The 144,179-nt window shown below is 37.2% G+C and overlaps 1 protein-coding gene and 1 pseudogene across 1 annotated transcript; both read left to right on the top strand.

Moving 5' to 3' along the window:
* Positions 1 to 39,981: 39,981 nt before the first annotated feature.
* LOC149157847 (protein PLANT CADMIUM RESISTANCE 7-like) lies at positions 39,982 to 41,716 on the top strand. Its single transcript, XM_089437666.1, has 4 exons — positions 39,982 to 40,452; positions 40,566 to 40,637; positions 41,029 to 41,241; positions 41,342 to 41,716. Exons 1-4 carry the CDS (start codon positions 40,218 to 40,220, stop codon positions 41,431 to 41,433), a joined length of 612 nt encoding a protein of 203 aa, XP_089293792.1. The 5' UTR covers positions 39,982 to 40,217; the 3' UTR covers positions 41,434 to 41,716.
* Positions 41,717 to 57,590: 15,874 nt separating this feature from the next.
* On the top strand, positions 57,591 to 109,474 carry LOC149157846 (uncharacterized protein At2g39910-like; annotated as a pseudogene).
* Positions 109,475 to 144,179: the final 34,705 nt, after the last annotated feature.

Below are 144,179 nucleotides of genomic sequence, written 5' to 3'. Positions count from 1 at the left end.
AAGAATCAATACAATACCTTTCCCTTAAGCATTTACAAGAGAACGATTTCCAAGATTAATTTCATATTTGATAGAAGGATCAATGCAAGAAATCACATTTTTGTTACCTATCATATGTTTATTGCAACCACTATCGAGCAACCAAAGGTCCTCACTATGATTGTCTTCAGAAACATGACAAGAAAGAAACATGACTTCAGCGGATTTTCCTTCATTGTTTGAGATATGGACATTTCCTCTTTGTTGATCTCATTCATGTTCATAATGTCCAAATTTATTGCAATAATAGAACTGGACATTAGATTTGTTGGTCCATTTTTTGTGTCTCTATGGATGGTTCTATGAGGGTATTGATTGCTTTAGTTGTTCTACTACATGATGATGTTATGTAGATCCGCATCTGCCTCTGCCTCACTTGCTTATACCTCTATATCCTCTGCTGAGAGAGACTTGTGCCTTGAAATTTTGTTCCATGGAATCTTCTCCCAAGTTATGTTTCATGTGACAGAAGTGATCCAATCAACTGATCTACTAACAAATTTTTAATATCTTTTGACTCTAGAATGGATGTTACAACCATTTCAAATTTCTTCAGCAGGCCTTGGAGGACCTTTTCAATGATCTTATGATCTATAACCATTTTTCCAATAAGTTTGATTTGATTGATGATCACCATGAATCTAGTCATGAACTCATTACGTTCTTTGTGGAAGCCATCTTTAGGGTTTCATACTAAGCCCTCAATTTCTACAATTTAACATTCATCACTGTATCATTACCCTGATATGCATATTTGAGAATATATCAAGCTTCTCTTGTTGTTGTTGCACTAGTTATTTTGTCAAAGATCAAGTCATCGACGAAATTATAGATCCAACATTTGGCTTGGTGCTCTTTATTTCTTAATTCATCATCTGTGTTTCTTTGAATATATTCCATGGTTGTTAAGACTTCTTCGGTCAACTCTACATAGCCATTCTATAATGTATCTCAACAATCTTGGGCTTGCAAAAAATTCTTCAACCGTAAAAACAAAAATTCATAATTTTTGCTAAACAAAATTAGTGCTTGTGGCAAATCACTAGAGGAAACTATTTCTTAAATGTGGATGTGTTCCTTTTTGTCACATGTTAGGTTCCTATACCAATAGGAGTCATAATTTTGAATGGCTAAAGTTAAGCCTTGTAATATGTACATACCTTTGCTTTTTGCAAATGTTTTCCATATTGAAAAATCAAAAAATGAAAAGAGGGTATGTCCTAAAAGAAAAATCAAAGGACAAAAAAAAGAATAAGAAAAGGTCTAAAAAAGTGAAAAATATGAACCCCAAAAACAAAGCACCATGAAAGTGTGCAAGTCAAAATTCCACTACTGTTTATTTTTATGCATAATAATGATTGTGTGCAGTTTGTTATTCATGCCACAATCCATGGTAATCAAACTATTTAATCTTGATTATGCCATGCTTTAAATTTCATGTTGATAGTTAGAGAATAAAATTTGACCAAATTGTTTAATCTTGGTAGATCATTAGATAGGTAGAGTAAATAAAAGGAGCTCATCAGTTTAATCTGAGCCCTTGGATGATATAAGGTTAGAATTAGATAGTTTCCTGCTTTAAAAGAAAATGGATAAGGGTTTGCTAGCCTAAATGCACCCAAATAAAATGAAGAAAAAATGGTAGGATGAGTAGATGGGTAAGTAGAAGAAAGGTTGCAGAAGTATGTTGATTGATTAGACAAAAGCACATTTATCATCTTTCAACATATATTTCAAATGTGAATGGGCAATTAAGCATGCATAAGGTTTACAAAGTCAATTAATTAACTTCCCCCATTCATTTCACCCCTTTACTTTACTAATTTCCCATAAATAAATTCAAAGTGCTCAAAAACCTTTAAGTCAAAGAGGCTCAGAGCATTTCTCTGACTTTTGGAGGGACGGACCCTCGGCTTAATGACTTAAGGACAACAAGTACTAGATTCCCCCTCATCAAAAATTCATCTCCCTTCATTCCCCCTCATTTCCCTAATAAAACCCTTTTCCTAAGGTTAAAACACTATTTGCCTAGGGAAAGTAATCACCCCCACATAAAACCCATTTTTCCCAAAAACCCACAAAAACACTTTAGCCTAAGTTATAATGCATATATGAGAAAAGCAAACAAATCACAGAAAATACATTATTCTTAGCGCAATTCATTTTTGCCATTTTCATATTAACTTCTAACTTTTATATATTAATTCCCATTAATACCCTTTCCCGTATGTATATATTAAATCCCTTACATTAATATCCCTAGACCTAGTTTTAACTATAAAACTACGAATTTCACCGAAACCCCGACAAATCTCATTAACTGATCGATTCACGATTACGCTAAGTAAAACTCCGCAAATCACCTCTGCCGCCTAAGTTCATCATTAACCCATGCTTAATCAAAATACCGCCGCAATTAACCCATTGCCCCCCCCATTACCCTTCGCGCTTGTTCGCAGCACGATCATCGTCCGATCTGAAGGCTTGCATCCAACGCTCATAAGCCATTTGGGGTGGGATCATCCGCCGAATGATACCCACCCGAAAAAGTGGTTTTCCACCAGGCCCCCGATGCTACATGTCATTCAATGAGTGGAATCGGGTGACCCTTCCCGAATACCAAAAGCCCACAAAAGCGGTGCGAAAAAAATCGCTTACCGCCCTCTCGCTAAATTATAAAACTGTCTACTGTTCACTTTGTGCCAAAATCAAAAAAAAAAATCAAACCTTTACCTGTTTAAATACGAAAGCCCCAATTTTGCTCATTTTCGCCTTTTGTGCAGTAAAACCCTGTGTAACCCTTCTGCGACACCTGAAGCCTCTGCTAACCAATTCAAGCATGGTTTACCTCCCGAAAGAACTTTGGACTCACTACATAGACCTATACAACTTGATAAAGCCATTGATGACCCTCCCTGCCAACCCAATGTTTTCCTAATAGTTTGTTTTATTTTACAGGCGATCAAAGGACCGCAGCCTTAGATAAACAGTCTTAATACTAGTCATAAGGCCTGTTTACTCCGAGATTGTTATCAAATCTATTCAAACAGAGATGGAAAATAAAACATACAGTTAAAAGACAAGCAGAGGAAACATGGAATTAAATGATTTACTATTGAAATAGACAGTAAAAACCTAAAATATACAGTGAAGGTAAAAGGACACAGTAAAGAATAGTCAAAGTGTATCAGGGTTAAAGAGTATCAGATTGAAGACCAAGTCAAGTAAAGCAGCTAGCATGAAGACAAACAGCAGGGAAGACAGTTACAAAGCATACAGATTCATGTCAAAGTGAAGATAGATGAAAAAACAGAGCGGTAAAAGTAAACATGGAGGAAGTAAGGGTTAAACAGAGATGAAAACACTTTCACCAGAAACAATGAAGTTTATCCAAAGTAAAAGTGAAAAACAGTTAAAAGAAATTTAAGGTTAAAAGATGAAATCAGAGCAGAAATGGTACATTCTTTAGAAATTTCCTGTTTAAGTCATAGTTTTTTAGAAATTAGTTCGGCCAATACAAGATGAATTTTGAGAAACTGGAGGAGGTTTGTGTTCTTAAAAGGCTAATCTACAATAACCTCTTTCACTTTTTACATATCTATCTCGGATTCAGATATGCAAAGGTATCAATGGACCCTAATTTTGTAGAATTGCTGGGGCAGAATGCACAAAGAAAGGATGCAGTTAGTGACTTCGATGCCTCATCATAAATTAAAAGTTGCTATCAAATTCGACTTTCTCTTCTTTGTCACCCTCAATCCATAAATATAGTTCCAAATAGATTCATTAGTTTTGAGTGTCCTTTATTTAAGTTCTATTAATATAAAACAGTTTGAGATATTTGTAAAACCAATCTTGATATTTTTTCAAGATATTTCAGTTTAGAATTTGTATAAATACTTCTTCATTTGAAGTATTTTGGGTGGATTCCAAGACATTTCTATAGAATTTTTCTCTCAAATCAGAGTTCTATTGTATCAATGACTGGATTGGCTTGCTGGATCAAGGAATAAAGATCAGATATTTTACAGGATTCTTGTGTAAAGTGAAATACAAATAAGTATTCTCCTATGTTAAATGTTATTTTCCTTATGTTTTTTCCATAATATTTTGTGTAAATTTCTAAAATCTAAATGTATAACAAGGAATGATATTTCAGAAATTGCTTGAATGCACTCTGTCTTGACTGTTTTACATTCCGAACGTTTTCTCCTAAACTATCTTAGCTAGGGAATTCTTAACTGCTCCTTAGCTTCCGTAGTTTCTCCTCTGATCTATAGCAAAGGATTCTTAATTGCCCTTTGTTCATGATCACCCTCTGTTCTTCATTTTGATCCCGGTCCAAGGATTCTTAAGTGCCCTTTCACCCTGGTTAGAATCACTTCACCCATTAGGCCTAAAGATTTGCATTTTGCTTTGCTAGCCTGCCCTATGAACATTCCCTTTAATGATCTGGTCCAGTTATGCTATCCATTTGTTGACTCCATAGCCCAATGGCTTGAAGACCTAGCTCTATCCATATGCTCCAAGAATTCCACCACCCAATCTTTAACACAAATCGAAACCCCCCTTGAACTTTCATAGGGTAAAAGCATGTTAATGTGTCTCATTATATGGCAAAAGCAAAAAAGTACTCAAATGAAGAAAGATAAAAAAAAAATAATATAAAAATATCAATTAAATGAGTTGAGTTTCATACTTGTTAATTATAAAAAATAAATGCTAAATTTGTAACAAAGCTAACTCACAATAAATTTTGGTAAAAGCTATAGTGAACCTATTTAATGGGTTTAGAAAATATAAATAATGTTATAAAAAGTAAATACTAAATTTGCAAATAAGTCAACTGATAGTAAATATTGGTAAAAACTATGGTTAATCACTCACAAAATATAAATAACTTTATGTAAAGTTAAATGAAATGCTAAAACTCTTTAAAAATATATATAAAAATAGAAGTAGAATTTCTAAACAAATAATTTTATATATTATATTTTGAATAATATAAAAAAACGTTATTATAATCATAATTAAAAATTTTATTATAAAAAATATAAAATATATTTTAAAAGTTTTCAAAAAATAATTTTAACATTGTGTTATATGTTATTTTCAAATTTCTATTAAAAAAATTGATTTAATAAACTTGAAAGGGTAGTTTCTTGGGTCGCGGTTTTATATATACGAAAATATGATCATTTTTACTAGTATTTTAATAATAATTAAAAAATATGCTTACTTTTTATTTTTAAATTTGTTTAGAAATCTTTAGAATGTTTACAACACATCTCTTAAAGAAATTGGAATTAAAAAACATAAATCAATAGAGAAATGGGGGGTCGCGGTTTTGTCACTACTTAAAAATTTATGTAAAATATTAATGATACCTTTTAAAGAAAATGAATAAATTAGATAAAAATTATATATTAAATTTTAGAAAAAATATGACATGAAATTGAGTTTAAATTGACATGTTTTGTCTTCTTTTACCACCACCTAGTTTTTGATGATTTTGTAAATTTAAGAGTAAACATTCCAACTCCATTTATTTTTATAAAACTTCCTTGCCACAAAAAGGGAAAAAGTGATACACATTAACATGCTTTTACCCCATAACTAGCCTAATATCCCATAAAACAAAGCTAAATCATATAGAGAGCCCTCTCTGGACTTAGGTTGGCTATAACCTAAGCCTAAAAGTTGGTTTGTGATTACCCCGGTGATCTCTTTCCTTAACCTTGGGAAATTACTGGGTGATAACATCACAAACTCCTTTTCAAAACTTCTTAAGTAAAACCCTTTCGATTTTTTTAATTAAAAAAAACTATTTTAAATGAAGCAACGCCCGTTTTTCTTTTATGACAAACTCTTAAAAAAAAAAAGAATAAAACCCTTTTTTAATAGAACATAATAAACCTTTCTTTCTTAAAAACAATTTGAATGAATTTTTTTACTTTTTTTATTTTATATTTTTGCTTGCCTTGTTAATAAATCGTGTTTTCCTTTGCTTTTCATGCAAATTGACTTCATTCTGCAAGTATTCATGCTCCCAAGTCACCTTTCAAACAAAATTTTGACTATGGATTTGTAATTTTTTAAATTTGTGGTGAACACACCTTGAGATGAAAACAACATGCATTATTCCAGAAGTTGTGCGAGAAAGCTTGGTAGTTGAAACTTCCCAAGTGCATTATAATGCGACCGTCAATGTTTTTGGAGTGCGCTACTACAGTTGCCCCACATATTTTTTGTTAAATTCCAACTTTCTCTTTGAGTTAAACACAACAATTTTTCTAGCCTTGGCTTTGATGGATGGATTTTGGCTTCTTGGCTTTTCATTGGTTTGACAACTGTTCTCCATCTTGAATTTTTGTTCTATGTGATTTTTATGCAAGCAAATAGAAATATTAAATGTTACTCTCAAAGAGTTTTATGCAACTCCTTGCTCTGATACTATTGTTGGAAATGCGAAGGAGACAAAGCATGAATTCACACAAAACACGAGGTGCTACTCTTCTATTGATCACACAAAACATGATGATTACAATGAACCCGATGAAGAGTATTTATCCTTTTCGAATAACGACTCGCCTTGACATGCATGCACATGCAACCACACGTCTATCACTTAACTCGACTTGACTAACACTCAAATACTCAATCACTCAATCACTCAGTTAACTGACTCTCTATGTTTAGCTAACTCCTCATGCAGGAGTAATTATCTTATTTTAACACTCCCCCTTAATTACGATTGCTAAACTAAAACATGACTCATGAAAACTCAAACATTCCTACTGGTCTATGTCTCAGCTAGGCTTACAACACCCAAGTTTCTTCTATGAAACTCAAACACATCTTGTGCTAATGACTTAGTAAATATATGAGCCAATTGATCACTAGATTTACAAGGCTTCAAGTGAACTTCTCCATTTCTCACAAGTTCTCTAATAAAGTGATATCTAGTATCAATATGCTTGCTCTTCTGATGAAACACACTATTCTTGGATATTGCAATCGTTGAGGTGTTGTCACAATATATTAATGTTGATCCTTGTTGTTTCTGCTTGAGTCCATCAAATACTCTTCTTAACCACATTGCTTGACATGCTGTCGATGTTGCTGCTACATATTCTGCTTATGCTAACGAAAGTGTCACAATGGGCTGCTTCTTATATGGCCATGAAATCACACCTGAACCAAGGTGGAACACAAAACCAGAAGTTCTCTTCAAATCATCCAAATTGCCTGCAAAATCACTATTTGTGTATCCAATCAAATCTTTAATTTGTTTTGCTTGCATACATTATGCCACAATCTCTATTTCCTGCTATGTATCTCAGAATTCTTTTTCCTGCACTCCGGTCTTGTAGCTGTGAGATACCTGAGGCTGCCAACCAATCTTTTGAATAGAGTTGGATTGACATATGATCCTTCATCATCCTTGCATAACTTTGTACTTGTTGCAACTGGTGTAGGGACAGGTTTGCAATTTTCCATCTTGAATCTTTTCAACAAATCTTTGGAATATTTATTTTGACAAATAAAAATTCCTTTTTCAGATTGCTCAACTTCTATGCCAAGAAAATATTTCATGAGACCAAGATCTGTCATCTCAAATTCTTTCATCATGGCTACTTTAAATTCATCTATCTCAAAATCACCTATAAAAATCATGTCATCAACATATAAGAAAACAATCAAAATCTGTCCATGCTCATTTACCTTTGTGTACAAGGTAGGCTCAATGTTTCTTCTGCAAAATCCATTCTTGATCATGTAGCTGTCAATTCTGTTATACCAAGCTCTAGGCGCTTGCTTTAGTCCATAGAGCACTTTCTTCAACCTGTAAACTTTCTCTTCATTACTTTCAACTTCATATCCTGGAGGCTGCTGCACATAAATTTCTTCTTCTAGAATTCCATTCAAGAAGGTTGATTTCACATCCATCTAATATACTTTCCACTTGTTCTGAGTTGTTGTGGCTAGAACTGCTCTTATAGTATCCAATCTGGCTATCGGAGAAAACGTTTCTCCAAAATCTATTCCTGGTTGCTGCGAGAATCCTTTTGCTACAAGTCTTGCTTTAAATCTGTCAATTTCACATTTTTCATTCAACTTTGTCTTGTACACCCACTTCACACCAATGAGATTTTTGTCCTTTGGTAAATCAACCAAATCCCATGTGTCATTCTTTTCAATAGCTTCAATTTCTTCATCCATGGCTTGCACCCAATTTTCATCTCTAATTTCTTCTTCAAATGAAGAAGGTTGGAATGACAACAATGCAAAATTTGAACTAACATCCAAATCATCATAAATATCTTTCAAACTTCTCATATTTCTCTTACCATTGCTTGATTCATCACCTGATTGATTGCTGGGAGAATCTTGATCTGTTGATCTGCTTGAAGATCCATGCTGCTCTGAAAATCTTGGAGTCCTTGTTGGTGTGTCTCTGTTTGGTGTCTTCACCTGTGATTCTTGCTGCTCCTTTTCTGCTACATCATCTTCTTCCATCAGTGGCACTTGTGCATCAACTATTTTGTCTATAGTTCCATTCCATGACTCTTGTTCTTTGAACACAACATCTCTGCTAATTATGGTCTTCTTTGTGACAGGGTTATACAATTTGTAAGCTTTTGATTGCTCACTATAACCAGTGAATATGCATTTTTCACTTTTATCATCCAATTTGCCTCTTCGTTCCTTAGGCACATGTGCATAAGCTACACATCCAAATACTCTGAGATGAGATACGCTGCAATACATACCTGACCATGCTTGTTCTGGTACTCTGTTCATCACACTCTTTGTAGGAGATCTGTTGATCACATAAATAGCACATGCAACTGCTTCTACCCAATACTCATTAGACAAGTTTCTTCCTTTCAACATGCTTCTTACCATGTTCATAATTGTCATGTTCTTTCTCTCTACTACACCATTCTGTTGCGGTGTGTACCTGGTTGTAAACTATCTTCTGATCCCATGTTGTTTGCAGTAATCATGGAATGCCTTTGAGTCATATTCTCCACCATGATTTGACCTCAATACCTTGATCTGTCGATCACTTTGGTTCTCTACTAAGGCTTTGAATTCTTTGAACTTTGCAAAAGTTTCAGACTTATGTTTCAAGAAGTAAACCCAAGTCTTTTTGCTGTAGTCATCAATGAAAGTGAGGAAGTAGCAACTTCCACCAATCGATTGTGTCCTCATAGGTCCACACAAGTCTGTATGCACTAGCTCAAGAGGTTGCTTTGCTCTATATGCAACTCCCTTTGGAAAACTTTCACGGTGTTGTTTTCCCAAGATGCAACACTCACAAGTACTAGCAGGTTCTTTTATGGGAGGTAATCCTCTCACCATCTATTTCTGCTGTAACAATCTTAAACCAGAAAAGTGCAAGTGTCCAAATCGAAAGTGCCATAACCAATAATCATCAGAACATGCAACTGTAAAAGAACTCACCTGACCGCTGTAATTTAAAATTAGAGGAAAGAGTTTGTTCCTTGTCATATGAACCTTTGCTATTAGTTGCTTGCTTGGGGGCTTGTCATATATAACAACTTCTTGACCTTGAAAGATAACTTTGTATCCTTTCTGTGTCAATTGACCAACACTTAACAAATTATGTTTGAGACTAGGAACATAATATACCTCTAAGATTGTCTTTGGCTCCCCTTGCTTGGTCAGAATGTTGACCACTCCTTTGCCATCTACTTCCACAGTCTTGTCAGTCCCCAACTTTACCTCTGTTTTCACAAATTGATCGAAATTTGCAACCAAATCCTTATTGCTTGTCATGTGGTTACTGCAACCACTGTCTAACAGCCACACACTAGCAGAAGGTTCATGCATGGTATGGCAAGCTAGGAACATGGAGTTAGTACTCTCTGTAGTGACATTAGCTCTCTGGTTCCCTTGATCAACTATTTTCTTCCTGCAATCACGAGCATAATGACCAAATTTATTGCAGTAATAACATCTCACCTTTGATTTTTCAACTCTTTGATTATTGTTGAAGCTTTTGTAGTTGCTTCCACTTGCATGTTCATGCTCTTCTTGGTCATCTCTCTGACCACCATATCTTCCGCTTCGTCCTCTGCCTCTCGTTCTACTTCTGCCTCGACCTTTGTCTCTTGAAATAGAAACCTGACTTTTGAAAGCAGTCTCTAAAGTGGAATCCTTATTTCTGTCTATCCTTGCCTCATGCGATAGAAGTGATCTCATCAACTCATCAACTGTTAATGATGCCAAATCCTTGGCTTCTTCAATGGCTGCCACCACAACATCAAATTTGGTAGATTAAGATCTGAGGATCTTCTCAACCACTGTTTGATCTTTAATTTCTTCACCATAAATCTTTAACTGATTTACGACAGTTATGACCCGATTCATGAAAGAATCGATGTCCTCTGTCTCCTTCATCTGCAGAATTTCAAAATCTCTCCTAGTATTCTGCAACTTAACAATATTGACATTGGCCATACCTATATAGTTTGTCGCGGAAGTATCCCATGCTACTTTTGCTGAAGACGTGATCATAATCTTTTAGAACACTGCTCGGTCCGCTCCATGTTGAATAAGCTGCAACGATTGTGCATTCTTCTTCTTGTCTTTCTTCCATTGATCCCTCTTTGTATTACTGAGAGCTTGTTCTTCTTCTTCATTCTTAGGTTCTGAAAACCCAAACTGGACATAATCCAAGACATCATGTGCTTGCAACGTGGTCACCATCTTAATGGCCCACACATCATAATATTTTCCTATAAACAGTGGGAACTGGGGCTGGAAATTTAAGAAAGCCATCTTTCTCCAAAAAATTTGCTTTGAAAAAACCTTAAAATTCTCCTTTTGTAATTTTTTTTTTAATGATGATGATGATAGTGGTTAACGTCCACTGAGACCAAATTGGTCTATCAGACCTATAATTTTCTTAGTTTTTAATTGTCTGGCTCCTCGTCTTTCTTGGCGAGATTGGTGTTGTAGCTTTCTTTTTTTTCTCTACGGTCTTCCAACTTCCTTTATCTTGCATCTCCTTCATCTCTTCTGGTTCTTGGGACATTGGTGTCTTAGCTTCGCGATCTATTGTGTTCGTCCTTTTGAAGATAGTCGGAGAAGAAGTTTGGTCTAGGAGATCTGCTTTGCTGTTAAATGAAGATTTATTTTGTGCGGTATTCAAATCCTCATAACTATTGATGCTTGAGGAGTTGTCGAGTTCACTTTTTTGTTGTTGGGCAGGGATTTCTCCCTGCTTGTCTTGAGAGTTGTTTCTTTCTTGCCCGATTTCTTGTGATTCAGAGTTTTCTCTAGAGTATTCTTCTTTGACGACAGTGTAGTGTTCTTTTTGTGCTCCTTCCCACCATGTAGATTTGGTTTTTTCTAGCAGAATTTTTCTGGGAGGCTTTTGGGCAATTTTTGGCTAGATGCCCTGTCTCAAAGCAGGATCGACATCGGAAGAGGACACTTTCATAATCGAGTTTCTGGTTCCACACATAGTGTTTATTTGTTAGGTTTATTTCAGCTGGGAATCTGGCGCTGAAGTCCATTTCCACACAGATGTGTGCATAGGTGGTTCTGGCATATTCCTTTGTTTCTGGGCACCTGCAGTAAAATTTCCCAATTGCATTTCCAATGGCTTTTAGCGAGAAGAGATTCCAGAGATGCAAGGATAGGCTTGGCAATCTCACCCAAACTGATGCTTTTATTTAAATACCCCTTTCAATAAAAACCTAAATTCTTTTTTATTAAAAAAAAAAAACAAACAAACTTCTTCAAAAAAATACCCTTGTAATAAATACCCTAAATGTTTTTTTTTATAAAAAAACATTAGAAAAAAAAATTTCACAAAAGATTTTTGAAAAATTTCAATATCGTAAAGCCCAAAAACATTAATATAAAACCTTAAAAAAAATCCTAACACTCACACCTTTATATAGCCAATCCAACAAATTTAAAACAAAAATACGTGGCTTCTGTTTAATAAAGCTTCCCGCTCAAAGAATATGGAGTCAACGCATATGAATCCTACGAGTTTTGTTTTGTTGATTAACGCGCCTCTCGTGAGAATGGTATGCGATAAACGCTGTGCACGATCCGGAGCAGGGTGTTAATGCTTTAACGGTTTAAATGTCGTTATTGTATAACCCGTAGGATGTGTTAATGCGAAAACCCCGAGGAAAAAATAGATTTTTCTTCTCACACGGACTTGCAAATATGGTCTTCTTCGGCTTGATACTAATTTGTTGGAAAAGCGAAATAAACAAAGCATGAATTCATACAAAATACGAGCTGTTGGTCTTCTATTGATCACACAAAATATAATGATTACAATGAACCCAGTGAAGGGTATTTATTCTTTTGGACTAACTACTTGCCATTGACATGCATGCACATGCAACCATACGTCTATCACTTAACTCAACTTGACTAACACTCAAATACCCAATCACTTAACTTACTCTCTATGTTTATATAACTCCTCATGCAAGAGTAATTATCTTATGTTAACAACAATGTCAAAAATTACAAAGGTAAGAAATATGAAAAAAATTTGGAAATGGAATGAACTTATCTTCTCATAATTGAGTAACAACTAAATAAACTACATAAAAGACAAGAAAATAACAACAATAAATAAATGAAATAGTCAACTAAACTCAACTACTTGAATCGAATTCAAATTGACTATACTAGCATTTGCACCAGACGTTGCAAAGAAAACGCCATAAGGCAATAGATAACATATAACGCTATGTAAGGCATTCGATAGCATATAACACTAATTAACACTTCTTTGACAATTGTTGAAAGCAAGCCTGGAATTTGACGTTCCACAGGACGTATTTTTTATTTTAGAACGTATTTGACGATAGGGAAAAAATCTTCCAAGTCAAGTTAGACGTGTGGTATACTTTTCCAACCCGTCGTTTTGATGTCTAATTTCATAGAGAAAACGTAAAAATCTATAATATCTTATTTCATAAGTCACCACTTGAAACCTGTACAGTTTAAAATTAAAAGTGTAATCTGAGTTCTGGACATGCTACTTTGTCCTCCCTGACGAATTGAAGATTTCGGATTGGAACTTGCGAGCAAACCTGGATTTGAGTCACCGGCTACTTTAAAGTAATCTAGTACTTTCCACATACCCCTGTTTGATTTCTTCATGACACAGAGAATTTCAACCTTGCTCTTCATCTTTGACATAAACTGGAAACCAAATTTTTTCCTTATCTTTGACAACATGCGCGTTTATGACTCTTATTTAAATTTTTATTGTTGCACGCTAGTTTTTTCCTGTAAAGTTCGCCGAATAAATCTCTGTCATGACTTTCATATTTTGACCAGACTTAATACTCATGAGTAACTTATTGTTTAAGAGGAAGAAACATACGACTATCGAAACTCAGTCTTGGGATTGGATGTGAATTGAAAATTTTAGATTGTGAATAAGAATTCTAATTAAAATTTCATGAGCATGCGAGGTAAGCATGGAAGGACATTTTCATGTAACTGAAATATGCAGATGAGTGTGGCATTGATTTCGTCTTGTTTGGTGAGAATTTGCCAAGAAAATTAAGAAGAAAGAAAGAAGAGTTTGCAGTGGTGTGGACCTAGTAAGGGGTGGAATTTTTTTTATTGTTAGTGTCTAGTCTTTCTAGATGGTCACGTGACCTGGAACATGGAATACTTCATGGAATATCAGATGGTTGTAGTGGTTGTATTAGAGCGTTCGAATACACAGGTAAATATTTCAAAACAATAGATGAATTGATTGAGGCTGCCCCAATGCTTGGTGGCTTGGGATTGTCTTTTCACCATGTATTGGGCATTCTGGCATATGGCACACCTGTGTCTTTAGTGATATTTGTAATTTTTGGGAGGTGAAAAGTTTAGATGTGATTGAGATAAATGCTTTGAAAAAGAAAGGCGGAAAAATAGAAGGGTAACATTAAGTAATGAGAAGGAATAACTTTAAATGGAAGGGAGGGAATCTAATGAAGGGGGATTAAAATTCTAATTTGCCCAGGAATTGGTGAAAGGGTAGTGGTTAAATTGAAGTGTAGTGGTTTTTTCGTGGTATTTTCACCCTTGATATTATTAGAATTCAAATAAATAAAGGTTTTGAATGAGTGTGGAACTGTGATGCGGTCAAGCTGGCTTACTTTGGATGCTTCGACTAGTATTAAGTAACAATGTTAGGAAACAAAACAACAGTCTTCCATTATCGCTTATTCCACACGACTCTTCTTTAACTCTGCCCAGCTGCCGACCTGACTCTCAGCCTGCCACTCTGTATAACAAGATAATATGACGTAGGAAATCAGTCTCCTCGACTTTGATGGACTATCCTATTAAATGAATCAATCTAGAGAAGTATATGACTTTTTTTTTATTTTTGAGACTTTTGTATTTTTGTAAATAGAGGATATATGACTTTTTTTTTTTGAGATTTTTGTATTTTTGTAAATAGAAGATTTAAAAAAAGACATAATATTCCATATGAGACATCACCACAAAGATCATTTGAATGCAATTATGGGATTTTTATTGAATTGAAAAATAATTGATTATAAAATATTATTACCACCAACTCTATAACAAGTTCATAGCAACTCAAGATTTAAACAATTTTAATATACCAGAATGTTTTTGCAGTGGTTTTTGTGTACATCTCAAGCCGTTCAAACTGGAAATATGCCAAAGCACCCAATATGCAACACCCAATGCCATTTTTGTAAAGATCCGAACTAGCAGCTCCCAAATTTCCACCATAGAGTTTCGCTACAAATGATCCGTATGCATATGCCCCAATTGCAATAATAACACCAAACAAGTAATTACACCATGGAAAGGATAGTTTTATTACCATTGTTGGTTCTTGAGTAAGTGTAACAAGAGAGTTTATATTGACGGATGCAACTGCATCCACTTAACACTGGGCTCAGGATATAAATGATGAGAATGAAACACAAACTGTGAAAAAGTAAGAAATTTGGTGTTATGGTGGCCATGATGGAAGATTTCTTCACAGGCAGAATGTCAAACCTCTGACAGCAAGAACTCGTGTTAATTGATTTAATATGTAACACACAAAAAAAACCAGTCATAAATTTACTGAAAACGTAAATTGACGGGCATGGAAAACAAACAACCGTCTCCAAGGTTTCAATTGATAGGCAAAAAACATTTGAAATTCCAGGCCTGGTTGAAAGACAAAAAAAAAAAGATCAACAAAAAACAAGGACCATGCTATATGCAATACATGCTTCTTAGCCATACAAATCATGAGTCATATGTCATATAACACTAATTAATGCTTCTAGCATATCACACTAATTAATGTTTCTTTTGCAACTGTTGAAAGACAAAAAAAGAGATAAAAAAAAGGAAAGGACCATGCTATAATGAAAACAAATTAATGCTCCTTTGACAAGTGTTGAAAGAGAAAAAAAAGATCAAGAAAAGGCAAAGTACCATGCTATAATGAAAACAAATTAATGATTCTTTGTCCCCTGTTGAAAGACAAAAAACAAAGATAAAGAAAAGGCAAGGACCATGGCAAGAGCTAACCAGCCTACTATCGGGCCTTTAATGCACCCGATAGCGGCCTCACCATACATACATGCCCATGCCATCCATCATTTCTCTGGGAGCTCGACGGCAATTTTTTCCGGAAACGGGTGACCCACCACCTTCGCGCTGGCACCCGCTGTGCTGGCAACCAACACCTGCGCAATTTCAAACGATCCCTCGCGCCAAACATTCATTTGCTCCATTTGCACAAGCGGAATAGGTCCTCTGCAACCCTCTTGAGCATTTGTTTCTCCTGCTCACGGTGCTCGCTCACCTCGCAGGCCCGCTCGCGATGTTGAATCCCGGCAGGCTGTGCCCCAGGCGTAAGGTAAATTATACTCTGTGAACAATGACATCCACCATTTTGGCGGCCGCCCGGAAGGCCCATGCATACGAATCCCACCCCGTGCTACTATAAATTGTCTGCATTGGCAGCTCCCAGCGTCTGGTGGAACAGATACATTCAAGGTCTCCATTTGGGCGCAGGTTCGAGCGACGCTGAAGGTGTTTTCCCATTGCATCGTAATCAGTTACCAGATTTATAACGAACCACTTAGCCATTCAGACATCTTCAATAGTTTTTAGGACGTGGTTTAATGGTTAATAGTTAAGTAGGGAGGTCTAATCTCAAACAAAATTATATATATTTGAAAATTGCTCCAAACGCGGTCCAATCTCAAGCAAAATTATATATATCTGAAAACTGCTCCAAACACAATTTTTTTAGTTGAAAAAAATACAATAAACCACCGCCATTACAATTGCAAACTCAAGCTCCTGCATCTAGTGTGCTTGATTGTGTACTACCAACTTAGCCATGGAGGCCATGAAAATCGGATAATCCTAAAGCACTGCCATTGCAAGCTTCCTGCATCCAATGTGCCTGCCTGTGCACTTTGCCAGGTGCATAGTTTATTTGGGCTTTTCATTGGGGTGAGATTTTGAGTACAAATATATTCAATTCTGTGAGAGGAATTTGGTGCACATTAATTTTCACACGCTTGCTAGGAAGGATGACCACGGAAAAATGCAAGGGCGCCAATCGGTGGAGCATTGATGTAAGTAGTAGGCTCAGACTGCCTGAAGTATGTTGCCACATTTGCTTTATCCTCCTTTTCATCTGAAAACATTTTCCAATGCTCCTTTAGTGTGGTGGCATTGCTTTCTGCAATAAATGAATTATACCTTGCTATTTTAGCAACAAAAAATATAATTGCAAGTGAATCTCATTTTCGTGTTAGATCAACAACCTTTTTCTCAAACTTCTTCTTCCTACTTGCTGAAAGAAAACTGCATTTTTTGTTATCAACCTTGAATATTTCTTTCATGTCTTCTCTTGCATTATTATGGCGATCTGGGCTCTATGTCAAATGAAGTGACCAGATTGTCGTAAGATTAGGCTAGTAATGCAAGCAAGGTGATGACTGCATGTACATTTTGAATTGGTGCCTAAATAGGTGCTAGCATCTCTAACAATTTTTTGAAGTGATTGATGTTGTTGGCCACATCTTATGTTGTCATCTTTATTTGTGAAAACTTCCTCAGCTATATCTTAGGATGACAGCTTGATATTCATAAATGTTAAACAGCTTGAATTTCAATTGATTGTTGTGTTTGGCTAGATATTAGGAGCCTCCTCTTTATTTGGTGAAGTTCCCTCAGACAAATCTCACAGTTACAGCTTTATTTTCACACACGTGTGCCCCATTTTTCTTTTGGTGTTTTGGCACTGCTGATGTGAGTCATTTGATCATTAATGCTCAAAATGCTACAAGTAAGAGTCCTGTGATTATTAGTTTCCCATTTTTTGATTCTTGCAGTTCATATGGTATGTTTGACTTCATCTTCTTCTAGAATGCTAAATGATCTTGTTCAATAATGGAATTCCCATTTGCAGCGTCTAGATGAAATCCCATGCTGTTAAATTTTACAACTAGATCTGTTTTAGACAAAGAAGAAAGTCAAGCTAGCTACAACCATGGTTCTGGTGTACTTTGAGACTTCTAATTTGCATGGGTGTTTGTTGTATTGCTTGTTCTTTTTCAAATAGGTAACCAACCTGAAAATTAAAGTCTGGCCTTCCTTATGAACAGACCATTAGCTTTGGTATCAAATATTGGAAAAAATTTCAGTGATCAAAGAGAGATATTGAGCTTGTGTTCGCAACACTAGAGTGCTCAGCAATTGGAATCAAATTTATTGATTAAGGCATGAATGTACAACAAATAAAAGACATACCATCCACTGAAATATTTTAATTTTAGCAGAAAGAATGATGTATTCACAGTGGACAAATATTAGAGAGTAAAATATACGATAGAGAATTGCAGTGCTTTGGAAATAAAATGCATGAGTCAACCTTACATTATTTGGAATTCTCCCACACTTACAGAGTGTGACTACAATTTATTTATTCAAGTTGTTGCCTGATTATCATGCTGTCTTCTCTGTTGCATTCTCCTCTGTTTGTCCTTTTTTGTGACAGTTTTTGTTGCGTCATTATATATTTTTTTATTATTTAATTAAATGTATTCAATACTTCTCTATAGATAAAGGCTAAAATGATTTTTTCTTCCTAAAGGGCTATTCATAAAGCAAGGGTCAGTTAACCTTCCTAAAGTACTATTCAGCTGTCCTTACATAGACAGTAAGACAAAACCTTGCTTTCTAGGAGATGCAGGTCCAGAGGATATGTGAAGATTAACAAAAATCTAACATTCAGTATATTTATCTTGCATGTTTTAGTTGATGTATTTCCTACATTTGCTATCCCTAATAAACATGATTAGTTGTTTGCCTCTTGTTAGAAAGGGGTAATTCAGGGATAATTGTTGCACAAGGCCTTCGGCTAACTGGGAATGTGTGTCACTCAATTTAAAATTTTGTTGTTGTTAACTCAATGTAGCTTAGTGTTACTGCCACCTGATTCAAGAAAGAAACGAAGTTGGATAAATAAGCTTAGAGTGTATTGTCTGAAGATCCAAGGCCGAAACTATTTGTTGAAGCCTGAATTTTATATTACCATGTATTGACTGAAATCTAGAAATATATGGTAGTATTTTTTTCCTTGAGCTTTACTGTGTTATCAAAAAGCCCTATTTCTTTTCAACTTGTATGGATGTCTGGGGCTTGCCATGGCTTTTTGGCTGGATGTTTACACAGCAGCTATGTGAAGGCAAAACACTCTTCTGCTTTATATTTGTTGTAACTTGGTTTATGGTGCATCTATAGGCTGCAATAGTCAGTGCACAAAAAATCTGGAAGCAAGTCAATTATTTACACAGCAGAAACTTGAACAACACAGACGATGCCATAATGCCACTACACAACATATGCCCAAGAGCCAGTAAGACATGTTTCCTTTCTAATTTATGGCAAACTATACTTTAGGAACTATTGAAACTGTAGAAAACTTTGGAACGTTAAGAAGGCATTCAACAGTTAAATAAGCCACCTTTGATGCAATACATGAGCTTCCAATGTTGGTTGGCAGTTTCACTTCTATTAATCCTCCAGACAAAACACCTTCGATGCTATTTATGAGCTTCCAGTGGTGGTTAGCAGTTTGACTTCTATATTATCATTCTCCAGCAAATGTGAATTAGTGATTCAGACCTGGATTCCATGTTGACCCATTTCAATTCCCAAATAAAAATGTATTACAAATCCTGGCAGCTGAAATTAACTTAGGCATTGTTTACGAAGGTACCATGCGGTGATTGTGAATCCAACCTCCACTTCAATGACTTATTCCTTTGTGAGGTCCCAACATGAATCCTAGACTGTTTCTCTTTTTCCAAGGTAATGGTTATCAAAGTCTAGTGACTATCAGTAATACAAAGTGTTGGAGTTGATATTAGTCCCTTGAGAGGTCCCAACATGAATCCTGGACCATTTATCTTCCTCCATGGTAATGATTATCAGACATGTGGATTGTCAACCGAACAGTGAAGTTTACAAATCATAATTGTTGACAGAATGTAATCCAATTCAAAACGTGATGCAAGCCCTGGAAGTGTTTTACAAAACCAGAATTCTATACAGGGTATGATCTCTATAACTAAATCCTGATCACAATATAAATTCTGAGCTCAGTTAAGATCAATGAAGAATCTATCAATATCTTAACTAGAAACAAATTTTGTTTTTGGTTGTGAGGATTTCCCGTGAACCAGTGAGACTCCTGTATCATTTTGCATACCATAAAAACCCTGTTTACATTGATTCTGCTATCAGAGGACAACATCTCATGCGTGACAGATCATTCTCGAGACTCGTACTGGTACTACAGCTAGCAGGAAGGGTTGGTCTGTGAAGGCATGAAGTGCAGTGGATAATCCCTGTATATAAAATGACCCTATATATGAGCCTTCTCTGTTTACACTACAGACAAATTTACTTTGACATAGAGGCCTAAGGAATCAAGATCTACAAAACCGAATTGTGTTAACATTACACAAAGGTTTAAAGACCTTTTTCCTTCAAAAATAAGATTAAGGAACAATCCCTAACTCTGTTAACATTGTACTCAGGTTTGAAAATCATTTTAATTAAGTGCAGTTTAATTATTTTTTGTTTTGGTTTTTTTTACTTGGGGTTATAATTTTCGGTAAGATTATGATTTTGTACTATTTAAAATGTTTTTTTGAATAGATAAATAGATTAGTACTATGAAAATTCCTTCTACTCACACATCTGGATTATGCAGATTTAGATTATGTAGATTTTACAACTCAAACTTGTGATTCTAACTCTTTCTTATTAAATTTCAACAATTAAACAAAAAAATATAACAAAAAAACACCAAAACATAAAAGATTTGACTGGATTAAACTAACCCTTACCAAATGAAATATTATAAAAACACTACAGAACTATGCTTTCAATGTTTAAATCAATGAAAACTACAGCTACTCCCGACCCACAAGATTAAACATTTCTATGAAACAAAGATATCAGAAATTGTAATAGTAAATGGTTTAATCAAACAGTCAGAAATATGGCAATGAATCAAAATCAATGAAAACTACAGCTACTCCCGAGCCACAAGATTAAAGATTTCTATGAAACAAAGATATCAGAAATTGCAAAATTAAATGGTTTAATCAAACAATCAGAAATATGGCAATGAATCAAAAAAATATGTCCAAGCAAATATCAGTGGGAAAAAACCACTCAAGGTTATACATCAAATCCTTCAAGAAAATAAGAAAAATTTCATGCTGGAACACATTTTCCCTTTTAATTTTCATTCATCCAGTCCAATTTTGAACCAGAATTGAAAAATAATTAATACAGAACATGAAAAAAATTATAAATTTGCATGGGAGAAAACACAACTACTTTTTGTCTGACATCAATATCTACTGTAAGCTGTGTATAATCATGTCTCACATAACTAAATATCAGGAATCTACAAATTTTACAACTAAAAATGAAAGGTATCATGTTTACATTTTCTAAAAATATTTTACAAGGGAACAAATTACACAATCTCCCATATCCATCTAGTTGGGACCCTGATATATGTAAGATCTTGAGCCTGCCAAACTTCAGGGTCTGCTCATATCTAGAGGGTTTAAAACTGTCTTTTCTTGTGCCCAAACTGGGGTGAGAACATGTTCTGTGCTTAATATACAACAAACAATATATGATTCAGCTTAAGCCATATATAGATCAAGGCAAGTGATCAAAGTTCCAGCCCTTCCCATTTTATAGTGGGTTACTGTATCATGTTGATGCAAACTTGGAACCCCGACGTTACCCCTATTAATACAGAGTTGGGGATCCATGTTAAAATGAATTACTATATTGTGTTAATGCTGAGTTGGGGGCCATGCTAAAATAGGTTACTGTATTATATTAAGTTGGGTGTTAGGGTTCAAAACTCATTACACATCAAATAAATATTAAAAACTCGTCCAAAAGCCCAAACAAGAAGATTCAATCCGTAACATATGCAATAGCAAATTCATCCAACAATCTACAGAGGAGAATGCCACTGTGAAAACATATACCCACCATAGCACACAAACTATCTATAACCTGATACCATCAATCACAAAATCCATGAAGAGATGGCATATCTGCAACTGAAAATTAAAACAACAGAGAAAAATTCTTTTAGTTCTTTTCATGTCCCTAAATGCCCCTTACACAGGTGAAGGCCTAATCTCTGAAAGCCTAAGGTGAAAGCCTAATCTCTGAAAACAACCTTATTATTAGATTTCAGCCAAAGATACAATTCTGATATATACCATACAATGACAAGAAGCACCTTTCACCAATGCAAATAACCCAGAACTAAATAATATTGCATTTCTAATTTATGAGCTGATATGCCAACTAGTCTTCAACTATCAACTAATATGCCATGCAATACTCTGAAATAACACCATTCACTTATCACCTATTGACCGATTATCTGATTCAGATGCTTCAGTCACAAGGCCCATAACATAAAATGCCTGCGAGCTTCAAATAAAGCTTTATTTTTTTACAGAACCTACCTATACTTGAAAATCAATGCCTGGCATTCCAGTTCCTGCCACTGCGCTGGACTGAAGGGAGGACGTACTACTGTTCTGACAACATGCATTCCTATTCTCGTTTCCATTCGGCCCGTGTCTCTTCCCCTTGCCATTGATCTAACGCTTGAAATTTGTGTAATCATCTAACCTCTAATCGTATGGTGCACAAAAAGACACGTAGGCGGGGAGTTGATTTCAGAGAGAAACGCCTTACAGTGTAAAAACCTAGAATAAAAAATAAGAAGAATAATATTAATGCTCGTGAAATAAAATCGAATTCAAATTGACTATGAAACCTACTATACAAACTAGGAAGAAAAATATTAATGCTCTCAACCGATATTTAGAAAGTGAAATAAGCTTTTGCCTTGGCCAAACTATCTAGTATTTTCAGTCGTGGAATATAGTCCTCGGAGGGTTGGGGTTCCTATTGTTTCAATGCTCGGGGATGCTTGAATTACGACGAGGTTGTCACTCTGGCATAGGCTTCGTCGTGGTTGTAAGACGATTGGACCGCGTGCCTGTCTAGGCCTTTACTCGTGAGCACTTGTTAAGAGCACATTTGATGTAAAGTTATTTATAATCCATTTCCGTTATATTTGCATCATTTTTGTTTTAATACGTATTTAATGAATATGTGCAATGAGCTATTGCATTTGCAAACATTTAACATTGGTTATTGCTCGTTAAGGCCCGGTAGGATTTATGCATTACCTATGTATTTAATCACTAATTACATTAAACTCATTAAAACTACTTTTAAAAATCACTAAAATTATATAATTTTTAAACTCTTTCGCCCTAACAAAGGGAAAATTAAAAAATAGATTTTAAAGCTTTAACTTGACTAATGTTCATAATATTTTTTAATTTTTTATCTGTTATAATTAGAGTGGGTTTTAAAGAAATTTATGATAAATATTTGTAATTTAGTCTAAAATTTTCAAATTATAAATATGATTTAAAAGGGAAAAATTCCTCACATCTTTCAAATTTCTTTAAAAATACCACAGAAAGTCTTATTATATTTGTTTACTTTGAGTTTTCAAAACTAAGAAAAATACATTAACAAATTTGCAAAGTTAGATTTTCCAGAAATTAGATCCATAAACTTTGACTTATGTCATGAATCAAACCAAAAATATCTTAGCATATCTTGTTAAAAAATCTTACCATATCTGCAAAGCTGGAATATCAATAAATTTCATGTAGCACGATAATATCAACAAAATTTTACCCTATTTATTAACTTTGATTTATTTGCTCGACACATAAATGAATGGTTCAATTTCCTACCAAACTCTTAAGTTTAGATTTTTAAGAGATTTGATCTTGGATTAATAGACTTTGTAAAAGTATATATGATACATTAGTATATGTTAAAAATGGAAACTAGGGCCAAATTCCACTTTGAACATTTCATTTTATGGAGATGACGATTGCATTGAATTCCTATTTTCGAGATGACCAAAATTGACTTAAAGATCATCACATTTCGACAAGGGAAAGTGTATTTTTGAATTATAAACCCACATGTGCATATTTGATCAGGTTGGCCCTAAAGAAAATTGGACACCCTTGGAAGGATATAAATACAAGTGACCTCTAACTCATTTGCACATCATCATGAGACATTCTTCTATTCTCTTCTTTGTTTTGGCTCGCACAGGTCTGAGACACGTTCATGTAGAATTTGTTAGCATGAAGGAGAAATTGCAGGGTCTCAAGCTCGCATTTCTGTTTTAAGGTTTTGGTCCTCAATCGTAGGCATGACATAAAGAGATCTCAACTGTAGTCACTCGCTGGCAGACTCATCCATGCGACTAAAGATTTTTAGTCGCGTGCACAACATATCCTCCATGTGAATGGAATCTAGGGTTTCTGAGTGAGAGTCGCAGGCTCTCCAAAGGTTGATTTTGAGTACAATCACTGGATTACAGGCTCAAGGGAGCAACTAGAACCTCTCAATCGCATGCATGAATCCTCCTCCATTCGAATGAGTCCAATTTTTTCTCTCGTTGACCGTAATGTTCAACAATTGTCCACAAACAATGATAGTTCATTACAATATTTTTGAATTAGGGTTTTCAGTATGAGCATTTTTTGGTTCATTTCATGGATGTTGTTTAGTTTATTTTGTTGGATAGTTGTATAGATGAATATATGGATCATTGTACTCTCTTTTGCTAAATCATTCAATGACAATCTAATAAGAAGATTAATTTGAAAAGGGTTTTCCCCATAGCGGGTTTTGCTTTGGTCTCCGATCAATCTTTATGTCTCTATGTATGAATGCTTTTATTCTATTGTTCCTTTATGTTCCGCTGCATTGATGATGATATTTTTCTTTCTATATAGTTGCATATGTTGATGGATAATGACGTAAATATGAATAATGCTATGATGTCATGGAGTGAAAATAATATGGAAATGATAAAATACAATTATTAAAGCAAAGAACAATATAGCCCTAAGAAAATTAACATGGTATGAGAGATGGGCTAAAGAAAATTCATGGAGATCACCCCTATGATGACACCATTAATGGAAGCAAGAGAGGATGAAGGATACCTAAAAAAATTCCAGGGTTTGAAGGAAACCCTAGGCAATTTGATTATTAGAGTTTTATAGATATGATGAGCTTAGGGTTTGAAAGAAACCCTCGTTTATGACAAAGATTTGAAATATGAAATATAGAAACCCTATTATGATCAATGTGAAGATGCTCAAGCACTTAATACAAATTTGATGAAGCCCTAGATAGGATAGTTTAGATTAGGCCTGGTTGTTGATGAACTTGATGAATATATATTGAAGGTAGCAAGTGGACAATGGACAATGATGGCTCTTGAAGGCTGGCTCAAGAGGGACATGATCTCCTCTGATTGAAGATAAGTACTTTTTGATTTATGATGCTCCTTTATGTATTTAATTTTGTTTAGACTTATGGTTATGATTATTTCTTTAATTATTACTTATACTTCTTGCATGTATATTTGAGTATTTGGATGCTTCTAACCCGCTGATGATTTGTGATAAGTGGATCCTTCTTGAGGATCATGGCTAGTGCAGGAAGAGAATAACTAGCATCGGAAAAGGTAAAGATGCACCTGATTAAAAGGTGGCAAAGCACTACAAGCTCCCTATCTCAAATAATAAGGTGCACAGGTATTTGAATATTACAAGGTATGCATGGTATATTATTTCAATGTTATGTTTCAGCTGTAATATTGGATGGAAAGGTAAGCCCTAAGGTATGATGAGAATGTCTTCTTCACAAATGGCTCATGCATATGAAAGTTTGATTCATGATACCTATGATGAAATGATGCACTTGGTAGTGAACAAGTATCTTACCTTTTAGACATAATGAACTTCTTGATCCTATGAAGCTACTTAATATTGATCTTTGATATATTGGTATACTTGATGTTTGACTAACATCTATCATTTTGGATATCTTGATCCCATAAATAAGGATGGCACCGTGATTCTAATAGATGGTAACTTAATACTATTGATAATGTTTTTGATAAGCGTGGTAACCATGATGATAGAAGTGCAACACTGAGATTGATATTCATGATCTTCTTGTTGTTTTTGGTTAGGTTTTGACGAGCTTAGTAATGATGACATATGGTAAAATTGAATGACCTGACTTTATGAAAGTAATATTGTGTTCATAATATGACTCTATCCCTTGATGAAAAATTGATATCATGTTCATATGTGATGATGAAGTAGATGATGCTAACATGTTATGAACATGATGGATATATGTTTTAGAACCTGATCTAGTTTGATTTCATGATTTAACCATTCTGATAGTATTATGATAGACAAATTGATGACATGGATAATAATGGTTGAAGGGATTGCTCATTTAAAGGGATCATCTCTGCATAAGATCCCTACACCTATTATCATTTGCATTATATGTATAGAAGATTCTTTATTTAAGATTTATGGACATGAATAGACAAATATCTGATATTGTTAGTCTTCAACAAAGTTTTGGTCTAAGAAGAAAGATTTTTTCTTACTCTAAGCCTCAACTGCATGAAAGAAAGCCTAAGGGCATGATTGTAGCCTCTCAACCGCACCAAAGAAGGCCTATGGGTGCAGTTATACATGTAGGACACAAAAGTGAAGCTTTTTACATGAAATCAAAAGTTCACCTAAAGGATGACAAACCTACAGACATGGAGCAGACAACAAAAAGTTCTATGAGCAGGGAAGTTTGAATATTTGACTTACTATAGAGAAAGTGAATGTGTTGACTATACTTGTGTTTGTAGGGGACCAAAATATGTATATCAATATGCCATTACGATTTAACCATTGAGGCTTGTGTATGACATTATTTGGTAATAATTTCAAGGATTTGACTAGATTTGGCTGATTGATATAGGTAAGAAGTGTTTCGAGTTTTGACATGATGTTTGATAATTATTTAGAACTTTGACTTGATGTTGAGATATGTCTTAGGCTATAGATCTCATTTTCATAAAAAATTTTGGTTTTGAGATGATATATGATGAGTTGCCTTGATGACAGTGCTATGTGAGCATAGTAACTTTCACTGACTAATATTGGTATTCAATCATGGTTTTTTATTCACCTCATTGTCCTTGGCACAATTGTTGAAGTGTAAACAATTGTGATTCATTATGAAGTAATCTCATAATAAATGGATGGAACCTGTATGATTTATCCTTGGTGTATGCATTTGCATCTAGTGACATGAATGCTTTATATTATGATCATGATGATGACTTGATGAAGTTTGGTTTGACATTGCTTGGTAAATGAAAATTTGCTGACATGACAATAGATAAAGTCGTAACTTGACATTTGGATGTAATGTCTACTTGTCACTTCTTCGAAAAGAACCTGCTACAATGATTTTGATGATTTAGATATTAGTTTTTCATATGGCATATAAAGGTTTGATAAGCTGACATAGTTGATTTAATTGTACAATATTGATCTATGTAAGGCTGAGCATATTGGTTTGGTAAAGTGTTATGTTTGCAGAAAGCATTGCATGAAGCAAGCTCCCGGAGCCTTATATGTCCAATCATCTGATGAAGCTAAGAAGATGTTCCCATCCAAACCTCTATTTCAAAAGGGATCCAAGGTATGACTTTGATTTTGGTTTTTATATATTGATGATCTATTCTTAACAGGTAATGAGCCTCTGATGATCAAAGTAAGAGGGAGTTGGATTTTTAAGGTTGAAATAATAAAGCATGGTATGATGAATTGATTTATGAAGTTTGGAAAAGAAAATCTATAGTGTGAAGCTATTGGAAAGTGGAAATGCAAATCATTGGACACTCCAATTGAATTTCAAGAAGTTGTGAAGAGATATTGTTGAACTTGACTTGGCAACCAATAGTTGATTGAAGCATTGATGTTCCGTTTGAACACCCGTCCCTATATATGTTGTGCATAGAACCTGAGTAAATTTATGATTGAGCTGCTTCATACACATTGATTTTCCGCCAAGAACCCTTCAAGCTATTTACATGAGATGATCTATTTTTGGTCTGAGACATTCTTCCTGTGATATGTGACTACATGGATTTACTGATGATGTTTTGGATCATTGTTGACGAGATAATCACATTTGGATGTTGCCTTAGTATGAGATCTGCTATGATGTTTTGGATGAGAAGTCTGCAACTTTAAGCACGACCGAGATTGAGTACGATGTTGCTAATATGGCTAGTTGTGAGGTAGGATGAACAAGATCTTTGGAGATTCATTTGAGCAGGTTCTGAATATGACACATATACATTCTGATGACATAGAGCGGGAAATGATTGGAATAGAATCCCATATATAGCTGGGAATGAGATACCTTTCTATATTGAGATAATATTGTTTTACGAGACAAGCTTAAGCTTGTAGTTGGCACCTCCTTGAGAGGGAGGATGACTATTTTATCCTTTTTGTGATATATATATATATATATATATATATATGTGTGTGTGTGTGTGTGTGTGTGTGTTCTAATATGATATTTGATTTGATGTCCTATATGAACATGAGACAACTTATATTGAGACATGATGATTACCAAATATGAGCATGATGATATATTGTTAATATATAAAGAGCATCATTGATTGATGACACTGAGCCATTTCTTTCCCCCTTGTTTGAGCTCCCAGGGTGTGGAATTGAGATGGAGGGCTCCTTGCATTAAGGGATCTCTAGACAATAGGGTAACACCCTTATCTGTTACCATAGGGTTGGATATTTTGCTCCCCTATCTTGGTATTTGTAGAGTATACCTTAGTTGGCATCATACCCACAAGTTGGGCTTGTTAAGATTCTCCATCCCCGTCTGGCCAATGGGTTTAGGAGGCTTGGGGCATGTGATCCTTACCTTTTGGGTAAGTCATGTATCTAGCCCAAGATCAGATTATGATGCGGGTGTTCTACCACATGACTCTTGAGTGTCATTGATGGGAAGATCGACAAGAAATAGGATGGGTTCAGATGTGCTCCCCTATATCACCTATTGCTTGATATGGGGTCATAGATGTTTAGCTCCCCCATGAGATTCTGTGTTGAGATGTGCTCCCCAATGTGGTTCCAGGTTAAGATGTGCTTCTTGATGATATGCTCTTTGATGTTGATGTGGGTCGTAGATTTGGCTCCCCACTGATGTTTCCTGGGTGGTAGCATTGGGCTCCCTACTGATAGTGATTCTAGATGGTAACAGTGGCTCCCCGTTGAATAGAGGGTGGTAGCATAGGCTCCCCTCCAATGTCAAATTCTCCTTCTTTTAGATTCGAGAATGTTTAGCATATGAGTAGGGATAATCAAGAGATATGCAAGAATACGAAAGAGATGAATCAAGATGAACAATGACGATACGTGATGATGAGATACTTAAGATTGGATATGATTTGATGAAAGGATGCACATGACATGATGCAGGTGGAATTCTCCCTAGTTGAGGGGGAGTGTTAAAATTGGAAACTAGGGCCAAATTCCACTTTTGACATCTCATTTGATGGAGATGATGATTGCATTGAATTTATCTTTTAGAGAGGACCAAAATCATCCTAAATATCATCACATTTGGAGAAAGGAAAGTATACTTTTGAATTATAAGCCCACATGTGCATATTTGATCAGGTCGGCCCTAAAGCAAATTGGACACCCTTGGAAGGCTATAAATAAAAGTGACCTCTACCTCATTTGGACATTATCATGAGACATTCTTTTATTCTCTTATTTGTTTTGTCTCGGACCGGTCTGAGGCACGTTTGTAGAGAATTGGTTTGCGCGACGGAGAAATTACAGGGTCCAAAGCTCGCATTTCTATTTTAGGGTTTTGGGCCTCAGTCATAGGCATGCCATAGAGAGATCTCGACTGCAGTCACTCGCTAGCAAACTCATCCGTGTGACTAAATATTTTTAGTCGCACACACAATACATCCTCCATGCGACTAGCATCTAGGGTTTTTGTGTCACAGTCGCAGGATTTCCAAAGGTTGATTTTGACAGCAGTCACTGGCCTACAGGATCAAGGGAGAAACTGGAACCTCCTAGTTGCATGCATGACTCCTCCTCCATGCGATCGAAACCTAAATATTGCAATTTCAGTTATCTGTTTTTTTCGCTCGTTGATCGTAGTGCTCGACAGTTGACCACAGATAGTGACAGTTCATTACAGGCTTCTGAATCAAGGTTTCGAGTATGAGCATTGTTGGGTTCATTTCATGGATATTGTTTAGTTGATTTTGATTGATATTTGTATGGATGAAGAATCTATGGATCATTGTACTCTCTTTTGATGAATCATTCAATTACAATCTAATAATAAGAATAATTTGAAAATGGTTTTCCACATAGTTGGTTTTTCCCTCGTGTCCGACCAATCCTGGTGTCTCTATGTGTGAATGCTTTTATTCTATTGTTCCTTTATGTTCCGCCGCATTGATGATGATATTGTTTTTCTATATAGTTACATATGTTGTTGAATAATGATGTAAATATGAGTAATTCTATGGTGTCATGAGGTAAAAATAATAAGGAAATGATAAGAAAAGAACAATATAACCGTAAGAAAATTAACTATATATATTCAACAATATTTTACATAGGCTTTAAAACCATGTACTCGTTAAGATTGTTGTGTGCCATATTTAGCCACCAGTGGGTATGCCAGTCTCAGCCACCTGGTCTACATGCGTTAAGTTACAGTCATGGTGCTTTGGAGCTTATGATTATGGCCATGGATCTCTAAGGATTAAACTATATGGTTATATCCATGGTGCTCTTCGGTTTAACGTAGACAACAAGCCAAGATCTCAAAATTGTATGGTTACGACGATGGCGCTTTCAATTTAATGAAAACAACAAGCCTGAATAGGGCCACTATATGGTTACGACCATGGTGGTTTGGGGTTTGGTGCTCTAGAGTTTAACAAAGACAACAAGCCCGAAACTGGCCACTCTTTATTGCAACAGACGATGAAATCAAACAAAAATAAAAAAATGTTGGAGGAAGCAAATGAACAATAGAGTATACTTTACCAAATGTTGAATGAAGCGGATAAAAAACAGACAATACTTTTCCAAATTGTATCACTCAACAGAAATCCCCAAGCACTAATCAGGATCAACTGTGGGTAAGTTTATGAATTCAGACTGCAGAGCATAACCCTATAAGTAAGTTTTTGAATTTGAACTACAGAGTGGAAAAATATTTTCTTAGTTGGAAGTTGGAGGTTCTTAGAATGCCCTAGTGAGAGCTCATTGATCATGCCTATAATAACTGTGATTAATAACAACAATAACCCTGGAATTTGGGGCTTGTTGTTACAAGAGGTCAAAGCATTCGTCTATTGGAGAGGGCATGTGGATTATTGTTGCAATAGGTTCCCTGGCTATAACTAGTCTCTATTTTATTATCAACTCTCTTGGAAAATATTACGAACCTGAAGTGCATTTGGAGACTAGAGATACAAGTACCATTGATGTAGATATCACTGTGACAAATGAATAACTCTCTTAAAAGAAAAAACTAAAGTGGGAAAAGGAATATCACTCGTAAGAGAAGATTCAGGTAGGTATTTACATATTCGGTTCACATTTGATATATTTTCATATGTTTAAGTTGGAATAATATATGATTAGACTATTCAAGGTATCAAATTGCATTATTTTTTCTAGTTTTATAGGAATTGTAAAACAATATTTTATTTGGATCAAAATGTTTGTAAAAAAACCGAGGCCGGTCATATTTGACCAAATAGTAAAAAACATTGGTACTAAGCCAAAACCTATTGAGTTATTATTTGTTGCTATTGTTTTTCATGCTTGTGCATGAGAGCCTTCTGAGTATCCTTAAAAGCATTCTAATCATTTTTGTTGCATCACCACCTAATCAGGCCAAAAAGTACAAAGAATATGCTACGTCACTACCTAGCCAAGCCAAAAAAAATAGAATGCATGATCATAACAGAAATAAAGAGATAGTAATTAGATGATAATGGAAGCTATCCTTGAATAATAATAATATCTTAAGTCAATCAATTCAAGTTGGAAAGAGTGGTTGTTAAGGTACAAATAATATACATATTAATAGTAAAGCTACTAGTGAAAGCATATAACCAATTCAATAGAAATTCCAACCTCACTTGGTTTAAAAAATGTTTCTTCTTACTTCTATTTCAACTTGAACAATTCTATTTTAGCTTCAACAAAAGGAGATCCGGGTTGGTTTCAATATCAACAATCCTATGGAAGCCACATAAGAAATATGCAAAACCACCAAAATAAGGGTTCAACCAATCAAGAAGTAGAGGGAAATATCCAATTATTTGGAAATCATCTTCATATGGAATCCTTCCATTCTTCATATTCTGATGATGTTCATTTTTCCTCTTTTCCTTTCTTTGAACCATAGATATTTCTAGTGGGAGGTGGAAGGGGTATGCCTCCATTTTTTCTTTCCTAGAAGTATGCAAAAAGGTAACACAAATTACACATCTATCTCCTATGGAATACTTTGAACATTAAAAAGTTTAATTTAAGAAATACTCTTGTAGTTAAATGACAAACTTGTAGATAAAAAATGTTTCTCACTATAATTTAAAAAATTCTCAAACTAATATGTGGAAATAACATGTAATGATATGTAAATCTATGGATAATAAGAATTCAAGGTATAATAAAACTTACCATACAATGTGTTTGATTTGAATTTTGCAAATAACAATAGATTTGTGTAATTTTTTTTTCAACTCTACCCGTGTTTACAACATGCTACCATTAATTCTACGATTCTAAGAAATTCTCATGTTAGCTCGCATTCTCTGCATATTAGATTATAATAATGAAAGTAAATATGGATTATAATTATGTGAGTAAATAAGGACAAAGTAGGGACAAATTAGGGTTCACAGACATGTAAGGAACAAATTAAAGTTCGTATACACATAATAGTCATATGGATATCTCACATCAATGTAATACTTAAGTTATATTAAGCAATCTTTTTGGAAAAACATTCCAAACAAAAGATGTTATCAAATGAAAGCTTAGCACTAGTCAGTTGGAATTAAATTTTTATACGATATTTCACGTATTTACCTAAACTTGAAACCTCAACCTAGTTTTGAAATTTTCCCCCTTCAATATTTTGGATAAAAAAGCTTTGGATATCTAATGTTGTCTTGGGGCATGTGAAGTTTTCATAAAAGCTCGAATCTAGAAAAATTGTCACCTAAAACTTTGGTCAAATTTTGGTAAAGAGAGGAAATTGTTGGTCGAAAAACTGATTAATTGTAGATCAATGCTTTGATTAATTGTAGATCAATGCTTTAGCGATTACTAGAGTCCCCACCCTATAAAAAGCATAGACTAATAATAAAATAACAAAACCTTAGAAGAGCATCCTATTCTTAATTAGGATTTATTTTAATTTATTATTAACTAGTTGCCATATTTTTTTTTAACCAATTAATAAATTTCATATAATTGAAAATACATTTGGTTTTCAAATGGAAAAAATCAATGAATTTAACATACTTGAGGTTGGCATTTAGATTCATAATAATTTCAAAAATCATAAAAGTACTTTGCGGATAGATGGTCTTCAACTTTAATAGTTGTTACATATAATAAAATATATACATTATATAAAAATAAAAATATAATTAATTTGGAAAAGAGAAAGATGATATTTATTCAATTTGGAGGAGAGCCATTTATGGAAGAATTTTAATCAATATATAAGGTTGGTAATTTTTATTCATTGAAATTTAATTTTTTCTTACTGGGCATTGATTTATGGTTGAGTTTTAAGATTACTAGGCACTGATTTATGGATGAGTTTTGAGATTAAGAATTACAAGTATAAATCAATTATATTTGGTCTTTTTTGAGTTTTTTTATTTTTTATGATTACTTCTTGACAGGAGAGTTTCTTGAAAGATTAAGAATAGAAATTTATGTTAAAGTGTAAGAATTTCATTCTTATTGTGAAAAGCCTTGATGTTGCATTAACATGTTTTTGTTTTAGCATATTCTTGACACTTTAAATCTCATCTCTGTTAATGCACCTGCAAATAGGCGCTTTCCAGTCTTCTGGTGGAAGCTTCGATGCCCCCTTAAGATTATTTTGTTCTCCTGGTTGGTGCTTTTCAACAAGAACTTAACCTGGGACTCCTTGAGGTGGCGGTCTTGGCACGGCCCCAGCAGATGTGCTCTCTGCAAGATGGACGAGGAAACAAATTTTCATCTCTTCTTCAAGTGCTCTACTGCCCAACAAATCTGGTATGACCTTGCAAATTTTTTCTCTTTTCAACATCTAAGCTTCATCTCTGTGGATGCAGCTTTTGCCTGGTGGGGGCGCCAAAAATCTCTCCGCCCCATTCTGCCCATCACCATCTGGTCTCTTTGGAGGTGGCGGAATCTGATAATTTTTGAAGACTCTTCTCTTTCTGCTAAATTTGTCCTACAATCCGTCTCTGCTCTGTACATCCCGAACAGCTGAATGGTTCCCATGGGTTTTGATTTTCTTCTCAAAATACTGTTAAATAGGTTCATGTCTTATGATGGTTATCTGCTACATGGTTTTTCAGATGCTGCCTACTAGAACTATAAGCTGTTTTGAGCTATAAGGTGTTCAGGACCACCTGAACTTTTTGTCTGTATATCTCCTCAATATAATATCAAGATTTTCTTTCTAGAAAAAAAAATATAATTAATTTGAAAAAAAGAAAGATGATACTTATCCAATTTGGAGGAGGAGCCATTTATGGAAGAATTTTAATCAATATATAAGGTTGGTAATTTTCATTCATTAAAATTTAATTTCTTCTTATTAGGCATTGATTTATGGTTGAGTTTTTAGCTTAAGAATTACAAGCATAAATAAAATATATTGGGTCTTCTTGATGATTACTTCTCGACAGGAGAGTTTCTTAAAGGACTAAGGATAGAAATTCATGTTAAAGTGTAAGAATTTCATCCTAATTTTGAAAAGCCTTGATGTTGCATTAACCTGTTTTTGTTTTAGCATATTCTTGACACTTTATATTTTCTTATGTGTTCAGTATGAACATTTTTTTAAAATGTTAGTGATTTTCATGCCAATTTTGAAAAGTTATGATGCAACATCAACCCTTTTTTTGGATTGAAACTTTAATTTTTCTAATATATTAAGTATAGACAATTTTTAAAAATTGTTGGTGATTTTAATGTTGATTTTGAAAAGTGTTGATATAACATCAACTTTTTTTTGGGCAAGCAAATTTTTGACACTTTGAATCTTTTTATGTCTTAAGTATGCATATTTTTTTTTTAAATGTTGGTTATTTAACCATTTTTCAAGTTGTCTTCTTCTTATTTTTCTTCTTTCTTTGGTTTTTTGAACTTGGTATTTTTTTATTCTTTGTAATGTTTTTTTATAATGAGATTTTCATTTTTTTTACAAGGTTTAATAATAATAATAAAATTAATATTTTGAAGTTAGGGATGTTTATATATTTATGCATCATTAGTTAATACTTCAATACGCATAAAATAATTTTCACTAATAACATAATAATTTTAAACATGAGTAGTCTTTAAGTGTGTTTTTTTTTGGAGTTTTCGACAGATTTCTCGTCAAAATATGAAGAAAAAATTGTGGGCAAATTTCTATTTTTGTTGTTTAAATTGGTTTTTTGACTGCATATATGGATTCAACACCCTCAAAAATCCTTGGGGCACTTCAACTGTGAAGAGTTCACCTGCCAAACTTGTGATTTCAATGAATCCCTCCCATATTTTAGACAAATTAGATCGGAAAATAAACCGAATTTTTTTTCCCAAAAATCATATTTAAGGGCTACTCGTCTCAAACACTTGAAAAAACTACACATTTTGTGTGCAAATATAATTAGAAAATAAGCATTCGAGGACCTTTTCACTAAAAATGACATGTCAAACTACGGATTTTTATGGAAAAAAATTAAACATAAAAAGTTGAAAAAATAGCAAATTTTATGATTTTTTATGACTTTTGTGCCAAAAATAATAACATTTGAGTCTTATTTATTTATGTTTTTTTTCCATTCCATAAAATCATGATTCACATAAAATTTCGAGTAAAAAATAACAAAATAAAAACAATAAAAATACAAAATATCTTTAACTAAAATAACAAAATAAAAATAAATAGTTTGAAATAAAACAAACATTTAATAAAGAAATTCAAAAACATTTAGAACAAAAAGGGGGAAAAAAATGAATAGCCTAGTTAAAATCAAAATTTAATTAAAAAAACTAAAGTTTTACAAATTATTATTATTCTTAAATATTATTAAAAAATAAAAAAATAGAAAACAAACCAATTAAAAAGAATTAAAAAGAATTAGAAAATGAAGAAAAAATAAAAATATTAAAAAAATACAATTAAAATAAATAAATTAAATAATATAAAAATAAAATAATATATATGAAAAACAATTTCATTTCTTTTTGGGGGGCTTCCTTAGGATGGCTGGGCAAATGTTTGATTCCCAAAATCGACAAGTGATTGTGGGTCACAACTACTTGTCGATTATGAGAATCTATAGGAACCCCACCCAGAGCCCTACTTTTCATGTTTTTACACCATAACCAAATTTATTATGAAAAGTGAATCAAATTATTTATATTGCTTATTTTTTCATATTTACAATGTTATTAAAATCTCATATAATACCATTATTATCTTTTACTACCCTATATTATTTTTATTTTCCTTATCATAAGTTTAATCTTCATATTTTTGGGATTAATATTTTATCATTTTTATTTTCCTTATCATAAGTTTAATGTTCATGTTTTTGGGATTAATATTTTCTTAAAATCAAGGAACATTTTTCTATTAAAAAATTTATTTTAATAATACATTTATTTAGAAGTCATACCTCTTATTAATACCATTCTATTAACTTTCCCATGTATATTTTAAAATATTTTGATTATAAGTACCCGTTAAAGGGATTTCAAAATAGATTGCCATAAAAATATTATATTATGTTTAAAATGCAGTTTAATCTTCTTATTGTAATATTGATTAATTAATTACAAAATGAATATTATAGACTATAATATTTTTAATTGGGGTGACTGATGATGTGACATAGGTGGTAGGGGTTATGTTATTATTGCGACCAACAATAATTTTGGTGGATGTGGCCAGTCATCTAGTGGGAAATGTTAATGGTAAGCTCACACAAAATTTCAAGTTCAATGCTCTCCATTACCTCTCATTACTCTACAATATGGGAGGGTATCATTCACATTTGGGTCAATTTCTTTGAATCACTTGTTTTTCTCCATGCTTTCATATTCTCATTCACTTTACTATTTGCCTAGTTCTTTTTCCTTCCTTTGATGGATTTTCTTGAAAACAATGTTATCTTTGTAGCCTTCCCACATTCTAATTTCTATAATTCTTTCCATTCTCTTTTTTGTTTAATGCATCACACCTTAGCTTTGGTAATGAGGAGACATGCTTGTTGGTTGACATAGATAATTTAAAGATCATTTCCTGGTTTCACTTCCTCATCCACTTAGCACCCTGGTTTCTTAATCCTTCAATTTTATTCCTTCCTATAGTCGCCATGATGCAATAGCGTACAAGATGTCATTGGGGTGGTGAAGGATGTGGCTATATGGGTGGCATGTGGTCTTAGTCTTGTGCTATATCTTTTTCTCGTCTCTAGCATGACCAAACACTACTAAAAGTGAAACAAGAGCTTATAGACTTGGAGGAGGATATTTAAGTCAAACTTCGACACCATTCAGATACAAAGTTGTTGTGGAGCTTGCCACATGGGTGTTGGATATTGGGCACATGTGTGATAAACAAAATCAATATTTCCACACAATTGAGTTGTACTAGCAACTTAAGGCATTCCTTGGGAAGGTATTGATAGAATGTCACATCGTGACAGATAAAATTATGATGTTGTTAGAACAAATTCGATTTCAGTTTGCCAACATATAGGAAATCTTGCTCGAATTGAATCAGACCTTGATCTTGATACTAACATGAAGGTACATTTTAAACTTTTGTGGTTTGTTTTTATAGAAACATTGACTAACATGAAGGAAGCTACAAAACCCGCTCTCCTCTTAATATTATGTCTATGATTTCTTTGAGCTTTTCTGTCTTGTATGGAACTAGATTTCTATGACAAATTTTGGCTTTGGATGAGTCTTCACAGGAACTAGATAACTTGTAAGAACTATAGTTTGAAATATTTCATCTTGGCTTTGAGATTGCATAGTTTTGGCTGGTCTACTTTCCCATGTGATAGACCAACAATGAACACCAACCTACACCTGTAACCTATGTAATCTTATTCTTTATCGATAAGAACTGAACTTTACAAATAATAATAATTGCAAAATTTTATTTTCTATGAAACAAAACTAATTTCATTAGATTTTTGTTTTAATCAAACTATAAAATTTGATAAAAGTTATAGAGTAATATTAATACAAAATTAAAATTATAAAATGATATAATTTCATAGATAGTGAAAAAATATCTTTATAAATTTTACTTAATTTTAAATCAATTCAAATAATCCAAATTTAATTAAAATTATTTAATCAAAAGTCTCAATAGACAAAGACATATAGTCATTTTTAATTACATACAAAATTTTCCATAACTCCTATCTTCTCTGACACGTCGAACACCATCACACCTTAGAGTGTGACTTTTAGATAATAATAAATATTATTAACTTAAATTAAATTTAAAATTAATTTATATTTCTTTAACCTTTATTATTATTAATACAAATTTTATACAAATATTAATTTCATTTTATTTGTATTTAATTGATATTTAATTTATATAAAATATAATATTTATTAAATTTTAAATATAAATTTTATAATAACATATTGAAAATAAAAATTAATTATAAAAATAAAAATTATTGATTTTTTTTTTTAAATCACATTCCTAATTGAGCAAATCAATGTTGAACTGCCATTCGATATATAGAGTGACTCGAACCTACATCAACTTAGGCCTTGAAAAAAGCCCTAGACCTACACTGAATAAACTTAAAACTGAAAAAGGCTCTTTTTCTTTTTGCACTCGAAGTATTCTGAAGCCATTGGTTTAGCTTCTTTGGTAGAAACTGATTGAAAAAAAAAAAAAATCTTACACAATCTTGATAAAATATTCATAATTAAACAAGTCAATTTGGAATCTAGATGACTTCAACCTAAAATAACTTAAACCTAAAAAAAATGCCACATTTCCATTTTATATTGAAAGTATTCCAACCTCATACACTTGTCTTAGCTTTTTTGGTGGAAAGTGACCGGAGTCGATGTTTCCGAGCAGGAACAGGTTTGGTACGTTTGATGATAACTACGTGATATTGGTCATAATTTATTTTTCATTTACGAGGACTAAAGCTGTGATGGTACAATCTACCCAACGGAAACATCGTGGTGGGTTCACATGGAGTGCACATAATTGAAATCCATAAGAGGTACACAATGTGAAATTGTGTTATATTTATTTATTTATCGTATAAAAGTATGTAGAAGTTAATAATATGTTTATTATAATGGTTTATTATAATGTTTTTGTTTAATAAATAGTATGGAAAAGCATGTATTATAATTAATTATATAGTTTAAATGGAATTTAATGGTTTATTATAATGTTTTTGTTTAATAAATAGTATGGAAAAGCATGTATTATAATTAATTATATAGTTTAAATGGAATTTTTTTTAATAGAGTTAAGAGGTTGTTGTTTATAAAGTATTTTTAAAATAAATTATATGTTAAAATTATTTTAAAATTTTATGAATAATTATAATTAGAAAGATACATTTTGAGTGGGTTTAATAGTTAAAAGCAAGTGTTTTTTCTTAAAAAATTATAAGTTAAAAAGTAAAGAGTAGAATATGTATGCTTTAATAAACTTAATAGTCCTTTGTTTTACAAAAAAAACCTAATACACCAATTTAGTGTCTAGTTTGATTATGAACTTCAATAAAAATTTACACTATACCCAATTGTAATAAACCACTAAAACTAAAAATCAAGAAGCAAAAAAAAGACGAAATTTAAACCTAATACACTAATTTAGTGTCTAATTTGACTATGAACCTCAATAAAAATCTACACTATACGCAATTGTAATGAACCACTAAAACTAAAAATCAGGAAGCAAAAGGAAGACGAAACCTAGCATTATGTGGTGATTAGGTGAGACAAATTAGGTAATTAGGTGATATTGGTTATGATGATAGTTGAGCGTGTTATTATTTCAGTCGAGTAGATGCCCAACTCGCGGCTGCTTGTGCAGCCATTCAATGCAGCTTCCAGGCTTTTCAGTCTAAGCGCCCTTCTCCGCGTGAAAATTCAACGTACGTCAGCATGCCATGATCTCTGTATTTATTGAATAACCCTGACGCGTAACGGAGGAGGAGGAGGAGCAGAGGAGTAGTTTAGCGTTGAGTTTCTTTTCCCTGCAACTCAACTTAACTCAATTCAATTCAGAAAAGAAAGAAAGAAAGAATGTATCCCTCGGTTGATGAACAGCCTATGGATGCATGTGGATCTTATACTTATCAGAATCCTTCCTACCCAATACATGGGTATCCGCAACCTGCAGCAGCTATTGGCGTTCCGGCTTACGATGCATACAACAATACTAATAATTACCCTCAAATGCCTCTTCAGCAGCAGCAGGGGGGACATCCCTCCAAATGGACCACTGGAATCTGTGGCTGCTGTAAAGATTGCAGTAGCTGTATGTATATTTTCATTTCTTAGCTCACTCAATTATTCAGGATTGTTGTTTGATTTATTGAATGGTCAGTATTTAGTTATATGCCCTACCTATTAATTGAATGACTATTGCAGGTTGCCTCACATGTTGGTGCCCCTGCATCGCCTTCGGTCAGATTGCCGAGATAGCCGATAGCGGTTCTACCTGTAAGTAATTTATTTATTCTTCCATTAACTTAAATTAAAATATCAATTTTAGATTTATGGGATTGTTAGCTTTTTTCAGTACTGAATAAGCCCGGCATAGCTTTACCTATAATATTTTTAGGATTTCTGAGATTGTTAGCTTGTTGTAATAGATTTTCTAGATTTATCTCATTCATATTGATTTGAAGATCCATGTTTGAAACCAGATCCGTCTTATTCATCATCAAGATACTAAATATGTGAATCTCAGTTGCAAATTTATATTTTACACAGTTGCAGATTTCAAATATAAATCTTCAAAAAATCTATTACAACAAACTAAAATATCATTTTGAAAATTAGGCTATTTTCCTCTGCCTTCATGATTTCATATTATATTGTTCCTCTCCAGCTTGCGCGGTTAGTGCAACTCTGTACGGTTTGCTGCTCTATTTTACGGGCTGCGCCTGCTTTTATTCATGTTTCTACAGAAAGAGACTGCGCTCCAAATTCAATTTGGCAGAAAAGCCTTGTGGAGACTGCCTTGTTCACTGCTTCTGCGAGTGTTGTGCCCTATGTCAGGAGTACAGAGAACTCAGAAACCGAGGCTTTGATCCCTCTCTCGGTAGGTGATCTTCTATTTATTTCGATAGTTAATGGCAGAAGTGTAGATGGGACTTGGTTTTATGGTTTCTTAGGTTTTAAAAATGGATCTGAACACGCAGGGTGGGCGGGAAATCTGGAAAAGCAGAATCAATCAGTATTCCAGGCACCGCTTGCCACAGCGCCTCCTATGAATCAAGCTATGAACAAATAGTTGAAGATATCTGACCAGTCAAGCTACAAACAAACAAATGATAATGTTCCAGCTATCCCGTGAATGTGGTGAAACGTTTATGTGATATTATATAACTAGGTTATTAATATTTGACGTACACGCTTTTATATCTCTACTAATTCACAATAAATGTGTGGAGATGGGATTTTGTACATCTACTTATGATTTAAAAAGAGTTAGGGTTAATTGCAGATTTTTGTTGTTGGTTGGATTGAATTATCGTTATATTTTTTAGATTTAAATTCTGGTTGATTGCTAGCTATATGATGGGCTGTGATGCTTCCATGATTTTTGTCCTAAAAGCTAGGAGTTCAATTTTTTTTGTTAGTGATACCACGAGCTTGGTGGCTCTATCATTTTCGTTGTAAGGGCTCGAGTCCATTTCTTTTCTTGGTTTAATAAATAAATAGATTTATAAAAGTCCAGAGGATTGAACAGTTTATTGCAACCTCATTCTTACCTTGCGATTAAGAGGGGGCAGATTATTTTCATTTAAATAAAAATAAAAAATTATAAGAGTTAAGGGTTGTGAATAATTCATTGTTGCTTTATTTATTTATTGCTTATTATAAATATTAAGTTGTAAGAATTTTGTTTTTAACTTTATTATTTATATAATATAATTTTTAAACTAAATTAATTATATATATATATATATATATATAATTTGAATTTGAATTTGAGTTTGAGTATAATAAAAGTAGTTCAATTTTTTTTGATAAGTTCTTATTTATTAGAGGAAAGTAATATAATTATTTTATATTATATAATATATATTCATGGTGAATAGTTATTAGAAATAAAAATAGTGTTTGCTAAATTATTTCAACAAAATTTATATAATTTAACAAAATAAATCATTTTAAACATTAAAGCATGAAAAGCAACTGTATGTAATAGATAACCTAATATCAAACCAAAAAAAAGAGTTTATTCAACAAGCCAAACATCACGATTAACTTAAAGCTAGTCTATATCAATAAAATATTTTGCTTACCATCTTTTATGACATCAAAGCAAGTAATAAGATTTGTATTATTTTTCACTCGAACTTGTTATTACTGAATCACTAAACTTCTTTCCTAATAAACTTATCTATTTGAAATTAATTAACATGTCATGTAATGTAATGAAGAGACATGTTTATTGTGTTTGGATTAAATAAAGAATTATATAAATTTTTAGAAAAAATTAAAGGTTTTCATTTTTATTGTATATGGACTTAGCTAAATTAATATGTAATGAAGATATATGTTTATTGTGAATGGATTAAACAAAGAATTAGGTAATTTTTTAGAAAAATTGAAAGGATTCTATTTTTATTGTATATGGATGTAGCTAGATTAACATGTAGTGAAGATACATGTTCATTGTGTATTGATTAAACAAAGAATTAGATAAACTCTCAGAAAAATTAAAGGTTTCATGTTTATGTTATATGCATGTAGTTATGTCATTAGAAGTAAAGTTCAGAAGTGTTTAATTTCCCAAAACTATAGGGGTATTGAAATACACTGTTCAAATACTCAATCTAAGACCTGAAATGTAGAGTTTATTACTAAAACACATTTTTACATACTCACATGTTAAGAGTGCTCTTTTTTGAGTAAATACAATAAATTATATCAAAAGAAAAAAACCAATTATAATTTATTTGGGGTTTTACATCAAATAATTAAACAAGATAAGAGGAACAAGGTATTACACGACCATCTCTATATATATAGTTAGTGTGTTTTATACATCATAAAAATGTATTATTGAAACAATTAGATATTAGCTTCATATCATATTTACATTATGTCAATCATTAATAAAACAACAAGTTTGGGCTTTTTATGGTATTTATATTATTTAAGTCAATAATAGAATAACAAGCTTGATTAGTAGCAAAAGATTGTTTTGAGGTAGAGGGAATTGATTCTTGTGATATTTTTTTATTATGTTATCAAGTTAATTTCTATTAGAATTATTTTTTATGTTGTTGTTTCTTTTGATCTTGAAGTAGAAAATGTGGAGATGAAGATAATATTCGTACATGGGGATATGGAAGAAAAAATATACATGAAGCAACCAGAAAGATTTGTTATGAAAGAAAATAAAGAGTTATTATGTAGATTGAAAAGTCCATATATGGGTTAAATCAATCACTGAGGATGTAGCATAAAAAAATGATACTTATATATTGGGACTTGGCTTCAGAAGCAACAATGTTGATCAATGTATGCATTTCAAATTACTTGGTGATCATGTTATTTATTTGGTCTTGTTTGTGGATGATATGTTCCTAATTTGAAATGATATGGAAATCATCAAGGAAGAAAAAAATCACTTGTCATATAAATTTCACATGAAATATCTCGGTGCTGCAACTTTTATCTTGAGCATGGAAACTAAAAGAGATCAGAAAAATATGAAACTCTAGTTAAGTCAAAGGAAGTATCTTAGGACAATATTGCAAAGGTTTAATATGCATTAGAGGAAATTTAAGCCTAAAAGTGGTCTCCTAAAGAAAAATAATAAAATAATAATAAAAGAGTTATGAATTTTAGACGGAAAAGAACAATTTTTTTTGGCTTATCACCTTATAGGTTTACTCAAATTTCAAGTGTAGACACTCGTTAGGTGCGGAATTAAATTCTTAATCCAACAAGTACCCATTATGCATACTTTTGAGAAGACCCACATTAATAAAAAAAATGAAGATACATTAAAAGCGTGTGTTCAACACATTTTTTAATGTATTTTCAAATTTTATCAATGTGTGTCTTCTCAAAAGTATGCATAATGAGTACTCATTAGATGCGTAATTAAATTCCGCATCCAACGAGCGTCTACACTTCAAATTTGAGTAAACCTACAAGGAGATAAACCAAAAATACAATTAAAAAATTGAAGTTTTTCTTCTTTCCCTCCAAAATATTTACATGTACCTCTTTTTAAATTTAAAGGATTTTGATTGGTTTACATATTATGACATGGAAATTATGTGCAAATTTCATGGGCACTTTGAAGCTAAAATTTCCTCTAATGTAAGAATGTACACTGATAAAATGCTTATTCCTATATATATAAAGTTATTTGCAAATCCATGTCCCAAGGCACATGAAGACTACGAGGGCATCTCTTATGTTCTATATGCCATTGCAGTTGGAATCTTGATGTATGGATTGGTATATACTAGACTAAAAATTACACTTCTAGTTGAAGTATTGAGCAAGTATATGTCAAAACCAAGGAAGAATCAATGCACCACAGTAAAAAAGGTTTTCAAGTATTTGCGTCGCACTACTGGCTATGGATTATGCTACCAAGGAATACAAGGATTAGATAGAGAGTTCGACATACATAATTTTTTGATGTAAATTGGGACAAATCTATGGATCATAGATGATCTAAAGGTAGGTATGTGTTAAACTTATTTTAAGTTGCAATCAATTGGATGAGAAAAAAATAATTTATAGTGATAATTTCAACTACTAAAGCTAAATACATGACAACCACTCATGCAAGAAAGGAAACGATATGGTTACAATGATTAGGTTTAGGTACAGGGTTGGTAGAGCAAGTTGTAAGGAGAGATTGTGATGGTTTGAGTGTAATCTCCTTTGAAAAAACCCTAGCTTATCATTCGAAAACAAAACATATTGATGTTTAGTATAACTTCATGAGAGATATACTTGAAGATAAGAAGGTGTTGCTGGAAAAGGTGGACACTTTGAAGAATTTTATAAATTCATTAACAAAATATACAAAAAATAAGAAGTTCTCTTGGTGTAGGGAAAAAATGGTCATTATTACCCAAGATTGCTTATCATGTACTCTTGAAACCCATTGTTTGCAAACAAAATAACAAGTGGGAAAATGTTAGGTATGTGTTATTTTCATAACCACCCCCACGCATTGTACAATGCACAATGTGCAGTGGGAGGGTCACCTGGAGGGTCAAAAACCCCCATTGTTTTGAGGGGTTCATAGGGGGATAAAATTCCCCCTTGTTCAGGGGGGCTCATAAGGCGATGAAATCCCCCATGTATAGGGTTTTGGGGCCGTTGACCCCACCCCTCCCCCCACAAAAAGTGGTATTTTGTGTCCATTTTTGGTGATTTTTGGTACACAACATTGCTAAAAGCACTTTTATGGCACATGGTGGGTTTTCACAGTTTTGCAGTTTTAGTTAAGGAACTATGCTTCGATTCTAATATAGGTAAAATGGATTAGAGGTTTATGGATGCTATAGGATATATATGTTGTATTGTAACACCATAGACATGAATATACATTGAAAAATATTTCTAGTTTTCCCAGTTTTGAATTTCTAAGATAAAGTCTTTACGTTTACATGTTGTTTACTATTGCATCTTTTCTATTTTATTAAGAACCTATTTATAGAAATTAATTGTACATGGTTAAAGCCTATATCACAACATATCTTATAGTGTTCTTAATACTTAGATTATGCATTATATTTCCTTAGATTCCATATTAATTATTACTAGCTTATTTCTTGAATTTATGAAATAATTTGAATTGATGGTGAACGTTTCATTTTTAAGAAACTCCTTGCAATATGTCATAGGTTAAAATCTCCCATGGGTTATCTGCCAAAAAAAAAAAAAAAAACTATGAAAGATTGAAATTAAAAATAAAATAAATAAGCAAAAGAGTACATTATCCAAACAAATTAAAATAATATGTATCTTGGGAAACCCAATATGGGATAATTGTTGGGAAAAATACTGAGGGGGGGGTGGGGGGGGAGGGGGGTGATTTAATTAGTATTTTAAACTCATTTCAACTTTTATTTTCTTATTCTGATTTCCATACGTTCTATTATTTATGTAACCCGCGTATGTACATGACTGTTATGAATACAAACAACATATACCCAATTATCTACTTTTCTTATATTTCATCATCTGTTCATCTTCTAACCAGTGTGTTATTACTTCATTATACATTAATTAAACAATAATCATGAGAATTAAGAAGAAGATAGATCATGAACACACAAGAAAGATATCAACACACACGCACACCAGGATTTTGGGTGGAAATCCAATGTGGGAGAAAACAACTGCTCTCGTTGTCTCTATCTTTTTAAGAAAAACTTCTTACAATCTTGTATTGGTGCAAACTCATATCAGTATGAAGGCACCCACCTGTAGAAGGTTACAACCTTCTCTCGCTCTCCATCACCCATTGGAAGGGAGCTCCAAACCCTTGATCTCATTTACCGGCTACTATTGGAAGGGAGCTCCTACACCCTATACAAATTCTCTAGCTACTACTAGAAGAAAGCTTCGACTTCCTCATTGAAGGTTGCAACCCTCAACATCTCTTGTCGACAGTGTTTCATAATATTTCATACTGGATCCACTTGACTCAAAGCATCAAAATTTCAGGCCACAGTTCATCATATTTTCAGATTGGACCCACTTCCATCATTAAGCCCAAACCAAGCAACAATTCTGAAACCAATCACTGAATCAAATCATCCAATCATAGTACCAATTGAATAACTACAACATCAACAAACTAATCATTGAATATTAATCAACCAATGCAATAGATCAATAGGTCATATCAATACACAACCACTCATTAATATACCAATCCATATATTGTTCATCATCACAAAAACTAAATGTTGTCATTGCAAACCTTGATCAAACATATGTTAGAATGTATACAGTACTCTTGTGAATCACACCCACATATGTGCATGCTTCCCCTGAAGATTATTTGTGTACAAATCTCAAATTATTGATACCTAAATCTAAATCACTCTAACATTGAATCAATCATTGAATCTTATATTGAATTCATCACAAATCAATGTTCGAAATATAGATCACCATACAGTATCATCATTACTAATCAAAATTCCACTCCATAACCAAATCAATCCAAATAGTACGGCCAAACAAAGATTATTATGAGAGAAACATCATCAACAGACAACAAAAAACATAACATAACTGATCAAATATCATCAACAAACCATACTAAAAAAACCCTAGCATGTTGTAGATTTTTACTTGTAGATTCAAACTGCTTATGTAATATGCTACAACAAAAGACTTGAATCTACTCTACTCATCAGCGGAAATAAAAATTGATCAATGAAAACAATAAACAGAAAAGGAAGAATTTCAATCGCACATAACATAAACTTTATTTGGGGAAGGCAACTGCTCAAAACCCTGACTATCTATATTGCATTAACGAGAAGATCTGAGAAGAAAATACAATTTTTTTCCAACTTGAATAATTCCTACAGAAGTACAATATATCTCTCTGGTTCACTAGCCATCTCAAGCCAACACTTAGCCAATTCTGCTACCTGCCAAGCCCCTACTTCCTTGTGCAATCCCTAAGGGAATTAACCTTTATTTAATTGGGAGAACACCTCACCATAATTGTGCAATCCATCGTAGCCTTCTATTGATTACATGCACCATTTGTACAACTCGAAAATTTATACAACTGATAGTACATTGTCCCTAAACTCTAATCTAAACTTAGTCTTCCTCTGAACTGACATGAATGAGTTATTTATGAGTGAATCTTCAGTTAACTAGTGGAGTAGTGAAGAAGCACTGAAGCCGATCCCCACTACTTGACCTCCAACTAGTTCCTCCAACTGTTTGAACTAGTTTGACTAACTTTAACTCAGTTAGACTGAGTTAACTAATTAAAATTCAAAATATCTCAACTTGGACCCCTAAAATTTAGGAATCACTCTACATGACTCTAGATAGACTTCAAATTCGAATTTACTTAGCCAACTAAGTCAAATTAACTTAGTTAACTATTACAAGTTGCTATGAGAATATAATTTCGATTTATTCCTAATTTAACTCAAGGACACATTAAATTAGGATTTCTTGTTTCTCTCCTTAACACTCCCTCTCAACAATAAAGGGATTATATGCTACCCCTATCCTGCGTCTGTGAAACTCGAATTTGCATATTGACAAGGCCTTTGTCAAAATATCTACATCCTGCTACTCTATGGGAATGTACTCTAGCAACATGATTCTCCTCTACACACAATCTCGAAGTTGATGATACCGGATATCAATATGCCTAGACCAATCATGAAAATCTAGATTCTCAGAGAGTTTGATACAAATATGATTGTCATAGTAAATCATTATTGGATCCATACGCTAACCAAACAAACCAACAAGAATATTCCTCATCCAGATAGCCTCATAGGCTACTTGACTAGTAGCCATGTACTCTAGTTCTATTGAACTGAGTGCCACTGATATTCCTCATCCAATCTGCATCAATGATGCCTTGAAGCTTCACTCCCTCTATTCGTCTGTACCAAAGACCAAACTGAGTAGTGCCTTCGAGGTATCTCAACTTATGTTTAGCAACCTTCCAATACAGTTTGGTAGGATTAACCATAGCTTGAATAAGCTGGTTAACTACATAACCAATGTCCAGTCATGTGTTCACCAAATACATGAGTGAACCCACAAGTTGTCTGTAAATAGTAGCCTCCACTACTTCACTGGAAGTAGCATCCTCCTTCCTCTAGTTACCATCTAGAGGAGTCTTAATGGCTTTAACGCTCTCCATGTGGAACTTCTTCAGTATCTCGTTCGCATAATTGCCCCGAGAGACAAAAAATTCCTCATCTCCTTGCCATACTTCCATCCCTAGAAAGTAGTGCATGAGCCCCAAGTCCTCCATTTTGAACTCTCTTGAAAGATCCTCTTTGCAAGACTTGATCATATTATCATCACTTATCAGAATAAAATGGTTGACATATAAAAAAATAATCAACAAATTACCTTCAATGTAAGGCTCCATCCTAGGGTCCTCTAACAAAACTAAATTTCTCTAATTTTAGATACAATAAAACGGGAAATAACTTATTTCTAACTAAACTTTTAATTGATGATAATTTACCATTAAAATTTATTTCCCACAATTAAATAATTGCAATCACTTACATGAGTAATCTATAAATAGAGGAATACATGTTCCAATAGCCTAGTTGAGATGCCCCTGAGCTCCTAATCTTGCTGGGATGCTCCTCTTGACTACTCGACTGGATTTACCTCCCAGCCAACTAGGAAGTATTTCCTAGCCCAGGAAACCTCCACAAGTTCCTTAGCCCTCCGAGTCCAAGTCCAACCAAATGTAGTGTGTCCAAGTTAAACAAATACTCTCCTTCTCTCCCTTCTCTTTTCTCCACCTTCCTCTCAAAACAAAATCCTCCAAAACCACAACCAAAACCAAAACCAAAACCAAGACCAAGGATCCCCCTCTCCTCCCATCATCCTTCCCCTTTTATGCCCCCTTCTCTTCTCCACCTCAACCACCTATCATTAATGTCATAACTACCCCCTCATCCTTACATTTGACTTATCTTCTCCCAAGTAAATTTGAGAGGACATTTTGGGGATGAGATATGAATATATAATTTGGTAATTAATTGGAGAGGACCATGCCTTTTCTCAAGTGAATTTGAGAGGACATTTTGGGGATGAGATATGAATATATAATTTGGTAATTAATTGGAGAGGACAATGTCTTCTCCCAAGTAAATTTGAGAGGACGTTTTGGGGATGAGATATGAATATATAATTTGGTAATTAATTTGAGAGGACCATGTCTTCTCCCAAGTAAATTTTAGAGGACATTTTGGGGATGAGATATGAATATATAATTTGATAATTAATTGGAGAGGACCATGTCTTCTCCCAAGTAAATTTGAGAGGACATTTTGGGGATATGGATATTTAAATTGGAATAAATGGAAGGAGACCATATCCTATCAAAATTTAAATTTGAGGAGGTAAGTTGGGAATTGAATAATAACAAAATTTATATCAGTAATAAATTTACAGTTTCATCAATGTATGTATGTACCAATATTTCTTGATAATTATAAGTTAATACTTTAAGGTAATTTAAACACTAGTAAAATTTGCATGATAAGATTAAGTAGGGCATTACATACACCCCCCCTTCAGAAAACTTCATCCCGAAGTTAGAGTGAAAAAGATACAAGGAATTCGAAGCCGATTAATAATAAGGCATAACAAAATAGAGAGAGAGTTATAGTAGTAAAATTTGATAAGTTAGACAATGACATCACGTCCCATCAAGAGTCTCCAACTCGTTTATATCCTCCTATCCTTCCTAACCTACTTCCGTTCCCACCCTATCCATCCTCTATTGCTATATATTGTGGCATCGGCTATACCAATCTAACCACTGATAAGACCAATATGGCAGAAGCGTCGACTATATCGACCTAACTTCCCCAGCAGGCAACTGGAAATCATCATCACATGTCTAGGGGAGCGTGTCCATCACTGCCCTCCCATAATTCCAGGTTTGGAGGTTACACGGTGGGAAATACCTCCACCCCTCCTCACAACTAGGGTCAACACCCTAATATGGACCACACTATAGTGCTGGTTGGATACTTGTCATTAAATAATCTAGTCAAGTAGTCTTTTCACCTGCCATTTACATTTTACCCATGTCATAAGAGTGCATATCTAGTAGATACAAAATGTAATAGAACAATGTACATCATACCTTTCCTCATTAGATGTCTCGACCTTCCCCAATGGAAGAGTAGATCTTGGCTATCATATAGTTCTTTCTAATCTATGGGTTATTTCTCATTCATGCATTTATATAACAACAAGATATATATAGATAAGTGATCTTAAACATCATGTTATTAAGTCTAGTATCCATGTGTAAATTTTGTAGTTCATACTGGAAAGAAATCATAATTTCACTAAGTCATTCATTAAATAAATAATATCCACTTAAGCTATGCATGAAACAACAATAACTCTGATATGTCATGCACTAGATAAATCATCACCAAGTAAGTCATACATTAGGTCATACATCAAACATTTCCATTATCAATACCCAATCCATCAAATTATTTATATAAGTAGTTTCACGTGTCCAACTAATGCATCAATATTACATAGTGTTCATAAATAAATAACATGGAACTGCAAATTAGAACCTTAGCATAGGTAGCTATCTAAGTAAAAAAATGGGCATCATAGATGCTCAAAAAGTGAGGGGTAGTCAAGATGTATAGTCTTTGCATCCTCCCATGTAGTAGATCCTAGGCTATACTTGTCCCATTTGACCTTAACTTGGTCCACCATGTGACATCTGAGCTATCGAACCCTACGGTCCAATATGCGTAATGGTTCGACCACTACGGTTCCCATGTCCGAGACCTGCAATTCCCTCCAATCCAGTTTGTGAGATTCATCAGAAACATAATGTCGTAAAATAGATACATGAAAAACATCATGAGTTTTATGCAAATGGGGTGGCAGTACAAGACGATAGGGGTGGTCCAATCTTCTCCTTGATCCTAAAAGGTCCTATGAACCGAGGTGACAACTTAGTCCCTTTCCCAAACCGAATGGTGCTTTTGTTGGGTTAGATACGAATATAAACTTGGTCCCCTACTTCATAATTGCGATCAATCCTATGTGAATCAGCATAACTCTTCTGTCTATCTTGTGCTTCCTTTAACCTTTATCAAATCTGTTTTACCTGTTCCTCCATTTCTTGAACTAATTCTGGCCCAACTATTACTCGGTCCTCCAACTTTTCCCAACTCAACGGTGTCCTACTTGGCTTTCCATATAGAGCTTGATAAGGAGGCATCCCGATTGAACTATGGTAACTATTATTATAGGCAAACTACACCAATGGTAAGTACCTTTCCCACTGAGTTTGATTATCCATGACGTACATCCTAAGCATGCCTTCCATAACCTGATTTACTCTTTCAGTCTGCCCATTTGTTTCTAGATGATATGCAGTGCTCAGGTTCAACTGAGTCCCTAGTGCTGACTGCAAACTTGTCCAAAACCTAGATTTAAATCGAGAGTCTCCATCAGAGATGATCTTTGTGGGTAACCCGTGTAGTCGAATCACTACACTTATAAAAACTAGTGTGACATCGTAAGTGTCTCTTACTGGAATGAAATGGGCACTTTCGGTCAATTTATCAACTATAACCGATATAGCGTTGTGCCTCTGTCACGTGAGTGGAAAACCCACAACAAAATGCATGGAAATTACCTCCCATTTAGACATAGGGATGTCATGTGGTTGTAGGAGTCCTGCTAGATGGCAATGATTGTCCTTCACTTGTTGAAATTCAAGACATTTGGCGACAAACTGGACTATGTCATGCTTCATGCTTGCCCAAAAGAAGAGTTTATTCATGTCTGCGCACATCTTCTTCACTCCAGGATGTGCACAATAGAGTGCTCTATGTGACACTTCAAGGATGGTCCTTCTTATACCCCCTTCCTTAGGTATTTACATTCTCCCTTGAAATATCAACAGTCCATCTGGTTCAAGGACATATCCCTCAAACTTTGGTTCTATTTGCTTCCCACTCTAGAGTTCTGAGATAACCTTTAAAGACCAACTATCTACAAAGAGTTTCTCCAACACACGTTCCCTCAAATTTACCTTTAAGGATACTAGGGAGAAGGTTCGTGGTCTTCTTCTTAGTGCATCAGCCACCACATTCTCCTTTCCCTTGATGTATGAGATCTCAAAATCATACTCACTCATGAATTCGCTCCACCACCTTTGTCTAGCATTCAAATCCTTTTGAGTGAAGAGGTGCTTCATGCTTTGATGTTTTGTTCTTAACTCAAATATTCTCCCAACGAGGTAGTGTCTCAACAGTTTCAAAGCTAACATCACTACTGCTAACTCTAAGTCATGGGTAGCATACAACTCTTCATGTTTCTTCAATTTTCTAGATGTGTAAGCTATTACTCCACCTTCTTGCATCTATACAGCTCCCAATCCTTTCTTCGAAGCATTGGTGTAGACAGTGAAGTCTTTCTCCATGTCCAGGACTTGAAGGATCGGTGCACTAGTTAGTAACCTCTTTAGTTTTGTGAATGCAGTGTCACATTCATTTGCCCATTCATACATGACCCCCTTTCGCTGTAATGTGGTGATGGGTTTTGCAATCCTCAAAAACCCTTCCACAAACCTGCGGTAATACCCTGCTAGCTCCATAAAACTATGCACCTCATGAGCATTTTTCGGTACTGGCCAAACCATTATGGCCTTCACCATTTATAGGTCAATTGAAATACCTTCTCCTGAAATGATGTGCCCAAGGTAATGAACTTTCTTTTGAAAGAAGGAACATTTTAACAATTTTCCACACAATTGGTTTTCCCTTAAGCAAGTCAATACAACCCTTGGGTGCTTTTCATGCTCCTTTTCATTCTTGGAATACACAATAATGTCATCCAGAAAGACTTGCACAAATTGGTCCAAATACTTCCTGAACACACCATTCATGAGGCTCATGAATACTGTTGGTGCATTGGTCAAACCAAATGGAACAACTATGAACTCGTAGTGCCCAAACCGAGTTCGAAATGTAGTTTTTGAGATGTCCTCTTCCTTAATCCTCAATTGGTGGTATCCAAATCGTAGATTGATGTTTGAGAAAACCACTTCTCCCTTCATTTGATCAAATAGGTCATCTATTCGAGGTATCGAGTACCTATTCTTTATTGTGGCTCTATTCAAGTCCATATAATCTATGCATAGCCTTAAGGAACCATCCTTCTTCTTGAAAAAAATCACTGGTGCACCCCAAGGTGAAATACTAGGTCTGATAAATCCCAACTCTAAGAGCTCTTTTAACTACAGTTGCAACTCACAAAGTTCTATAGTTGTCACCTATAGGGTGTCTTAGATATTGGTTCTGCACCAGGTTTTAAGTTGATTGTGAAATCAATCTCCCTTACAAGAGGTAATCCAGGCAATTCCTTAGGAAAAATATCCTTGAATTCTGACAAAATAGGGTGTTGATCTAGGGAGGGTCTTTTCTAGTCACTTACAACCTTGACCACATATAGATTGCAACCTTGTCGGAGACAATGTTTTACCTTCATCATGGATATGAATCGTAGCGACACTCCTCTCTTGATTCCAAAAATCTCAATTGGCCTACCTTCATCATCTAAACAAATCACCTTCTTCTTGAAATAGTCTACCAAAGCTCGATGAGCTTCTAGCCAGTCCATTCCAATAATTACATCATATGTCCCCAATGCTGTGACGTATGCCTTCAACTTAGTCATACACACCCCGAGGTTTACCTGACATTGGTCAACACTAGGTCCTACTGCTTTTTTTATCCCAGAAGCCATCTCAACTTGTTTAAAGTCATTGTGCTCATAGGCTGCCAACCCACATTTTTCTAATGCAACTGGTGAAATGAAACTATCTGTAGCACTTGAATCAAACAAAATTTTAACTTTTACTTTGTTTATCATACCTGAGGTTTCTACCATGACAAACTGGTGTTCAACCTGTTGGTTATCAACTGCTGCATAGATTCGGTGGTGGCTATTTTCTCCCCCCATTGGAGCTTTTCATTCTCTACGGTTGTGACCATTTTGTAACTCAGGACAGTCGCGCTGGTAATGAGGTACCCCACATCCCCAACAAGTGGTGCGTGGTAGACCTTGAACCAGATTTTGTGGGGTTCTTTGGAAAGAGTTCCTTCCCTTGGGACCTCTGCCCCTACTTGTTGCTCCTCGCGTATGACCTTGATTTGCACATGCCCTTGAAGCTGCACTAGTAACCATTTAAATCCCCACTGTCGGGGCTTTGGGTACAACCATGTTTCCATATGGCAGTGGCCTCAAACTTCCTCCCCTGGGGAAGGTACGAGGGGCCTTCCCCATAAACCTTGGTTGTTGTGGAAAAATGGTTTTGTTTCCACCCTTCAAGTCTAAGAGTTCTTCAACATAACGAGCATGTTCCACAGCTTCTGAAACTGAGGATGGTTTCCACATCTGCACCATTGCCCTAATTTTAGGGTTCAATCCATAAATGAAATGATCAACTTGGTGCTAGTCAGTATCCATGTAGGAGACATACTTAACCAATTCCATGAATCTAATCTCATATTCTTCTACCATACGATTTCCTTGCACCAAGGCATGGAAGGCTCCTACCTGTTGTTCTTCATAATATGTTGGTAGGTACTTTTTCCTGAATCTCTCCTCAAATAACTCCCAAGTAACTGTGTCCGGAGTGAGGTGTAGTTGACACTCTAAGTTACCCCACCAATTCAGAGCACTATCTCTAAGTTGGAATATTTCTATTTTAGCTTTTGAATTGGAATTATAATCCCTTAGTGCGAAGCACCTTCTCATTCCTTCTAACCAGGCTTCTGCACATTCACTGGCACGACCTCCTGCAAACTCCGGGAGCTTAATATTTTGGAGCTCCCTAGTAATGTCCTCGATTGGAGGTCCTCTATCAGAGTCTCTTGATCCCTCGAGATTTCCTAACCCTGATGGAGGGTGCTCCACTTCCACTTCATTTGTTTGGTGCCCTTTTAAGGTCTCATTAATTGCTTCTAGGGAACACAAGATGAGAGTCAACTCCAGTGAAGGTAATGGGTTATTTGTAGGAGGTCCTTGTGATGACTCTCCTTGACCTTGATTTCTTCGTGTCCTCACCATTTTGAATTGTTCAATATCTGTATGATACGCAAGACTCATTAATCCATCCTAGGACTTGTCCCTCTTAGCTGACTCACATACATGTGTATAATGATAGTCATAAGTTTTTCTTTTACTATGCTCGTAAACAATCTTTATTAGTACTAAGAAGATACCCAAGGATCTACCAAATCCTCTCATGTGTGATTTCTACATAAATTACAAATTTTCTCTTGAGACTCGCTAGGGTATTGGTGCAATGTACTTGTAAGTCATGCTCTAACACAAATTGTTTTCTTTAGTACCATAGCTATAATTTAATATTAATCTAATTAATAACTTGGTTTAATATATTCAAATAACTAAGTTAATTACTAATGTGAATAATACCCTTTTTAGTCATGTCTTCCTTCAGGGCCATTAGTTGTTCCTTCCCACCCTTTATATTATGTTTTTAAAATCCTTTATGTCCATTTTATGAATCTTGGGACCTCGTATAGGACATATAAACAATTGGTCTCACCTCTTGAAGAGGCAGTGTCTTTGAAGCAAGGTTCCTAAGCAATTATAAATGCATATATATATACCTATTTGCAATAATTAGATTAAAGAAAAAAAAACATTGCCAAAATAAATGCGACTTCTTACTAGCTTCATAGACAAAATCTAAAATATTGTGGTATGAAAGAATGCCACTTTGTTATATTAATAGAATGGAGAATGAAAATTAATATCACTTATATACTTGCAAAACACATAAATCTCAATTTCATAATGTATTTAACATATAATTTTCATAACTTCTTAACTCATCAAAACTAATGGAATTGAGAGAAGCTTTTAGGTCAATATTTGTGACTTAATTTCGATAGATTTTTTTTGTTTTTTTTTTTAACAGTCCATGCAGTTTGAAATGTAATATTGCGACACTCGTGGAAAAATGCTACATTATGATACTCAAATGTGAAAAATGAAACCTTTAAATACTCTACCATCAATGAAATTAGAGTTGACTATACGTTTCTTCAATGATAAAGAGATAAAATGTTCAAATAATCAATGCCAATGACTGTGACTAATTATGACAATATTGGCTTTTCCATTTCTAGACACTGACTGTAAGAATACTGAAATTAAAACTCATAAAGAGAGACCAGAGAAGAATCAAGTTATAGAAAAGGGAATTAACTTCAAAATAAAATGAAAATGGCAATCAACAAAACCAAACTACCCTTCATTATTGGAGAAACTAACTATTTACAATAGTTGACGAGAATGGGAGGAGAAAGCCATACGGAAACCTATCCCTTTCTATAATCCCCCATCTCAACTCAATTATTGTTCGTTTTCCTTACTTTGGAAATTCAAAAAGATGTCGAAAAATGCTCATTGGCCCCCCCCTTTTTTTTACTACAGTCCAACGAATTACATCACCCATGTCTAGACTATCATCAGTATGCAGCTATAGAGGTACCCTTAATGCCATCTATTTGTGGAGGCAAATGTGATGCAAGATGTGACTCGTATTGAAACTTTGCTCCCTTAATTGTTGAAGTAAATATCATGCTTTATTATTGTAGTTTGGGCCTTGCTTTTTTTTGTACATAAGAGATGGTTGTGAGGTTTCAATATTGAGCCATATCTTGAATGAGTGGTGTAGCTTTGGTATTCATAAAAAGGAGTTTAATCCATGCCTAGAGAAATGTGTTTCATACCCAAACATTGTCAGACATGTTTTCAATCTTGAAGGATCGGAGTTTTCAAAGACTCAGAAACACAAAAGGCAGTTTTGGCTCAAATAGATGTGAAACTAAAGAAAAATAACAACGAAGACCAAAAGAGGCCTGCACAGATTCAAAGATTCAAAGGGATGGCTAGTTGAAGACTCTTTCAGAATACTGGAAATATTGTCTTGAACCCAACAAAATCATTCTGATGGGAAAAGTGCAGAAATAAAATCTTCTCTAGAGTCTCTTTTGCCAGTCAAGGATGGGCAGTGGTTGTTGAAAGACACTATAGAAACACAAAAAATAACATGCTTATTTCTTTGTTATGCAACACTAGCTTCATCCAATGCCAACATGGTAGCCCTGATGTCATGGATTCCAAAACAAATTGCAGGTTGTTGCAGCTGAGACAATTAGAGACTTATCAGAGGCTGTTTATTCTGATCCTGAGAAAAACCCATTGAATGTTCTTGGAAATTATTCAATCTCATACATTGACAAGGGTTTGGATTTGACAAAAATAGGGTTCGAAAAGAGATTAGTCGAAGAGTTAATACCCATAATATTTCCGATGATAAAATATGCCATTAAAAGTAGTTGCAGTAATTTTAAGGACGATGAATTGGATGCAGACTTTCACAGTGCATCAATAACTCCTTCAGTGATAACATCACACCAGATTGTTGGTGTTTGAAACGGATTCAACATCCATATATAGGACCATTATGTACATTGGTTATCCCTTGTGTATTGACAACCTTAAATCATTAGTGTCGTGAAGTGAAGGGTCAAGGTATGATAGATCTTGTCCATTTAGCAAAGAATCTGAATTCTGCTGAGCTCTTTTGGTACAAGGATGTGATACTCGATGCAACTTGCTAGAATATATCTGGTAGTGAACAACTTTGGAAATCCGTAGTTGAAATGTCTGTGACACTTGTCACTTGTATTGAGGGGAGGAACCCTCGTGGACATTGGTATGGAGAAATATTCAATGAAATGCTTGGAGAGATGGAGAGGCATACTGGAGATAAGGAACGCCACACTGTATGGCTCCAGCATATTGAGCCACTGATTGAGGGAATGGGATTGGTTATCCTAGCTTATTTCAGGCGTTTATTTCCCCTTTTCTTTCATTGGTTGCATGCAAAGGATGATGCCACAGTGATACTGGTTATTCAAAGGATTCTCACCATCACTAAGCTGACGTGGATGCATAATACCCCATATGTGGAAAGGTTGGTGGAAGAACTAGTGCTTGCATACAAGGGATCATCGGCACAGAAATACGGTTCTGATATTCATACTTCTGTTATTCAAGTCTTGGGAGTTCTTCAGTTATGCAAAGGGATGCAGGTTTGTGTCCAGATGATTCAAAAGGGATTCTAATTCGACATTCTCATGCATATTCACCTTGTCGAAACGTATGCGAAGTCTGGTGAGTCGGTAGTTGTAGGTGAAGCATTTGAATCCCTGAGCGAAATTTGTTCTCGTGGAATACAATGATGGCGAGGCACTTCAAGTCCGGGAGAATTGAGGAGGCACAACAATAATTTGACAAATGCCTAAGCGAGATGTGGTATCTTGGACCACTGCGATATCTTGGTTATGCACACAAAGGGAATGGGGAGGAAGATTTGAGATTCATTGTTATTTGCATTTCCAAATTCCTGTAGCAAATGCAATCATCAAAGATTCTCAAAAGCTGAAGGCTGACAATGCAGAAAAGTGATGGTGTTTCAAATCCTAGGTCTGGGCATTGCAAAGATTGCGCAGGGTTTTGATGGAACCTCTTCTAGGCATTCAAGGTTTTGTGCATTTGGTACCCATGCAGATGGTCACTGCTCTTGCGAGGCTTATGTGATGACAAAAGAGACAAGCACACATGCAAGCATTTCATGCATAGTGATGCTTGCAGAGGCCTTGTTTGAGGTACCAGATGAGATTCCTCGATAATCAGTTGCTCTTTCATAGACAACGTCATTATCTCATGTCTCACCGCCAGCACCTGAGTCTGCTGTCAATTCATTCCCCATCAGGAATCACAAGAAACCTGAGAAAAATGAAAATGTAAATAATGAAGCAGCACAATGCTACATTTTCCTTGCAGAATATGAGGAAGGAGATAAATCCAGGTTTTTCCCTGTCACCATGAGCACCATGTGGCCTGTGTTGATAAATGACTAAAGGAAATACATAGAGTATGATAGAAAGTTCTAAATTTATGGTAAAATGGAGAAAAAATCATTATATTAGTCTTAAATGAAATCAGTGCCACATAATTTTTATAAAAAAATTAGCGGAGATTTGTGTCTAGTGGGCCATGGGTCTAGATTTTGAACCCGCTCTGATACCACGTGTAAGGCTCCATCCTAGGGTCCTCTAACAAAACTAAATTTCTCTAATTTTAGATATAATAAAACGGGAAATAATTTATTTCTATCTAAACTTTTAATTTATGATAATTTACCATTAAAAATTATTTTCCACAATTAAATAAGTAAACATTTCATTGCAATCACTTACACAAGTAATCTATAAACGGAGAAATACCTGTTTCAATAGCCTAGTTGAGATGCCCCTAAGCTCCTGATCCTGCTGGGATGCTCCTCTTGACTACCTGACTGGATTTACCTCCCAGCCAACTAGGAAGTATTTCCTAGCCCAGGAAACCTCCACAGGTTCCCTAGCCCTCCGAGCCCAAGTCCAACCAGATGTAGTGTGTCCAAGTTAAACAAATACTCTCCTTCTCTCCCTTCTCTTTTCTCCACCTTCCTCTCAAAACAAAATCCTCCAAAACCACAACCAAAACCAAAACCAAAACCAAGACCAAGGATCCCCTCTCCTCCCATCATCCTTTCCCTTTTATGCCCCCTTCTCTTCTCCACCTCAACCACCTATCATTAATGTCATAACTACCCCCTCATCCTTACATTTGACTTATCTTCTCCCAAGTAAATTTGAGAGGAAATTTTGGGGATGAGATATGAATATATAATTTGGTAATTAATTGGAGAGGACCATGTCTTCTCCCAAGTAAATCTGAGAGGATATTTTGGGGATGAGATACGAATATAAAATTTGTTAATTAATTGGAGAGGAGCATGTCTTACTTGGGGATGAGATATGAATATATAATTTGGTAATTAATTGGAGAGGACCATGTCTTCTCCTAAGTAAATTTGAGAGGACATTTTGGGGATGAGATATTAATATATAATTTGGTAATTAATTGGAGAGGGCCATGTCTTCTCCTAAGTAAATTTTAGAGGACATTTTGGGGATGAGATATGAATATATAATATGGTAATTAATTGGAGAGGACCATGTCTTCTCCCAAGTAAATTTGAGAGGAAATTTTGGGGATAATGATATTTAAATTGGAATAAATGGAAGGATACCATATCCTATCAAAATTTAAATTTGATGAGGTAAGTTGGAAATTGAATAAAAACAAAATTTATATCAGTAATAAATTTACAGTTTCACCAATGTAGGTACGTACCAATATTTCTTGATAATTATAAGTCAACATTTTAAGGTAATTTAAATAGTAGTAAAATTTGCATGATAAGATTAAGTAGCACATTACATTCAACTACAATATGGTAATGGTATCTGCTTTAATTTTCATGAAGCCCAACCCAGTGAATAACTATCGATCCTAGTGTACCAAGCACGAGGTACTTATTTCAGTCCATAAAGTAACCGCTTGAGTCTGCACACATGAGACACTTTGTTGAAGGTATAAAATCCTTCAGGTTGCTCAATATACAACTCTTCCTCAATCATGTCACTGAGGAATGTTGTATTTACATCCATCTGATGTATCTTCCATCCCATCTATTCTAATAGTGCTAGAATGGATCTGATTCATGAGTACCTTGATACAAGAGAAAAAGTCTCACTGTAAGCAATCCCCTCCACTCTATAATCCCCTCCACTTAGAGAATCCTCTGGAAACAAACCTGGCCTTGTGTTTCTCCACAATACCATCATATGCTTGCTTTACCTTGTAAAGAAATTTGGAACTCACCAATGACTTGTCTGTCAGTCTTGGGACCACTTCCCAAACACTGTTCCTAATAATGGAGTCATACTCCTCAACCATGGCATCAACCCAAACTAGTTTCGGCACTACTTCCTCAAAAGAGGATGGCTCAATCTCTACACTCCCACTCATTAGATCCATGTAGCTAGTGTACCTCTCTGGTGACCTCCTCTTCTTGCGATGTGATGTGGGTGCTCTCACATTCTCTCTAGAATCATGCAATAACCTATCAGCCTCTTTGGTGCACTTTCTCCAATCTCTTGAAGACTCTGCATGAGTGAGTGTTTCCACTCCCTGCTCCTCTACATGTGGATGCTCCACATCATCCTGAGGCTCCTCCTTTGGAGCTAAAATCTCCTCAACCACATGTATTTGAAGCTCCCTCTCAAGGGAAAATCTCGTGGCCTTCTCTTCATTGAACTTCACATATGTGCGAACCACTATCATCCTATTGGTTGGCAGGTACACCTAATAGTTGTGAGGTGTATCCGTGTACCCCACAAATATGCCCAACTCAGTAGTTTCCTCTAGATTTTTCCGTGCATCTTTAGTAACATGGTAGTAGAATGATGAACATTAATTAAACAATAATCATGAGAAGTAAGAAGCAGATAGATCATCAACATACAAGAAAGATATCAACATGCATGAACACCAGGATTTTGGGTGGAAACCCAATGCAGGAGAGAACCACCATTGTCGTTGTCTCTGTCTTCTTTTTAAGAAAAACTTCTTACAATCTTGTATTGGTGCAAACTCATACCAGTATGAAGGCACCCACTTGTAGAAGGATACAACCTTCTCTCATTCTCCAGAACCCACTGTAAGGGAGCTCTAAACCCGTGATATTGTTTACTGGCTACTACCGGAAGGGAGCTCCTACACCCTATACATATTTTCCAGCTACTACTGGAAGGAAGTGTTAAACACACAGATGGCAACAACATAATATTAAAGATAAGTAGGAGAGTACATCTATTATTTGACAATGATATACATTTATAGTACATTCATGTGACCGTTTGGTTCCACATCCCAAGGTCTCTTGGACTTCCTTAGTCTATTCGGCTTCCACACCAACCCTTAGAGGATTAGGTGTCCAACATTCCCCCCCCCTTAATCCGAAGGGTTATTTATGAGTCCAAGAAGAGAGATGTAATACAAAATGTGCAAAAATGCATAGCAGCACTAGGCTGAATGTTCTCTCTGAAATGTTGGTATAGAGGGAGGTGGTTTAAGGATGAAAAGCAACACTCGAATGCTTAGTGCAGCTCTCGGAACTCTTCCAAGTCTGGCATGAAGCTCAAGTCTTCTGCTAGAGGAAGTTCTCCTGATGTTATGAAGAGGGAAACCTTCAACCATGAAAGCGAGGTCTCACCCCATATAAAAGGGAGAACCTTAACTTGAAAAGGGAGGTCTCAACCTGTGATGGTTTAAGGATGACCAACAACTCTAGAGTGCTTAATGCAATTCCTAGAACTCTTCCAAAACTGGCAAGAAGTTGAAGTCTTTTACTAGAGGAAGTGTGCCCAACTCTTTGAAGAGGTATCACTGACTAAAGGCATGCTTAGGGGCATATTTGTCTTTGGATACAACTTTGAATCTGGTATGGCAAGTTGTGGCTCAGGCTCGCTTGATGTGGCTTTGAAGCTTGTAGATGACCATCATTTCCCCTCTTGTTAGATACAAGGTGAGATGATGGAGAAAAGTCAACTGCAAGATTGTTCAATACTCTAAAACAAGTTCGGACATGTGACTAGAATATCTTCTTGGCTGTTGATGCCCATTGCCAAGAAGCGATCCATCCAGGATGAATCTTTGTTCTTGCAGGAGGTTTATTTTTGAAGCATCTGTTTGAAGGATGACTAGTTTTATGACAATGCTTATATGGATGAATATCAAAATAGTGATCTTTCATATGGCCAACTCGGTCACAGTGTTGGAATTTCACAATCTGTTGTTGTTGCTGTGGAAGAGGAGAATAATATGGAACAACTGAAGGTGAACCGTCATGAAGGAATCCAGCACTCTGAAACTGCATGGGCTTTGAGTAGTCTAGAATATGAAAGGACACCTGCTTATCATATCCAATATCTATTCTATGCTTGTTGTGGACAAGCTCTTCCCAAGGTCTGATGACCAACTTGGGAAGTGCAGGCTGAATTTTTGCTTTTGCATGCAAATCTGTTGTTGCATTAGGCACTGAATCTGAATTTGCAACATTATTGACTTGCTATTTATGGGAGTCTGTTTCATTGTTCTGAACAGAAACAGGTTCAGAATGATGACTCCATTGTTGTAATTCTTCTTGCTGTAGCTGAGATTCAAGCTGCAAAAATTCAATCTTGTCTTGTGCATTTTGCAAACAAGTTCTAATGTCAACAAGAGAAATTTTGTTGATTCTTACTTTATCATGATCAGAGGAATGTATTAGAGTTTTTAAGAACTCTAATACTTCACCAATTAGAGCCATTTTTCAACAAATTAACCTCAAAAATTAGTAAAACAATGAGGACCTCAACGCACTCCAAACTCTAATACAATGCCAAGACAAAGAAGCTCTCAATAGTCTCCAATCTCCAAATTAGTTCAAATATTGAAAACCCCACATGCTATAACTCTTCTGCTAAACTAAACATGATGTCCATAAATAAGAATTTCACCACACAAGATATTGGTTGCACCAATCCTTTCCCCATCTAGCCCAATCATAGGATTTTAAGAGACAAATATATTAATATATAAAGCCAGATAAAAAGAGAAAGCGAACAATGCTTCGAACTATGGATTCAAAACCTCCATCGATGTAATGGAAATGGGAAAAGTGGCATTTGTGGTTTCTATGCTCTTTATACTTTTCTGTGGAGTTCCTAACAATTTTAAGTGACAAGCTTCACTGAATTCAACAAGATTAGCAGAGAAGACCTTCATCCCGACAATCACATATATTTATGGAGGACAACCGTCCAGCAAAACTCATACCGAGAGATATCGACATAGTATCAAATCTGGTTACATAAACCTCAGTCCAGCGTCATGGTGAGGATCAAAAATTTTGTGCAAAATCGATACAGCCCAACTTTCTCCTCAGGGCATACTGTGGCATTCAAGTAGTAAAATAAACATTTTCTCATACCTTTTCAACTTCTCATGGCATTGACTTGCTCCATTTGACTAATGAAACGACAAGGGTGTAATGCATTCATGAGTTGAACTCATTGCAGCGTGTTTCATGGCCCTCAAAAACTTTGAAAGAAGACGTTGCATATCAGATATGGAAATAGGTTTCCCTGGTACCTGACCACCTATTTTGTCTCTGCCAAATGTTGGAGTTGTTGGTCCTGACAATGTGTTGCCTCGAATTCTTTCAAATGATTCTTCACTTACAACATAATACAATTCTGGAGGAATGAAGCATAACGACTCTAGCTAATCCCGACAATGGAACTAGAAAAACACTTAGAGGAACACAACAATTATCCTGGAATAATTGTTCATAGCTCTTCCCATTAGAAGAGAACCTCAAGTAGCATTTTAGAGGAGGATGTGGGAAAACGCAATCACGTTGCTTCAGTTCTTGAAAATGGAATGGAGATGTCCCAAAACAGCTTTTACAACTCTCAGATGTCGAAGATGTGCTAAGCATAAGGCCTGTAGTCTGGTGAACAACTTATTAACAACACGTTCAAACAGAATCCAGTTCTCTATAATGCTATTGATTCATCAGGTGAAAGAGAAAATAGCCTACCAATGTTAGCAACCAAGAGTAGCCTTGTTCGTTCTCCCCTGTAGGAGTTTTGTCTCGGATGAATTCTAATGGAAAACGAATTCCCGAAAATGGCTATCTAGAAGGAGTCATGGCAAGTGGTAAAATCGGTATGAGCACGCTTTCTTCAAAGAATAGTTCATGTGTTTGACAGATTGATGAAACCATCTTTTAGAGATATCGATAGCCCAAGAGTGCCTATCGAATGAAGTGACAAATGCCTTGAAGTTTGAAATCCAACAAGAGAGCTTAGTCCTACACTAGCAACAACTTCTATGGAAGAAACTGATGATGTCTGGTGTCAAACACTACTCCGGTTACTTCAAATGAGGATTATCCTTATCATCAACGAACATCTGTGGGCTTGGTAGACAATCTATCTCCCACCAATGATTTTCCAGTTGCCACCAAGAGGCGTTTTGGAAGTCACCAAGATAAGATCTGACATACTAACAGAGAACAGTCTTCAACCACTACACAACAAAAAGAGTATGTTGATTTTGAAGAGAAGTTGAAACACATGATTTATCTTGCCAGCCTTTCACCATTGGTCACAATACCAATCCTAAAGACAACACTTGGATTATCTAGATCCAAAGAACGCTTGTTGTGAGTGCCTTGGTGGAAATGCAAAATGAGCGACAGGCTCAGGAAACAGTGAGAGAGATCAATTACAACACATTCATGATTGTAGGTATGCCGAGACCAGTTAGGGCCACAACAGCAGTAGCTGAGATGTTTCCTGACCATCCAGCACCCCCTAGGAGAAGAATACAGTGCTACTGGATAGAATCTAATGATCCAGATTGGAGAGTTGCTTTGAAGTTGAGCATTTCTCTGTGTAGAAGATTTCCTAAACGCAAATCATTCAACATTCATCACAGAAAAACAACACATACCACAAATCACTCTTCAAGGTAGAATCCAAAATATAAATGGTCGTGGCAGCAATTATGATGAGAAAACAAGGTATGACAACAATTTCAATGGGCGGAGGGCAGAACTGATACGCAGGTAAAGGCCACAGTAACGCTTTTGAGATTCGGGGTCCGTACCAGCAAAACATTAAGTGTCAGCATTCTGACAAGGTAGCAGTCGAGCAGAGAAAACTATCATGGGAATAATGCTTGGCTGAGAGAGGTTTCAGTCTGCAAAAGATGCACAACAGAGGGACAAATCTGATAGGAGTTACAGTACAGAAAATTAATTTGAGACCTACGCACCTGGGTATGAGGGAAAGATGTCAGTTTTTCTATATCAGGAAAATGGGCAAAGTTGCAAGACAAGCATGCACAGAAGGGCCACAAAAACAAGTGGCTCATAGTTGAGCAGGGCAGGATATCTGTTGCAAATAAAGTAATGGTGAGACTTCAATGTTTCTGCAATCTAAAATTCAAGAGTAACATTCTTGCAGGAGGAACACAAATTTTTCTATTTGGGGAAGTGTGTGCAGAGAATTTAGCTTTAGTTTAGCTGAGATGACATTCAAAAGTGCAACACTAATAGCATAAATTTGATGGATATAATTTCAGTCACGCAACAATAAAATATGTAGTGTAGCAAGATGACCAGAAATGCAACAAAATTGATAGGTAAAGAAAGACCACAAAAACCAAATTTAAGCAGGGCAGGAATACGCCTGCAGCTCTGATACCATGTTAAACACACACATGGCAGCAACAAAATATTAAAGATAAGCAAGAGAGTACATCTATTATTTGACAATGATATACATTTATAGTACATTCGTGTGACCATTGGGTTCCACATCCCAAGGTCTCTTGGACTTCCTTAGTCTATTCGGCTTCCACACCAACCCTTAGAGGATTAGGTGTCCAACAGGAAGCTTCGAATTCCTCACTGAAGGTTGAAACCCTCAACACATCTTGTGGACAACGATTCATAATATTTCATATTGGATCCACCTGAATCAAAATATCGAACTTTTAGGCCACATTTCATCATATTTTCAGACTGGACCCACTTCCATCATTAAGCCCAAACCAAGTAACAATTCTAAAACTAATCACTGAATCAAATCATCCAATCATAGTACCAATTGATAAACTAGAACACCAACAAATTAATCACTGAATCTTAATCAACCAATGCAACAGATCAATATTATATCAATACAAAACCACTCATTAATATACCAATCCATATATTGTTCATCATCACAGAAATCAAATTTTGTCACTGCAAACCCTGATCAAACATATGTTAGAATGTATACAATACTCTTGTGAATCATACCCACGTATGTGCGCGCTTCCCTTGAATATTATTTGTGTACAAGTCTCAAATTATTTATACATGTATGTGAATGATTGTAACATTGAATCAATCACTAAATCTTATATTGAATTCATCACAAATCACTGTTTGAAATATAGATCACCATATAGTAACATCATTACTAATCAAAATTCCACTCCATATCCAAATCAACCCAACTAGTATGGTCAAACAAAGATTATTATGAGAGAGACATCATCGAAAGACAACAACAAACATAACATAACTGATCAAATATCACCAACAAACCATACTGAAAAAACCCTACCATGTTGTAGATTCAAACTGCTTGTGTAATATGCTACAAAAAAGACTTGAATCTACTATACTCATCAGCGGAAATGAAAATTGATGAATGAAAACAATAAATAGAAAAGGAAGAATTTCAATCACACATAGCATAATATTTATCTAGGGAAGGCAACTACTCAAAACCCTAACTATCTATTTGCATTAACCAGAAGATATGAGAAGAAAATACAATGCTTTTCCAACCCGAATAATTCCTGCACAAGTACAATCGATCTCTCTGGTTCACAAGCCATATCAAGCCAACACTTATCCAATTCTGCCACCTACCAAGCCCCTACTTCCTTGTGCGATCCCTAAGGGAATTACCCTTTATTTATTGGGAAAATACCTCACCAGAATTGTGCAATCCATCATAGCCTTCTATTGATTGCATGCACCATTTGTACAACTCGGAAAATTATATAATTGCTAGTACACCATCCCTGAACTCTAATCTCAACTCAATATTCCTCTCAAACTACATGCATGAGTTATTTATGAGTGAACCTTCAGTTAACTAGTGGAGCAGTGAAGCAACACTGGAGCTGATCCCCACTACTAGACCTCCTACTAGTTCCTCCTACTATTTGAACTAGTTTGAATGACTATAAATCATTTAGACTGAGTTAATTAATTACAATTCAAAATATCTCAACTTGGACCCCTAAAACTTAGGAATCACTCTACATGACTCTAGATAGACTTCCAACTCAAATTTACTTAGCCAACTAAGTCAAATTAACTTAGTTAATTATTACAAGTTGCTATGAGAATATAATTTCAATTTATTCCTAATTTAATTAAAGGACACATTAAATTAGGATTTCTCGTTTCTATTCTTAACACTCCCTCTCAACAATAAAGGGATTATCTGCTACCCTGATCTTGCCTCTGTGAAACTTGAATTTTCATCTTGAGAAGGCCTTTGTCAAAATATTTGCATCCTGCTACTCTGTGGGAATGTACTCTAGCAACATTATTCTCTTCTGCACAAAATCTCGAAGATGATGATACCGGATATCAATATGCATAGACCGATCATGAAAATTTGTATTCTCAGAGAGTTTGATACAACTCTGATTGTCACAGTAAATCCAACAGTAAATCATTGTTGGATCCATCTGCTGACCAAACAAACCAGCAAGAATATTCCTCATATAGATAGCCTCATAGGTTGCTTGACTAGTAGCCATGTACTTTACTTCTGCTGAACTGAGTGCAACTTATCTTTGTTTTATGTTGTACCAAGAAACAACTCCTGACCCAATATGAAAGATCGCACTTGATGTGTTCTTCCTGTCGCATGGACACCCTGCCTAATCTGCATCAGTGATGCCTTGAAGCTTCACTCCCTTTGTCCGTCTGTACTAAAGACCAAATTGATTAGTGCCTCTAAGGTATCTCAACACATGTTTGGCTACCTTCCAATACAATTTGGTAGGATTAACCATAGCTTGACTAAGCTGGTTAACTGCATAACACATGTCCAGTCATGTGTTCACCAAATACATGAGTGAACGCACAAGTTGTCTGTAAATAGTAGCCTCCACTACTTCACCGGAAGTAGCATCCTTCTTCCTCCAGTTACCAACTAGAGGAGTCTTAATGGGTTTACCACTCTCCATGTGGAACTTCTTCAGTATCTCGTTGGCATACTTTCCCTGAGAGACAAACAATTCCTCATCTCCGTGCCATACTTCCATCCCCAAAAAGTAGTATATGAGCCCCAAGTCCTCTACTTTGAACTCTTTTGCAAGATCCTCTTTGCAAGACTTTATCATCCTATCATCATCGGTCATAATCAAATGGTTAACATATAAAACAATAATCAACAAATTACCTTCAACTACAATATGGTAATGGTATCTGATTCACTTTTGGTGAAGCCAAACCAGGTGAAATAACTATCGATCCTAGTGTACCAAGCATAGGGTACATGTTTCAGTCCATAAAGTGATCGCTTGAGTCTGCACACAAGTGACTCTCTGTTGAAGGTATAAAATCCTTCAAGATTCTCAATATACACCTCTTCCTCAATCATGTCACTGAGGAATGTTGTCTTTACATCCATATGATGTATCTTCCATCCCATCTATGCTGATAGTGCTAGAATGTTTCTGATTCATGAGTACCTTGCTACAAGAGAAAAAGTCTCATTGTAAGCAATCCCCTCCACCTTAGAGAATCCTTTGGAAACAAACCTGGCCTTGTGTTTCTCCACACTACCATCATCTATTTGCTTTACCTTGTAAACCAATTTGGAACTCACCATTGAATTTTCTTCCAGTCTTGGGACCACTTCCCAAACACTATTCCTGATAATGGAGTCATACTCCTCAACCATGGCATCAACCCAAACTAGTTTTTGCACTGCTTCCTCAAAAGAGGATGGCTCAATCTCTACACTCCCACTCATCAGATCCATGTAGCCAGTGTACCTCTCTGATGACCTCCTCTTCTTGCTATGTGATGTGGGTGCTCCCACATTCTCTCTAGCATCATGAAATAACCTATCAGCCCCTTTGGTGAACTTTCTCCCATTCCGGGAAGACTCTGTATGAGTGAGTGTTTCCACTCCCTGCTCCTCTACATGTGGATGCTCCACATCATCGTGAGGTTCCTCCTTTGGAGCTAAAATATCCTCAACCACATGTATCTGAAGCTCCCTCTCAATGGAACACCTCATGGCCGTCTCTTCATTGAACTTCACATCTCTGTGAACCACTGTCATCCTATTGGTTGGTAGGTAAGCCCGATAGTTGTGAGGTGTATCCCTGTACCCCACAAATATGCCCAACTCAGTTGTTGCCTCTAGATTTTTCCGTTCATCTTTGATAACATGGTAGTAAACTGATGAACATTAATTAAACAATAATCATGAGAAGTAAGAAGAAGATATATCATCAACACAAAAGAAAGATATCAACATGCATGAACACCAGGATTTTGGGTGGAAACCTAATGTGGGAGAAAACCACCCTTGTCCTTGTCTTTGTCTTCTTTTTAAGAAAAACTTCTTACAATATTGTATTGGTGCAAACTCATACTAGCATGAAGGCACCCACCTGTACAAGGGTACAACCTTCTCTCGTTCTCTAGCACCCACTGGAAGAGAGCTCCAAAGCCATGATCTTGTTTACCAACTACTACCATAAGGGAGCTCCTACACGTTCTACAAATTCTCCAACTACTACTAGAAGGAAGCTGCGACTTCCTCACTGAAGGTTGAAACCCTCAACACCTCTTCTGGACAACATTTCATAATATTTCATACTGGATCCACCTGAATCAAAACATCAAACTTTCAGGCCACATTTCATCATATTTTCAGACTGGACCCACCTCCATTATTAAGCCCAAACCAAGTAACAATTCTGTAACCAGTCACTGAATCAAATCATCCAATCATAGTACCAATTGAAGAAATACAACATCAACAAAGTAATCACTGAATCTTAATCAACCAATGCAACTGACCAATATCATATCAATACAAAATCACTCATTAATATACCAATCCATATATTGTTCATCATTGCAGAAACCAAATTTTCTCATTGCAAACCTTGATCAAAAATATGTTAGAATGTATACAATACTCTTGTGTATCATACCCATTTATGTGCACACTTCCCTTGAAGATTATTTGCGTACAAATCTAAAATTACTAATACATGAATCTGAATCACTGTAACATTGAATCAATCACTGAATCTTATACTGAATTCATCACAAATCATTGTTCGAAATATAGATCACCATATAGTAACATCATTACTAATCAAAATTCCACTCCATAACTAAATCAACCCAACTAGTATGGTCAAACAAACATTATTATGAGAGAGACATCATCGACAGCCAACAAAAAACATAACATAATTGATCAAATATCATCAACAAACCATACTGGAAAAACCCTAGAATTTTGTAGATTCAAACTGTTTGTGTAATATGCTACAACAAAAGACTTGAATCTGCTCTAGTCTTCAGCGGAAACTAAAAATGATCAATGAAAAAAATAAACAGAAAAGGAATAATTTCAATCGCGCATAACATAATATTTATATGGGGAAAGAAACTGCTCAAAACCATGACTATCTATATTGCATTAACCAAAATATTTGAGAAGAATATACAATGTTTTTCCAACCTGAATAATTCCTGCACAAGTACAATCTATCTCTATAGTTCACAAGCCAACTCAAGCCAACACTTAGCCAATTCTGCTGCCTGTGAAGCCCCTACTTCCTTGTGCAATCCCTAAGGGAGTTAGCCTTTTTAATTGGGAAAATCCCTCACCATAATTGAGCAATTCATCATATGTATTCTATTGATTGCATGCACCATTTGTACAACTCGGAAAATTATACAACTGATAGTACACCATCCCTGAACTCTAATCTCAACTCGTTCTTCATCAAAACTGACATGCGTGAGTTATTTATGAGTGAATATTCAGTTAACTAGTGGAGCAGTGAAGTTGCACTGAAGCCAATCCCCACTACTGGACCTCCTACTAGTTCCTCCAACTATTTGGACTAGTTTAAATGAATTTAACTCAGTTAGACTGAGTTAATTAATTACAATTCAAAATATCTCAACTTGGACCCCTAAAATTTAGGAATCACTCTACATGACTCTAGATAGACTTCCAAATCGAATTTACTTAGCCAACTAAGTCAAACTAACTTATTTAACTATTACAAGTTTCTATGAGAATAGAATTTCGATTTATTCATAATTTAATTCAAGGACACATTAAATTAGATTTCTTGTTTCTATTCTTAACACTCCCTCTCAACAAGAAATGTATTATCTGCTACCCCGATCCTCCCTCTGTGAAACTCAAATTTGCATCTTGACAAGGCCTTTGTCAAAATATCTACATCCTGCTGCTCTGTGGGAATGTACTCTAGCAACATGATTCTCCTCTACACAAAATATTGAAGATGATGATACGAGATATCAATATGCTTGGACTGATCATGAAAATCTGGATTTTGAGAGGATTTGATACAACTCTGATTATCACAGTAAATCATTTTTGGATACATCTACTAACCAAGCAAACTAATAAGAATATTCCTCATCCAAATAGTCTATATGTTGCTTGACTAGTAGCCATGTACTCTACTTCTACTGAACTGAGTGCAGTTGATCTTTGTTTCATGTTGTACCAAGAAACAACTCCTCACCCAATACCGACGATCCCACTTGATGTGTTCTTCCTGTTGGATTGAATCCCTGCCCAATCTGCATCATTGATGCCTTGAAGCTTCACTCCCTCTGTCCATTTGTACCAAAGACAAAACTGAGTAGTGCCTCCAAGGTATCTCAACACATCTTTGGCTACCTTCCAATACAATTTGGTAGGATTAATCGTAGCTTGACTAAGCTGGTTAAATGCATAACACATGTCCAGTCATGTGTTCTCAAAATACATGAGTAAACCCACAACTTTTATATAAATATTAGCCCCCACTACTTCACTGGAAGTATCATCCTCCTTCCTCCAGTTACCAGCTAGAGGAGTCTCCATGGGTTTACTGCTCTCCATGTGGAATTTCTCCAGTATCACATTTTCATATTTTCCCTGAGAGACAAACAATTCCTCATCTCCTTGCCATACTTCCATCCCCAGAAAGTAGTGCATGAAACCCAAGTCCTCCATTTCGAACTCTCTTGCAAGATCCTCTTTACAAGACTTGATCATCTTATCATCACGTGTCAGAATCGAATGGTTGACATACAAAACAATAATCAACAAATTACATTCAACTACAATATGGTAAAGGTATCTGCTTCACTTTTGTGGAAGCCCGACTCGGCGAAATAACTATCGATCCTAGTGTACCAAGCACGGGGTGCTTGTTTCAGTCCATAAAGTGATCGCTTGAGTCTACACACATGTGACTCTTTGTTGAAGGTATCAAATCCTTCAGGCTGCTCAATATACACCTTTTACTCAATCATGTCACTGAGGAATGTTGTCTTTACATCCATCTGATGTATCTTCCATCCCATCTATGATGATAGTGCTAGAATGGATCTGATTCATGAGTACCTTACTAGAAGAGCAAAAGCCTCACTGTAAGCAATCTCGTCCACCTCAGAGAATCCTCTGGAAACAAACCTGGCCTTGTGTTTCTCCACACTACCATTATCTTCTTGCTTTACCCTGTACAACAATTTGGAACTCACCACTGCCTTGTCTGCCAGTCTTGAGACCACTTCCTAGAAACTGTTCCTGATAATGGAGTCATAATCCTCAAACATGGCATCAACCCAAACTAGTTTCTTCATTGCTTCCTCAAAAGAGGATGGCTCAATATATACACTCCCACTCATCAGATCCGTGTAGCTAGTGTACCTCTCTGGTGACCTCCTCTTGCGATGTGATGTGGGTGCTCCCACATTCTCTCTAGCATCATGCAATAACCTATCAGCCTCTTTGGTGTGCTTTCTCCCATCTATGGAAGACTCTGCTTGAGTGAGTGTTTCCACTCCCTTCTCCTCTATATGTGGATGCTCCACATCATCCTAAGGTTCCTCCTTTGGAGTTAAAATATCATCAACCACATGTATCTGAAGCTCCCTCTCAAGGGAACATCTCATGACATTCTCTTCATTTAACTTCACATCTCTACGAACCACTGTCATCCTATTGGTTGGCAGGTACACCCGATAGCTATGAGGTGTATCCATGTACCCCACAAATATGCCCAACTCAGTTGTTGCCTCTAGTTTTTTCCGTGCATCTTTGGTAACATGGTAGTAGACTGATGAACATTAATTAAACAATAATCATGAGAAGTAGGAAGCAGATAGATCATCAACACAAAAAATATATCAACACACATGAACACCAAGATTTTGGGTGGAAACCCAATGTGGGAGAAAACCACCATTTTCGTTGTCTCTGTCTTCTTTTTAAGAAAAACTTCTTAGAATCTTGTATTGGTGGAAAATCATACCAGTATGAAGGCACCCACCTATAGAAGGCTACAACCTTCTCTCATTCTCTAGCACCCACTGGAAGGGAACTCCTACACCCTATACGAATTCTCCAACTACTATTGGAAGGAAGCTTCAACTTCCTCATTGAAGGTTGCAACCCTCAACACCTCTTGTGGACAACACTTCATAATATTTCATACTGGATCCACCCGAATCAAAACATCAAACTTTCAAGCCACATTTCATCATATTTTCAGACTGGACCCACTTCCATCATTAAGCCCAAACCAAGTAACAATTTTGAAACCAATCACTGAATCAAATCGTCCAATCATAGTACCAATTGAAGAACTACAACATCAACAAAGTAATCACTGAATCTTAATCAACCAATGCAATCGATCAATATCATATCAATACAAAACCACTCATTAATATATCAATCCATATATTGTTCATCATCACAGAAAACAAATTTTTTCATTGCAAACCCCGATCAAACATATGTTAGAATGTATACAATACTCTTGTGTATCATACCCACGTATGTGCATGCTTCCCCTGAAGATTATTTGCGTACAAATATCAAATTACTGATACCTGAATCTGAATCATTGTAACATTGAACAATCACTGAATCCTATACTGAATTCATCGCAAATCACTGTTCGAAATATAGATCACCATATAGTAACATCATTATTAATCAAAATTCCACTCCATAACCAAATCAACCCAACTAGTATGGTCAAACAAAGATTATTATGAGAGAGACATCGTTGACAAACAACAACAAACATAACATAACTAATCAAATATCATCAACAAGCCATACTAAAAAAGCCTAGCATGTTGTAGATTCAAACTTCTTATGTAATATGTTACAACAAAAGACTTGGATATACTCTACTCATGAGTGGAAACTAAAATTGATCAATGAAAAAAATAAACAGAAAAGGAAGAATTTCAATCACGCATAACATAATATTTATCTGGGGAAAGCAACTGTTCACAACCATGACTATCTATATTTCATTAATCAAAATATTTGAGATGAAAATACAATGCTTTTCCAACCTGAATAATTCTTGCACAAGTACAATCTATCTCTCTAGTTCACAATCCTGCTCAAGCCAACACTTAGCCAATTCTGCTACCTGCCAAGCCCCTACTTCCTTGTGCAATCCATATGGGAATTAGCCTTTATTTAATTGGGAAAATCCCTCACATAATTGTGCAATCCATCATAGGCCTTCTATTGATTGCATGCACCATTTTTACAACTCGAAAAATTATACAATTGATAGTACACCGTCCCTGAACTCTAATCTCAACTCGTTCTTCCTCAAAACTGACATGCATGAGTTATTTATGAGTGAGTATTCAATTAACTAGTGGAGCAGTGAAGCTGCATTGAAGCTGATCCCCACTACTAGACCTCCTACTAGTTCATCCAACTGTTTGAAATAATTTAACTAAATTTAACTCAGTTAGATTGAGTTAGTTAATTACAATTCAAAATATCTCAACTTGGACCCCTAAAATTTAGGAATCACTCTACATGAATCTAAATAGACTTCCAAATCGGATTTACTTATGAAACTAAGTCAAACTAACTTAGTTAACTATTACAAGTTGTTATGAGAATAGAATTTCAATTTATTCCTAATTTAATTCAAGGACACATTAAATTAGGATTTCTTGTTTCTATTCTTAACACTCCCTCTCAATAAGAAAGGGATTATCTGCTAGCCTGATCCTCCCTCTGTGAAATGTGAATTTTCATCTGGACAAGGCCTTTGTCAAAATATCTACATTCTGCTGCTCTATGGAAATGTACTCTAGCAACATGATTCTCCTGTGCACACAATCTCGAAGATGATGATACCATATATCAATATGCTTGGACCGATCATGAAAATCTGGATTCTCAGAGATTTTGATACAACTCTAATTTTCAGAGTAAATTATTGTTGGATCCATTTACTGATCAAACAAACTAACAATAATATTCCTCATCTAGATAGTCCATAGGTTGCTTGAATAGTAGCCATGTACTCTACTTCTGCTGATCTGAGTGCAACTGATCTTTGTTTCATGTTGTACGAAGAAACAATTCCTCACCCAATACCGAAGATCCCACTTGAAGCTTCACTCCCTCTGTCCATTTGTACCAAAGACCAAACTAAGAAGTGCCTCCGAGGTATCTCAACACATATTTGGCTACCTTCCAATACAGTTTGGTAGGATTAACCGTAGCTTGACTAAGCTGGTTAACTGTATAACACATGTCCAGTCATGTGTTCACCAAATACACAAGTGAACCCACAAGTTGTCTATAAATATTAGCCTCCACTACTTCACCGGAAGTAGCATTCTCCTTCCTCTAGTTACCAGCTAGAGGAGTCTCCATGGGTTTACTGCTCTCCATGTGGAACTTCTTCAGTATCGCATTTTCATACTTGCCCTAAGAGACAAACAATTCATCATCTCCTTGCCATACTTCCATCCACAGAAAGTAGTGCATGAGCCCCAAGTCCTCCATTTCGAACTCTCTTGCAAGATCCTCTTTGCAATACTTGACCATCTTATCATCACTTGTCAGAATCAAATGGTTGACATATAAAATAATAATAAACAAATTATCTTCAACCACAATATGGTAAAGGTATCTGCTTCACTTTTGGTGAAGCCTGACCTGATGAAATAACTATTGATCCTAGTGTACCAAGCACAGGGTGCTTGTTTCAATCCATAAAGTGATCGCTTGAGTTTGCACACATGTGACTCTCTGTTGAAGGTATCAAATCATTCAGGCTGCTCAATATACACCTATTCCTTAATCATGTCACTAATGAATTTTGTCTTTACATCCATATGATGTATCTTCCATCCAATCTATGCTGATAGTGCTAGAATGGATTTGATTCATGAGTACCTTGCTACAAGAGTAAAAGTCTCATCATAAGAAATCCCCTCCACCTCATAGAATCCTCTGGAAACAAACCTGGCCTTGTGGTTCTCCACACTACTATCATCTACTTGCTTTACCTTGTAAAGCAATTTGGAACTCGCCACTGACTTTTTTTCCAGTCTTGGGACCACTTCCCAAATATTGTTCATGATAATGGAGTCATAATCCTCAACCATGGCATCAACCCAAACTAGTTTCTGCACTGCTTCTTCAAAAGAGGATGGCTCAATCTCTACACTCCCACTCATTAGATCCATGTAGCCAATGTACCTCTCTGGTGACCTTCTCTTCTTGCGATGTGATGTGGGTGCTCCCACATTCTCTCTAGCATCATGCAATAACCTATCAGCCTCTTTGGTGTGCTTTCTCACATCTATGGAAGACTCTGCATGAGTGACTGTTTCCACTCCTTGGTCCTCTACATGTGGATTCTCCACATCATCTCGAGGTTCCTCCTTTGGAGCTAAAATCTCCTCAACCGCATGTATCTGAAGCTCCCTCTCAAGGGAACATCTCATGGCCTTATCTTCATTGAACTTCACATCTATGCAAACCATTGTCATCTTATTGGTTGGAAGGTACACCTGGTAGTTGCGAGGTATATTTGTGTACCCCACAAATATGCCCAACTCAGTTGTTGCCTCTATATTTTTCCGTGCATCTTTGGTAACATGGTAGTAGACTTATGAGCCAAAGATCTTGAAGTGTGCCACATCTAGTTTCATCCCTGAAAAATCCTCTTCTGGTGTACTCATCCCAAGAATGAGGGCTTTTGTTCTGTAAATAAACAACTATGTTGCATGCTTCAACCCACAATTGTAATGGTAGGCCCTGATCATGCAACATCGCCTGTGGCACTCCCACAATACTTTTGTTCTTCCTTATTCTATTGTGGGTGATGAGGTTCTATCAACTCCTATTGAATGCCTTGTGATGCACAAGATTTTTTGAACTAATTCGACACATGCTCTCCACCATTATCACTTCTGAGAGCTTTAACTTTCCTGCCAATATCTTTTTCGACAAGTTCTTTAAATTCACAAAACTTAGTGAATGCCTATTCTTTCTTCCGCATGAATAAAATCTAACACTTACGAGAAAACTCATTAACAAATATTACATAATACTTGTGCTTGGCCGTGGATGCTGTCAAGAATGGTCCACACACATCTAAGTGAACTCGATCAAGAGTCACTTGTGTTCGATTGTCTTTGTCATGAAAGGAAGCTTTGGTGTACTTCCCCAATGTACACCCTTTGCATGTGTCTCTCTACTCTAGTGTACCATTGGAAAGCCATGTAGAAATTTACTGCAAGATATTTAAAGCGGCATGATGCAAGTGAAACAATCTCCCGTGCCACAACTCTCTAATGTGTTTTTCACTCGAACCCCTATCCACTACACCTATCCTATGGCTATATGACAAAGGAACACATTTCCCTTACTAAATATAACATCATAGCCTCTGTCCTCCAACATGGAAATAGAAACTAAGTTCTTCTTCAAACCTAGAACATACATAACATCTGACAAAGTGAGGGGATAACTAGACTCCCTATGAAAGGTAATTTTACTGATGTCAGTTGTTCTATACCTCCCATCATCACCCATCTTGATATGCATCTGGAGATCCTTGTCATCCAAGTTATTGAAGAGATATTTGCTACCAGTCATATGGAATGAAGCTCCATTGTCCATGTACCACACACTACCCATCCTCGATGACACGATACAAGCAAAGAGGGTAAAATCGAGTTAAAATTGTGAAGTAAGAACTTCACCTTCCACTCCTCTAAGGCTTCTTACTGGCATTCTTGTGTGGACACTTTGTGGAAAAGTGTCCCAACTCGTGGTAGTGAAAACATTTGATTTTCGACTTGTCCTTCTTCTTGCTGCCCTGACAAGAATCTGATTTGGAATGGGATGACTTCCCCTTGCCTTTCTTTGCCTTCCATCTAAGGCACAATTATCCTCATCATCATGCTTTGATGAGGATCCGTCACTGGTGTTCCGCTAAATCTCTTCCTATATCAAGCCAGACCACAATCGCTCCCACTTTGGTAGCTTCTCCCTCCCATTAAGCGAGTCTTGGTAACTATTCCAACTCTTGGGAAGTCCTAGAAGTGATAGGCTCACTAGATCATCTTTGGAAACAGTAATCCCGACACTTCCAAGCTCATCTTGGCATTGGGTGAACTTGGTTAAGTACTTCAGAATTGATTCTCCCTTCTCCATCTTGATATTACTGAGCTTGCCCTTCAGTGCCAACTTCCTGTGGTCACTGCTATTTTGAAATAGGTCTATCAATGCCTACCACATTGTTGGGTTGTGTTATATTCTTTCCACGACTAGTCCCCATAGTTAATCGGGGGGTCAGAAGGGGGGCGGAGCCCCCCCTTCGTTGTGTTGATTGTGCAGAAGGGGGGTCATAGGGGGGGCAGAAGCCCCCCCCTGTCCAGGGGGTTTGGGGGAGGCAGGTAGCCCACCTCTACTGTGTCTGGGGCGGCACCTCAGGGAAAATTTGTTTGGACCCTATATTAGGTTGGGTTGACCTACCTATGGTGTTGTGTACAGTTTTCACACATGGTTTTGGACGCGATGGTTTTTTGTCCATGGTATTGGATTCTTCGGCATGTGTAATTATGTAATTGGGAAAATCCCTCACCATAATTATGCAATCTATCATAGGCCTTTTACTGGTTGCATGCACCCTCTATACAACTTGGAAAATTATACAGCTGATAGTACATTGTCCTTGAACTCTAATCTCATTTGGGTCTTCCTCTGAACTGACATGCATGAGTTATTTATGAGTGAATCTTCAGTTAACATGTGGAGTGGTGAAGCTGGTCCCCAGTACTAGACCTCCTACTAGTTCCTCCAACTGTTTGAACTAGTTTAATTGACTTTAACTCAGTTAGACTGAGTTAATTATTTACAACTCAAAATAACTCAACCTAGACCCCTAAAATTTACAAATCACTCTACATGACTCTATATAGACTTCCAACTTGAATTGACTAAGCCAACTAAGTCAAATTAACTTATTTAACTATTACAAGTTGCTATGAGAATAGAATTTCGATTTAATTCCTAATTTAGTTCAAGGAAAAATTAAATTAGTATTTCTTGTTTCTATTTTTAACACATTTATACACGATTTTTACATAATATATCTACATATGTACGCACTTCCCATTCTCAATAGCTGCATACATATTTCAAACTTTCACATAATATATATGTGACTACTTAGAATCCGATCTATGTAGTTTCAAAGGCAAACCAACGTACAGGTAGGAAATCACTGAATCATTCCTTTATTGCAACCACAACACATACTTCACAAACTTTATTGTCATAGATTCATATCAAAGTATCATTATGACCATAGATCCATCATTGTTAGCTATAATAAAAAACAAATCAAGTAAGAATATTAATTACTATTCTTTTAGATCTATTAGATATGAGCCTATTCCATGCTCCTTGGTCCACATATGTTTCAGATCCAATTACACATTAGTAGCCCATAACTTTCACACATAACACTTTGATCCCCATCTCCTTGTATAGCTTTAGCCTTAGCCAATACCTTAGGCCAATCCCTTATTAATTCCATTGGTACTCTTTAACGGGATCAAATATTCATTGTTGCACTCATTACTATGGGATAATACCATGGTAACGACCCTTGGTATCCATAATACAATGGTGCGGAGTTTGTACATGAATTCTCTTCACCATAACTACGTATGTACGTGATCCTACTTCATGGGACCTGCGTATACTTTCTCAAACTTTATGATCTAATAATGAGATCATAGATTACTTTTAAGGTATTACAGACTCTTGTGCATGGATTTTCCTATATCACTTAGTGCAATGGATCGATAAGATTGCGAATAATATAAAACTTGAGTAGTTAGAGAAACATAATAGACAAACACACATAACACAACAAGTTTAATATGGAGTTCACCCAAAACTCTTGGGCTACGTCTCCTAGTCCAGCCTTCAGTGGTGACCTCTCTATTATGTCTTCAAGAGCATCGTTTTACAAAAGTGAGCTCAATTTGAGTCTCAACACAACATATACAAAACAACAGGGTCAACTTGAATCCCTCAAGTTTCTTTGAGTACATAGACTCTCCCTCTTGCTCTCTCTCTCTCTCTATTTTCTCTCGGTCTCAGCACTGCCTACCTTAGTCTCTGTCATTCTATGGCTTTTAAGCCAATCAATGTTGTCTGTTCGTTTCCTCTTTTGGGCTCTCTAGCTCCCGACCTTTGTCCGCTCAAATCCCTTATGAGCGTTAAGAAATCATTGTTAAATGTCTTTAGGGATGGTGGCCACCTTTTCTGCAATGGAAGGGACCATCGGTGCCTTTGAAATACCCAAAATGGTCGTTCTCTGTTGACATAGAGAAATACACTAAAAACTATGAAAAACCCACAAAAAACCTTTTTATCGGACTTCAAAAATCATTGAATCCGCCCTAGACTCCTATTGGTTCCACCTTTGACTACTATCGCTAGTCGCAAGTGCCCATGTGCTGTTCTTTCCTTTATATTTGTAAAAATACATTAAAACACTGAAAATCCCGACGAATGGCTTTATGGCGGACTTCAAATAATATATAGCTGCATTTAAAAACCCTTTCGGGTCCAGCTCTGGGCGCTACCGCAAGTCCACTATTGATCTATGTGATCGTTGATCCAACGGTTGCTATTGATTTCAGGTGGCTTATGCGCTCGGAGATTACCTACCCGAAAAGGCGGTTTTCTCTCTCTGGCGCCAAGCCATGTGGTAGCCAGTGTATGGGCTCGAGCGGAGCCCGTCCAATACCACTTACCACCTAAGGCCCACTAGAAATCCCCTCATTACGGAACTCAAAATATATATCGCTGCATGTATAAACCCTTTCGGGTTTGTTTTATTGCTCCATTCACATTTCGAAAATGCAAATTTACATAGAAAATCCCTTTTCTTCGGGAACTCAAAAAATATATATATTTGTACCCATAAGACCTATCGGGTCTAGCTTTATCACAAGTCGCATATGTATTGGCCCCGCTCCTATGTATTTTCGTGATGCAACATATCACATAGTACTCGGGCCCCAGTAAGTCCTATGTGTGTATTGGCGATGTGACGGCGCAAGTAGATCTGGGCCGTTGATCTGTGCACATAGATAAATGACTCTCGTTTAATTGCACCGATCGCTATCGCGATTTCCCATAAATCCGCTTACGATGGACTCTGCTTGCCACCTCCGACTGCGATACGCCGATTAGATCTAGATCTTTTGATAAGCCAGATCCAATGGCTCCTATGAAAAGTTTCTTAAGCCTCCGATAGACTCTATTTTCACCATTTCTTCTTATTTTTCCTTTGCGATAGTGTAATCCGCCTTTTGTAAAGGTTTTTCTCATGCGATAGTTTTTTTATTTTTGAAGACTTAGAGGGTTTTTAGGATCCATTTTGGATCACGCCTTCCCATTGAAAAATCTTTTGGACCACCAAAAGTTGGTTTTTAAGCATCGATCAAGTGAGGATACAACTTCCTCACTTGTCCAATCTCTATCCATCGTGCACTGCTTGGTTTTGAACCTTTGAGTCCGATTCTCAGGTACTCAACATCCCCTCTGCGCGTAGTTCTCACCTTCTTGTCCAGAACTGTGTCTTCCTGCAACTCATTGAGATATTCAGGCAACAGATCATCAATAGAAGGCAACTGACTTTGCTCTTCGGGATCTTCAATCAATGAAGGTTCAAACAGTCTCAAGTTTTCTGTATTAACTACTGAATAGATATGCATGTAAGTTGGAAAATCAAGGCGAAAAGCGTTTTCATCAATTTTCTCAAGTATCTTGAAAGGCCCATACCTTATGGGCCTCAGCTTCTTACCTTCACCTTGCATTCTGTCCTTGCTGATGTACAGCCAGACTTGATCACCAACTTGGAAGCTATGTTCAATTCGATGCTTGTCATGCCTTGCCTTATACTTGGCCTGGCTTCTTTCCAGCTATTCCTGTACTACCTGGTGAATTTCTTGGATCTGTTCAATGAACTTGGTTGCTTTGTCCACATCACTGTGTCCATCAACTGCTATGTCTTTTCCAAAGACAAAATCCAAGGGAGACTTTGGTGTAAAACCAAAACAAGTCTCAAAAGGAGATCTCTTTGTAGAAAAGTGCTTGGCACGGTTGTAAGCATGTTGCACATAACACAAATGTTCATCGCAAAGCTTGGGATGCTTACTGCAATAGCCCCTGAGCAACTGGATCACTGTCTTGTTGACCACCTCTGTTTGTCCATCTATTTGTGGATGAAATGATGTGCTCTTCTTCAATTTGGTATCCATCAATTCCCACAGACTTGACCAAAACTTCCCAACAAATCGGGAATCTCAATCAGATATAATGGAAGTGGGTAACCCAAAATGAACCCAAACATGTTGAAAGAACAACTTTGCTGTTTGTTTAGCTGTAATATGCTTGTTACAAGGTATTAAAATACACATTTTGTTGAACCTATCCACAATAACATATAAATAATCATGACCTTTTCTAGATTTTGGCAATCCCCCAACAAAGTCCATGGAAACACTTTCCCAAGGATGAGAATGAACTGGAAGTGGAGTGCACAAGCCTATTTTTCTATTGCTGGAATTGCTTTTAGCACACATGGTACACCCTTTAATATATCTAGAAACTGTTTCATGCATTCTTGGCCAATTACAGAACCTTTGCAACTGTTTTACGTACACCAAAATGACCTGATATAAGAGAAGTATGTGCTTCTCGGATTATGTTAACTCTTTCAATTTGTGGAATGCATAACTTTCCCAAATGATACAAGAGTTGTTCCTTAACATAATAATCTAATTTTTCTACTTGTTTGCCATGACTTAAAGTTGCATATACATCTTTAAAATCTATATTTTGATCATATTGTTCAATGTAGCTTTCATGCATTACTGAGTAGATGCATTTATGATTGGTCTGGATAACATATCTGCAACCTTATTGTGTATGCCCTTCTTATATATGATGACAAGATGAAACTGCTGTAGAAAACCCATCCACCTATAGTGTCTTGATTGCTGCAATTTAGTTTGTGAGTGCAAATATTGAAGTGGTTGATGATCTGTATGTATAATTGTTTCTTTGCCCATTAGGTAATGTTTCCACTTTTTCACACTCTGTACTAATGCATACAATTCTTTATCATATGTGGGATAATTAACTACTGTAGAATTAAATGTCTCAGAATGATATCATATGGGTTTACCGTGTTGCATCAACACTACTCCCATGGCATAGTCACTGGCATTTGTTTCAATCTCAAATGGTCATTGAAGATATGGCTGTGCTAGTACTAGTGCTGTACTAATTTTTTGTTTTAAGGTGTCGAAGGTTTTTTGCTGTTTGCCTCCCCACTGAAACACCTTGTTCAATCCTGTTAAAGCATGTAAGGGAGCTGCAATCAAGGAAAAGTTAGCAATAAACTTTCTCCAATATTGTGCTACTCCTAGGAAGCTCCTAACTTCTATAATAGATTTGGGTTTAGGCTAGTTCACATTGACTTCAACCCTAGAGGGATCTATCTTCAATTCACCACCCCCTACAATATGACCCAAATAATTTAAAGATGTTTTGCCAAATTCACATAGAGGTTTTCTCTTTTCAAAACATTTAAAGTCTGCTTTACATGCTTCAAATGTTCTTCCCATGTGTTACTGAAAACAAGAATGTCATCTAAATATACAATTACAAAATCATCAATAAAAGGTCTGAGTACATCATTCATAACTCTCATGAAATTGGCAGGAGCATTATTTAAGCCAAAAGGCATAACCAGCCATTCATATAGCCCTTGATTTGTTTTGAAAGCAGTCTTCCATGCATCTTGTTCTGCAACTCTAACCTGATGATAGCCACTACGCAAGTCCAACTTGGAAAAGTAAACTGCTTCTTTCAGCTGATCTAATAAATCATCAACGCGAGGAAGAGGATAACGATTCTTGATCATTATTTTATTTAGTGCTCTGTTATCAATGCACATCCTCCATGAACCATCTTTCTTTCTCACCAACATGATTGAAGATCCACATGGTGATGTGCTTGGTCTTATGAACCCTTTATCGAGCAGCTCTTGTACCTACTTCTTGATCTCTGCATTCTCTAAAGTGGATAACCTGTACATTCCAATGTTAGGCAATGGAGCATCTTGCTGCAAATGAATATCATGTACTATTTCCCTTTTGGGTGGCAAACCTTTAGGTTCTTGAAATAGGATATCATATTTTGAAACAACTTTATCTAAATCAACTTTCTGTTTAGCATTACAACCTTCAAATATATTGGTTTTATCAGGGTTCTTTTCCTTTACAACCATTAGTAAAAATTGCTTGCATGAATTTACAATTCTTTTCATCTACCCTGAGTTTATGAGAGAATAGTTATTTTTGAGTTTATGAGCTCTTACTATATATTCTATTCCATCTTTAGTGAGTTGATACTTATTTTCAGCTCTATAGAAAATGGCTTTTCTATCATACAAGTAAGGACTTCCTAAAACAATACCACATATATCCAAGGGAACTATATCTAACTCAACCTCATGTACAAATGTTGACCCAATAGCAAACCTAAGTTTACATTGTCTTGTCACTTGTAGCTTTGCTTTATCACATACCCAAACTAATGGATATGGATTCTTGTGAGGTGTGGTTAGTAATCCCAACTTCTTTACAATTGCTTCAAAAATCAAGTTTACTTGTGACCCACTATCAAATAAAGTATCATTCTTTTGGTGCTTGGAAATAACTCTAATATGAAAAAGCTGATGTCTTTTCCTCTCATTATCTTCATTAACAATAGATTGTGCAGAATTACTTGTAGATGCTTCAGAATTTTTACCTTTTATACCTATGGCTGTGACTATTGTTTCATCACCTGAGTCTGACCCCAAGTATTTATGAATAGCAGCAACAATCTTCTTCTTCTTACCATCGAACTTCTTGGGTTTCAGCTCCGGATGCAAAGACCAACAGTGTTCATCATCGTGCCCATCCTTCTTGCAGTGAGTGCATGAAGGTTTGTCTTTCTGTACAACGTTTGTCTTCCTCTCTTTCCATCTTAGCTTCTTCTTTTCCTTGTTCTTGCTTGCAGAGGGTTTAGATGATCCCCCAATCTCTAGGTTCACATTCTTTCCTCTAGCCTCTAGATGTGTAGCCTGAACTGATACAACATCTAGGCTAGTGGGATTAAACATGAGAATGGTGTGCCTCAAATAGATATGTAGACCACCTATATACTTCAACAAAGTTTCAGGTGAGTCTAGAGAAATGCCTAGAGTTAAAGCTCTTTTTCTATATTCCTGGGTATAACTTTGTACACTTTGCCCCTTTAATTGGCGAAGAGTTTGCCAACTCATCATTTCTTGCTGCATATAAGCTAGTGGATAGAATTTTTTTTAATGGCAGAAACAAATTCATTCCAGGTAGAAAGAATTTTACCATGCTTCTTCAAATCAGCTTATGTCCTACCTTCCCACCACACTAGGGTAGTTCCTCGAAGGTGAAGGCTAGCCAGCTGAATCTTTCTCCTTTCTGAATCAATGTTCGGCACCCTGCAATATACGTCAATCTATCTAATCCAGTTATCTAGCTTTTTTACATTTAATTCTCCATCATAAATTGGCAAATCAAACTTCACATCTAATTTAATCAAAGAAGTCTTCTTCTTTTTCTTATTAGGGCTAGGAGATGAGGATGATGAAGGAGATGGTGGAGGAGATGATGGAGGAGGCTTTTACCCTTTCCCTTTGCCCTCTGGAGGGACATCTAGAGAATATTACTCAGCTCCTTTGTCTTGTTTGGGTGTCGAAGTTCTTTCACATCGACCCTTCTTAAATTCCTGATACATCTCTTCCACCATGGACCTCATGGCCATAAAACTGTCCATGAACTGAGATTCTGATTCCAAATGAGTTTCCTCTACCATTCTCGTCCTTGGATAGATTCTTCCAATTTCTGGGTTGGCTTCAACAAGTTTTGCTTTTCCCAGTTTGAGCTTTGACCTAGTTAGCATTAAAAGAAAAATCCAGCACAAGCTTGTCTAACCTTAACAAACCAAAAACCAAAAGCTTTCATACCACTTGATCTGATAATGAGATCTTAGATTACTTTTAAGGTATTACAAACTCCTGTGCATGGACTTTCCTATATCACTTAGTGCAACGGATCGATAAGATTGTGAATAATATAGACAATGAGCAGTTAGAGAAACATAATAGACAAACACACATAACACAACAAGTTTCATATGGAGTTCACCCAAAACTCTTGGGCTACATCTCTTGGTCCATCCTTCAGTGGTGACCTCTCTATTATGTCTTCAACAGTAGAGTTTTACAAAAGTGAGCTCAATTTGAGTCTCAACTCAACAGATACAAAATAGCAGGGTCAACTTGAATCCCTCAAGTTTCTTTGAGTACACAGACTCTCCCTCTCGCTCTCTGTCTCTGTTTTCTTTCTATCTCAGAACTGCCTGCCTTTGCCTTTGTCATTCTGTGGCTTTTAAGCCAATCAACTCTATCTGTTCGTTTCCTCTTCTGGGCTCTCTAGCTCCTGGCCTCTATCCACTCAAATACCTTCTGAGCGTTAAGCAATCATTGCTAAACATCTTTAGGGATGGTGGCCACTTGTTCTGCAACGGAAGGGACCATCGACGCTTTTGAAATCCCCAAAATGGTCGTTCTCTTTTTAAATAGAGTAATACACTAAAAACTCTGAAAAACCTACAAAAACTATTTTTATCAGACTTCAAAAATCATTGAATCCGCCCTAGACTCCTATCGGGTCCGCCTTTGATCACTCTCACAAGTCGCAAGTGCCCATGTGCCGTGGTTTCCTTTGTATTTGAAAAAATACATTAAAAGACTAAAGATCCCGATGAATGGCTTTATGGTGGACTTCAAATAATATACAGATGCATTTATAAACCCTTTTGGGTCCGGCTTTGGGCGCTATCACAAGTCCACCATTGATCTATGTGATCGTTGATCCAACGGTTGCTATTGATTTTGGGTGGATTATGTGCCCGAAGATTACCTGCTCGAAAAGGTGGTTTTCTCTCTCCTGTTCCAAGCCACATGGTAGCCAGTGTATGGGCTCGAGCAAATCCCATCCAATACCACTTACCGCCTAAGGCCCACCCGAAATCCCCTCAGTATGAAACTCAAAATATATATCGCTGTATGTATAAACCCTTTCGGGTCCATTTTATCACTACATTCACATTTTGAAAATGCAAATTTACATAGAAAAACCCTTTTCTTCCGGAACTCAAAATATATATATATTTATACCCGTAAGACTCGTCGGGTCCGGCTTTATCACAAGTTGCATATGTATTGGCCCCACTCCTCTGTATTGTCGCGATGTGATTTTGCGATGTGACATATTGCGATTGCATATTGCATAGTCCTTGGGCCCCGGTAAGTCCTTCTGTGTGTATTGGCGATGCGATGGTGCGAGTAGATCTGGGCGGTTGATCTGCGTGCATAGATCAACAGCTCTTGTTTATGTGCGCCAATCTCTCTCTCGATTTCCCATAAATCCGCTTACGATGGACTCTGCTTGCCACCTCCGACTGCGATACACCGATTAGATCTAGATCGTTGATCGGCCAGATCCGACGGCTCCTATGCGAAGTTGCTTAAGCCTCCGATAGACTCTGTGTTCACCATTTCTTGTTTTTCCTTTGCGATAGTGTAATCCACCTTTTGTAAAGGTTTTTCCTCACGCGATAGTTTTTTACTTTTGAAGACTTAGAGGGTTTTTAGGATCCATTTTGGATCACTTTATATTTTCCATAAATTTGTCTCTAAACTGATATTCCTTTGTTCATATCACCTGTAGCATTTTCATAACCATCATTTTCAGATATCTATCATGTAGGTTTCCATCAAGGAAAACACATTAGCCACAATTCCAAAAAGAATACCTAATTAGAAGGTGAGGCTTATGCTCAAATCTCTTTCTGTTACTTATAGAAATGCAAATGCAAAGGAAGAGGTTCTCACTATGAAGATACCTTTAATACTATGGCCTAAATGGCTACTAAAAAATATTTTCCTCGATAGTTATTCTCTCAAATCCCATCTCTAGATGCTCTACTCGACTGTGGAACATGTACGATGCTAAAGAATGGAATTGCTTCTCCTCCTAGCAACCAAATATTTAACATAACATGAAATCCATTGAGGGTAAGGGTTTTTGCATCCTCAACCTTTAATTTAATGATAATATTTTGGACCTTCTAAATTCTTATTGAAATTCCACACGTGGCTATCCCCACATGTGTGATTAGCTTGGGATAATGTGGCATCAACTTGAACCATGGTGGTAAACAAGATAAGTTAACTTGCAAGAGGGATAACTTCCACATATAAGCCCCAATCAAGGTGACTCTTACACCATTGGAAGGGCCTTAATGTGTAGAATAATGTTAATGGCGTGAAATCTACACTAGAAAAGTTTTGACCCCAAAAAAATCTATTTTATTCTTCAAAATGGCTCAGGAATATTCTAGACACCAAATTTTCAAACCAAAACATGTTAATTCATCCAATTATTCCACCCATAAAGTACCAAGATAGATGAAAAATTATATAATAGTCCATTATAGATTAGTTAATCCATGGGATTTCTAAAAACAAAGTAGAATAAAATAGCTAGAATTCATATGCACTGCTAGGCGTATTGAGGGACAATATGTGGTGAAGTGAATACATACACACTTGAGCACATATAATGTTCTATATTGACTAAGAGTAGTATGTTTTTACATATGATATAAGTATGACATAATGGTTAAATGTGACTGATGTGATTATATAGCTAGGAATGCTCGAGAACATGGTTGAAGGTGCTGATGATGTTGTTGCTTATGATAATACTCTTCGTGATGAAAAATAGGGGCAAAAGGATGCTTATCACAAGGTTGGTGACACAATCATATGAGTCCTTATGAGGCACCACATAATTAGGTAGCATCAAATATATGAATGTAAACCACGTAGGGATTGATGTAGCTATGCTTATATTGTATAGGTGCAAAAGGGATTTTAGGCAAGAATTCCTTCAATCATGATTTAATATCATAAATAATATATTTATGTTGATTTAATGAAAAGTTTTTGTTGATATACTAGTGGAGTATAGTGAAGAAATCCTTGGACACATAAATATTGTTTAAAAGTTTATTAATGCATTCACATGAAATAGATTATCATGTCATGATATTTTAGTTATGAAATAATAATCAATTCAAGTCAAGGCCTATGATCGTATTGTGAAAATGATTTCCATGTGATATAGCCATGTTTGAGGACATAATGTTGTTGTATTTGTGAATGCTATAATGCTCTGCAAATACCCAATGGTATACCTACTTATGTTGGTTCCTTATATATAATATTATTTCCAATATTAAAGAATACTAAAGAGAAACACTTCTGGTGTTGAATTTGGGTTGCAAAGAAAGGTATCTAGATGATAGAACAAGTCTTGTGAAGGTGGTTGATGTTGGATATATGTTGTAATCATTAAAAAATATCCCCACATGTTGTATGTTGCATTGGGCATAGTGACGGGGGCCACATAAGGGTAAATCCCTCCATGCTTGTGGGGTTTGGGGGAAACACCCCTAAAAAATTTGGCAGTTTCTTTTTGTGTCAGTTTTTGGTGGTTTTTAACACACAATATTAACCTTTTGTAGTTTTGTGGCATGTTGGCGCATAGGTGTGACCCAAGGTTTGGATTTAAGCCAATAAAACCCCCTCAAACATTACGTTTTCAACACCTATAAGTGGGTGACGTCTCACACGAGGTATGTTGATGGGCTTGAAAGAACCTTTGAAGGTTATGCAAAGGAAAAGGGGAAACAAAGATGATTTTGGTTTTCAATTACTCACCCCGAACTCAAGTATTTTCCTTATGTCACATATATATCCATTAAAAAAAATTACATTGAAAAACCTATAGAGTGAGAGTTGAAACATTCCTAGTAAACCATGACATACATTTGTCAAGTCAAAACATGTTGTATAACTGATAAAGTAACTATTCAACAAAAGCTCATTATATGAGTATAAAATTGACTCTTATGCAAAATAAGGAAATATAAGTTCATTCATACATAGACACGGTCCCTGCCATTATGCACCAACTATAGCATATCATCAAAAGTCATTCACCAAAAACCCTCTTCCAAGAATCCGTCATTCATTCATTTATCCAACCATTAGTACAAAATTGTAGATACAGGAGAACCATGAGAAACTAGTGTAGAACCTTTAGATCATTCATATTAGCTACAAATAATAGTAATACACATTAAAATGGGGTATCATATACCCAAATTAGAGAAATAATACCATCATTTGCATTGTTGTATTAACTACCTAACTCAAGTATAATTATTAGAATAAGTGTTTAGGAAAGAATCAAAGAGAAATAGTATTAAAAGAAATAACATCCGACCCAACGTAGTATATAAAGAACCATCATAAAACTAAAAATAGACTAACAAGAAAAAAAATAGATTGAAATCATCCATAATCAGTAAAATATCTTCATATAACTTCCGTCTTCAGCATCATGCTCCCAAAAATCTTAGGCAAACTCTCCATGGTGAGCTATCCATATATGTGCAGAGACAAAACCAATTGCTTGACCATATTGGGTCGAATTGAAACTAAATGCTTGCTCACAACTAACTAACTCACATAGTTAGAGAGTGAGATATTGATCATCAATTATTTATGTTATGTCATGATCTTTGTGGCTTCTATCGCACATTTGTGTAGTCTATCAGATATCTGCACAATATTCCTACCTATATCTATGATGTGCATAATGTCCACAAACCTCTGATGTATGCAATATTCCATATTTCGTCCTTATTACATAGTTTTTTCATACTCGTCCAGAATTTCAAAATTTTCCCCTTGGTTTGAAAAAGCCCCCAACACTATTTGTGAGTTACCCTTGAGCCACCTTGGCCTACGTGTGCATGAAGCAAAGGAAGGATTTCCACAATTTTCTCCAAAAATTTCTCAAACAATTGCTTGGCTGCCTACGTGATGGTATTTACTTCCTCTACCCGGTTGATGATAGTCTTTGCAACCTCAACAGGCATAGGAAGAGCCAAGAATGATATTTTTTTATTTGAAATTACCTGGTCTGTGGTGGTTTGCACTACAACAAGGTCATGAGTGAGTTTCATGGCTTCATCCTATAGTTGTGCACCTCTTTGGGAAATTTGTTGATGTTCTACTATCCATTGGTATTTATGCATGCCCAATATCATGCTTTTTACCATTGTAGATATGGTTTCTAGTGTTGGTAGCGTGATCAAACTATTGCATGTGGACTTACCTTATTACTCCATAGTTTGAATCTCGACATCGATTTCCATAAACTCAACAATTTTCTGCAACTTATTCTACATATCAATGTTTACTTTATATAATCTAGAGTACTTGTCCTGAAGCTCCCATGCATCTCCAAAAGAATCAGAGGCCACTAATTCTTTTTATCTTATGTTTACTTGCTCTAGCAAGGTTATGGGCTTGATTCATAGTTCTAATTCATCAACTTTGGTCTTCAACCCTTGTATCGTTGGATCAATATTTGAAAAATTATCCTCTTTGGGAGTGCTAATATCCATTAGGACAACCAAAAATTTAATGGATACTTCCTCCACTACCTATCTCAGTGTTCCCTCTCTCTCTAGCTTGTTGTCACGCTTCTACCAATTGGGTGTGTGCTTCTTGCAAAGCCTTCTTTTCACTGGTGAGTTGAACTAGGTTCATCGATTGTAGTTTCAATGCAATAGACTATTTTCATAGATGTAAAACATTCATAGTTCATTATGATAAAAGAAAGTCTACCTAGTGCAACCCCTTGTCCCACATTTACCCACTTTTACAAGCTCACTAGTGTAAACATGGGTTGAGTACTACTATGACATGACCTGACCTCCAAGTTCTAGTTATGGAAGTGGGGCCTATAAACCAATAACTTACTAGCATATCTTAGGGTCTGCTGGTCACTCAGAAGCTTGACAACCACCATAGGTGATCAATCCTTGAGTTAGAACTCTTTTTCACAAGCCTAACACCACAACTACACCCTTGATGCATTGTTCATGCGTTTATGAGGCTATAACCGCAGCCATAAGCTTGTTTGCCAACGGTTACGACCCAAAATCCTTTGTTCTATGCATGCATTCATGTGATCTATGCCACTTTTTAAGGCTAGCCTCTTAACCACTGCCCAAAACTGCCTGTAACTTTCAAGAATCATGACAATGATGATAAAATGACAAACAATTAAAGCTTGAGAAAAATATTTTCCTAGACATGCCTTGTACATAATAGAAATTTCATCAAACATCCGATAGACATATAAGCTATAGGTCATGAATGCATATATGATCATAAACTTATAAAATTTATCTGAGAATCACCAAGAAGGCTCAATGCCCTCTCAAGCTAGCTAGAACAACACTTGTTACCCCATGCATTCATCAACAATTCAATAACTTATCAAATCATCATTAAGAAACGTAACTAGAGCACATAATAAAACCATGCAAATAACCGTCATATAACCAGAATAGAAACTACACCAAATTAACCATAAGATCACCATAATAATTAGTACAAGTGCTCATAGATCATAATAGGAAAATAACTCATATTAAAATATGAAAATACCAACGAAATCAAGGACTTCCACATACCACCTGACCATAGATTTGGCTGAGCAAAATCTCTCTTTCAACCAATCACCCCCTTCCATATTCCAAACATGAATGTGAGATTTCATGGGATAACCAAGAGATAATCAAACTGGGAATCCATAGGTTAAACCATCTCTATCCTTAAGCTACCATGATCTCACCTAAAATGGTTTCAATATTACAGAATAAGAACAAGATTGGATGCCTCAGAATTCCTTCACCATACCCAGAGGAATTTTCCTGTCTCACCCACATGTCGAGGGCTTCCCAAAGAAAACAATATCCACCCCCAACCCTTGGGATTTTCTTGAGACCACCTCACCTGGATCCAAACTATTCTGATAATCCAAATCTCAACCAAGAATGAATTCCATTACACCATGGCTATCCAGGAAATCCTAAGACAAGGAAAAAACAAATGTCAATCTAGGAAAAACCCATGCCAATGAAAACAAATGAACCAAATAATCAAATGCATGTACCATGCATTCACATCCTAACAATGAAATTACACATGCAACCTGTTATCTGCAAAATCCTCTTATTGTAGTTGTTGATACAACTTTATCCTTGCCCTCCATTGCTTTCCTTTCTTTTAATTTTCTTTTGTTTATTTGCCCCTTTCCATTCTACTTGAATGCTAGAGTGCTCCAATAATTCTCTAAGTGTGCAAGAGTGAATGAGAGCCAAAATTAAATTGATAAAATCTATGAACTATTTCTGTGATGCCTTTTTATCATTTGTCCTCTTTTTCTTCATTTTCCTTCATTTTCCTCTAATTTCCCTTGCATGCAACTTTTTGTTTCACCTTCCTTTTCTCGTATTTTCCTTTATTTCTAATAATTAAATGTCAGTTATTGCCTCTTTTCCTTTTCCAATGGTCCTTTGCTAATTTCCATAGCCATTATTAAATCGAAAGTGATACCCACTATACTGTTTACCAACCATTCAACTTGGAATGCATGTCCCATGACTTTGGTATTATTTTTCTTTTCCTTTAATATCATTTATTACATGAAGCATTAACCCAAGGCTATTACAAACCCCTCCCCCTTGGGGGGGACCGTTCTTAGTGTTTTATGACATGTATTACCAACAAACCATTGAAAGAAAAACATACTACCTATGGATATTTATAACATATCTCGATGCAATATTTATAATAATATACACATATATACATATGCACATTTCCTTCAACCAACAAATAAAAAGATATGATGCCTACATCAACAATAATGAAATCCATAGGCTTACATCTCCACCCTCAAAGTAGTACCATGGATTCACCTCATTCCAAGGAAATCCATAATCTGCTGCCAAAATCCAAGTTTCCATGCACTCTCTAGCACCATAATCCTTGTGCTACTTGTTCTCTCAGTGAACAAGTACCAATTTTTTTTTATTTCTTGGCACTCTCCCAATGTGCTTCTAATTCCATCTGGTAATGCTATTGACTAAAAAAATTATTCCCTTAACTTCCCTTCTCTTCTTCTTAGTCCCTCAAGAATCATATCACCCCCTTCCATGCGGTCACTCACCTTCCAAGTTCCCCAACATCCCCTTCTCTGCTTTCCAATTCCTCACGTGATCTATACCTTGGAAAGGCTTCCTTGCATCGAAAGGTCCAAAAACCAAGGCATATCCCTACCCTAAAACCATCATATTGGTCATATCATACTTATGGAAATCAATGGACACCATTGGGTACTAGTGTCCCACAATGACCCTACTCCTGAATGCTTTTCCAACGTACTATTGCATGTTCCAATTCCTTTTGTTGTTGCTGCTAATTCTCTTACAGTCAGTTTCAACCACCTAAATAAGAATTTCCATGCTTTCCTATACCAAGCACATAGTTTCCATTAGACTTAAATGGAATTTTACTAAATTCAAATCATACCTCCTTAATAGCTCGCCAATAAGGTACACTTGAAATTCTATTTATTTCCTGTCGCAACATGTAAAATTAGTTCTTCGATCAAATCATCATATATAAACATATCACATCTGGTTAGTTCAAAACTCAACCATCATAAATCAAAATCTTAGACTATGTGCATAATTGAAATTGAAATAAAATATTGAAACTTATCTTTCAAGTTGTTCTTTACTTTTGGCTTTGTTCTTTGTCCTTTCCGTACACATACTGAATCAATTTCCAATCCCAGCAAGCACCTAGTGCCTTCTCTTCTCTTGACCACATGCACACACTAGTTCGGTTTCCAACTCGACAAGCACCCAATGCCTTCTCTTCTCTTCTCATCCAAAGAAATAAGGGAATCCGAAGACTATACCACCTCCTCCCTCAATATTAGCAACAATGATATCCAAATACTATACGACCTTTACCCTCAATAACAAAAACTCATGTTTTGTCTCTTTCCAAGCTATCCAATGATCTAGGGACTACTCTCTCAACCCGCAACCTCCAGGGAACCTAAGATATTACAGAGATCTAGGGATGTTATCCCAACCCATAACCTCGAAGGAACCCAAGCTTTTACATGACTCCGAAGGTCTTGTCCCAATATACAACCTCCAGATTTCCCGAGAACCAATACATTTCACAACACATACACATAAACAATGTAGAACACAACACATACACTTACACACAGTTTACATACAAAAAATACACCTACACACAATGTAGAACACATCACATACATCTACCTCTGGTGTACAACAAAATAAATAAACATATCATAGTATGATGACTACGCAATACGCATGACACGGTACATGTACACAACACAACATGTACTACCTATACACAACAAAACATGTACAACATGTACACAACACAACATGTTCGACCGGTAAAATACACAATATTTACAAAATGTACACAAAAATAATATTGCACATTTGGAGACCACACCATCTCTACCAGCCATTCTTGCCTCTAATGTCTTTCCCATGCCTTACTATATGGATCCACAACCCAAGTCTTGGGTCTATGGATTTTTCCACTATCCATGCTTGTACCAACATGTTGTAGATTACATTGCATTAATTTCACTAATGTATCCTTCAACATTATCTGTCCATAACATAAACATAGGCATACTTATAAGCACATAATATCAAAATCATATCCACATGATACTAACCTTATAGATCTTCGGGGGCTACTCTGCCCACTTGATTCCTCATAGAACTAGGAACCTTTTCAGGCCATTTACCTGCATAAAACAATCATTTTTCCACAAGAATGATCCCTGACGACCATCTTAGAAAATGGAATTCACACACACACACACACACACATATAAACATGAACATAATCATGATCACGCCACAATTACCAATGTTCACAAGATCAATGTTAAGAGAAATTCCTTTATCCTTGCAAAGCATGCACAACATTGAGAACAACAATTCCCAACTTTAGTCAAGGCATTTGATACCTCAAATCCATTTAATTTACCTTTCCTATTACTTTTCTCATGATTGTACTGCCACTATCCATTTACCCCAATGGACCCAACCATCCCAACCGAGTGTCATATTCTTGCCTTCATCTACCCCTAAATCCTGCACCAGGCTTCATCAGGATATTACATTACCTGTTGGGTTTCACTCAACTCTCCCCAAGATCCATTAACTCCTCTTCCCCCCAACCAATTCCTAAGACCCTCAAACGATAAATGAAAAAAACAACAAGGAAGGATAAAGAAAATAAGGAAAAACAAACAACAATATAACACCACAAACAAAGTGGCATGGCCATGCACCAGCCACAATTGAAACCACAAATCAATAAAAAACAAATAAAAAACCATTAAAGCAAAAAACTTTCAACATACACCATGACTCAAGCCCCGTGGTTCTCAATGGTTTAAGAGTGAAAGCTCAGCCCGAGCCTTCTTCAAGATCTATGAGAATCTCTTTTTCCATGCAATTCACTCCACCATACTACCATAAACAGACAACTATTAGTGCATTAATAAATATAAAAATATACCAGTTACCTTTCCTTTCTATACCCAGCATGCTGCCCTACAACTGAGCACATGGATATATAATCTCCTAAGGAATTCTAGTTCCTGACAATTCAACAATAATTGGAAACCGTTTGTTAGGACTAAATTTGATCAACCATTTTCCATGTAGCTTCTGTGACTCCAAAGTGCTTCCACACACTTTAACATGCTATATTGATCGATTCCATAGCGTGAGTTTTTTCCACTGTAGAATGCATTAAGGTTCTGACTAGAACTCTCCCTCTGGTTCCACCTTCCATCTTGATGACCGATGCATGATGATCTTCCTCCATATTATCCAATGTTGTATAAATCCAAGGAATACTCTAACCAACATCTCCAACTTTCTGCACCTATTGTTCACTGAAGACATGAGACATGTCACACTTCCGCTACACCACTCTGATACATAGGGAATTTTTTTTGGCAATGATCTCCATCACATGTTCAACACTGCAAAGGCTCTATGTCATAGAACCCATCCTTGGCTCATATAAGTCCTTGGCCCTTCCATCATAATATCTTTCAGATAGGTCCTTTTTCCTAAAAATTCTCTCAAACTTGTCCCAAATCAACTCCTTTTCTTTAATGCTTCTGACATACTTTACATATTCCCATAAGATGTCTTCTTTTCCTTTGAGACTGAGAGTAGCTATATTGGCTTTCATGTTCTATGATTAGTGATGTAATCTGAAGAATCTCTTCATCCCAAGTAGCCATACTTCTGCTTATTCCGATTTCTTCATTTCTACATCAAATGTAGGATGCTTGACTTTCTTTAACTCTTCTGGGAAGTAGTCAGTCCTCCTATGGTGCTAACATTGATGATGATGATGATGTCTCCTGAAAGAAGAATTGGAATAAAACCCATACATTTCAGTCCTCTTCTCAGGTGTATCCAAGAATCGGCCACTCTTCACTATATCCTCCCTGTCCTACCTGTGTCTCCTCTAAGAACTACTACCATCTGCCCCATTAGTCTTCTCCTCCTATCCATAACTGATCCCCATCTATCCTTGCTTCTACAAATATGAAATTCTCTGAATGATGACTGCATTAACTTTTTCTTTCTTTTCCTGAGCTCTAGCATGTCTTTCCTATGCCTCAATCAACTTGTTATTTCCTACCTTGTAACTTCTAATTTGTGGTGTTAAACTCCTCAATGTATCTGCTAGATCAAGAGAATACTATTCTCCTTTCTTCTCAACTGGCTTTTCCCATTCCACTGATTTCACATCAAGGTTGTAAGGGAGTCATGTGAAATGTAGTTCGCCATTCTTCTCCTCAACTTTAGCCTTCTCTTTCCTACAAGAAAATCATATTAGATAAACCAAATAGAAACCATAATCAAAGTCATACCTCAATGTATTTCAGCGGAGGCTATCTCGTCTCACTCTCATCTACACAATCAGCTTAGATTAGTATGATATAGATATATAATGAAATCAACATATCAAAATCATGCATGATGACATAAAACTGCAATAATAACCACATGCATGATAACCATAACCATCACAATGCATGCATAACTATATGCATTCAACCCATCCAATCCAAGTGTTTGAACCCAGAAGCTTTGATACCAATTTGCAGCCCCTCCTCTCACATTTACCTACTTTTACAATCTCTCCAGGGAAAACATGAGTTGAGTGCTACTATGACATGACCCAACCTCCAAGTTCTAGTTATGGAAGTGGGGCCTACAAACTAAAAAATTATTCGAATCCCTCAGGGACAACAGATCACTTAGGAGGTTGACAACCACCCTAGGTGATCAATCCCTTAGTTGGAAGTCTTTTTCACAAGTCTAACACCCCAACTACACCCGTGACACATTGTGCATGTGGTTATGATCCTATAACCACACCCATAACCTTGTCTGCCAGTGGTTATGACCCAAAATCCTCTATTCTACACATGCGGTCACAATATCTATGCCACTCTTTTGGGCTAGCCTCTAAACCACTTCCTGGAACTTCCTGTAACATAAAAAAATAATGACAATGATGATAACAATGCTAAACAATCAACACTTGAGTAAAATCTTGACTTAGACATGCCTAATACATGATAGACATTTCATCAAACATATGATAAACATATAAGCTACCTGTCATGAATGCATATTTGATCATAAACTTCTAAAAATCATTTGAGAATCACCAAGAAGGCTCAATGACCTCTCAAGCTAGCTAAAACCATACTTGTTAGACCATGCATTCATCAACCATTCAATAACTTATCAAATCATCAAGAAGATCCATACTTAGAGCACCTCATAAAACCATGCATACAACCAACATTTAACCAGAATAGAAACTATGAGAAATCATCCATAAGATCACCATAATAATCAATACAAGTGCTCATAGATCAAAATGGGAAAATAATTGATATTAACATATGAAAATTCTAACCAAGTCAGGGACTTCCACGTACCACCCTACCATAAATTGGGCTGAACCAAATCTCTATTTCAGTCAATCACCCTCGTGCCATATTCCAAGCATGAATGTTGGATCTCATGGGATAAACCAAGTCATAATCAAACTGGGAATCTAGAGGTTAAACCAACCATACCCTCAAGCTACCGTGATCTCACCTAAACTGGTCCCAAGATCATAGAACCAAAACAAACTTGGATGCCCCATAATTCCTTCATCATACCTAGAGGAATTTTCCTATCTCCACCCACCCATCGAGGGCTTCCTGAAGAAAACCATCTCCACCCCCAACCCTTATAATTCTACTAAGACCACCTCACCTGGATCCGTCTTCTCAGAATCCAAAGCTCAAACAAGAAATTAGAATCAATCCCATCACACCATGGCTATCTAGGAAATGGCAAGGCAAGGTTGAAACCATTTTCAATCTAGGAAAAACCCATGCAAGTGAAAAAAAAATGAACCAGATAATCAAATGCATGTACCATGCATTCACATCCTAGCAAGGAAATTACATATGCAACCTATTACCTACAAAATTCTCCTTTTGTATCTTTTGATCCAACTTTCTCTTTGTGCTCCCTTGCTTTCCTTCCCTTTTATTTGTTTTCCCTTTTCCATTCCAAGTGAATGCTAGAGTGCTCCAAGAATTCTCTAAGTGTGCAAGAGTGAATGAGAGCCAAAACTAAATAGAAAAAGTTGTGAATTGTTTCTTTGATGCCTTTTTATCATTGATGTCCCCTTTGTCTTCATTTTCCTTCATTTTCCTCCAATTTCCCTTGCATGAAAATTTGTGTATCTTCACCTTCCTTTTCTCCCAATTTCCTTTATTTCTCATAATTAAATGCCAATTATTGCCTCTTTGCATTTTCCAATTCCTTTTCCAATTTCCATAGTCATTATTTAACCCCAAGTGATGTTCGCTATAATGTTTTCCCTATATTCAACTTGGAATACGTGTCCCATGACCTTGGTCTTATATGTATTTTCTTTAATATCCTTTATTACATGAAACTTTAACTCAAGCCTGTTACACTTGGGGAAATGCATATGCCTGCTGTTGAATATCAATGTCCACAAAGTACACTATGACTAGGGGAATAAATATGGTGTGACATTCTGTCAAAGTAGAAGATGTATGTGATTAATACAATCAACTTTTTAGTGTATGAAGTGCACTATTTTCCTCCATCGTAGTAGTGGGCTCTATTGCACTTGGTACAAAAGTAACCATCCTTAAAGATTCAATTAGGAGAAGCAATTTTTCCAACTAAAACTACACTTGGTCCTACAACTCTCTTTTCTTGGGCTACTATTATAATTGCTATGGTGAAAGGGGTAGTTCCCTACTCTGCAAGCTCTTTGATTTGCTTGGAAATTATTTCTCGACCCTCCTCCGATAGCAAAGGCGTTTCTATTCCCATTAACATTGTACCATGTCTCTTATTTTTGTGCCTTGTTGTTGACCCTTTAGTTCTTCTTACTACTTCCTCTTCTCTAGGGTCTCACCGTGGTGTACTAATGATCCAGGTCCGGGCATGATGAAGGACCCTTCCAAGACCTTTTACTTTCATGATGTGTTAAATTGCATTTGTAAAAGAACATAAATGAATACATCTACATGCTATAAAGAAGAGGAACATGACAATCATCAACACATGAAAACATAAGCCATTGATAACGAAGTTTGTCCAGGAGGGACTACATCACTGGGCCCTAGTGTCAAGATGGTATAGGCCGTTGCATTAAGTGCTGTCAATAGTGATGATGTACATAAGAGGTGATGTCGCTATCATACAAGGAAAATGACCTCACGTAGGAGTGGATCCAAGAGATGTTATGCTACAGGAAGTCTCAGTCAAAAGGACTCCTATCAGTATGACACAAACTCATGCATGATGATAATGAGCATCCCACTGACATGGCATAAAATGGATCTCAATGCAAACATACATGGCGACACATGAGTATCCCAACAATATACAACAAAGGGATCTCAAATAAAACATGACGAGTCATGACAACAAGTACATCCCACAAATGACTCCACATCACATCAAGCAGGAATCATGAAAAAAAGTAAGAAACAAGATCCCACATCAAACATCAAATAGGGATCTGTGCAACATAATACATAGCAAAAGAAGTACATGAACACACTGCATATACATCACATCCTGGGCCATCTGAAGAAAAGGATGTCAAACTGCTAAAGCTATTCATACCATCGATCTCATGGAATCAAATCACATGGAAATCACTGCACGCACATGAATGCTGACATCTGTACTCCACTTAGAAAAGTGGCTGAAAAATGAAATGAGAAAATGGAAAATCTGAACACACCATCAGATTTGTGGCATCGAATAGTGCAAAATAGACTGTCAAATTTTTGAATTCTGAGAAAGTGGAAATATGGGGCTCAAGGAATCTTTTAGATTCCCCTAGATTCCTCAAAGATTCCCTCCTCCGGGTCCTTTGCAAATTGGCTGCTCAGATCAGGAACTGACTACACCATCAGGTTCGTGTCGTTGAGAGGTGTAAGATCGACATAAAATTTGTCCCATTTGGACATTGCAAAAATTTCACCCTCGTGAGAATTTTGCCCAATCATGGTTCCACCTGCAATAAATTAATTTATAAAAAAACTGTGTCTCGGTTTCCATGCCCGCTCCTGGCTCCTCCATGCTTGGGCACAATGGGAAAATGCTGGGTTTATGTAAATTTTTTGGTGGAGTAATCAAATAACCCGTTTGGCATGACGATAAAAATAGCCATTAGTTGAGGAGGGGTCGGGTGGTCAATCCCTTTCCCTCCCATTTTAATATATTGTAGTTTTTTAAAACCCGCAACATTATTTTTTTGGGGGGGTCAGGCCTACATTGGGTGGACTGCCCCATAACTCACGCAATGCTGTTGGCGTATTCATTTTTTTGGAGCACTGTTTGTATTGGTGTACCGTGGTTGGTACGTTGGTTCATGGTATGTATCATGGGGTTGGCCACGTGGGCTGGGCGGGTTCGACCCCCGCCGGCACCCTTACCAAATTTTCCAGCATCATTTGGTGCGAGGTTTTGGGGGTGTGGGCCAGGTCCACCGGAGGTGGCCCACGCCCACCCCATTTTAAATGTTTAATGTGCAGTGGGTTTGGCTGGGGGGCTCGGCGGGGTAATGGCTGCCGAGCCAAAATTAAAGTTTGGTTTATGTGTTTGTTGGGTTCGGTGGGGGTCATGGCCCGTCAACCCAAAATTATTTAAAATTTGTTTTTGGGTCCCGGTGGGGGTGGTGGGGGTCATGGCCCACCACCCATTTTAATATATATTTTTTTTGTTATAAAAAAACAAATTGGCCATTTTTGAAAATTTGAAAAATGACCAAAGGGGAGAAATTAAACAGGCCACAAATTCACCTAGAATCTGGCCTAGGTTGGCTGGAATCCGGTGGCTAGATTTTGTCCAAATTTCTGCCTCCTTAAGCCTGCTGAGTCAACAAAAGTCAACCAAACTTTGATTGGCTTGTTCTCCCTAATACGAGCTCGGATTGATGAACCGTTCACACCACCATGATAAGGATGACGAGATCTATGCTTTGGTCCTTGTTTGAAAGCATTATGATCACTTTGATTTTCAAGCTTCCATCAGCCCTCTTTGTCCTGTGTGTGTCTCTGGAGCCACCTAGATCAATCCTCCCCATTGAGGAGATTTAGGTCCTCCAAAAGCATGAAAAATAATCTGCAATTTCTCTATACCTTGTTTGCATCACAAGCATCCTGAAAGGTCTTGCTTCCATCTCCTTCACCTTTGTTCTTTAGAGCCTTAAGCGATGAGCCGACACCTGCCACTTCCGCAACATGTCGTACATTGTTTTTTCAAATTACATGCTTGACTTTCATCACCAACTAATGACCCAAGCATCCCACACTTGCCACAAGTTTATAACATATACTCGATGGTCAAGTTTACATCAAAAATGGAAACAATACCCCAGCTATGAAAACAAGGCCAACATATCATTGTTGCTTCAAAAAGTGATGGAAAACTCATCATCACTGCAACACATGATTTACAAAGATAAGGCCAAACACTATTTTTCACAACATCACTTTCAGAGTGTAAAATGCAACACATAATAAGACCAGACATCATTGTTGCTGAACAAGTGATGGAAAACACATCATCACTTTTACATTTTAAAATGAAACAAATGATTTACAAAAGCATAACCATGACAAACTAACATATCCAGAAACCATTTTTCACTTATCAAGGTGAATGGGTCACCTCCTTGTGGCGATTTTGCTTGTTGAACAATTGTTTCACCTGGTCCATGCATCGACACTTTGTCTTTAAGGCGCTGCTCTGGATGGAGCCTCCGACAAGTGGCTCTTTGATGGCCACTTCTATTGCAATGACTACAATAGGTTTTCTTCCTAGAGATTTGCTTAACATGTTTCTTTCCCTGCTATCGAGAGGGTATTTCATACCTCATCCTTTTGTGTGTTGCCATTCTTTTCCAACAATTAGAAAATGTTTGGTTATGTAATCCACAAAAGGTATATGTTTTTCGATGCCATGTTTTATGTTCATCATTAGAAACATGATTATAATCCAAATGAACATTCGAAGGTCGAGAGTGGTTATACCTTTCCTTGTTGTCTCTGGTGTAAGTATGGTGATGAGAGCTTGCCTCTACTCTTTCCCTGCAATGGGCACTACCATGGGATGATGGGGATGTTTTACCATCACTATTTTTCCTTGATGATTTTGATGATGTCTCGGAAGAATCCCACACCTTCGAGCATTCTCCTTTGGTGTATTCCATGCCTGGAAATTGGGATCTCAGCGCATCCTCCAATGGTTGAGTTATGCCTTGGTTATTAACACCAAGTTATTTTTCCTCCTCGTGCCTCGTCCTAGTAAGGAGCCTCATGTTTGTCCCTATAATTGGGATCTCCAAATCTCCAACAAAAATCATACTATGTGAAGATGAAATCGAAAAGAAATAAACATCTCTTACCTCCTCTGTCGATTTGGAAAGAACTGATGAGGGCTTCTCATCATCTGTTGTTGGTGGTTCTCTAGTTGTCTCGACACATTCCTCAACTTCCTTTCTGACATACCCAAGTCCTGTTCGACATGGTAATTCTTCTACTTTGATGGGGTTGACAATGCCTTGGCCATTAATGCCCAAGCCTTTTCCTTCATACCCCATTCTCTTCAATAGTTTGGAGCCAATTCCTATGGTATGATTTTCAAAAACAGCGAAATCATCATCAGGACACATACATGAATTTAGAGAATTAATTTTTACCTCTTATGGGTCACGTTGCAGCTTTTCCAAGGCCTTGTCCTTAGCTTGCAGTTGTCATAGCAAATTTTGTTTCTCCTCTTTCTCTTCATGTAGAAGCGTCTTCAATTCAGCGTTCTCTGTTTGAAGTTTTTGGTTGTTGTGCTTTAGTTCCTCTAGGGTGTTGGGCAACAAATTAGGATATCTTTTTGTTGCATTTCCATCCCTCTTTTTAATCTTTTTGCACTTATTCACCTATGTTTACTATGCTAAATCTGCAAGGTAACTACCCCTTTCCTATCTATTGGAATATTTTGTTAATGAAGTAAAGTCATGAAGTTTTACCTATTCACAGCACTAAAACGTATGTTTGACCGTAGCTTCAGGAGAACAGGTACCAATCTTGCAGCTTCACACAGCAGATCCACATTCATAGCAACGACCAGCCATGGGGAAAGCTGTGTAGCTGGAGTCGCTGATCCCTGAACCATTCTTGGACCTTTCGCTGATCCTGTTTGTCTGATGTTGGTGTCGTTCCAAACTAATGTATATTTCTGGGTATACGGTTACCAGGTTTTGGGGAAAGATGTTGTTCTCCCTTGCTGTGTATAAAAGACAGGTTATTCCTGTAATTGGGGGATGCCCCATTGAGATTGTAATAGTTCTTTCCAAATTAATAAAATATCATCTCTTTTGTTGCTCCAATCTTCGCTTTGATTAACGAAACCCTGATCAGAGAGTGTGGCCCACTCTCCTGATTAGGTGCTGTGTATTTCTGTGTGTGTAGTTTCTTATTTCACAGTTGCTGTTACAACTTGTTAATTCCTATAATTACTTTTCCTAAGTACTATAGTTAGTTTAGTTTTACAACAATGTTTTGAATATTAATCACGAGCCCTTGGTCGAAATGGATGGTAACCTCGCCCCTGCATATACCTTGAGCATTGCCTTGAAAGGATACACACCCGAATTGATAAATTAATGGCATGTCAAGTAGCCGTAAAATGCACACAAATGCCCTCTCCTTATCAGTAGGAAAAAGGGTGAATAGATTGTTCATACCTGGACACCAACATTTTGGCACCATTGCCAGCGAGGCTAACAAGGCGCAAGATACGATCCAGACCAACCAGAGGGTCAATCTCTCATCCTGGGGAGAGAACAAGTTTTCTCACTTTGCTCCAGGTCCTGAGCGTAGGTATTCTTTCTGCTTGTTTTTTATTTTTCTTTCTTGTTTTGATTGGGCCAACCTCTTGTCCTGGGGAGGGAGGAGTCTTCTGATGCCCTACTCCAGGACCCGAGTTAGATTTATTTCTTTCAAACCATTGTGTGTTTTAATTTCAGGAAACCCTAGCTTTTACCATAGGGAGGGAGGAGTCTTTTGACACCCTGCTTCAGATCCGAAAGTAGTAGTCTTCTAGGAGGTGTGTGTTTTCTTTCCTGGTTCTTTTCCTAGGGAGGGAGGAGTTCTTTGATGCCCTGCTCTGGGCCCTGAACCCTAGATTCAATTTTATTTTATTTATTTATTTTTTTCCGCTGTCTCTCTTTTTGTAAGCCCTTTCGTCTTGGGGAAGGAATGGTCCTTTGACACCTTACTTCAAGACTAGATCATTTTAGGTTGATGCTAAGATCTTTGTCATATCAACATTTGTATGAAAAAAGAACGAAATAAGAGGGGCAGAGGGAGAGCCCCAAAGAGGGGAGGACTAGACTTGGGAAGAAAGACTTACATCCAACAGATTATAGCAAAAGCTGAATCAGAAGCATCCTCTTGCGCAGCCATGAGACTAGGTGCATGAAGAGTAAAATCTGAGGGACAATCAGTAGATCAACCAGTGCTGTCTACATCATTCTTTGGCGATTCGACACAGCAGGCCCCTCCAATAGTTGAGGAGACATCTAGTAGTATACTTGACCAGGGGAACCTTACGCTGGTAATAGAAGGGGAAGAGGTTGCAAGCAGAACATCGACAGGGTCAGGCCACTCCAGCAAAGGAAAGGAGGTCGTAGCCGAGGGATCAAGTCATCAAGACATAGGAGAAGGAAACAAAGGGGCACTTGCATCACCAAGGGATCGGGGAAGTGTTGTCAAAGCAACTCGAAACCGAGTGGTAAGGAACCCTCGGCCATCTCCCACAGAGCCTGTTGAAATACCTAGTGGTTATTGGAGGATATTCATGGCTCCTACAACCTCCACCATTGAGTTTCTGATCGGGGATCTAGGAGCTGGTGCGCCCACAAAGCCTATCCCATTAGCAACCTTACCAAGCTTTCATGGGCTTGTTTCAGAAGACCCCGACATGTTTTTATTCGAATTTGACATAGTGTGCCGGGGGTATGACTACATGACGGATGCCCAGAAGTTAAAAATTTTCCCTGCTACATTAAAAGGGACCGCTTTGCGATGGTTCATGGGCCTTGGAGGAAGCTCTATTTCCACATGGGATGATATGCGGACAACTTTTCTGGAAAAATACCAGGATTACTGCAAATCCCGGAACATCAAAGAGGAACTTTTTAAGTTCACACAAAAAGAAGACGAGAGCTTGGAAGACTGTGTGGAACGATTTAAGTACACATTACAGAGGTCAGGTCACTCCAACCTGGATAAGGAGATTTTAAAAATTATCCTCCTTTGGGCTTTTCATGAGGACTCTTTGGAACTGTTGAACATTGTAGGGGAGTGAGACATCTCTAAGGAAAGATTTGAGGTTATTTGTGAATTATGCATTCAGTGCTTGAGGGGGCTCGCAAGAAACATACAAGGGATTCGCTCAGCAAAGGTGTCTGGTGGGGGTGTTACGAAGGTAGAAATTGGGAACCTGCTAGACAACTTGAGAACGGATATCCTTAGTACTCTGTTGGCACAGATGGATACACTATAAGTAAAACAGAAGCAACAGGAATTGGAGAGGACCATGGCTATATTCTGTCCGAAGTGTAGAAAGAAGCACCCAGAGAGGGAATGTCCATTGAAATCCATAGAGGAATGTGCAATCTGTGAATTAAATCATGCAACAAGCTCATGCCCCTCCTTGCCAGGCTTGAAAGCAGTATTTCAAGGGACAGGGGAAGACACGAAGCAACTGTACCTCATGGGGTCTAGAAAGCCATGGCAGCCTCGACCACCAATGGGAAATCAAGGTATGTACTCAGACCCATCTCAATATTTCAATAATTTCAATATGAATCCTCAGTCCATGCCCTATCCTCCCATGTGGCCACAATACCAGTTTCCACCTTGGTAGCAGTGGAACCCTCAAGCCGGTTCGAGCTCCCCATGGGCTCCAACTTGGCGAGGATCCTCTCTTGGGAAGTTTCCTTAGCTGATGCCACAACAACAACTCCAACTGCCCTCTAATGTGCCTCCTGGTAGTCAACCTGCCCATCCGCAGCTTCCAATCCAACCTAACCCAAATCCTAATAATAAGGGAGCTCATCAAACTGACATTCTTAACCTACCTTCGTATAGCATTTCCAGTGCAGAGTTGTATGAAATGAATTTGCGATCAGGGCGGACAGTCAATGTTCAACCTCCTCCAGTTATCATTGAAAAACTTGATAGTGAAGGCAAGGAATCATAATTAATTAATAAAGAACCAAAACAAATTGGTAGAAACCAGACACCTCCTGCAAAACAACATCAATCTGAACCACCTTATCTAGAGAGACTGACTTTGAGTAAATCAAGCCCTCAAGTTGAATTCGACTTATTAGGTGAATTGCAAAACTTATTTATCAAAATTCCTCTGTTACAAGCTATGAAGGATGTACCGATATATGCCAAGACTCTTAGGGAATATTGTTCAAAGAAGCCTGCAAAGAAATCCAAAGATCCCCGTACTATTCATGTCATGGGGAAGTTATCAGATTTTATGATGGGAAAGCCAATTCCTGTAAAGTATGGAGATATAGGGAACTCAATTATGACGGTACAAATTAATGGGGTAGAAATTCCGAATGTGCTAGTAGATTTGGGTGCTGCCATTAATGTTATCACCACTGAAACTATGCATACATTAGGTCTTCGTAATTTGAAACATACACCTATAGTGCTATAACTAGCAGATCGATCTAGAGTAAAACTAGTAGGGAAGTTAGAAGATGTAAAAATTTCAGTGAATTCATGGCATTATCCCATAGATTTCCTTGTCTTACATACACAATATTCAGTTGGTAGCCATCCCCTGATTCTAGGAAGGCCATGGTTGGCTACTGCAGATGCTTACATTGGGTGCTGTTCAGGGCATATGGTTATTTCAAATGGACACAACACTAAGAATTTAGTGTTATACCCACCTGCAGAACCAAACCCATCCATAAAACCAGTAGGTAGCAAGAAAATTTTATCCAGGAAGGAGCTTGAAATGGAAAATGAGGAATTGAGACCAGTCCTTACTATTGGGTAGGCCCTCCAGTTAAAAATGGAATCGGAGGATGATGTAATCACCTCCTTTATGGATGATCCTTGCTCCGTTTCAGAGTCAAATCAACAAATCCTAGAATCCATCCTAAGCTGTGAAACACAGGAAACTATTGAAACAGCAGAAGGATCAGAGGAGCTACCCATAGATGCCCCCCATGGAAGTATCCCAGTGGAGTTAGAGCTAGGAAAGACCCTGAACATTAATCATGATCTGTCAGAATCCCAGAAGAAGCAACTTGTAGATGTCCTTCGGAAACATAAAGAAGCCTTTGCCTGGGATTACTCAGACATGAAGGGGATCCCTACTGATTTGTGTACCCATCATATATATATTAAGGAAGATTGCTGTCCTATGAGACAACCTCAGAGAAGGATGAACCCTGCATTGAAAAATGTTGTGAAAGAAGAACTTCAGAAATTACTAGACGTAGGTTTTATTTACCCCATTTCAGATAGCCAATGGGTTTCTCCATTAGTAATGGTCCCTAAGAAAAATGGTAAATGGCGGATATGTGTGGATTATAGAGAATTAAATAAGGCAATGCAGAAAGATCATTTTCCTTTACCATTTATTGACCAAGTTCTGGACACATTGGCTGGCAAAAAGTTCTTCTCCTTCCTAGATGGATTTAGTGGGTATAACCAGATCCAGATAGCTCCGGAAGATCAGGACAAAACCACTTTCACATGCCCCTAGGGAACATTCGCATACCAGGTCCTTCCTTTTGGCCTGTGTAATGCACCTGCAACGTTCCAGAGGGAAATTTTGGGGATCTTCTATGATTTAGTGGATGATAGTGTTGAAAATTTATATTGATGACTTTACTCCATATGAGGATTCATTTGTAGAAGGGCTAAAAAATTTAGAGAAATTTCTTGAAAGGTGTATATAGGCGCGTGTCTCTTTAAGTACAGTAAAGTGCCATATGATGATGGAGGAGGGAATTGTTCTGGGACATTTTCTCTCAGTTGAAGGAATCCGGATGGATCTAGTGAAAATAAGGGTAATTCTGCGCTTTCCGATACCAAAAACACCCATGCAGGTACGCAACTTTATTGGTTGTGTTGGTTATTACAAGCGTTTTATAGAAAATTTTGCTAAAGTAGCACATCCACTTTTTCAATTGCTAACAAAAGATGCAAATTTTGTGTGGACATATGACTGTGATGTAGCCTTCACGAAAATCAAGGAATTGGTCTGTAGCGCTCCGATCCTTAGAGGTCCACACTGGGCATTATCTTTTCATATTCATATGGATGCTTCCCAAACAATGGTTGGTGCAGTATTAGGATAGCAAGAGGACAGGGTACCATATGCAGTTTACTATGTTAGTAAGAATTTGGCTCCTGTTGAATTAAATTACAGAGTGACTGAAAAAGAGTTCCTTGTTGTCATCTATGCCATCAACAAATTCCGGCACTACATTACCAGGTATCCTACCTTTGTACATACTGATCATGTAGCTATCAGGTATTTAATGAATAAACCTGTTACCCCTGGTCGCATTACAAGATGGCTTTTACTATTACAAGAATTTAATAGTACTATAGTAGATAAACCAGGGAAGGACAATGTGGTTGAAGATTTTCTGTCTAGGATAGAAAATGATGGTAAGAATACACCAATTGAAGATAATTTTCTAGATGAACATATTTTTGCAGTTTCTACTAACACTCCGTGGTATGCAGATATTGCTAATTATCTTGCTACAGGGACGGTGCCTCGTCATTTTTCATATAAGGATCAAAGGAAGATTATTCACCATAGTACTCGATATTCATGGATGGTAGGGTATCTCTTTCATACAGGGGTCGATCAACAGATTTGGTGTTGTGTAGCAGAAGATGACATCTATGGGATATTAAAGGCTGCACATGATGGACCCTGTGGAGGACATTTTGCAGATAAGAGAACAGGCCACAAAGTGTTGCAAATGGGATACTACTGGCCTTCCATCTTCCGTGATTCTTGGGATTATGTCCGTAGGTGTGATAGTTGCCAGCGGATGGGACAACTTGGGAAAGCAGACGAAATGCCTCTCCAGCCCCAGATAGTCCATGAACTGTTCCAGAAATGGGCCATTGATTTTGTTGGACCCTTCAACCCACCTTCTCATCGGAAAGCTTACATGTTGGTCTGCACTGATTATGTGACTAAATGGGTGGAAGCCAGAGTGGTCACGAGAGCAACAAAGCAAGTAGTGGCATATTTTCTTTTTGAAGAAATCTTTGCTCAATATGGTACCCCAAGGGAAATTGTGTCAGATGGAGGATTGCAGTTCACATCTCACATGATCGAGAAGCTGATGTAGAAATATGGTGTCAAACACAGAGTGACAACCCCTTATCACCCCCAGGTGAATGGAAAGGTAGAAAGTATGAACAAGGTATTGGAAAATATATTGACAAAAACAGTAGCAAGTCATCGCCGGGACTGGGCACATAATCTTCCGGAAGCTTTATGGGCATACAGAACAACATGGCGGAACACAACCGAGTTTTCTCCATTTGAGTTAGTCTACGGGAAATCTGCCTTGTTCCCGGTAGAATTTGAGATCAGTACGCTCAGAATAGCTGTCCAGAAAACTACTGTTGTTCAACAACAGAGAATGAAATGGCATGATAAATTTATCAAGAGCAAGGTGTTTCATGCAGGGGATTGGGCATTACTTTATGACTCCCGATTTAAAGATTTCAAGGGCAAGCTTCGCACTCGTTGGATGGGACCATATGAAGTGGACGCAGTGTTCGACAATGGAACGGTTAGATTAATTACAATAGATGGGAATCATACTTCATTTTTAGTAAATGGACACCGTCTAAAGCTATACCACCGTCCAGCCTCTAGAGATGCCTTTGTCAAACATCTTTCTGATTCATCTGGTTTAATGATTGTTGGTATAAAGGACACTCTCACTCTGCTATATATATATATATATATATATATATATATATATATATATAGATATATATATATATATATATTGATATATATATATATATATATAGATATATATATATTTATATTTATATATAGATATATATATATATATATATATATATATATATATATATATATATATATATATATATATATATATATATATATATATATATATATATACTGTTATTACTTACTTGTTTGTATTTTGCAGGAATAACAAAGGAATATGGCCAGGAGAAATGTAACACTCGGCACTGTTACTCCACTGGTGTGTGCTGTTACTCCATTGGTGCTGTTACTCCATTGGTGCTGTTACTCCGTAACTGCTGTTACTCCGCAACTATTGTTACTCCATAACTGTTGTTACTCCGCAAATGTTGTTACTTCGATGATGCTGTTACCCTGCAACTGTTGTTACTCCGCCGCTGCTGTTACTCCGCAACTGCTATTACTCCGTCGCTGCTGTTACTCTGCAAACGCTGTTACTTTGCCGGTGTTGTTACTCCACCGGTGCTGTTACTCCGTAACTGTTGTTACTCCGCAACTGTCATTACTCCGCCAGTGCTGTTACATCGCAATTACCGTTACTCTGCCGGTGCTGTTACTCCGCAACTGCCGTTACTCCGCCAATGCTGTTACTCCGTAACTGTTGTTACTCCACAACTGCCGTTACTCTACCGGTGCTGTTACTCCGTAACTGTTGTTACTCCGCCATTGTCGTTACTCTGCCATTGTTGTTACTCTACTGTTGCTGTTACTCCCTGTTGTTGTTACTCCATGTTGCTGTTACTCCCTGTTGCTGTTACTCCGTTAGACATTTTGCTGTTACTCCACCACAAGGTAGGTCCCTAGGTACGTCTCCGCTGACTTTTATGGATTTAATTAAAATATTCCAAAAAGACATCAATACGCGCTGCGGATGGCCGTAATTAAGTTGGGGGGGGGGGGAAACCGTCATAATAAACGACGACGTACCATGAAAAAGCATTCATGTCACACGATCCTCACCAAACGAAATTTAATGATTACAGTACTTCGTAATCACGACCTCGATGCATTGGAATGTGTATTCATATGCAAAGAGTCATAACTAGTCACCTCCCCAACACGCTGCATTAAACCAATGAAAATATCTAACTGTACCGCCACAACTTAACATCATTTAATGATATTTCTCAAATGTACCAGTACTGTTCCATACTTTTTCTCCGAAGAAGACCAAGACGTTGTTACTGTTGCTAACGTTTTGGGTCCCTGTCATCCTCCCCTACCATCTAACTACATTTGTCGTGCTGATTCCACCTCTACAACAATCGGTGGGCGGTCTGTGCGGCATGAGCTAGAAGATACAACAGGAATTCAAAACAATCAGGAGGTATAGCAGGTCTTTGAGAATGCAAGTTGGAATGTTTACTTTGACAGGTTGAGGGGGTTGAACGAGTAAATTGTGGCAGAATTCACACTCAACCTGGGAGAAGAAAGCACTCGGGTCCGTGGGATAGAAGTCCCTATTACAGAGGAAGCCATTGCAGAAGTTAGCGGGCTCCCTCAACATGGACAATGATGGTTTTCAAGGAGGACTTCCCTCCCAGAGTTTCCCGAAGCCTTTTTGCAGGAAGGAGAAAGCATCGCTCAGAAGGGTAGAGGATATGATCGAAACGCGTTGCCGCACCCATGGGGAGGGGTAGCAGAGCTTGTCATAAAATATATAACTTGTGAAGGGAGATAATCCACTGTGTTAAAATATCATCTCCGAATAGTAGCTCACCCTTGATTCCTCCAAGCAGAGGACTTTTCACTAAATATGCCTTATTTCTTATTGATAATTCTTCAACTGATGGCACATTCAGCTCAAAGGTTGCGACAAGTTCCCATCACAGGCTGGTCCAGCTGTTGGTGATGAATGCAATAAGACGAATCCCGATCCCGTGGGAACTGTTTCGGGATTCCACGGAGGAAGAGATAGCAGCCGCTGCGGCCGCTAGGGAAGATGAACCAGAAGCAATGGAGGAAGAATACGCAGAAGGAGATGACTATGTCGACCAAGAGCAATCCGCAACTGTGGAACCAATGGAAGACGTGGGTGTTGATATAGACAGACCCACTAGTACCACGTCCAAGGCTGTCCCACAAGAACCAACCTCGACTGTGGGGCTATCAGAGAAATTTGATAGCATGACAACAGAGGAAGTACCACAACAAGCAAGGACAGAAGAATTGGTCAATATTGTGCAGAGACCTCCTGCCACCATGGAGCTGATGGAGGAGGACAATCTGAATGAAGAAGAGGTCGTGACCACCCCGACCATAGAACCAATGGAAGAGGAGGAACCAGGGAAAGAAGAGCTCGGAGCTAAGAAAACTATGGAACCTGTGGAGGAAGGCCTAAGGGAAATAGGGCATGAGGCTGGCGCTGCCCCACAAGAACCAGCGTCAACCTCGGGACCAAGGAAAATTTTAAGGATGGAATTTTTTCTTGAAGTTTAAAAACATTGGCGAAGCTCACTATTCCCTAATATGCAAACTATAAAATGTTTATTGATATATTTGAAAATTATTCAAATTTATAATGATTTTTTATATAGTCTCTATATGATGATGGCAATTTTTAAGGTAAAATAATTTTATATTCTAAAATTTGGGTGAATCATATTTTATAAAAATTGGAAATTTGCGAATCTTTTTTGTGGACAATGATGGATAAGTAGCCCATTGGGCGAATATTAGCCCCTAAAATTTTCCATGCTCGGGACCAAACACTAAAGATCCCTGCCAGTTCTCCTTTTTCTCTTCTATCCCAAGAGGAGCAAGGGTATTTCATTCCCCTCGGCGCACAGAAGAAGATCTCGTCGTTCCTCTTGCTTTGAATTTATCACAAAGACCACAATTTGGTGGGACAGATGCTGCCCAGGTAAAAAACACTTCGGAGCCTGAAAGGAGAGAAGAGGCAGAGGTCCCTAAGGTAGGGGAACCAGGAGGGGTTCCAGTAGACACATTAACAGGAGAGCATCTCACAAGGGCACCACCAGTCGTGGTGAGCACAAAAAAAAGGGAAGTAGCTGTTGGCGAAGAGGAGGGACTAAGCGAAGCAGTCCCGATGAATGAGACATCGGTAAAGCCAGGTGAGAAGACCATGAAGCAAGAAATAATTGAGGAAGAACGGGTAGTGGAGGAAAATGCGACAGTTGGCATAACAGAAGTTGTCCCGAGGGATTTACCTCCAGCTGCTGAGACAGAGGAAGTTTTGGTTAAATAGGAATGGGTGGAGCTGTGTGAACAATGAAGACTCCCTGTCAAACAAAGATACCAGCTGCAATTTAAAGAAACAATGTGGCTTAAGATGGAGGTCAGGAAACTAAGGAAACAGGTACACAAATTGCAGAAGCGGATGAAGAAATACAAGAAGCAGGCTAAAAATTCCAAAGCAACAGTAGTAGAAGCAGAGACTCAGGTGGACCAGATAGCCACAACTTCTGCTGCCACTCAAACAGACCCGGTCGAGTGACTATTTGAAGACCGGGAATATGCCCTAACGGCCGAAGTGCAGACTTGGAAATCCACTGTAGCTCGGTATCAAAGCGAGGTCAAAAGAACTCAAGAACGAGCCTCCACAACCATTTTTGAATATGTGGAGCGCATAGATGTCATGAGATTGAGGCATGCAAAGTAGCAGCTCAAGATGGAGTAGCTGGAAAAGCAAGTGGCAGAGTTGAAAACTGATAAGGAGCAGATGTTTAACTTGGTGCAAGAGGTGATGGCATGTTGTCCCCTTGCTTCTTGCTATTCTTTATTCTTGCATGAACGTTTTCTTTTATTCTGCATGGAGAGTATCAAGAACGAGATTAGTTATGAAATAGAGGATGGTGTACAATTCCTTCGCATAATGAGGAACCATGATGTGCCAACTTAGCATTTGATGTGTGAGTTTTACATGCATGGGTATCTACTACGCATGGACAGAGAATTTAACCCAGTCCCATATGTGGGGGACATTCATTTAAGGGCTCTCACCTCTTACACTTTTAATCAGATCAGCTGGCAGAAGGCTTTTAATACATTTGAGTCCAATCAGGTTACAAAGCCATTTATAGTAAGAGGAGAACATGAAAGGTCAATCACCATGTTCACTAAACACAACACCTTTTTGGGAATTGAGGGAAATAGGGAAAGAATGTTAAGGACACAAAAATGGTGCCTTGATCTTTGTGTCAAACAATTAGTCACATTTCAAGATGAAGCCCTTGATTGCTGTCAGAAAAGGTGGATGATGTCACCTATAGCTGTCTAGAACAGGGAACTGTTTGGAGCACCAAATTTTGCACGAGCACTCACCAGAGTGCCCAGGTATGTGGTGTGTGTCCGAACATGTGGGGTCCGGTGGATGGGGATCCGGTTTCAATTCCCCACTATCTGGTTTCTAGTGGAAGATTACACCCCAGCATATAATGTTCCGGGTGATTGGTGGAAGGAAGTCCTCCTCTCAGATGGTTTTAAAGTTCCAGGGACAAAGATGGCCGAAGAGTATGATCTCGCTTAGCTCCAGGAAGCCAACAGTTTGCAAAACCCAGACCTACGAAGGCAGTGAACTGCATGAGGACATGGAGAAGGCTATATGGGGGGAGATGTTGGGCACCAAATCGGGCTATCTTTTTGTTGCATTTCCATCCCTCTTTTTGACCTTTTTGCACTTATTCACCTATGTTTACTATGCTAAATCCGCAAGGTAACTACCCCTTTCCTGTCTATTGGAATATTTTATTAATGAAGTAAAGTCGTGGGGTTTTACCTATTCATAGCACTAAAACGTATGTTTGACCGCAGCTTCAGGAGAACAGGTACCAATCTTGCAGCTTCACATAGCAGATTTGCATTCACAGCAACGACCAACCATGGGGAAAGCTGTGTAGCTGGAGTCGTTGATCTTTGAACCATTCTTGGACCTTTCGCTGATCCTGTTTGTTTGATGTTGGTGCCGTTCCAAACTAATGTATATTTTTGGGTATACGGTTGCGAGGTTTTGGGGAAAGATATTGTTCTCCCGTACTGTGTATAAAAGACAGGTTATTCTTGTAATTGGGGGATGCCCCATTGAGATTGTAATAGTTCTTTCCAGATTAATAAAATATCATCTCTTTTGTTGCTCCAATCTTCGCTGTGATTAACGCAGCCCTGATCAGAGAGTTGGGCCGCTCTCCTAATCAGGTGTTGCGTATTTCTGTGTGTGTTGTTTCTTATTTCATAGTTGCTGTTACAACTTGTTAATTCATGTAATTTCTTTTCCTGAGTACTGTAGTTAGTTCAATTTTACAGCGATGTTTTCAATATTAATCTCGAACCCTTGGTCAGAATGAATGGTAACGTCGCCCCTGCATATACCTTGTGCATTGCCTTGAAAGGATACGCACCCGAATTGATAAATTAATGTAGGAAAGAGGGTGAATATATTGTTCATACCTGGATACCAACACAGGGCCTCTTCCATGGCTTGCAATTGAAGCTGCAATCACTCCTTTTCCTCTATCTCTCTTTGTAGAGTTTCATACATTATTTCCACCCTTTGGGAATTTTTGAGCATGGTCTCATACATCAATTTTTCATCCTCTGTCGTTGCACGTTCCATTTTTCACGCTTGCAATTCACATCCATGCAAAGACCGCTTTGATACCACTTGATCCAGGTCTGGGTGTGATGAAGGACCCTTCCAAGACCTTTTACTTTCATGATGTGTTAAATTGCATTTTTAAAAGAAAATAAATGAATACATCTGCATGCTATAAAGAAGAGGAACATGACAATCATCAACACATGAAAACATAAGCCGTTGATAATGGAGTTCATCCAGGAGGGACTACATCTCCGGGCCTCGGTGTCAAGATGGTGTAGGTCACTGCATTAAGTGTTGTCAATAATGATAATGTACATAAGAGGTGATGTCGTTATCATACAAGGTAAATGCCCTCATGCAGGGGTGGCTCCAAGAGATGTTCCACTACAGGAACTCTCAGTCAAAAGGACTCCTATCAGTATGACACAAACTCATGCATGATGATAATGAGCATCCCGCCGACATGGAATAAAAGGGATCTCAATGCAAACATACATGGCGACACATGAGTATCCCAACAACATACAAAAAAGGGATCTTAGATAAAACATGACAACAAGTACATCCCACAAATGATTCTGCATCACATCAAGTAGCAATCATGAAAACAAGTAAGAGACAAGATCCCACATCAAACATCAAATAGGGATCTGTGCAGCACAATGCATAGCAAAAGAAGTACATGAACACACTACATATACCTCACATCCTGGGCCATTTGAAGAACAGGATGTCAAACTTCTGAAGCTATTCGTGCCATCGATCTCACGGCGTCGAATCACATGCAAATGGTTGCTCGCACATGAATGCTGGCACATGCACTCCACTTAGAAAAGTGGCTGAAAAATGAAATGAGAAAATGAAAAATCTGAACACACCATCATATTTGTGGCGTCAAATGGTGCAAAATTGACTGTCAAATTTATGAATTATGAGAATGTGGAAATATGGGGCTCAAGGAATCTTTTAGATTCCCCCTGGATTCCTCAAAGATTCCCTCCTCTGGGTCCTCTACAAATCAGCTACTCAGATCAGGAAACTGACTACGCCATCGGGATTGTGTCGCTGAGAGGTGTAAGATCGACATAAAATTTGTCCCATTTGGACACTGCAAAATTTCACCCTCCTGAGAATTTTGCCCAATCATGGTTCCACCTGCAATAAATTAATTTAAAAAAGAATTGTGTCTCGATTTCCATGCCTGCTTCTGGTTCCTCCATGCTTGGGCACGCTGGGAAAATGCTGGGTTTATATAAATTTGTTGGCGGAGTAATCAAAGAACCCGTTTGGCATGATGGTAAAAATAGCCATTAGTTGAGGAGGGGTCGGGTGGTCAATCCCCGCCCCTCCCATTTTAATATATTGCAGTTTTTTAAAACCTGCAACATTATTGTTTTGGGGGGGTCGGGCCTGCATTGGGCGGCCCGCCCCATAACTCCCGCAATGTTGTTGGCGTATTCATTTTTTTTGGAGCGCCGTTTGTATTGGTGTACCGTGGTTGGTACGTTGGTTCATGGTATGTATCATGGGGCTGCCCGCTTGGGGGTCGGCCACGTGGGCCGGGCAGGTTCAACCCCCACCGGCACCCTTACCAAATTTTTTGGCATCGTTTGGTGCGAGGTTTATGGGTGTGGGTTGGGTCCACCGAAGGTGGCCCGTGCCCACCCCATTTTAAATGTTTAATGTGCGGTGGGTTTGGTTGGGGGGCTCGGCGGGGTAATGGCCGCCGAGAAAAAATTAAAGTTTGGTTTATGTGTTTGTTGGGGTCGGCGGGGGTCATGGCCTGTCGACCCAAAATTATTTAAAATTTGTTTTTGGGTCCCGGTGGGGGTGGCGGGGGTCATGGCCCGCCACCCATTTTAATATATATATTTTTTGTTATAAAAAAAAATTGGCCATTTTTGAAAATTCGAAAAATGACTGAAGGGGACAAATTAAATAGGCCACAAATTTGCCCAGAATCTGGCCCAGGTTGGCCGGAATCTGGTGGCCAGATTTTATCCAAATTGCTGCCTCCTTAAGCCTGCCGAGTCAACAAAAGTCAACAAAACTTTGATTGGCTCGTTCTCCCTCATACTAGCTCGAATTAACGAACCGTTCACACCATCACGATAAAGATGACGAGATCTACACTCTGGTCCTAGTTCAAAAGCATTCTGATCACTTTGATTTTTGAGCTTCCATCAGCCCTCTTTGTCTTGTGTGTGTCTCTGGAGCCACTAGATCAACCAAGATTCCATTCTTTGGGCCTCTTTTGTGGGGAGTCTGGATGATGTTCTTATTGTTTAGTAGATGACCCATCCTATTATGGATCTTAGTGCTCCTCATCCATACCATTATCAATGGTTTACGCCGTCGTAGTTTCTTACAGCCAAGAGAAGCCATTGTCTAATTGGTTTATTGTGATGAGATCGAGACTGAATTGAGTTTGTAGAGACACTGAAAGTGTCACCTTTTATGAGATTAGACTAGGGTGGTGGATGAAAGGGAAGTTTCCATTCCCCTTTCCCCCTTATAGATCAATGAGACTATGGGAAAAATGGCCTTTTAGGAAATAGCGTTGAAGAGTCAAGTTCATATTCTCTTAGAACACATTGGGACATAAATAAATTGTATATATATAGACATCATAGAAGGAAGACATGGCTCTCTCTCTATCTTGGGGATTTTTAATGTTGAAGATGGGTTCAATGATTTAATTGGCATTATTTGAATGTGTTATTACCCCTAAATTTATGGTCTAAACCTATGTGACCAATGTGATGAGAAGAGATTGAACCTAGCTATTGGGTGCTTATTGTTGGATTTTAAACCACTTAGTGTTTACCAATTTGTTGTTAAACCACCTACCTCTTGGCTACTTGTGATCATTTGTGAAGCCACATAATTCTTGCCAATTTTCTATTAAACCACCTAACTATTGGTTGCTTACAGTTGGTTGTGAAATCACTTAGTAGTTGCCAATTTTTTGTTAAACCAAGTAACTACTAGGTGTTGGGCCGTGCAACAGGTATAAATTTACCCTTGAATACACTATATTTTTCCTCCTTTTTATGCATTTGTGCCATGATGTAATAAGGTTTTGATAAGATTTCGATAGAAAATGAATGAAACTGCTTTTGATGCAAATGGCTGTCAAAACTAACTTTTGTTGCTTTTTATGTATAAATTAGCGAATGGAACAGCTGTTGTTCAAACTATTGAACATCAAAGGCTAAACAGAGAAAAAAACGTGCGTCTTGTGCAGTCAAATCAAGAAGCGAATCAAGAGGATCAGCACAAGATAGAAGACTGTCTGATAATAACATTTAGTTGCGAATTCCTCAGGATCTCCTGATCCTGAGGAATCACATTTATCTATTTTCCTCTTTGATATTAAGAGGGGAAAGATGAATAGAATAGAGGACTTAACTTTTCGCCTTTTTACTTCAGTTGTAATTTTAAAATACAAAGAATTATTCTGAAGGATACATATTGCTATAATGACATTTGGATTTGATGAATAATATATAATTCGCGTTGCTGTTCATTCGTGATATTCTGAAGTAATCAAGCAGTAATCACTGGCGGCTTGGAATCGGTCACTGGTGGATTTCGTTGCTGTTCCCTGTTTTATAGTTTACCTTTCTTTTACTGTAAGTTTAATTACTCTGTTTTGTAGCTTTACGATTGATTTACTTTCACCAGCATTGAGTTTGTGTATCCATTGCATTAGTTCTTATTTCTGTTGATTGGTTTCATTTATTTATGTCATGGATTGATTTGATTGTTAGATAAGAATCATTTCTTGTTAATTGAAAGCTAGATTAATTATATCAGGTGTATTACTTTTATGCATAAGTCTAGATTCAGCTGAAACAACTCTGTTATCGCTACAGTGCACTCTGTTGATGTAATTGAAGTTAGAACTTTCGATTAGGATTGAATTTTGGTTTTGATTAAGATTGAGTTTTGATGTTTGAATAAGCTAATTTCCTTGAAGTTAGAAGTTTCCAGTTTATGGTTTAATCCGTTTACTCTTGTATTGAAATCAATAAGTTATTTTAAAGCATTACTCTTTGTAGATTCAACGATTTACATCACTTGCACATATTGTCTACACTCTTTAAACAAAAAGACTTACCGAGGTTGATAATTAATGTGAGGCATTTAAGAGTTCTAAAAGACACCTTTTTTGCGCCCAACATTTTGGCTCCGTTTCCAGGGAGAGTGTTTCCATTTCACAAAAGGTGATGTGTGTTTTATGTTTGTGTGCTGAGAAAGAATTGGGTATTAAAAACGGAAGGTAAGAACCTGCATACGAGTAAGTAAAGTGCTTGCTCCCTAGCCTGCTTTTCAGCACAATTGTTTAGGAATAGATGTTTGATGTTTGTTTGCTGTGAAAGTACTGGGCATTAAAAACAAAAGGTATGAACCGGCGAATGAGTAAGTAAAGTGCTTGCTCCCTCGCCTGCTTTTCAACACAATTGTGTAGGAATTAAAGTAGAAATAAATGTTTGAATTCCTGAGTGAATGACTAAGAAGAAAAGAGTAGAAAAATATTTAATTCCTCTACCCAGATTTGAAAAATATAAGGGATCGGTGCCCTTGGACGATCAACCTTCATTGATGAAATCATAAGGAAAGTTGAGTCTCAGTCATTAGTAGGACCCCGAATCATTTCTACAAGAAATCCTACTGTAACCCTTTAGGCCACAGGATCACCATCTACAGCTGACGCTAAGATTCACAGCAAGACTAAGGGGTCTGAATAGAGTTTTTAGAACACTGAAAATTTGCAGTTTAGCCCTTTACAAGAAGGGAATTCTTGCAACCTCCATGAAGGAGAAGGAGAAACAGGTAGTGCTGAAAAGATTAATTCATTAGAACCCAAATCTCCTAAAGTAGTAGTTGAACAGAGGACACCCAGTATTCTGGACCAAGGTAGTGCTGTTAAAATCATTTTAAAAGTCTCTTCTAGCTCCCCCAGAAACAGAGCTCCAGAAATCCCTAAAGAATATTGGCATATTTTTGACCAAATGGCCAATAATCCGCGACAGCCTCGGACCTCTACATTGCAATACCCTATTGTTGATACAGCTGTCAGTGCTCCCATGAAAGCCATTCCATTACAAAATATTCCTACCTTCCATGGGCTAACTTCAGAGGATCCTAACGCATTCCTTTTCAAATTTGATGTTTTATGTAGGGGATATGTTTACACTACCGACCCCTATAAGCTAAAATTGTTCCCCTCTACTCTAAAGGGAGTAGCTCTACGTTGGTTTATGGGGCTTGGTGGAGGTACTATTAATGACTGGGACCAAATGAAAACAACCTTTCTAAAAAAATACCAAGATTATTGCCGAACTAGAGAACTGAAGGATGAAATCTTTCAAATGGTAGCTAAGACTAATGAGACTCTTGAAGAATATGTAGAACGTTTTCAATATAATATGCAAAGATCTCCTTATGCAAATTTTCCTCCTAAAGTTCTTAAAACTACGATGATCAAAGGTATGAAAGACCAATGGGTAGAAACATTAAATTTAATGGGGAAGGGTGATATTTATCAAGAGGATTATGACAATATTATACAATTGTGCATCAGGTGTTCCAGAGGCAGTACAAGGCTAAAACCAACCGGACGTGATGCGATCACCAGAGAAAAAAGCCTTAGGAGGAAGCATTACACGAGTTGAAATCGACAATCTATTGGAAGATTTCAAGACTGATATCCTGGGGACCCTGACCACACAATTGGATATCATGCAAGCCAAACAAAAGCAAGCTGAAGCAGAACAGAATTTGGCTATTTTTTGTCCATGCTGTAGAAAGAAACACAATCATAGAGAATGTTTGTTAGATATGATACAAACATGCGCCATTTGCACTAAGGATCACACTACAGAAAGCTGCCCATCGCTTCCTGGATTAAAGGCAGTCTTCAAGGAAGCAGAAGAGGAAGTGGAACCAGTATATCTGATGAACCAGCGCCGTCAATGGCAAACACGTCTGACAGGTATGCCTACAGAACCATCTTCGTTCTTTCCTTCTTCACAATTTAATTCTCAGCAGTATTTAGGAGCAGCATGGCAGAACTAGCCACCTTTCTCTACTTGGCCACCTCAAGCATTTTCTATGCCACCATGGCCTAACCAATCAAATCCAAATAATAATTGGCCAAATTCCTCTTACCCTCCACCTTTCTGGCAGAACACCCCCTATTCCTCTCAATGGTCTCCTTCTACCTTGCAAAATCAGAACTGGAAACCAAATTGGCAACGATCCACAAACCAACCTATGGGAATAGTTCCTCTGCCTCAACCAACCTTACCAGCACCTTACACGTTGCAACAAAATCCTCAACCTAATATACAACCGCAACTCCCAGCTCAACCCAACCCAAATCCTAACAATAGACCAATCCAGTCAGTCCAAATTATTGAGAGTCTGGACCCTAAAGTTGAGATGAGAGAATGTAATGAACTTAAGTTAAGATCTGGACACATAATTGCTCCAGATGAGGACAAAAATCTGCAACCTGAAGTTAAAGAAACATATCTGAATAAGCCTTTGACTATAGATGACCAACAAATAAAATAGGGAGGAGATATAGTCAGGAAGAAAGATCCCGAGCAAGTTATAATTACTTCTCCCCCGTTCCCAGAAAGATTGATAATACCTCGACCTATTGAATATCTCGACTTTGATCTTTTGGGTGAACTCAAAAATCTCTGTATAAAAATACCCCTCCTCCAGGCCATTCAAGGCATTCCGATATATGCTAAAACCATTAACGAATTGTGTGCAAAGAAGTTTGTGAGGAAAACAAAAATAACACCAACTGTCCATGTCATCGGAACTTTGTCTGATTTTTTACTAGGCAAAGAGACACCTGTAAAAAACGAAGACCCGGGAAATCCCATTATCACAGTACAAATAAATGGCTGCGCTTTTCCCAGTTCTTTAGTTGACTTAGGGGCAGCCATTAACATTCTTACTACAGAAATTTGCGAAGTGCTTGCCATCAAAGCCTTAGAACCAACCACTACCTTGCTGAATCTAGCTGACCGTTCAATAATTAGGCCAGAAGGAACATTACAAGATGTGATGGTTTCTGTGGACTGTTGGGAATATCCGGCAGATTTTTTGATTATTAACCCTAGAAATCGGCTAGATGGACATCCCTTAATACTAGGAAGGCCTTGGCTAGCAATAAATGATCCTTGTCTAGGTTGTCGAACAGGCAGTATGACCATAACTAGAGGGAATGATGTAAATAATCTAGCTTTATACCCTCCTGCTCAGCCAAGCCTAAATATTGTAAAAACTAGGAAACAACCAGCAACATATTTAAAAGAAAATATTCGTTCACCATTGATTGTGGCAGATGCGCTTGAATTCGAAAACAAAACAGAAGATGATATCATTAACACCTTTATCAATCACCCTGCTGTAGTGTCTAATTTGAGATGTCACATGATTGAAGCAATCCTTGATAATGAGATTGAAGAAGATTCCTTGAGAGACATTAATGACCAATTGATACCAACAACAACTGTCTATAATAGAAAGCCTATTGAAATAGATCAAGGGAAAATCCTGAACATTAACAGTAATTTGAGTAATGACTAGCAACAGAAACTTATCCAAGTCCTTAGGAAATATAAAGGGGTTTTTGCATGGGATTACCCAAACATGAAAGGGATTGACCCTCAGTTATGCATGCACCACATCTACAATGAAAAAGATGCAAGACCAATTCGACAGCCAAAGCGTAGATTAAATCCTCATCTAAAGGATATTGTGAAAGAAGAGCTTCAAAAACTGTTAGATGTGAATTTTATTTATCCTATATCTGATAGTAAATGGGTTTCTCCATTAGTAGTTGTCCCCAAAAAGAATGGAAAATGGCGGATATGCGTTGACTATAGAGAACTCAACAAAGCAACACAAAAAGACCATTTTCCCCTTCCATTTATTGACCAGGTCCTAGATACACTAGTAGGAAAGAAATTATTCTCTTTCCTGGATGGCTTCAGTGGCTACAACCAAATTCAAATTGCCCTGAAGACCAGGATAAAACTACTTTCACCTGCCCCTAGGGAACATTTTCTTACAGGGTATTGCCTTTCGGATTGTGCAATGCACCTGCTACATTCCAAAGAGCCATACTCAGTATTTTTGCAGACTTGATAAATGAAGGATTGGAGGTGTACATGGATGATTTCACACCCTATGGAGATGACTTTGATTAGGCATTACAAACATTGGAGAAAGTCCTAGAATGGTGTATTTCTACTAGACTATGCTTAAGTCATGAGAAATGTCATATGATGATGACAAAAGGCCTGATTCTGGGTCATTACATTTCAACAACTGGAATTCAGGTAGATCTAGCAAAGATACATGTAATCCTCTTATTAGCTACTCCCTGCACTCAAACAGAGGTATGCAGTTTTTTGGGATTTACTGGATATTATCGTAGATTTATAAAGAGATTTTCGCAAATTGCTACACCTTTATATGCCTTGATAGGGAATGTTGATTTTATATGGATTGATAGATGTGACACTGCCTTTACAGATTTGAAACAGTTAGTATTGACAGCTCTATTATTACGAGGACTGAATTGGGATATACCTTTCCAGATTTCATCAGATGCATCAGATACAGCTATCGGAGCTGTTCTTGGCCAAGAAGAAGACAAGAAACCCTACACTATATATTACATCAACAAAAACTTAACTCCTACTAAGTTGAATTACACAGTAACAGAAAAGGAGTTTCTAGCTGTTATTTATGCTATCAACAAATTTAGACACTATATAACTGGATACCCTGTATTTCTGTATACTGATCACTCTGCTATTAAATATTTAGCCAATAAACCTATTACAAATGGAAGAGTGACTCGTTGGTTACTACTTTTGTAGGAATTTGACATAACTATAAGGGATTAACTAGGGAAGGAGAACCTCGTGGCAGACTTCCTCTCCTGAGTGCCAAGAATAGACGATACCGTGGCGGTAGAGGATCAGTTCCCGGATGAACATTTGTTTGCTGTGGCCGTAAAAACGCCATGGTATGCAGATGTAGTGAATTACTTAGAAATGGGAAAATTTCCCAAACATCTGACATCCAGAGAAAGGAAATTGATTGTGCAGTGTAGCACTCGTTTCTCCTGGATCAGAGGATACCTTTTCCACACGGGAGCTAATATGCACATCCGCAGGTGCATCAGGGAGGACAAAATTTATGATATCTTAAAAGCCTGCCATGATGGACCTTGCAGTGGACACTTTGCAGACCGCAGAATTGGACATAAAATTCTACAGATGGGCTACTACTGGCCCACTATTTTTAAAGATGCTAAGAAATTTGTCCAGGCATGTGATAGTTGCCAAAGGATGGGTCGCCCTGGCCAATCTGATGAAATGCCCCTGCATCCATAGCTGGTGATAGAACCCTTTGAGCATTGGGCATTAGATTTCGTTGGGCTATTCAAACCACCATCCAACTAGAAAAAGTATATATTGGTTGCAATAGATTACGTAACTAAGTGGGTGGAAGCAGTAGCGTTACCAAGAGCAACAGAGGAAACTGTTATTAATTTTCTTTTTGAAATTTTTGTGCGGTATGGCTTACCCAAAGAAGTAATTACTGATGGGGGGCCACAATTTGTGGGTCACAAGATTGCTGCTACACTAAAAAATCATCACATCACACACAGAATTACTTCTTCGTATCACCCACAGGCAAACGGGCAGGTGGAGAGCACCAACAAAGTTATTGAAGTTATTCTAACAAAGACAGTCTCATCACATCGACGAGACTTGACTGTGTTGTGGCCAGCAACAACCCCCCCCCCCCTTTGTTCAAACTAAGTATCGACCACGATGCTTAGAATGAATGGGGACCCTTAGTTACATTTCAAAAAAGAAAAATAATAATAATAAAGATTTCTTTTGAAATTGCAAGCATCAGCTTAGGAAAGGTTTCTTGGACAACTTAAGCCTAAACCTGTGTTCATAAAAGCAAATCTTCAAGGTCGCAGCACGAAAGGGTAAGAAACGCCCGCATTTCCCTTCTAAAGGCCAATATGCACATCATCTCGGCATTAATAAACCACGTCGCATCGCAATACGTTAACATCCATAGACAAAAGCTTACGAGTCCGCTGATTTGCGATATTGCGATGGCGCGATCGCACATCGCAGAAATGAGGCGGGGTACGTTAGCAAACATTGAACCATTGCGATTCGCGATGTTGCGATGCTGCGATATGCGATATTGCAATCACTACCGTTTGCGATCGCGCGGCATGCAGGATGCGTTGGCAGGTCATAAAAGCACCTTGATACGACTCCTTCGGGCACACCACCCAAAGAAAATCCACTTACTATAACCTGACTTGAGAATTATTGCGCTTTTAATGTTAGTAATGAATTAGTTGTCAGTTATTAAGTGGCATAAAGACGCGTGCCTTAATGCGGATTTACTTCACGTAAGGTGGCGTATCTGATCTATCTCTTGCATTCAAAACTCTCCCATCACGTTTTTTTTGATCAATCTTTCCATTTCTCTCATAACCTGCAGGAGCGAAGTGCGAAGGCAAATATCAAACAGAAACGATAAGCAAGATGGGGAAGAAGAACAAAGCTCAGAGCTCAGAAACAAGAGAAAAGACCAAGGAGATGGCGCCCCTTTACACAGATACCGCATGCAATAAAGATGCAGGAATTTCCACATGGGAAAGCATGTATAGACTGTTGGAGGAAGAGAACCCTAGAATAATCAAGGCAACTGCTGCTGTCGCAGATGCACCACGCTCTTCAGAAGCATCCCTGGAAGATCTAGCGTGCTCTTTCCTCCACAGAATAGCATCAAGGCCGAAGATCCTACCGTATACGGACATGATCAAGTGGGTTTTAGATGACGTAGAACTGCATCATAGGCAATTCAAAGTCAAAGGACATGGGCTCGTAGGATCGTTCGCGGCTCAAGACCTCAAGCTCATGTATCACCTTCCCGAACCTCAAACGATCTACAATGCAGATTTTGTTAGGAAGTTCGCAGCAGAGAATCCGGACCTATCAGACACTACCAAAGAATGGTCGAAAAGGGATGAACCACTGAAGAAAGATAAGAACGGTATGTATAGCACCGGTTCCCTTACTTCTCCGTATTGTTTTGCTGCAACCATGCTCTGTAGGCTATTCGGCAAGCCTGATATCAATAAATTTCCATCTGAATGGCTACCGTTAATTGATGCTGCGACTAACTCCGAGGTAATAGATTGGGCCAAAATCCTTTCTGACACTCTATACACGGCCATTCTTCACTATCGTTCTAAAAGATCCTTCTCCCAAAGGTTTTATCCCCCTTTTTATATGTCTGCCTACATAATGGACTCTATCTGTTATGTGTCTAAATTCCCCACTATGGGCTGGCAATGGACTACCCAGGACCCATTGCCCATTCATGTCTACCATAAAGTCTTGTGGGATTCTTAGTTTGCCCCCCATTTTTACCAGATTTGCCACGGACTCATACTGCCCATCCATAGAATGATATATGATAAAGACCCTCCGAGATGCTCTCCCGAAGCACAAAACGAAATCACCTCCGTAGCAAGATGGTTTGGAGAAGAATGGTTTACCTACATTCGAGTTTTTGGAAGCACAGTACCTCCTCATGTCCTACCCTTGTACATCCCAGATAAATTGTTGGCCCGAGAGATCGCTTATCAGACTTGTTCTGAAGGTGGTTTAACTAAGGACCTAAAGAACAAAAAGAAGGCCATTTGGCCTCCATTCCCCGTCACATGTGGGGCCTTCTCTTTATTCGATGTGGGACACGCTTTTGGTGAGGTGGAGAATGTGACGTGTCTCCAACTATTTAAACTCCCACCAAGGCCATTCGACCCAAATAAAGTCGCCCAGGAATTTACAACTAGCGTCAGGATAAGTGTGTTCTCTGTATAGAAAGATCCGTTTGACGACCTCTTTCAGAGTAAGAACTCGATCAAAGAATTTTTGCAAGAAGCTCAGTCAAGGTTGTCCCCAGACAACCTCCAGAAATTCAAGTTGTATAGAGAAAGAAGGCTGGCTAACATTCCACTGGAAGTGCTGCGGATAGCTGCCAGAGAACCGACTCCAAGCGTCAGCCTCAGTGAACACTCCAACGCCTCCAAATCTGATTCCAGTGCCGTAAAAGAAATATCTCCAGATCCTGAAGAGTCTGTCCACAAAGAAGACAAGAACGAAGAAACAATCAAAGACATGGCTCAGTCAAGTTCGATGGCTCAGCAGCAAGTTGCCGTCTCGCCACCAAGAGGAATCCCCTCTCTCGTCACTGAAGCACCTCTGGTTATAGCAGAACTAGATAAAGAATGGGAGACCTTCAATGAACTGATAAATCTTGAAGGCCAAGTCCCGCAAACACCTGTGAGCAATACTCAGGTGGTGCAAGAGGTCTTCTCAACCATAGTCAGTGGTACCGTAGAGACGGAGCATCTCCCTATAGCTCCATCCTCAGAACTTCTACTCGGCGTGGAAGAAATCCCTCCACTAGACGTATTTTACAGTCCACAGCACAAGGCAGTTGTGAGAAGACAAAGAAAGAAAAGGAAGCTTGAAAATGCACTGGCTCAGAATGCTGAACACCTAGATGTCTTGTGGAAAGACCCGAATAACAATCCAACAGAAAATCTCACGAAATTGTCTCAAATTGCGGGAGCATATGCTTCTGCAACTATCGACAAGGCCTCTGAAGTTCAACAGCTTCTAAAAGAACGTGAAAGTCAAATACAACTGCTGCAACAACAGTTGCGACAAGCCAATGAGAACGCTGAAGCCTCCAAGCAGCTTGAAGAGTTACAAGAAAGCTTTCGCCAGATGCAGGTGAGCCACCAAAGAAGTATTGAAGAAAAAGAAAAACAGCTGCAGACGGTGCAAGAAATGCATAAGGATGAACCCAAGCTGACAGAGTTTATTTCAGAGTCCATCGGCTTGAACGACCAGTTGTCACAGCAACAGGAGGAAATGATACGCAAAATATCACAGTGGAGGGAGTTTTGTGAAATAAGCGACATGATCACCAGCCAAGTAGTGGAACTACGGAATGACTATGACCAGGCCAACAAAAGAATAACAGAATACCTGGCTTGGCAAAATGACGAGGAAGGGAAAAGAGCAGGGGCACCCAAGATTAATGAAAATCATAAAGAACTGCTCTTTAACAAGTGGGACGAGCAAATAACACAGGCGGAGCAGGCGGCAGAGTCAGCGGCAACACAGGCGACCATACTTATCGATTGTGTAAATGAAAATTTACACAGGGCCAACTTAGTTTCAGAATCCACTCCGGGGTACCTACCAATCGCATCGCAACTGGAGGCTGAATGGAAGCAGAAAGCACAGGCAAATGGGGAGACAATCCGAGCATTATCGAGGCTAAACTGGGAAAGTTACTGGACTTACTTAGTTAAGCCCCACAACCAATGCATGACAGTAAGGTGCATCATGAACGCGGCCAAGAAAGTAGCGCCAGCTCTTATGGACGCTGTTTTCGCAGCCCAACTAAGCACGGAAGTCGGCCAACCGACTCTTCTCAAGGCCATGCTTGAAAACTGCAATTTCAGAGACCAGATTAAGAAGTAATTTCAATTTAGAAAGTTGTTTTTCTTTTTGTTTCACAGAATTAGAAAAAGGACGGTCATTTGAGAGCCGTATCCTAAAATTTTGTAATAATACTATTATTAGGATTAGATAGTAGTATTTTAACCCTTCTCATTACATTGGAGAAGGGTCCAGATATTTGTCAAAAACTTGTCCTCAGAACATGCACTTCTGCACCCTCAGAGGAGGTTTTGATGAATGGAAGGATCGTGATTTATTTATGTTTGCATTCTTATGTCTGCTACTGATGTTGCACTTCTGTACTCTTGGTAGATGTTAGGAGCAAGTAGAAGTAGATCGTTATTGTTTGAAGTCTATGGGTAAGAATTAGTCCTCAATGGTACTTTTATCTCTTGATTAATTTCTGCTTGTATTCTTAAAACGATATACAGCTGATATTGTTTGCATGTTAATGTATGAATATATAAGTTATCATTTGGCACTTCTGTACGGTGGATTTGTCTATTCATGTTTAATATGCGAATGATTTGATTATGCGATGTGTTGTTCACAACCGCTCTGTCTAACTTCTTATGCAGAATGGTTTATCTTTATTGATTTATATTCTGATATCGGTTGAATGATCTTTATCACCAGCTGCTGTTAGAAATCTTTCTAGATCGCATGATAAAAGAAACATCCCGGGTTAATGTAAATTCTGTGTGTTGTTTTCATTTGATTATAGTAATTTAGGCTCAAGTTTGTAAGATAGATTTACAGTAGTCTTTAGAACGTTTCTTAGAAGTAACCTAACCAAAATTCCACACACACACACATACACATCCCATGCATCGGGAAGCTGGTCCCGTTATCCCCAGTCGGACCCGCTACTCCAAACGGGCAAGGAGCCGTCAACCAGGTTCCGGACCGGGTGGGTATCCCCCTTGTTGTTGACCCGACCTCGGGCCACTCAATAGACTGCTCGACTGCCAGAGGCCTTGTGGGCGTATCGTACAACTTGGAGAAACACTATTGGATACTCACTGTATCAACTGGTATTTGGTAAGGAACCCATTTTTCCCATAGAATTTGAGATACAAACACTAAAGACAGCCCAGGAAATAGGACTGGATTTAACTGAAGCCCAAGTTAATAGGTTACAGCAGATGAACGAATTAGATGAAATTCGGCTACTGGCTCTACAGTGTATGACACTTATTCAACAGCAAAGAGCCAAATGGCATGATGCCCTGATTAAGAAAAAGACATTTCATGAGGGCGACTGGGCACTTCTTTATGATTCCAGGTTCCAAGACTTCCCTGGCAAACTGCAGACTAGATGGTTAGGCCCCTATGAAATAAAGCAAGTACATGACAATGGCACTCTTACGCTGGCCACCATTGATGGGTTTGGTTCTTCTTTTAAAGCAAATGGGCATCGGGTGTGCCTCTACCAAAAGCCACTTACCAAAGAATCTTTCTATCAGTAGATACGTGAGGACCCCACCATGCAAGTTTTAGCTGCAGAAGGAAATCCTTCAGCAGCTTCATCTTTATAAATTTTATTTCTTCTCTATAAAATATGTAAATATGATTGCTGATTTGATTTTTTTTTTCTTTATTTCTTTTTCTCTGCTTGTTTTGCTGTTCAATTTATTGAACAACTATTGTTCAATCTATTGAACAACACTTTCTTGTTTTTTTGTCGTTTTGCTGTTCATTTAATTGAATAGCTGCTATCCAATCTATTGAACAACATTTTCTTGCTTTTTGTTGTTTCGTTGTTCAATTAATTGAACAAGTTCTGTTCAATCTATTGAACAACACTTTCTCTCTTTTCATTGTTTTGTTGTTTAGATAATTGAACAACTGCTATTCAATCTATTGAACAACTGCCGTTCAATCTATTGAACAACACTTTCTTTTCTTTGCGCTGTTTTGCTGTTCAATATATTGAATAGTTGTCGTTCAATCTATTGAACAACATTTTATTTCTATTCATTGTTTTGCTGTTCAATTTATTGAACAACTACTGTTCAATTTAGTGAACAACTGCCATTCAATCTATTGAACAACACTTTCTTTCTTTTCGATTTCTTTGCTGTTCAATCCATTGAACATCACTTTCTTTCTTTTCGATTGTTTTTCTGTTCAATCTATTGAACAACACTTTTTTCTTTTTGCTTGGTTTTGCTGTTCGTTTAATTGAAAAGCTGCTGTTAAATCTATTGAACAACACCTCTTTTCTTTTGCGTTGTTTTGATGTTCATTTAAATGAGCAGCTGCTGTTCAATCTTTTGAACAGCCGCGATCCAAACCAATTGAACAATAAAATTTTTCTTTTGTGTGATTGCTCTCCACTTATCTCAACCCCATTTTTCTTTTGTTTTTTCATTTTGTTTTCTTTTCATGGCATGAAGTACACTACTTTTATGAGGACAAATAATTGATGGATTCTATTGAAAGTAGTTAATACCATTAACGTTATGATCTTTAACATGACAACTTCTTGATGATAGATTATTTTCAAGAAAAGGGACACAATTATTTATATACTACTTTACTGCATCGTTTTTTGTTGTACATGATACTGATTGATCATCTTAAAAACCATGTTGGTTCCACCCTTCCTAGTTATAATCTTTTATGTCTTTAAAAAATAAGACTATGGGTATACTTTTTCTATTGACATGTTCAACTTCTTCCACCATCCTTGCTCTTAAGGAGTAATGAGCCTCCCTCTATTTATCATAAAAATGTGTAATAAAAACAAAATTTTGTTTTTAGATGGAGGATAGGGGGTCTTATTATGAGCTAGCCTACCTGTTAATAAGGCTGTAACAAAGTGACATTCCCACTATGGCCACCACACCAGGGTTATGATCCATTGGATAGCTAACATATCCTTGGAGCAGGAGGTCTCATCACGAGCTGGCCTGATTACTTTTGCTACATCCCAGTGAATGGCAGTGTGGTTATTTGGCTACCACACCAGCACACTAATCTCTTTTGTAGAACAACATTGGAACTCTCCATTTATAAATTGAGGATCCTGGTTCATATGGGTTAAAAAGAAACCCTGCCGAGGCTATGGATGCCTGCTGGTAGCAGAGGCTCTGCTTATGGTATTGAAGTTATATCTTATCATCAATTACTACTATAATACCCTCTTCTTATTCTTTCTTTTTATTGGAGAAATTATTTCCTTAATTTTCCCCAGTTTAGAACCTTTATGCATGAGATAATGCTTTTCGATCAATCGTAACATTCTCGGCTAAAATACTGTCTGCAAAGTGCCTTTTTGGCATATTGCTGTCCTTTTCTTTTTCGCATAACTTATCATCAATCTAAAGCATCCTATCTCTTATTCATAACTATCTTTACACACTCTGCTCTCATTATAACCATACATCTTTCTGTCCTATCATTGATATGCGTATTCTGCTTCATTTACTACCGTACTGTTCATTCTCTTTCCTTGTCATCAGAACAACACTTTCCTTGTCTACTTGGTCATAGGCGGCTTCTCTTTTTAAGGATGGGGAAGGATTCCCATTATGCCTTTGCATGCGCTATATTTATTCTGCTTATTGAACCTGATATGTTGCTATGATATACCATGATCAACTGACATGTGGTAGTATGATAGTCCAAGAATTAATATTATTTATTATCATGGACATTTCGCTTGACATTATGGAATTTAGTTGTTACGTCTACTTGCTGTTCCATTTTTACCAAAGAAATTGTTGTTCTCTGCTGCGTCTTTCTGTTGTGTTAATCTTTGAAATTGTAGGGTGAATACTGGAAGAATTCGAGCATTATGGGTCGAAAATTAGTTCACTAAGAACCCTTAGTGTTGGAGATTTCTTCTAGAGCGAGGGAAATTGTGGTTCGTGCAGGATGGATATCATATTTCACCAGACTTCAGGCCGCTAGCGAAGAAATCACTATCGAGTTTTTACAGAACTTACAAGATGGAGAGTCCACAATAAAAGGTGTAAGGATAATAGTATCAGAGGCTTTGATAATTGAAGTTTCAAGGTTGTCGACAGAATGAGAAGTATGGCCTAAAAAGAACATAATGTTGCATGACGTGGTGGAGATTTTCCAAGATGCAGGTGAGGAATTAACATGAAAAGGCAAGGGCATTCAACCGTCCTCTCTAGGAGAACCATGGCGCGAATTGGCAAGTGTCGTCCAGAAGTACATCACCTGTGATGGTCAACGGGATGTGGTAAAACCATGACAACTTAAACTCTTAGCCATTTTAAAGCAGAAGCTTACTGTCAATTTACCATTTTTCTTAAATTCATTATTGCATGACACAGCTGATAGAATAAGACAAGCTAGACATCCTGAGACTGTAGTTAGTCATCATGGTTTGATCAGACTGATTGTTAGTCACAGTCTTGCCCAAAAAAATTTAATCTGGGATAATTTTATAGGGCCGCTAGAGAAAGGGACAAACCTTGTAGTCCAAACCCCTGTAACCGTGGAAATTGAACAATAGAACCCTATTCCAAAGAGGAAACGAATTGCTCATACAACAATAGGACCCCATAAGTGTAGGCGTTCAGTGAGGCTAAACCCAGTTCAGAGGAATTTCGTAGATCCTTAGGGTAGCACCAAATGGCCGGCAGAACAATCTAGTCCAATTATTGTGCAGGACTCTGAACTAGAACTAGAGGAAGAAGGTAATTCCAAAGCAGAACAAGAGGAAGAACCTAATTCTGAACAAGAACGGGAGGAGGAACCCAACTATGAACCTAAACAGGAGGAGGAACCCAACTCTGAACCTGAATAGGAGGAAGAACCTAATTCTGAATCAGAACCTGAGGAAGAATGCAATTCTGACCCAGAACAAGGGGAAACACAACATTCTTTTCAAAATGATGATGAACCATAAAATGAGGCAGGGCCTTCTCAAACACCACCTATGAGCCCCCAAGATAATTTATTGCAGGAATTTGAGGAAGGGATGGCCCAGGTTCTTGCAAATTTGAATGCATATATGCAACCTGGAGGATCACTTGACCAGAATCTGAACAAAGCTCAATCCTCAGAAGATTCTAGTCACACAGAAATTTTGCCTTCCCCAGAAGTTGCACATTGGGAAGAGGAAGTGGACACAACAATAATTCATGAATCGAATAATCAGTCAGGTGACACGGTTATATTGGAACATAGCCAAGATGAGCACCAAGAACCCTTCGATACAAAGCCTATTGTTAAACCTGTTCTTACAAAAGATGCTTCTTAGAAGAAGTAGGTAGCCAAAATAAAGTTAAGGAAGCTGAGGAAGAAATACCAAAAGCTTCAAAAGACGGTTAAGCGGCTCCGTCAGAAATTAAAAGAAACTACAAATAGGAAAGCTCAGAGCATTATTCCTGAGTTAATCACTGTGGCCACACAAACAGAAATATGTGAAGGTAAGGCAATAGGAACTCAGACCAAATCCATTTCTACTTAGACGGTCGCCACACAAACAAGCCCTCACATAGATATGATAGATATGGCTGTTCAGACATAGGGTTTACCCTCTCACAACAAAAGCATCCAGACAAAATAAATAATCAATAATTCTCCATCATGCAGCGATCATATTCTTTCAAAGTTACAAGAGGAGCTGGCACAAGCCCAGCTTGCTTTAGCGCAATGTCGGAAGGAGATAGTTCCTCTGCAAAAGTATCAGGAGTTGCAGAAGCAATGCAGAGAATTGATCATAACTGGGAATGAAACTTTTGATAAGTTCAGTGTTATGAAACCAGCTCAAGAAAAGATAGAAAAGATAGATCAACGCCTTAGAATTCAGCCTCTTCGAGGGGGCAACCTCCTTTACATTACATAAATGAACAATTCTTGGATGATAAAATGACAAAACCTCCTTTCTATATATAGGAGTCTAAGGAGTCACAATATAATCCAGCTGACCTAACAATAATAATATAAAGCCACAAAAATAACAATAGAGGGATTCTATGGGGCACAGAAATAACAATATGGGGGTAATGGGGGCACAACAATATAAATAAGGGGTATAACTACAATAGTAATGGGGTAATCACTAGTATTATAGGGACCCAACATGCCCCTCTCCTTCAAAAAAGTGTTGTCCTCAACGCTTGAGTAGTTCTGGATACTTCTGCATAAAATTCTCATCCTCCCATGTGGAATCTTCAGCGGATAAGTTCTTCCACTTGATAAGATACTCTGAAATTGATCGATTTCGTAGTTGTCGAGTTCTTGTTTCTGTGACTGCTTCCGGTTCCAATATAATTTTTCCTTCCTCGTCAAGTTCTGGAAATATTGTTTGAATTGGGAGCTTGTCGCCTATAACCTTCTTTAAACATGAAACATGGAAAACTGGGTGCAATCGAGAAGCTGCAGGAAGCTCCAATTTGTATGCCATAGTACCAATCTTTTGCAACACCTTGTACAGACCATAATACTTTGGTGATAATTTTTTATCCTTCTTAGCTTGCTTTAGGGACATTTGCTTATATGGTTGTAGCCGTAGGAATACCCAATCACCTACATCAAAACTTCTTTCACTGCGATGTTGATCTGCCTGTTGTTTCATTCTATTTTGTGCCAACACGAGGTTATCCTTTAAGAGTTGGAGGACTTGTTGTTGATGTTTGATGTGATGTTCCACTGCCTGAACCTTAGAATTTTCTCTTAAATATGATGTGATGGATGGTGGTTGATACCCATAAAGTGCCATAAATGGGGTCATTTTTGTTGCTGTATGGAAGGAAGTGTTATACCACCATTCAGCCAGAGGCAACCATTTGACCCATTGTGTTTTTTTATCAGATACAAAGCAACGAAGATATCCTTCCAAACATTTGTTTACTATCTCAGTTTGCCCATCAGATTGAGGATGATAAGATGAGCTATGAGCTAACTGAGTACCAAGACAAGAAAATAATTATGTCCAAAAATTTCCAGTGAAAATGGGATCTCTGTCACTTACAATAATCTTTGGGTTTCCATGTAGCTTTTGAACTGTTTCCATAAATGCAGTAGAAACTGTACTGGCTTTAAATGGATGTGATAATGCACAAAAGTGTGCATACTTGGTAAGTCTGTCAACTACCACCATGATGACACTCTTTCCCTCAGACTTGGGTAAACCTGTGATAAAATCCATTGAAACCTCCTCCCAACGTTGGCTTGGAATGGATAAAGGTTGTAATAGACCCGGTGTCTTAATTGTTTCAACTTTATTTTGTTGGCAAACCAAACATTCCGCCACAAACTTTTGAATATCTGATTTAAGGCCATCCCAAAAAAATTCCTTCTTAACCCGTGGTAAGTTTTTAAAAATCCTGAGTGCCCTCCTAAGGGAGAAGTGTGCAATTCCATAAGAATCTTTTGTTTTAGCTGGGAATTCTTACAGAGGTATAAGCGATCTTTGTACCATAACGAATCATTTTTCCAGCTAAATGTATCAGAAGTACTGGAATCTTGTTGTAGCTTTCGAATAAGTGCCCACACTTCTTCGTCATTCTTCCATTCCTCCCTTGCTTCGTTTATCCAATCTGGTTGGATAATAGAAATGGCACACAACAATGCTTCCACATCCTCATCCTTTCTTGAGAGTGCATCTGCCACCACATTTTGCTTCCCTTTTTTGTAGATGATTTCAAAGTCATAACCCAACATCTTTGTGACCCACTTTTGTTGCTCTTCAGAGGATAATCTTTGTTCTAAAAAGTATTTAAGGCTATCATGATCCGTTTTTACCTTGAAGTGTCTTCCCATTAGGTAGGGTCGCCATTTCTTAAGTGCATGGAGTATTGCCAACATTTCCTTCTCATAAATAGCTTTGCTTAAAAACTTTCCCTTGATTGGACGACTTTCAAAAGCAATGGGTCTTTCATCTTGCATTAGAACAGCACCAATTCCATTTCCTGAAGCATCACATTCCACAATAAAGGTTTTTGTGAAGTCTGGTGTAGCTAAGACCGGTGCTTGGCACATTGCCTCTTTAAGATGTTCAAAGGCCTTTGTTGCTTCTGGAGTCCATGAAAATGAATCTTTCTTCAATAATGTTGTTAGAGGTGCTGCTATTCTCCCATAATTCTTAACAAACTTGCGATAATACCCTGTCAACCCAAGAAATCCTCGCAGATGCTTTATGGATGTGGGGATTTTCCATTCCTTAATGGCTTTAATTTTGCTAGGGTCTACCTTAACTCCTTCATGAGATACAATATGACCCAAATATTCCACCTCCTGGACTCCAAAGAAACATTTGGATCTTTTTGCATATAATTGTTTCTCCTCCAATAGTTGTAGCACCCTGTCAACATGTTCAACATGATCCTTCCAAGACTTGCTGTAGATTAGTATATCATCAAAAAATACTAACACAAATTTTCTAAGGAATGGTTTGAAAATTGAATTCATCAAACCTTGAAATGTTGAAGGTGCATTGGTAAGGCCAAAAGGCATGACCAAAAATTCATAATGACCCTCATGAGTTCTAAATGCCGTTTTCGGAATGTCTTCAATCTTCATTCTGATTTGATGATATCTCGAACGAAGATCCAACTTGGTGAAGTAAATTGATCCATGCAATTCATCCAGTAATTCATCAATGACAGGAATGGGGAACTTATCTTTAATAGTGAGCTTGTTGAGCTCCCTATAATCCGGACACATGCGCCATGATCCATCCTTCTTGTGCACCAATACTACTGGAGCTGAGAAAGAACTTTGACTCGGTTGAATTATACCAGCCTCTAGCATTTCTGCAACCATACGTTCAATTTCACTTTTTTGGACATAGGGATATCTGTACGGCCTGATGTTTGGAGGAACACTTCCTGGAATCAGATGAATAGCATGATCATGATCACGCATAGGTGGGAGACCTTTGGGAGTCTCAAATACCTTGGAATGATTGTCCAGGACTTTTGGAGATCTGGAGAAATAGATGATTCCAATGTGGAAACATCTAGCGAACATAATTGTGCAATTACACCTCTTTGCTCCTTTTTTAGAAGCTTTGTCATGCCATTAGAGCTGATTATCTTTCCTGGTTTCCCTGCAATACCCCTTAATTCAACTTCCTTTCCTTCCATAGAAAATTTGATGAAAAGTTCTTGAAAATTAAAAGCTATTGTACCCAAGGATTGTAGCCATTGGACTCCTAGTACAACATCAGCACCTCCCATTGGAATGGAAAGCATTGGGCTAGTCAATACATATTCTCCCATGGATAGCTTGATATTATGGCACTTTCCAGAGAAATTTATTGTTCCTCCATTTGCAATCATCACTTGACACTCTGGTGCTGGATATAGGAAGCAATTCAATTCTTTTGCTACCCTACAATGAATAAAATTGTGGGTGCTTCCTGAATCAATCAACACTATTACCTTTTTCTTCTTGATTTGTCCTTCTATCTTGATGGTTTGAGGAGTGGTAATTCCCGCCAATGCATTACAAGATATGGTCGGATTTATTTGTTCTTCATCTAGGCTTTGTTCCTGGAGTATATCCTCTTCTTTTGACCTTTCTTGCTCCTTTTCTTCTTCCTCTTCACAATCTATGTAGAATAATTTCTTCTCAGCACACTTATGACCTTTTGTGTATTTGCTATCACAACTGTAACAAAGCCCTTTTGCTCTTTTTTCTTCCAATTGTTGTGGTGTCAACCTTGTAGGTTGTGGAAGACTAGGGGCAACAACACTTCCATCTTTATAGTTGTGAGTGGTATGCTTCCTAGTTGCCATAATTTTGCTTTCCATTTTTCTTGCTAACCTGAATGCCTTCTCTAATGAATCAGGTTTCCAAAGGCGAACATCATGTTGGATATTATCCTTTAAAGACCCTATGAACACATCAATCCTATGCTCCTCTGGAATATCTTTTACCCTTATGTTCAATTTTTGGAACTCCTCAATGTGCTCCATTATTGAACCCTTTTGTTTGAGACTTATCAATTGGCTAAAAAAAGTGTTGCTTTTTGTATCCTCATAATGTGCTATCAATTCTTCCGTAAAAATTGCCCAAGTGATAAATTGTTTACGAGAACAAAGCCATTGATACCATACAAACTGATTTGGTTCCAAATATACAGTTGCCATACGTACCTTTTGTGTGTTTTGCACATTATTGAGATCGAAGAATTGCTCCATCTGTAATATCCATGTGGCGGGATCCTTGCCATCAAACTTCCTCATATCGATTTTTGGAATATGGTGATTCTTTGATCCAACATTAGCATCTATGGAATCATGATTAACATTTCTTTTGTTCTCATCATGAGTTTCCTTTACTACCTTTTCACCATTAGTAAGTATTTCTTGTAGAAAATTTGTCAAATCTGTCTTCAAATCTGCCATGCCTGTCTTCAAATTTGTGTTCAAATCTATCTTCAAATTGTCCATCTTAGCTTCCATGCCATTCATCTTAGCTTCCACGCCATTTATCTTAGCTTCTGTTAACTTTTGTGAGCGTGACATTTGTTGCACTTGTTCTTGTAATTTTGATATATCATGTAGCATTTCTTCCTCTTCTTCATGAGTCATGCTAGAGCTTTCAGGTTCCTTACTAGGTGTTTGCATTTTCTTTCCTTGGGGCATCAGTTACCGATAATAATGCTCTACTATTCCCTTTGAATTCCTTCAAAATAAATTTTTAAACCAAGCTTAAGCAAAAATTTAAAAAAATCTACACACCTTTTTTCACTTTGTAGGAGCTTGATATTGCCTCTGATGTATCTTTGTACTTTCCAATCATCTAGTTCTGAATTTGTGATCTGTAGTAGCTCTCTGTGTCCTCTTTCCAATGCCACCAGTCTGATCCAAATTGGATTCTCCAAGAAAGAGTTATGCACAATCTCCCAAGATGACCTGATTATAGACCTTTCTAGAAGAGCGAAGTTGTATGAAGTGCCACGTGTGCAATTTTTGATGTTTGGTTCTAAAAAAGATATACAAGAAAAAGAAACTACAGCCCGTCCTCTTTCTGTACCTTCTTATGAAATTTCAAT

The sequence above is a fragment of the Pinus tabuliformis genome, chromosome 5_2 (genome assembly GCF_031772625.1).
Source record: "Pinus tabuliformis cultivar Carrire ecotype Pingquan chromosome 5_2, CPIR1, whole genome shotgun sequence".
In the NCBI taxonomy this organism is placed as follows: Eukaryota; Viridiplantae; Streptophyta; class Pinopsida; order Pinales; family Pinaceae; genus Pinus; species Pinus tabuliformis.
This window is presented reverse-complemented; position numbering and strand designations above follow the sequence as displayed.

Bases quoted from the DNA above. Each gene is read 5' to 3' on its own strand.
- LOC149157847 (XM_089437666.1), top strand. From the start codon at position 40,218: ATGTATCCCTCGGTTGATGAACAGCCTATGGATGCATGTGGATCTTAT. The intron at 40,453-40,565 runs GTATGTATATTT...TGACTATTGCAG, and splicing joins CTGTAAAGATTGCAGTAGCT to GTTGCCTCACATGTTGGTGC. The intron at 40,638-41,028 runs GTAAGTAATTTA...GTTCCTCTCCAG, and splicing joins AGCCGATAGCGGTTCTACCT to CTTGCGCGGTTAGTGCAACT.